General features: G+C 36.9%; 8 protein-coding genes, 1 long non-coding RNA gene, 1 other non-coding gene and 1 pseudogene across 30 annotated transcripts in view; 7 read left to right on the top strand and 4 right to left on the bottom strand.

The window, feature by feature from the left end:
• Positions 1 to 3431, bottom strand: part of LOC139969906 (SCY1-like protein 2) — a 15551-nt gene extending 12120 nt beyond the window's left edge. The window contains exons 1-4 of the mRNA XM_071975294.1: positions 3123 to 3431; positions 2288 to 2618; positions 1393 to 1537; positions 682 to 831 (exon numbers count right to left, since the gene is read on the bottom strand). Of these exons, the coding sequence (XP_071831395.1) occupies positions 682 to 831; positions 1393 to 1537; positions 2288 to 2595 (603 nt within the window). The 5' untranslated portion in view covers positions 2596 to 2618; positions 3123 to 3431. The remainder of the gene's footprint in view (positions 1 to 681; positions 832 to 1392; positions 1538 to 2287; positions 2619 to 3122) is intronic.
• Positions 3432 to 5948: 2517 nt separating this feature from the next.
• LOC139969908 (nucleobindin-2-like) lies at positions 5949 to 38997 on the top strand. Of its 7 annotated transcripts, none has more exons than XM_071975303.1 (13): positions 5949 to 6100; positions 6654 to 6802; positions 11027 to 11134; positions 11514 to 11637; positions 12679 to 12785; positions 15986 to 16171; positions 17150 to 17299; positions 18988 to 19074; positions 20692 to 20781; positions 22884 to 23048; positions 34976 to 35065; positions 35343 to 35738; positions 35814 to 38997. In XM_071975303.1, the coding sequence occupies exons 2-13, from the start codon at positions 6665 to 6667 to the stop codon at positions 35883 to 35885; spliced, it is 1713 nt and encodes a 570-aa protein (XP_071831404.1). In that variant the 5' UTR covers positions 5949 to 6100; positions 6654 to 6664; the 3' UTR covers positions 35886 to 38997. The 7 variants fall into 7 exon arrangements, with proteins under 7 accessions (XP_071831404.1, XP_071831403.1, XP_071831402.1 ...); XM_071975302.1 differs by having other exon boundaries at positions 35343 to 35753; XM_071975301.1 differs by lacking the exon at positions 12679 to 12785 and adding an exon at positions 13426 to 13526 and having other exon boundaries at positions 35343 to 38997.
• LOC139969919 (uncharacterized) lies at positions 25898 to 33852 on the top strand. Of its 3 annotated transcripts, none has more exons than XR_011793824.1 (5): positions 25898 to 27703; positions 27851 to 28683; positions 28733 to 29418; positions 30497 to 31084; positions 31477 to 33852. It is a non-coding gene; the product is annotated as an uncharacterized lncRNA (long non-coding RNA). The 3 variants fall into 3 exon arrangements; XR_011793825.1 differs by having other exon boundaries at positions 25898 to 28683; positions 28733 to 29075; positions 29321 to 29418; XR_011793826.1 differs by having other exon boundaries at positions 25898 to 28683; positions 30497 to 30839; positions 30938 to 31084.
• Positions 33557 to 33628, top strand: Trnay-aua (transfer RNA tyrosine (anticodon AUA)). Its single transcript has one exon. It is a non-coding gene; the product is annotated as a tRNA-Tyr (tRNA).
• A 1123-nt stretch (positions 38998 to 40120) lies between the features above and the next one.
• LOC139969909 (general transcription factor IIH subunit 1-like) lies at positions 40121 to 53446 on the bottom strand. 4 transcript variants are annotated; one of them, XM_071975305.1, is made up of 12 exons: positions 53195 to 53446; positions 52600 to 52763; positions 51078 to 51279; positions 50188 to 50284; positions 49681 to 49843; positions 49153 to 49302; positions 46998 to 47077; positions 46035 to 46150; positions 45050 to 45401; positions 43343 to 43433; positions 41741 to 41949; positions 40121 to 41326 (listed from the first exon to the last, which is right to left on the bottom strand). In XM_071975305.1, exons 2-12 carry the CDS (start codon positions 52751 to 52753, stop codon positions 41237 to 41239), a joined length of 1704 nt encoding a protein of 567 aa, XP_071831406.1. In that variant the 5' UTR covers positions 52754 to 52763; positions 53195 to 53446; the 3' UTR covers positions 40121 to 41236. The 4 variants fall into 4 exon arrangements, with proteins under 4 accessions (XP_071831406.1, XP_071831409.1, XP_071831408.1 ...); XM_071975308.1 differs by having other exon boundaries at positions 45050 to 45398; XM_071975307.1 differs by having other exon boundaries at positions 53285 to 53446.
• A 136-nt stretch (positions 53447 to 53582) lies between these two features.
• Positions 53583 to 57403, top strand: LOC139969918 (ciliary microtubule-associated protein 3-like). Its single transcript, XM_071975328.1, has 5 exons — positions 53583 to 53928; positions 54146 to 54300; positions 55815 to 55913; positions 56558 to 56691; positions 57092 to 57403. The coding sequence occupies exons 1-5, from the start codon at positions 53892 to 53894 to the stop codon at positions 57300 to 57302; spliced, it is 636 nt and encodes a 211-aa protein (XP_071831429.1). The 5' UTR covers positions 53583 to 53891; the 3' UTR covers positions 57303 to 57403.
• A 5556-nt stretch (positions 57404 to 62959) lies between these two features.
• LOC139969914 (uncharacterized) lies at positions 62960 to 74461 on the top strand. 5 transcript variants are annotated; one of them, XM_071975319.1, is made up of 7 exons: positions 62960 to 63373; positions 66470 to 66640; positions 68644 to 68820; positions 68939 to 69112; positions 71251 to 71505; positions 72019 to 72174; positions 73369 to 74461. In XM_071975319.1, the coding sequence occupies exons 2-7, from the start codon at positions 66493 to 66495 to the stop codon at positions 73488 to 73490; spliced, it is 1032 nt and encodes a 343-aa protein (XP_071831420.1). In that variant the 5' UTR covers positions 62960 to 63373; positions 66470 to 66492; the 3' UTR covers positions 73491 to 74461. The 5 variants fall into 5 exon arrangements, with proteins under 5 accessions (XP_071831420.1, XP_071831417.1, XP_071831421.1 ...); XM_071975316.1 differs by having other exon boundaries at positions 66466 to 66640; XM_071975320.1 differs by having other exon boundaries at positions 66466 to 66640; positions 71254 to 71505; positions 73369 to 74460.
• LOC139970341 (U2 spliceosomal RNA) lies at positions 68379 to 68477 on the top strand (annotated as a pseudogene).
• A 6158-nt stretch (positions 74462 to 80619) lies between the features above and the next one.
• Positions 80620 to 100929, top strand: LOC139969907 (eukaryotic translation initiation factor 4 gamma 2-like). Its single transcript, XM_071975296.1, has 19 exons — positions 80620 to 80782; positions 80962 to 81078; positions 81507 to 81609; positions 82233 to 82343; positions 84547 to 84613; positions 85073 to 85165; positions 85545 to 85603; positions 86655 to 86765; positions 88147 to 88332; positions 89134 to 89269; positions 90052 to 90186; positions 91190 to 91452; positions 92049 to 92336; positions 92964 to 93179; positions 93983 to 94288; positions 95746 to 95903; positions 96530 to 96738; positions 97251 to 97372; positions 98080 to 100929. Exons 4-19 carry the CDS (start codon positions 82272 to 82274, stop codon positions 98143 to 98145), a joined length of 2487 nt encoding a protein of 828 aa, XP_071831397.1. The 5' UTR covers positions 80620 to 80782; positions 80962 to 81078; positions 81507 to 81609; positions 82233 to 82271; the 3' UTR covers positions 98146 to 100929.
• Positions 100930 to 101915: 986 nt separating this feature from the next.
• On the bottom strand, positions 101916 to 115149 carry LOC139969915 (transmembrane protein 53-like). 2 transcript variants are annotated; one of them, XM_071975323.1, is made up of 2 exons: positions 114817 to 115049; positions 101916 to 104335 (listed from the first exon to the last, which is right to left on the bottom strand). In XM_071975323.1, exons 1-2 carry the CDS (start codon positions 114871 to 114873, stop codon positions 103439 to 103441), a joined length of 954 nt encoding a protein of 317 aa, XP_071831424.1. In that variant the 5' UTR covers positions 114874 to 115049; the 3' UTR covers positions 101916 to 103438. The 2 variants fall into 2 exon arrangements, with proteins under 2 accessions (XP_071831424.1, XP_071831423.1); XM_071975322.1 differs by lacking the exon at positions 101916 to 104335 and adding an exon at positions 108254 to 109714 and having other exon boundaries at positions 114817 to 115149.
• Positions 115150 to 117136: 1987 nt separating this feature from the next.
• Positions 117137 to 143947, bottom strand: LOC139969910 (monocarboxylate transporter 9-like). 5 transcript variants are annotated; one of them, XR_011793823.1, is made up of 8 exons: positions 143714 to 143947; positions 142447 to 142646; positions 131073 to 131366; positions 129401 to 129975; positions 126133 to 126358; positions 122978 to 123121; positions 119646 to 122214; positions 117137 to 119574 (listed from the first exon to the last, which is right to left on the bottom strand). XR_011793823.1 is itself a non-coding variant. In XM_071975309.1 (7 exons), the coding sequence occupies exons 2-7, from the start codon at positions 142640 to 142642 to the stop codon at positions 121979 to 121981; spliced, it is 1671 nt and encodes a 556-aa protein (XP_071831410.1). In that variant the 5' UTR covers positions 142643 to 142646; positions 143714 to 143947; the 3' UTR covers positions 117137 to 121978. The 5 variants fall into 5 exon arrangements, 4 of the variants coding, with proteins under 4 accessions (XP_071831410.1, XP_071831411.1, XP_071831413.1 ...); XM_071975309.1 differs by having other exon boundaries at positions 117137 to 122214; XM_071975310.1 differs by having other exon boundaries at positions 117137 to 122214; positions 143717 to 143947.
• Between the last annotated feature and the right edge of the window lie 232 nt (positions 143948 to 144179).

Genomic DNA, 144179 nt, shown 5'->3' with positions numbered 1-144179 from the left:
TATTTTAGTTTTAAATAATACAAAAAGAAGACAAACTATGCCACTGTTATGAAACACACAACATCAAAGCATTTCTTTGTAAATAATTATTTGGTTGAGTTTTTTGTTGTTGTAAAGAAGTAAAATTGAACTGCAGAAATGTTGTCAAATATTTAATATAGTTTGATACAGCAGACTAGTGTGCATGAAGAGGGTCATATTTTGTCTATCTATGCATGTATCCTCATAAAAAAAAAAAACATATATGACTACTTCATAAATTTGTGTCACTCCAAAATGACAAAGAGATGATATTGTAGCATACACAATATAAATTCTCTAATCATTAAAAAGGGGATGAAATTGTTCCTAACAAAGGAATTCCTTATAATTCAAATTCATGTCATGACTGCTAGAAGGACTTTTCCAAACTTTAATTGAAAGAAGATCTTTCTTTTAAACAAATGAGCTGTGCTTTTATCTGAGACAGAAGAAAACCATAAATGGAAGCTGATAAAGTTGAGGTATGTTAATATAATACATGTGCATTATGTGTGCACTATGACATACATAGGACTCAATAATCACAGGATCATAATACCGTGCAGCCTGTGTTAACTCATGGCATTGTTACCACACAACAAATAATACTGTGCAGCCTGTGTTAACTCATGGCATTGTTACCACACAACAAATGTTTACCGGTTGCTCTGGTGGGCTGGAAGACTGGATAAAGAAGTCAAACCCGGTCAACTTCCACGCTCCATTGGTATTCAGGATTATGTTTTCAGGGCAAATGTTACCATGGATCATTTTGACACTGTTGTGGAGAAACTTTAGGGCTTCTGTAACCTGTATTGTGATAGAGAAAATGTATGAAATAGAAAACAACAAATAGTGACAAAGACTAAGTGTGGCTGTAGCAGAAGATAGACAAATGATGTATTATCATTAAGCAAATCAAAACACTACTTTACTGTAGCTGAAGAAGTCTAAATGAAAAAAAAATAATAAGTTTGAACTAGTTACATAAACTTTTTCTTTGCTGTAAACATTGATAAGTCAAGGGCACTGATCTACCTCCAGCAGTCCATACAAACCAAAGGTTCTACATTAACTGCAGCCACTCATAAAAACAAACCAAAGGCTCTTATTTACAGTACCTGTAGTAGGATCATATCCAAGCAGTACCTTAACTTCAGCAGTCCATACAAACCAAAGGCTTTACGTTAACTGCAGCCATTCATAAAAACAAACCAAATGCTCTTATTTACAGTACCTGTAGTAGGATCATATACAAACGGTACCTTAGCTTCAGCAGTCCATACAAACCAAAGGCTCAACGTTAACTGCAGCCATTCATAAAAACAAATCAAAGGCTGTTATTAACCTGTAGTAGGATCATATCCTTACCTGAAGCAGTCCATACTTGATCTCAACCTCAAACAGTTCATGTTCTGTCAATTCTGGTGGTAGAGGGCTTGGCATATTTTCCCGATCTCCCAGTAAGTTTGAAAGACTCGCAAAGACTGGTTCGGTTGCAAATGCTATGCTATCCCTGTAATGAAACAAAATTACAAAATTTCTATGAATTTCCTAAGTACTACAGCATTTAGAGAATAATTATTTATACAAACAGTTTCTGAACTCATTCATTAAACAGGCTCTGCACTTTTTGATATTTCAACATGCTTATATAATTATAGACAGCTGAGGAATGGTCTTAAGGAGGATAGGAACAGCTTGGCAAGAAGTTTCTGTGTGATGGAAGAGTTGCTTTATAGGGGGCTTCAGTTAACCAAACACCTTCTGTGTATGCCCATGAATATCATTTTTTTCAGTCTCGATAGCTAGACAGTCTCTTAAAGGGTGTGAAGACTCGCAAAAAGAAACGTCTAATGCCGGTAATCTGACCTAGTTTCGAATGAGGTGTAACAGAAGTGTTAGACACCACCATCAATCCCAGAAAATACACACGCAGCTTGCTACCCTCGGTAATTAGACACTAGTGTACAGTCAGTACATACAGCTGCAGTCAATACCCACAGCACAGTGTATAAAACGATACAGCGATGGACATCTCAGGTCCAGCTAAAGATTACAAGGTATCACGTTTCATTACTGTCTGCATTTTGTAGCGACACGAACAAAACATCACTCGCAAGCAACGGAAAGTTAACTTTTTCAGATTGGCCACACACGGTTTGGGGCGAGTCTTCAATGCCTTTAATTTCCATGTCTAATTACATAGTCAGTCTCTTAGTGAAATTCCCTGTCCAGTCTATTATCATAATTCCCTATTTCTCACCTTGACTCTTCAAGAGGATGTTCGACAGTCAATAAATTGGGATGACGAAGTCGTGTCAGCTTAGTTGGTCCTTTCTTCAGTGTTTCCAAGATCTTATCTCGATCCTTCCTTGCAAATCTGTCCAAATATTTCTTTTCCAAATAAAACAGTGAAACTTTCTGCTTGGATGTTTTTTTAGTTCCTTCATATATCCTCCAGAGATGCCCTGGGCCTGCACTTGCTATATGAGGGCCCACCTCAAATTCCCTGGTAACAGGATTGCCAATGAGGCCCCCAACAGTACTCTTGAACTTGTTAAACATTTCCATTATGGCTGGAATGGTGCCAGAATCTATAAGCATTGAAACATGATAAGAAATATTATAAGAATCTGTAAGATTTATGACATAAGAACTATAAGATTAAAAGGGATACTTCTGAGGAAACTTTAGTTTGCCTGATGATAATAGAGGATTCTATTCTATGCATACTAGTGGAATTAACATACTATAAATAAACGTAAAGCAAACAAAACAGGCATGATATCCTACTTGCACACCTTTTCTGTTTGTAATTTCTCCAGTCTTTGCCATGCATATGGCAGACAACAGAAAGAGTGAAGGTGAATGGACACAACATTAATTAATGCTAGCCTACTTACTACTAGCGTACTTACTATAACTTTATGGAAAAGAGATTGGAAAACGTTCAAAGAACGGGTCGTACTTCCGCAAACAGGGCACTGCACAGTACGTAGTCAGTGTTGTAACTACACAGCCGACTGCTTTACACAGTAGTACTAGTAGTAGCGGAACTGGTGTATATGATATAGGCCTATAGACAACCTACTACCAACCTTTTCATGTGAAACAAAATAATATAGCGGCTGTGTGTTGTGTGTATGAATAAATGGATCGTCGGCGACAAGAGCTAATTTGAGAATGTTTCAGCTTGAAGACTAGAAAACATTAACAACCAAATACATCGACGTAATTTTGGTTACTGTTATTGTTAATCGGTTATACAGTATAGGAGAACCCGGTATACGTGTTGGCCTCTCTTGGTAAAGTGTACTACGACGCCAGATAAAAGCTGAGTCTTTCATGTACTTTTCTGAGATTTCAAATTTCACAGACATAGAGCAGGGTCAATATTAGACATGTCCATTTTCAGCGAAACAAAACATGATATTTTCATCATACCATGCTAAGTTAGACAAGGAAGATAATTTCGGTGTTCTTGTATAATTTAGGGCCGGGGACAACAATATTTTTAATCCTATAGCCACGCCAACAAGGAAAGTATTTTAACGGAGCTGAAACACGGAGTAAACTATACCCCCGTGAGCTGAGAGAACTCTCTGAATGACTGGATGGATGAATGACGGTGGGACAGCTAACACCCCTCCCTTCCCCTCCTGGGCATTGGAATGTGTCAAGCACTTATACCCAGAGTCGCAGGCGCGTGGCGGGGAATTTGCCATGGGAGGGGCGAACCTGTAGGCAAACTATTAGAGCCGTAGATTCGGCACTGGAAAATATCAGAGCCGTATATTTAGCGTAGCGCCACCATATGTTGGCGCGAAGCGTACAAGAAAATTTTGCCCGAAAATGCCTCCCAGATCGCTGGAAATGGCACTTCCCAGGCCTTGTAAGGTGCATCTAAGGATTTTCTATTTTGAAATTACTAGCGATATCATAAAAACATTTTTAAAAAAATGCTCAAAGGGGGGGGGGCGGCCGCCCCCTTCGTCCCCCCCCCTTCGCTGCGCGCCTGCAGAGCCGGATACCGACCTCAATTATAACGCCACCAAGCACAGGAATGTATGACTTCAATTCATAAATGCATTCTGCACATTAAATAAAGGCTACTTTAACAGAAAAGTCACCCAAGATGCTGAGAGCCTGAGTACAATTCAATCTCAACCCCAGCAACTTTTCGAGAATGTCACCGATCATCGGTACGAGTCCCTTTGAATATTTTAGTACATGATTTTAAACATTGCCCGACAGATCGAGTTGAGCAGCTACAATAGTTATGGATCATGGTTGCCACATTTGTCCTATTTAGTGACTGATAACAATACTAGGATAGACTGTGGCAGATAATGCATAGCGGAACCAAAGCATCAAAATAAAGATCGTTTCATTATTTTAAAGGGGTAAAAACTTCTACAATTTAATGTTATGGTATGCAGTGCGGCAGTGGCAACTTCAAACGACCAGTTACTATTATAAGCACTTCATATAATTATTAATATTACATATAAGCACTAATTAGTACCAAAACTATTCGTAAATATTACATCACCCCCTTTTAGCAAAATAGTACAGTCTACTATTTGGCTTTGAAGATTTTGTTGTAATTTGTTTATCATGATCCCATTTGAAATGGGAAGGAGGATATAACATTAACAGAGGGCTTTTGAAGATTGCTTGACCGACATTTTCGTCATTTCCTTAATTTTCGATTAAAAGTCAGACATAAAACACAGAACCAATGTCCAAATGTACGATCACTTTTTTAAAAGTTCAAGTCGATAAAAAATCAGTGACGACTCGTGAGAGCAGGAAATTAAACATTTAAATCGAGTGCAGTTTAGCGTTCCAAATTGTGCCTTTTGGCTAAGATCATGTGTAGTATCTGTTCCCTTTCGAGGGGAATGGTGATGCACACCCGACGATGATCACACAGTCACAGTCCCGATGCAAGGAGACTGGGCTGAGAGCGGATCAGTCGTTTGGTAGTTTGGTTTTCGTGCCCAGGTTCTTTCCTGGGCGATTTTTTCTTAAAAAGTATAATTGTGAATAACTGCTTTCATATTATTATATTTTCATATCATGTTATTATATATTGTGGAGACTTGCACCAACATCAGTTCTCGAGTTACATACTAAAGCGATCATGTTCCTGCTATATGAACCAAACATTTCCATATCACATCCCCTTTCCCAGATCTCACCTACATTGCCACTTCATTTTTCCCCAACTAATTCCATTCCTCATTCAGAAGCAGATCCATGATTCTAAAAAGGAGAGGTGCGACCCTGAGGTCTTTGATCCTAACGTCAATGTAGCTGCATGGTTCAGTTGTCCTTCCCATAATCGTTTTTTGTTTGTTTACACATGGAATGATGCATTCTGAGATAAATTCATAATATGTAATAATAATAATAATAATAATAATAATAATAATAATAATAATAATAATAATAATAATCATAATCATAATCATAATCATAATCATAATAATAATAATAATAACAATAACAATAATAATTATAATAATAGTACTAATAATAACTAAAATAATAATAATAACAATAATAATATATATATATATATATATATATATATATATACATATATATATATATATATATATATATATATATATATATATATATATATATATATATATATATATATATATATACATTATTGAATTTGTAGTGATAGTTATATATCTATATATATCATAGAAATTATAGTGATATATAATATATATTACAGATCGACGTGTCCTTCCACAACACGAAACTACATTAACATATTGTTTTATTGATACCGAAGAATACTGAGAAAAATATGTATATATTTCTAAATATTTTGAAATAATATGTTTAACTGTTTTAAATGCATTTTAGTTGATTTTGAAGATATTGATTGGAAAATAATTTGTGTGTGAAAAGTTGCGATATATATTTTCGGTAGTGTAGGTTGGCAACAATTTTTCCTTTCATTCAGTTGATTCAGTTTCGCGAGATCGACTGAAGTTACTGCGTGGAGGTCATACATTTTCTCAATATTTACTGAACATCAACGCGTTTCATAGTAAGTTTACAGTGAGTTCTTGTAGTTTTTTTCTTAGTCTTACTACTTACATCCAATTTAATGTTTTCTGAATGCTTTTTTACTATATATAGTTATTAGGTTTATGTTGGTGCCATACGGCGTAGGGTTACTGAGTCACTAACTGAGTTGGGAAGGCAAACGTAGCCTAAGGAGTAAGTGGGTAGGCTTATGTAACTAGGCTAGGACTACATTATTGAAATGGCACCCAACCTTACAACAGTCCGTCCTTATCACCATAATGTTCCCAACTGTCGATGTGGTTGATCTTTTATCTCCAACAACATGCCGAGTGTTGTGTTGGATAGAACATTGTGAAAGTTCTTTTAAAGGACTAGGCTACCTAATTTTTTCATCCAACAGTTTCAAAGAATATGATGTGAATACCATCAGTACATAAGTAAAGCATATCTTTCCTTCAGGTTTAGGAGCCTAATTTAAGTCTAACTTATTCCAGCCTAACGTAAACCAATACTTGCAGTTGTTTGTATCATTGAAAAGAAATAAAATTCTTTTTACACTCTATTTACTATAGATTTTTCCACGATGAGGTTCACAGAGCTGTTATTAATACTTGTGGTTTGGATCCATGCAGCCAGTTTTGCTCCTCTCAACCCCAAACAAAGTGAGGAGGAAGAGACAGATGTGGAAGCCTTACCCCCTGACTCTCTGATGGATGGACCTGTAAGAACACTTAACCTTTAATTTAATACTTTTATCGAACAATTATGAAAATATCATTAAAATTGAAAATTAATCTTAAGTTCATTATAATGTAATCCTTAAAGCCTTTTCAATTGTACATTACAAGTACTCAGCAATACTATACCACAGAAAAAATTAGCAATTGCTTTTAAAACAACCGTTCACAACAGCTGCCAGATGTACCAGAGAAGAATACAAGACTAGATATAACATTTGGCATCACAGGTAATACTTTAACAAGATATACAACCCTCTAAAACCAAGCTTAATTATCAAGACTTGAGGAAAATATGACCAGTAGCCACAAACCCAATGTTTTAGATAACTACAATAATATCGCATAACCAGATAGTACTGCATGCACAGTTTGCAAACATTCACCAAAGAGAGTAATAAATTTGGAGTTGACCTCTGATGAAGTACTTCACCATAAACCTCTGGGAATACAAATGAAGTAGTATCAAAGCTGAAGTAGAAACATTGGTTTTGGTGAAGTGATAAGAGGAGAGAAGCAAAGTCTCACCATAGCTATAGCCGGCCCTATAGTAAATTTGTGGAGGGTAGGTTGATATGTGTTCCAGCCTAAGGGCTGGCATGCCCGAATAGTGCAACATTGTGGGCTGATACTTTCTGTGGGATGGTCTAAAGTCTTTGCATCCCAGATTGGGCCAGCGAGTTGCCTGTTGAGAACCCCTTCAAGACATTACAGTTTTAGCATTTAAATACATACTGACTGATATGGAAAAATTAAAAACTGGTATCTTTATTAGCTTGATTGGATCTTTATTTCAGAGCATTAATCCTAGAAAGTGTTCCTTTTGTTTAATCCCTTACCTTACCATGTCATTCTACTCGAATATTAATATATTTTAATTTTTCAAATTTTAGCAAAATCTAAAGGACTTGTCTGTAAGTTTAACAAATGATGCAGGTAATATCATTGCTGACATTCTTACAATTTTTGGTATAAATTTATACATTCTCCTTTCTTTAATAAACATTTGCCTTTTCTGCAAACTGGGAAAGACTTGCACTGGTAGTGGAGAATATGTTACCCCTCTGAGCTGTAACATACATCGACTTCTTCTTGACTTCTTAATTCAGCTTGGTGATGCACATATCCATGGGTTATGTCAATTCCTACCAAGGTTTTTACATCACCCTTGAATAACACATCACAATCTCACATGTTTTGGGGTTAGGTCAAGATAAATAAGACCAAAGTTTTGAAGCAGCTCAACTTACTGCATTTAAGAAGAAAGTGAACTGTATATTATTCATGGGATACTACTCTCAACTGAGGGCAAAGGTTATATGCAAAGATGTAAATCAGTTCAAAATCAATAGAAAATCATAGATTGAATTGATTGTACCCATAATGTATATATACTGAGAAGGTCCCTTACAGTACAGTAGACTATATTGCATTAAGAATGGAATGAGATCATTAGCTTCAAACATGACAGGTGGTGAATGTGCATGAAGGATTGTTTGATATGACCTTTGATCGGTCAGCACAAAGTGGACTGGACTGATTGACATCTTTCAAGGCAAGATAACGCAGTGCATCAAATTTAATTGTTTCTATTAAGAAACCAGTTTTCAAGGCAAGAATCAGCTTCATAATATAAACAATGTTGATTTATCAACCTTGTAAATATTGTTTCAGCAGCAACATTACCAAGCAGGAGACTCTACTAACTGACTTGTTCTGGATACCATTGTTTACATTCCCTAAAACATTCCTCCATAAATAAAAACCTTATTTCTCTTCTGAAAGAACATTTCCCCCCTCTTCTCATACAGTATTGAGAGCAATATGACTGTATGCCTTGTGTAACACCCTTTTCAGCAGCAATATTACCAAGCAGGAGACTTCACCGACTGACTTGGTAGTGATACCGTTATCTACATTCCCCTACCATTTTCTTCTGGATTTTTTTTTCCTGTGCTATCTATGACAACTTTTTCATTGACACAGTTCACATTTTCTCATCTATTGCACTTTATAAGGAATAAACTGTCTCTGCCTCCAGATATTCATCAGTTAAACATGTTGTAAATTACTAAAGTCTGTTTGTAACTTTGTGGTCTAACTGGACAGGAAAATTTGTAAATCATTTCATTGTGATACTATTTCCAGTTCATCCTTTCAGATGTCTGTTTTCATCAACTTTTGATTTATTTGTGTAGCCTAATATCCCCGAAACCCTAGGAGTGTTGCCATAATTTACTGAACGTTTTTTAACACCAGAATTCTACACCTGGACTCTCCTATCCACCTTTCTTTGCCAGTAATCATTACAACTATTCCGATTCTTTCTTTTCATTTCTGCTTTGCTTAGAAATCTTACAATCTGTTTTGTTTCTTTATTTATAAAGCAGGTACAATGCAATTCATTATCTCTTTTCTTTTGACTTTTTTCTTGAAAAGTTTATTGAAAATTTAGCCTCTCTGACATATCCATTCTCTTTCATCTTTCTCCTAAACTTCTTCATTCTGGGACCAATCGCTGAAACTGAGATTCCAAAACTTGAGTCAGAAAAATATCTTTTCTATGAATTAATAATCTGCTCTTTGGTGAATTCTGTCAAGTTTAATTGCTGTTCACTTTGTTGCCAGGTGTAATCTTTTTCAAGCTTCTCTGTCTTTGTTAAAACAAACATATCTGAATCATACAGTAATAATGGATGACCTGATGTGACACAGACCTTTTGAATATTCAAACAAAATTATATATTAAATAATGAAACACAATGTGCAGTACTTAAGTAGAGGAAATGATTTATAGGTTTTCATGAATGACTATGGCAGTAAATGCTAGATGGATAGCATCTAGTCAAGGAATACATTTTTTACAGGATATGAAGAATACAAGCGTTTTATATATACATAACAACAGCATCAAATGCTCAATGGATAGAATAGTCAAATAATATATCATATTAAGCTATGGGAAATAATAATCATTGGTACATGAAATGAAAAGTAGGAATGTTCCATGTATATATGACAACAGCATCAAAAATGAAGGAAGTCGTAAGAAATTTTGTATTAGTAAATAATGGAGAATAATGCTCGTAGCATAGGAAATGAAGAGTAGAAGGTTGTCATAGATGACAACAGCGTGAAATGCTCAATGGATCCATAGTTAAATAATATGTCATATTAGAAAGTGGAGAAAATTATTCTCAATAGCACAGGGAATGATGAATAGAAGCGTTTTTATGGAAGACAACAGCATAGAAAAGTTGCCTGGTGTTTGATATAATTTATTGCTAGTTTGAACCTGATCAAGCCAACACCTACAGTAGCTAATAGCCTGACACTAACACAAGATAACCACACTGCAGTAATAATGTGGTATATAAATGTATGTGTTAGTTTACGAACGCAGTGCCACATCATAACTCAGACCACAGTAATGCATCGTTATGTGCCTACTGCTGTGAATTCATTCAAACAATTAACTTGTTACAAAACAAGTTTATTATTCATATCGTTTAAATATGTGTATATAAGTGATTGTACAGTATATACACTAAATGAGCTGTGCATGTTGTTATGTGCCTACTGCTGCGAATTTATTCAAACAAGTACTTCTTACAAAACAAATAAGTTAATTATTCATATTGTTTAAATATGTGTATATATTAGTGATAGTATACAATAAATGAGCTGTGCATGTTGATCATTACTCCAGGTGTTGCCTAGGTTATAGTTTACTTGTTGGATGTAAAAATCATTATTTTGCATCAATATAATTTCAGTGTACATAAAGCTAGGAATGGAAAACACAAACACTAAGGCCATCTTTCATAGTTTTAAATGAAAGAATGTGTCTGATATTGCATAGCAAGAAAATTCAACTTTGCAAAATGGATATAAAGTTTGCTAGACATATATTCATATTAATGTAGCATAGACTGCAGAAGTACACACGCCCTTATTGCATTCAGCCGTTCACAGTTTCACAATGAATTGTCTACTTTGGATTAATCAAAAGTGCTGTACTGTATAAAGCAATAAATAACATCATTTGGTAATATCAAAGCAAAAGTATGGGCTACGTCTAAAGAAAGCCATAATTTTGTTACATTATGGTGTCTGTGATTGTTGTAAAATTGTTTGTTGAAATTTTGTAAACTTTTTCTTGGTTTGCGAGATAATTATTACTGAACGTGTGTGCTTGTCTCTTTCAGCAAACTGGTCTAGAATACGAGAAGTACTTGGAACAAGTTATTCAGGTGCTAGAGACGGATCCAAGCATGAGGGAGAAACTTGAAGGAATGACCATGGATGACTTAAAGGTACTTCCTGCAAACAATTGGTCCTCTGGAGGAAAATTTGTTATTGACAAATGAAAGAAGAATAATAAATTTAACCATCCTTGTGAAATTTGCATGCAAATTTGTATATTGCAAATGGTCAAGCTGACAACCTTTTTTTTTTTTTTCACTTTATGATTTTGGTATTTTTGTTTTGACCTTGAATAAGATATATGTATCTAACTTTATCTAAGGGGATGTGAAGTTAACAGTTTATACCAGTGTAGTGTATTCTTATGTTAATGCATCCCAAGTTGGAAAAATAAAAAATAACAAAGTTTGTCAGTATGCAACTATAGCATCATAAATGTTTGCAACCATACATTTGTTCATTTATCTACTATTTTTCCCCCACAAACAGGCTGGCAAGATGGGAGAAGAAATAAACTGGTTGGATCATAATATACGAACAGAACTTGATGAATTGAAGAGATTAGAAATACAGAGGCTAAGAAATATTGCCCGAAAGAGAATGGATACCGGTGGTAAGTTTAGATGGATCAAACAAAAACTATCATTTTGCTATTAATTGCTCAGTACACTAAGTGGAATGACTTGTACACAGAGATGTCCAAATAAATGTTTGTCAAAGCACTGAGCACTAATGGATGGGTGGGGTTTGGAGGGGAGGTGGGGGTGGGGGAGGTATCAGTTTACCTTGGACCCACAAGGTTAGGACTCTATTATGGGGTTTTATAATTTAGAGGAGAATAAATCCAAGCCTAAAAGACAATAAAACCACTTGCCAAGTGTTTCTATGCCACCACATACTCATTTAGTATGTAAGTTAAAGTTAATGAATAAACATCTACTCCTCTGCATATTGAATATTCAGTTTGTTCTGAATGTTATAGTGTGGGTGTGGGTTTGTAGATACATCAACCTTTCAAAAAAATCAGCCATAATCCAGCTTCAGTGCAGTGTTCTTTCAAATCTCCTTTGCATTATCAAGTTGAAATTGAAGAATTTGATATATGAAAATTGAAATTGAAGAATTTGAAAATTGAAATTGTAGATACCATATTTTTTATCTTGTGTAATGTACTATTATAGATTCGTTCTCTTTTTACATATATGTTAAAGATTTATTTATTAATCTATCATGAAAGTGGAGAAAAACTTGGGCTGTTTACAATTTTTTAGCCAATTACCGGTAGCGAATTGAGATAGCATAACATTTTGCTATGGAATTCAGGATAAATCATTCCCTCTAACTGTGTGGAATTAAGCAAATATATATATTTTAAACCAGCAATTGGTTCAAACTTAAGAAACATTTTTATTTGGTGATATATGTAAACTTTCATTAACAGAGAACTCATTTATATGGCTGAAGGAACAGTCTAATGATCAGTGATAACTTCTAATTCTGTGAAACCTGCTGTTCTACATCAGTGATAGCTGTTTTAAGTCAGTTTTATGACTGAAGGTTTTAAGAGATTAATACCCATTTGCCTATATAATGCCAAGACCATTTCCGAACCTAAATTAAAAAGTTTCTATGATATCGTAATATTTCTCCTCAGGTGCTAGAACATTAGACAGTAAATTTGTGGATAATTTGATAGGGCATATTGATCCAGCCAACACTAATGCCTTTGGACCTAAGGACTTTGAAAAACTTCTACATAAGGTTGGTCATGTACGATGGAACAGAATTTTATGTTTCAGTTGTCTGTTTGCATCTTCTCAGCTAGTTACACAGTGTACTTGCATGCCTAACCCCTTTTGGTTCTTATTTACACTGCCCCTTCATGGTCCTGCATTTATTCTTTTGTATCGCATTGTTATCTTTTGCCTTTGTTCTAAGTTTGCCTGCAAACACCTTCCCCCCCCCCCTCCCCTCAAAAAAAAAAAAGAAATTAAAAAAATTAGTTCTTGATAATGCAGTACTGAGTAATGGCCCAAATAAACCTAATTTGGTTTTTTGTTTGATGAATTAATTACCTTCTCTGGTTGTGCACAGTGTGTCCTGTGCACTACTGAAGGGTAGCTAATACACAAGTAATGGACTAACTAAAAGCCACATTGTCAACATCTTTGTGTAAACTAGAACTGATAATCCAGCATGCACTGGGAGGCAAAATCCTGCTCTAATCTGCAAATTATCTTGCTGCTTTGGAATTGGTTGCGGTTCCCTTTTTTTTTTCTACAGAATTTATTTAATTTTTTTTTGGCTACCATGGTGACTGAGGGTGTTTGTTTTGCTGGTTAAATTAATTTGATTCCCTCTTTCCATTCTGTTGCAATCATTGTTTACTAACCATTTTCAGATCACATTGAAGAAGCCTTCCTTTCAAATCTTATTGCCCACGTTGATCCAGAAGACCTCTCCTCTTTCAGACCAGATGATTTTCAAAAGCTATTTGAGAAGGTATAAATTAAATACGTTGCTCATCCTTTACCTTGGTGCAGCTTCCAAGTGTCCTCAATGTGAACAGAAATATTCTCTAGTTTTGCTGAAAGATACCTTTGTCAGTGGAGCTTGTTAGTTTGTCTGTCCATCCGTAAGAGAAGAAGCAAGTATTTCTTAAACTTCCTTGCTTGTACCATGTACGGTAATATAGTGGAGATGGTGAGGAGGGGAGAGGGAAGGGGGGTTCCATATTATGGTCTTTTTCATGTAAAAGGCTGATACTTTACACACATAATAAGCAGCTTGAAAAGAAAAGGAATAAGAGAAAAAAATAAAGGATTTTTGACAGAGCTCATAGATTTAAGTAGCAGGCACCCTGTGCCCCCCTCCCCCTCCCCCTCCCCCTAAAAAAAAGAAGAACCCCTCCCCCCTCCCCCTAAAAAAAAGAAGAACAAAATAAGAAAAAGCAGGCATTTTAAACATGTTTCAACTTATTTATGTTTATGATACTTTTTTCTTTATACAACATGCATCCATTTTCATTTTATATTATTTGACTGCATTTTGTATATTAACCATGCTGGGAGTAGTCCAAAGGTATAATTAATATATTTATTCGTTCATGTCATTGAAAAAAAGACCTTTTGCTTGTCTTCAAAATGCTGCATATCAAATAATGAACTGAAACTCAAGAAGGTGCATTAACTGCCGGTTTGCTTCTTAGTGTTAATATAAAAAAATAGCAAAAACTGAGCAAGGAAATTTGGAACATGACGTATCAGTGGCCATTATTTGACTCTCTAGCATATTTTGAATTGGAGACAGTAATGATTACCTCTAATTTACTTCGCTCCTAGCTTACCTGTCTCCTCACAACCTTAGCACCTCGTTCTACCGTGCCTATAAAGTCCTGGTAAAAACTCTCTAGCATAAGACTCTGGCATATTTGGAATTGGTAACAGTAATGATTACTTCTAATTTGCTAGATTAGCAGCCTCTAACTTGCTAGATTTGCTGCTTTCCCTGATGAGGCTTTCTTGATTGCCCCAAAATTAAAATATGATTGCAAATTGTAGCCTGCACTGACAGCAAATTGTTACCAATTTCTGGGACAGGTCAAAGTCATCCCTTTATTTTCACAATTTTAATTATTTTCACAATTCCACCGTAAGTTGCATGGTAAGTTGGTAATGTTTGCATGTATGTTGCATTGTTATTCTTGTTTTGTTTTTTTCTTTAACAAATTCACCAAATTTATCGTGTTTCTCATGATTTTCTGTCTTTACATGTTTATTCTCCTTGCAACAATGTTTATTTTGCTGAGAATTGTCATTTTATATTGCAAGTTTTAATTTTCTCAAAAAAATGCTGGAAAACGCAACATTTAAAGTCTATGGACACTTATTAACAACATTGTCCTAATCACTCTAAAAGGCATTAGAAATCATGAGAATAGCTGCAACTCCAATCAAAATCCATCAGAGATTGACCATTTCACAAGTCTCTTCTCAATTCTAGTTTTAGTTATGAATAAACATTAGCTAATTATGTACATTGATAATGCAGAGTGAGTGAATGCCTTATTTCCTGTTATATTATATCTTTGTTTCAAGGACACTGAACACAGGTTTTTGGGCCTACAGCAATTTTTGAAATATTTTGTCTTCTTTGAAAATAGGAACATCATATTATTCAAATGATACACATGTGAGCTTGTAATTATGGGTTAACTTATTAATTGCTAAAATAAGAAATTTTGATGAGCGCAACACTCCACGTCATAGTTTGCAAATATTTAACAAATTTCCCCGATTTATCAAAACTTCAAATGTGCATACAGTATCTTAGAAATGAACAGAGCTGTTCGAAAAATGTCAACAGAATTTGAATGAGGTTCTCACATACAACAAAATGTACTTAACATGGGGCAAATTGGGTAGGTATCCATAGTAGTACTGTAATACTTTCTTTAGAATTAAGTGTTGAAACTTGGAAGTAGATGTTTTGAATACGTTTATTAGATTATGAAGAATATTGTTGTGGTGATGTCCACTGGCCATATAGATATTAATATGAAATTTCACCTATTAAAATGTAAATGCTAAAAGGGTGAAGAAATATTTGAATAGTAATGCAGAGAATGTTTCTAGTGATATGAAAATGAAACCAGTGCCATTTTGATAAACAAAAATTAATTTTGTTAAGGTTAAGTTGCTATAGTGCATTTGTTTGTTTCAGTGCCTTCAAAAATGCATTGTGATAATCATTATTCTTCTAAATGGAGAGCCAAACCATAACGTATATCTTCATAATTACTGACAAGAATTTTAACCAGAGATTGAAAGTTTTCTTAAATTAAAATTCCTATTCAGATTGAATTCATATTGTATTTGATTAATAACTTATATTATGTTAAAAAAATCATAAAATAGAAAACCAAACCCATTAAAACACATCCTTTGCAACAACTTCTTTAGGCAACCTCTGACTTAGAAGAAGCAGACAAAAGAAGAAAAACAGATTTCAAAAAATATGAGATGGAGAAAGAACTTAGGCGTCGCCAACAGATGAACAAGCTGGACGAAAAGGCTCGAGCAGAAGCGGTGAAAAATTGGGAGGAAGCGAAGAAAGCGAAGAACAACCACAAAGAGATGAAACATCCAGTGAGTTTGAAGGAATGAATCTTTAAAGGCATTGAAGACTCGCCCCAAACCGCGTGCGGTTATCTGAAAACGTTAACTTTCCGTTGCTTGCAAGTAATGTTTTGTTCGTGTCGCTACAAAATGCAGACAGTAATGAAACGTGATACCTTGTTATCTTTAGCTGCACCTGAGATGTCCATCGCTGTATGGTTTATACACTGTGCTGTTGGTATTGACCGTAGCTGTATGTACTGATTGTACACTAGTGTCTAATTATTGATGGTAGCAAGCTGTGTGTGTATTTTCTGGGATCGATGGTGGTGTCTTACACTTCTGTTACACCTCATTCGAAACTAGGTCAGATTACAGGCATTAGACGTTTCTTTTTGGGCAAGTCTTCACACCCTTTAAGGTCGATAGCTTGTAGGAAAAAGGATTTGCTGTCAAGTGATAATTTATAGAACCTTTTCAATCGGCAAGTATTCTTGCAAAGATGCGTTGAGACCCAGCTAGAAAGCATGAATTGTAGCAGTTTACAAAAAAACATTTTTAGAAAATTCAGACTTTGAGAAGCTGACATGAAATTTGTCATACTTGTTTAAAACAGTTTAAAGTTAACAGATTATTATTATTCCTCTTTATGTGCTTTATAATATGTGATGTTTTTAAGGGTTCCCCTGGATGAAACAGTATGTTTCATTATTCTGACATTTGGCCTAGTTGTTTTCATATGTGAATTATAGAAAGCCCCACTTACGCACAAAGCGACATTAGAAAAGAAAAAAATACAGGGAAAATGTAGTGTTTAATTTTGTAGCAGTGTTGAAAGATCAGAACTTTGTCCTTATACATTACTATGATTCTGAGTACAAAAACTGTTATAATGCATCTTTGAACTTGTATAGCAATTTGCCCACACTGCAAAGCAGTTTTGCGATCGACTCCATATGTTTAATTCCCAGGGAAGCTATTATTCTTCTTCAATGTTATTTTTCCCAGGGAAGCAAAGCTCAACTTGAAGATGTTTGGGAGAAGACCGACCATTTAGAGAAAGATACCTTTAACCCTAAGACATTCTTTATGCTCCACGACACAAACGGTGATGGTTCACTAGATTCTTTTGAATTAGAAGCTCTATTTATCAAAGAGGTAAGTCACCTTGGTCTCTCAATCAATTTATTTTAGAAATGATAAGACTTATTGCAAGGCTTAAATTATAGGATATGATAGATCGAAAGGCAAATTTTTTTGTTTTTAAGGTCGAGGTAGAAGTTGTCTTGGATATTCATAGAATGTAGCAGCCATTAGCAACAGCGACATAAATAATTTAGTTTGATATTAATTTTGTAATTACACGGTTTAACTTGAGCCTTAGTTTGTCAATAAATTCTGTTTAGAAATGTTTACAAGTACTTTCTAGAATTGGATTCACATGTTGAAAAAGACTTGTCTCATGGAATGGCTCATTTTAAAAATACTGTAGGCTGGAACCAAGGTTGAGAAGCTAGGGTATACAGTGTTTATTTGGATACTTATCGATACTAAACATTTTCATTCTGCTGTAGACAATTATTTGAGGGCTTTATTTCACTTTAATGAACCTCTTGTTGGATAGCATTCACAATGTAAATTTCTTGTCCTACACTTGTGGAAACTCATAATATACTGTTAGGTTGTATCATTGCATTAGTCACATATCAGATGTGCTGGGGGAGGGGGGGGGGGGGTCTGATGGAGAAGCCTGATGCTTTACAATGTGTATTTCAATATATCTAATGTTTAAGCATACAACATATGTACAGTAAGATATGTTGCATAGACATTATAGGTCTATGTAAGAACCTGAAGTGATGTTTGTGGCCAGGCCGATTTAGTTGACAATTGAGATGTTCTTGATAGAGGTAAGGAGACTTCTGTAGATGAACGGATCAAATTACTTTGAGTGAAAAAACACAATGTAGGTGTTCTGAGATGTGCATAATGGTAATGTTGCTTGAGAAGTAACATGTGACTAGTTGCTTACAAGAGTAAATTTGAGAGGTTTCGATGATGTTTACACACGTCTACTGATTGACAAGGAATGTGTTTTTAGGTCAGTAGAATATTCAAAGACACCAACAGAGATCAACGAGAAATCATGGAAGAGGTGGCTCGAATGAGGGAGCATGTCCAAAAAGAGGTAGGGAGAATCTCCAAAAAGAGGTAGGGAGAATTGAAGTGTCATCAGCAGCATCACTGGTAGCCAAGGGTGAAGGTGTTACTAATTCCTAACAAGCAACATTTCAATTTGTGCAAATTACACTTACATCCAGTAAGTCGTCTTGACAAGAAACTCAACTATTTGAGGCAATAAATTGACCATTTCGCCCGACTTGGGCACTTCTGTCTCTGTGCATTTCGTGTAATTCCTCATTAGAAACTGAAATTTATTCAAATTTATTTATTCAAATTTCTTGACTGAAATTTATTATACATGAAATTTATAGAGCAGAATGTGAACATGGTCTTAAAGGTTTGCGATGATTTGGAAATTCTTTAATTTGTTGTTTACAGCCCATTTTCCATTTCCTTTACAAATTTAATTTTTTTCTTGGCCAAATGACAAGAAATTACAAGGTTTATTCGATTTCCATCTTCTCAAAAAATGACCTTTAAAAGAAATGCAACTTTTGTCATGCAAAAACAAGACAAGAAAAGGACAAAATAACATAATTGATGTTGCTTTAGGATAACCCTACTCTGCATCATTTCGTGCTACAGTACTCTCTTTATTCCTCATTTCTATAACCGTCCAAGCCAGGCTCTTCTTCTTCAGTTGTTGCATTTTCTTCATTCAGGTGGAGGAGATTTATAAAGATACTGATGCAGACCCCAAAGAAAAATTTGAAGAAATTTATCGTATGAGGGAACATGTCATGAAAGAGGTAAAGATGGGAAACTAGTATCTTCATTTCAAAGAGAGAGAGCCGAAAAATAAAACAGTTAAACATAAAGAAACTGACTTCTATAAAATGCCTGTGTAGGTAAATATATAGAATAAGGGGTTAATCAACGCACGATCGGGGGATAATGCAAGCGATGCACGAGGGCGGAGACCGAGTGCATCCAGCGATAGCATTAACACCCGGAGTGCATTAATCATGTGAGTAACGCACGCTAGACCGTTGATTAACCCCGTTCATTCATACAATACCATTTGTGTGGGGGAAAAATCATAAAACAAAACATTTTTGGTTACATATAACCAAAGATTTGTTAAAGTGATGCCCCGTAATTTTACCGTGCATTACTCACAGGATTAACCACGGTCAGCTGACCTGAATGGACCAATAGGATTTAGGAATCTTTACTAAGTATGAATGAATATAGTTTCAATATTAAAGATAGAGAAAAACAAAAAGATTGACATCATTCACTCATTTGCCAGATGCATTCACAAAATACCACCAAATTTGAAAAATTATTCGCCAACACAATTATGTGCTTTCAACCTAAAGATACAGAACATTTCCAGCATTTTTATTGAGCAATCAAATTCAGCCACCGAAATATCCCTTTAAGGATAGAATGTGATGTAAATCAACTTCTTCTAAGATCAGTTGAATCTTACTACCCCTGCATGCTTCTCAAGGGAAGCCGAATGGCATAAGAACCATCTTTTACTAACAAGCCAATCTCTCATGCCTAGTTTGCAAACTGTGATGAACCCTTCAAGTTAACCTTTCTTAGTGGTTGTGACGGGATGCTAACTTTGCTTCGAGGTTTACATGCATTGGTAGAGAAACTCTATATAGCTTCAAATATAGACTGCAAAAGAGATGACATCACATAAATTATCAGATATATCATATCACATATGGCACCAAGGGTATCATTTCATATACAGTACTAAAGGTATCGTATTGTATGTAGTGATATCATAATGTGTTCAGTATGAAAGACATCACATTGGGCACCAAACATATTTCATATGTAGGCACCGATGGTAATGTAGTAACAAAGAGATTCCATTTGAATTATGAATTAGTTGAAGAAGATATTATCTTGACTTTTGATGTCTGTTCTGTTGAAATTCATTGCATTTGACATTATGCTACTCAAAAAATTGTATGTTGCTGCAAAGTCCATCCCTCCTCCCACCACCCCCCTTTCTCTACTCCCCCTCTCAGAGACAGTATAGCATTCAGTTTGTCAGGAAGCCTTAGGAAACCACAAATTGTATTCCTAAAATGTTTATGATGTGAGCTTTCCTCCTCAACACATCCCATTCTGATATCCTTGGGTCCATGAAATAGGGTCTTTCGACACCCCTTTTCTTATATCCTTGGGTCCATGAAGAGGGGTCCCACCACATCTCTTTTCTTATCCTTGGGTCCGTGAAAGGGGTGCTCACCACACCCCTTTTCTTATATCCTTGGTTCATGAAACTAATTCGGATCATGAAACCTGATATCAGCACAGTTCATGTTCCCACATAGGAAGTATTTCATCAATCTTACACCTCTCGTAAATCAAGTTTTCATTGTTTGCGGTTATTACAGATTGATACAGATAACAACAAACTAGTGACCTTAGAAGAATTCTTGACAGCCACAAAAAAGGAGTCTTTTGAAAAGGATGAAGGCTGGGAGGTAAGATGACTGCATCGTTGTCAAGGCAATCTTTTCTAGAAACTTTGACATACCTTTCACCTAAGAGAGAAAAAAAAAAACACAGTAACAACACTGCTCAACTACTGCCAAAAGCCTGTGTAGATGAATGTATAAGTTAGATGGCTTGATGTGTAGATGAATGTATAAGTTAGATGGCTTGATGTGTATATTAATGTATATATGGCTTGATGTGTAGATGAATGTATAAGTTAGATGGCTTGATGTGTAGATGAATGTATAAGTTAGATGGCTTGATGTGTAGATTAATGTATAAGTTAGATGACTTGATGTGTAGATGAATGTATAAGTTAGATGGCTTGATGTGTAGATGAATGTATAAGTTAGATGACTTGATGTGTAGATTAATGTATAAGTTAGATGGCTTGATGTGTAGATTAATGTATAAGTTAGATGGCTTGATGTGTAGATGAATGTATAAGTTAGATGGCTTGATGTGTAGATGAATGTATAAGTTAGATGACTTGATGTGTGGATTAATGTATAAGTTAGATGGCTTGATGTGTGGATTACTGTATAAGTTAGATGACTTGATGTGTAGATTAATGTATAAGTTAGATGACATGATGTGTAGATGAATGTATAAGTTAGATGACATGATGTGTAGATGAATGTATAAGTTAGATGACATGATGTGTAGATGAATGTATAAGTTAGATGACATGATGTGTAGATTAATGTTTAAGTTAGATGACCCTTGATGTGTAGATTAATGTATAAGTTAGATGGCTTGATGTGTAGATTAATGTATAAGTTAGATGACCCTTGATGTGTAGATGAATGTATAAGTTAGATGACTTGATGTGTAGATTAATGTATAAGTTAGATGACCCTTGATGTGTAGATTAATGTATAAGTTAGATGACCCTTGATGTGTAGATTAATGTATAAGTTAGATGGCTTGATGTGTAGATTAATGTATAAGTTAGATGGCTTGATGTGCAGATTAATGTATAAGTTAGATGACCCTTGATGTGTAGATTAATGTATAAGTTAGATGGCTTGATGTGTAGATTAATGTATAAGTTAGATGACCCTTGATGTGTAGATGAATGTATAAGTTAGATGACCCTTGATGTGTAGATTAATGTATAAGTTAGATGGCTTGATGTGTAGATTAATGTATAAGTTAGATGACATGATGTGCAGATTAATGTATAAGTTAGATGACCCTTGATGTGTAGATTAATGTATAAGTTAGATGGCTTGATGTGTAGATTAATGTATAAGTTAGATGACCCTTGATGTGTAGATGAATGTATAAGTTAGATGGCTTGATGTGTAGATTAATGTATAAGTTAGATGACATGATGTGTAGATTAATGTATAAGTTAGATGGCTTGATGTGTAGATGAATGTATAAGTTAGATGACATGATGTGTAGATTAATGTATAAGTTAGATGACCCTTGATGTGTAGATGAATGTATAAGTTAGATGACTTGATGTGTAGATTAATGTATAAGTTAGATGACATGATGTGTAGATTAATGTATAAGTTAGATGGCTTGATGTGTAGATGAATGTATAAGTTAGATGGCTTGATGTGTAGATTAATGTATAAGTTAGATGACCCTTGATGTGTAGATGAATGTATAAGTTAGATGACTTGATGTGTAGATTAATGTATAAGTTAGATGACATGATGTGTAGATTAATGTATAAGTTAGATGGCTTGATGTGTAGATGAATGTATAAGTTAGATGACATGATGTGTAGATTAATGTATAAGTTAGATGACTTGATACATGTGTAGATGTTTTGATCTTGGTATCATTTTTATTCAAAAGCAAACTGAAGCCACAACAGATTATGGGCAAACCACTCTGGCTTAATGAAGTTGTCTGTCCATGTGTTTGTTTTTTACATGTCCTTCATCTATTTTCGTTTTTAGCTTGCCTTTGAAGAAGATCCTCCTATATCATAGATTGTTCCTCAATTGCCCTCACAGTGAGGTATTTTCAATGACGGAGAATTCTTTCCTGAAATTTGAAAAATGTCTTAAAATTGTGAATTGCTGTTGATGTTCCTTAAAACAGGGTTGATATTTTGTTCATTCTGTAGGATTTACAACAAAAAGATGTCTTCACGGAGGAAGAGTTGGAAGAATATAGGGTGATGTACGATGAAATTGTAAAAGAAAAGAAGGAGAAGCTACAGAAAGAACACGAAGATTACTTGCAAAGAAGAAAAGAACAGGGAGCTGGTGAACCTATTGTCATGAACCAGGTAAGCCCTGTTAATTTATCATTTTAATCCTACTCATTCTCACTTCGAGCTCCTAAATGCATACTGCATCAGGTGGTGCAGTCACATGACCACAGTCCTGATGTAAGAGGATTGAGACCAGCATCAGAACTTAGGTTTGTCTCCATGGTGACTGTACTTGAAAAGATGGCTGAAAGTTTGTGTTGAACTGTTTGCTCTCCACTGAAATGCTCTGAACACTAAGTCCTAGACCTGATGTCAGGAGAATGGGATCAGGTTAATGTGAGGTCTTTGTTCGTCAGGATCTCATCTCCATGGTAACGTTTGGGAATTGAAAGATTCTTTTCAGATGATAGTTTTATTGTGTTTTCTTTCACACAGTGTAAGGGTTGATCACATGAGCACAATCCTACTGTAAGTTTATTATAGAGATCAGACTGGATATTAGGGAATTAGGTTCTGTCCAGAGTGACTTTTCCTTGTAAAGATAGTTAAATCATTTTAACCTTTACTTTCTTCTGAAAATGCTTGGAACACAAAGTCCTAGACATGATGTACGAGAACAGTGACTAAAAAGAATCTGTTGAGCATGCGATCTTAAAATCTCATTTCCAGGATGTAGTGTTATCTTTAGTATGTAAGTACTTAATTCTGTGAAAGAGTTCAAATAGGAATGTTGTCTTTTCAGGTGATAGTTACTCTCTGGCAGTGTTAAATTTGACTCTTGGGTCTCGGTATCCATTTTAAACTGCTCTGGAAAATTTTGTCTAAGAACTTGATTATTAGTAACAAAATTATTTCACAAAAGTATTTCTGCAACATGTTGTGCAAATGTTACTACCAAGACTAACAGCATATCAGTGACCTCTGGCCTAGGCTAAAATCTGATCTGGATGGTTTGGGCTTTTTCTACACCTTACAGTAATTGTTCCAAGCCATCACGCCACCACCCTCTCAAAGCTGTCTTTACCCTCTACCATTCTGCCTCCGATAAATCTGCCTCATAAAAATAAATTTCTGCAAATAAATCACAGCAAGGACATTTCTCTGCACTTCCTCTAGCTTGAGTGCCTCTCATCCCCCTTTCATCCCCTTCCCGGCCCTCCCAGCCGAGTGGGTACTTTCTCTGCAAACTGCATGTTTCTATGCCTCCTTAAATGACTGTTGTGGTCCACATGTTGAGTTTGCCACTCTATTATGCCAGTAAAGTGTTTTGTTCACTCATCACTGAAATGACACTCTTTAAGTTTTGTCTTTAAGATGATTCATGTTTCTTGCAATAGTTAATGTGGATCATTAATGTTTCTTGATATAGTTTATGTGAATCATAAATGTTTCTTGACACAGTTAATGTGGAATCCAGTCGTGAAGTTTTGTAATCTATCACGTAAATGAGCAGACTGTAACTTAGGCCCTCATCTTACACTTTTGAATTGGGAATCAGGTATTTAAGGTCACTACAACCATCTCATGCTTTCATCCCTAATGGACAGCATTTCATCATTCAGTTCAGCAAAACATCTTTTATGGGAAAATGGAAGATGTAACTTCTAAAGACTAGTAGATGGATCATTTGTTGTCAGATGCTTTCTCTATCTTTCTCTCACTTTGAATATGTTGTCCTATTTGTTTTATTTGTTTGCTTTAAATGATTTCTGTTGTTGTTTTGTCTCAATCTGAAAGCAGATGACAGTGTTGGTAATGTAATGTCTCCTGCCCACCTTGCTTCCTCACATCCTGTTATCCTAACTCCACCACACCCCATCCCCACCCCACCCCACTTCATCCCACCAATCCTCACCCCAACCCCAAAACAAAACAGCCTTAGACTACTTGTGTATATTCATAATGGATAAACGTTGGTTTTAATGTCCTACTAAAGTAATATCATCTAGAAAATACTGGTTTGTCAGACATGCTCTTTCAATAACACCTATTAAATTAACAAATCTTCATGGTTACTAACTGTTGGTATTGTGAGGTGTCCTTATAACCAATTAACATATTCTAGATAAATTAACATAATTATCCTCAAATAGTCATTAAATACTTTACATTGCATTACATAACTAACCGAGATCACTTACGCACCGTGCCAAACAGAAGAGCTGCAGCAGCTGCAAGATCCTGCTCAGCTAGGATGAATCAATATCAAACAATAGGCATCACCTCTACAGACCTGCAGTGTCTATTGTATAAAACTGCAGAGCACTACGCAACTTGGCTACAGGATGGCTGCAGCCCCCTACACAGCCTGGCTACAGGATGGCTGCAGCCCCCTACACAGCCTGGCTACAGGATGGCTGCAGCCCCCTACACAGCCTGGCTGTACGATGGCTGCAGCCCTCTCAGCATCCTAATTTTGAATTGATACCTAACTGTTTTCAACGCTTCAGAGTCAAATAACACCATCAAGATAATTTACATGGCATTTCTGAGGTCACTGAGTTTGATTCAAGGTACATTATTAAAGTTAGCAACTATTTCAAAACAATATCAGAAAATTGAACCGAATAATGATATATCCGTCAAGATATGGAAAAAAATAGTGCAAATCGAGAATCCATAAAATAAAATATAAGAACGGAACTGGTCTGTGGGTAGTATCTATCATTGAATGGGTAATGGCTGACTTCTACAACGTATTTGGGCAATTTCCTCTTGAATTGTTCACAATAATAGGAAAGTTTTGTTCTGGTAGATGCATATAAAATATATGTATGAGAAATGAACAAATTTTATTTGAGAGATATGTTGATTTAGTCACTTGATAGTGTATTAGAACCCTGCTCACTGTCACCTTCGCCAATGGTACTAACATTAGCCTAACACTTGCTTCAATTTCTCCTAATTTTCAGGACAACGTGGCATAGATCCATGATCGAAGACCACAGAGAACTGCTACTGTATAATAACAGACTTGTCTCAAGCATACTTCGACTTCATCTAACCATTCTGTACTAATCTTCTCAACCAATGCTTTGTGTCATACCTTTCACCTCCTCTGGCTGCACTGCTTACAAACTCTAGTCACATCTTGTGTTTTAGTTCTTTGGTTTTTTTAAGTTATATTTTTATTTTTCGTCTTCTCTCCATTTGTTGTCAACCTGTTTATGTACAAAATAATACATTTTATTTTAAACAGAAAAGATGTACACGAATGGCTTGATTTGTCGATATCCAGATGATGAATACTATGTAAAATGACTGTGTTTAGTGATTTCTTGTGTACAGTTAACATTACAGGGCAAATTTTGTAATTGTCGTCCAAGATGATCAACTTTCTGTTGGGATTACCAGAATTAGCTTTGGAGGTCTTCTGACAGATGGCTCGTTGTTTATATCATATTCCATTACATTGAGAATTTATAAATAAAAAGGGTACAGTAGTAAACTATTTGTTATCACTGGTAGGAATATGATCGACCCTGGAGGCAGTTTCACCGTCCCTAAGATGGTCCTCTATTCACCAAGCAATACATATCCCTCCTACAGTGTAGGTATTGGTCCTCTATTCACCAAGCAATACATATCCCTCCTACAGTGTAGGTATTGGTCCTCTATTCACCAAACAATACACATCCCTCCTACACTGTACGTATTGGTCCTCTATTCACCAAACAATACACATCCCTCCTACAGTGTAGGTATTGGTCCTCTATTCACCAAGCAATACACATCCCTCCTACAGTGTAGGTATTGGTCCTCTATTCACCAAACAATACACATCCCTCCTACAGTGTAGGTATTGGTCCTCTATTCACCAAACAATACATATCCCTCCTACAGTGTACATATTGGTCCTCTATTCACCAAACAATACATTTCCCTCCTACAGTGTAGGTATTGGTCCTCTATTCACCAAACAATACACATCCCTCCTACAGTGTAGGTATTGGTCCTCTATTCACCAAACAATACACATCCCTCCTACAGTGTAGGTATTGGTCCTCTATTCACCAAACAATACACATCCCTCCTACAGTGTACATATTGGTCCTCTATTCACCAAACAATACACATCCCTCCTACAGTGTACATATTGGTCCTCTATTCACCAAACAATACACATCCCTCCTACAGTGTAGGTATTGGTCCTCTATTCACCAAACAATACATATCCCTCCTACAGTGTACATATTGGTCCTCTATTCACCAAACAATACACATCCCTCCTACAGTGTACATATTGGTCCTCTATTCACCAAACAATACACATCCCTCCTACAGTGTAGGTATTGGTCCTCTATTCACCAAACAATACACATCCCTCCTACAGTGTACATATTGGTCCTCTATTCACCAAACAATACACATCCCTCCTACAGTGTAGGTATTGGTCCTCTATTCACCAAACAATACACATCCCTCCTACAGTGTAAGTATTGGTCCTCTATTCACCAAACAATACACATCCCTCCTACAGTGTAGGTATTGGTCCTCTATTCACCAAACAATACACATCCCTCCTACAGTGTACATATTGGTCCTCTATTCACCAAACAATGCACATCCCTCCTACAGTGTATGTATTGGTCCTCTATTCACCAAACAATACACATCCCTCCTACAGTGTACATATTGGTCCTCTGTTCACCAAACAATACACATCCCTCCTACAGTGTAGGTATTGGTCCTCTATTCACCAAACAATACACATCCCTCCTACAGTGTACGTATTGGTCCTCTATTCACCAAACAATACACATCCCTCCTACAGTGTAGGTATTGGTCCTCTATTCACCAAACAATACACATCCCTCCTACAGTGTAGGTATTGGTCCTCTATTCACCAAACAATGCACATCCCTCCTACAGTGTAGGTATTGGTCCTCTATTCACCAAACAATACACATCCCTCCTACAGTGTACGTATTGGTCCTCTATTCACCAAACAATACACATCCCTCCTACAGTGTACATATTGGTCCTCTATTCACCAAACAATACACATCCCTCCTACAGTGTATGTATTGGTCCTCTATTCACCAAACAATACACATCCCTCCTACAGTGTACATATTGGTCCTCTATTCACCAAACAATGCACATCCCTCCTACAGTGTAAGTATTGGTCCTCTATTCACCAAACAATACACATCCCTCCTACAGTGTAGGTATTGGTCCTCTATTCACCAAACAATACACATCCCTCCAACAGTGTACATATTGGTCCTCTATTCACCAAGCAATACACATCCCTCCTACAGTGTAGGTATTGGTCCTCTATTCACCAAACAATACACATCCCTCCAACAGTGTATGTATTGGTCCTCTATTCACCAAACAATACACATCCCTCCTACAGTGTACATATTGGTCCTCTATTCACCAAACAATACACATCCCTCCTACAGTGTATGTATTGGTCCTCTATTCACCAAACAATACACATCCCTCCTACAGTGTAGGTATTGGTCCTCTATTCACCAAACAATACACATCCCTCCTACAGTGTATGTATTGGTCCTCTATTCACCAAGCAATACACATCCCTCCTACAGTGTATGTATTGGTCCTCTATTCACCAAGCAATACACATCCCTCCTACAGTGTAAGTATTGGTCCTCTATTCACCAAACAATACACATCCCTCCTACAGTGTACGTATTGGTCCTCTATTCACCAAACAATACACATCCCTCCTACAGTGTACGTATTGGTCCTCTATTCACCAAACAATGCACATTCCTCCTACAGTGTAGGTATTGGTCCTCTATTCACCAAACAATACACATCCCTCCTACAGTGTATGTATTGGTCCTCTATTCACCAAGCAATACACATCCCTCCTACAGTGTAAGTATTGGTCCTCTATTCACCAAACAATACACATCCCTCCTACAGTGTAGGTATTGGTCCTCTATTCACCAAACAATACACATCCCTCCTACAGTGTAGGTATTGGTCCTCTATTCACCAAACAATACACATCCCTCCTACAGTGTAGGTATTGGTCCTCTATTCACCAAACAATACACATCCCTCCTACAGTGTATGTATTGGTCCTCTATTCACCAAGCAATACACATCCCTCCTACAGTGTAAGTATTGGTCCTCTATTCACCAAACAATACACATCCCTCCTACAGTGTACATATTGGTCCTCTATTCACCAAGCAATACACATCCCTCCTACAGTGTAAGTATTGGTCCTCTATTCACCAAACAATACACATCCCTCCTACAGTGTAGGTATTGGTCCTCTATTCACCAAACAATACACATCCCTCCTACAGTGTACGTATTGGTCCTCTATTCACCAAACAATGCACATCCCTCCTACAGTGTAGGTATTGGTCCTCTATTCACCAAACAATACACATCCCTCCTACAGTGTACGTATTGGTCCTCTATTCACCAAACAATACACATCCCTCCTACAGTGTACGTATTGGTCCTCTATTCACCAAACAATGCACATCCCTCCTACAGTGTAAGTATTGGTCCTCTATTCACCAAACAATACACATCCCTCCTACAGTGTAGGTATTGGTCCTCTATTCACCAAACAATACACATCCCTCCAACAGTGTATGTATTGGTCCTCTATTCACCAAACAATACACATCCCTCCTACAGTGTAGGTATTGGTCCTCTATTCACCAAACAATACACATCCCTCCTACAGTGTATGTATTGGTCCTCTATTCACCAAGCAATACACATCCCTCCTACAGTGTAGGTATTGGTCCTCTATTCACCAAACAATACACATCCCTCCAACAGTGTATGTATTGGTCCTCTATTCACCAAACAATACACATCCCTCCTACAGTGTAGGTATTGGTCCTCTATTCACCAAACAATACACATCCCTCCTACAGTGTATGTATTGGTCCTCTATTCACCAAACAATACACATCCCTCCTACAGTGTAGGTATTGGTCCTCTATTCACCAAACAATACACATCCCTCCTACAGTGTACATATTGGTCCTCTATTCACCAAACAATACATTTCCCTCCTACAGTGTAAGTATTGGTCCTCTATTCACCAAACAATACACATCCCTCCTACAGTGTAGGTATTGGTCCTCTATTCACCAAACAATACACATCCCTCCTACAGTGTACATATTGGTCCTCTATTCACCAAACAATACACATCCCTCCTACAGTGTACATATTGGTCCTCTATTCACCATACAATACACATCCCTCCTACAGTGTACATATTGGTCCTCTATTCACCATACAATACACATCCCTCCTACAGTGTACATATTGGTCCTCTATTCACCAAACAATACACATCCCTCCTACAGTGTACATATTGGTCCTCTATTCACCAAACAATACACATCCCTCCTACAGTGTACATATTGGTCCTCTATTCACCAAACAATACACATCCCTCCTACAGTGTACATATTGGTCCTCTATTCACCATACAATACACATCCCTCCTACAGTGTACATATTGGTCCTCTATTCACCAAACAATACACATCCCTCCTACAGTGTAGGTATTGGTCCTCTATTCACCAAACAATACACATCTCTCCTACACTGTACGTATTGGTCCTCTATTCACCAAACAATACACACCCCTCCTACAGTGTAGGTATTGGTCCTCTATTTACCAAACAATACACATCTCTCCTACAGTGTAGGTATTGGTCCTCTATTTACCAAACAATACACATCCCTCCTACAGTGTAGGTATTGGTCCTCTATTCACCAAACAATACACATCCCTCCTACAGTGTAGGTATTGGTCCTCTATTCACCAAACAATACACATCCCTCCTACAGTGTAAGTATTGGTCCTCTATTCACCAAACAATACACATCCCTCCTACAGTGTAGGTATTGGTCCTCTATTCACCAAACAATACACATCCCTCCTACATTGTAGGTATTGGTCCTCTATTCACCAAACAATACACATCCCTCCTACAGTGTAGGTATTGGTCCTCTATTCACCAAACAATACACATCTCTCCTACACTGTACGTATTGGTCCTCTATTCACCAAACAATACACATCCCTCCTACAGTGTAGGTATTGGTCCTCTATTCACCAAACAATACACATCTCTCCTACAGTGTAAGTATTGGTCCTCTATTTACCAAACAATACATATCCCTCCTACAGTGTAGGTATTGGTCCTCTATTCACCAAACAATACACATCCCTCCTACAGTGTAGGTATTGGTCCTCTATTCACCAAACAATACACATCCCTCCTACAGTGTAGGTATTGGTCCTCTATTCACCAAACAATACACATCCCTCCTACAGTGTAGGTATTGGTCCTCTATTCACCAAACAATACACATCCCTCCTACAGTGTAGGTATTGGTCCTCTATTCACCAAACAATACACATCCCTCCTACAGTGTAGGTATTGGTCCTCTATTCACCAAACAATACACATCCCTCCTACAGTGTATGTATTGGTCCTCTATTCACCAAACAATACACATCGCTCCTACAGTGTAGGTATTGGTCCTCTATTCACCAAACAATACACATCCCTCCTACAGTGTATGTATTGGTCCTCTATTCACCAAACAATACACATCCCTCCTACAGTGTACGTATTGGTCCTCTATTCACCAAACAATACACATCCCTCCTACAGTGTAAGTATTGGTCCTCTATTCACCAAACAATACACATCCCTCCTACAGTGTACATATTGGTCCTCTATTCACCAAACAATACACATCCCTCCTACAGTGTACGTATTGGTCATTCTTTGCTATTTTGCTACACTTTTTGCGACAACTAATTTTCTGGTCGGACAAACAGAAACTAAGACCTGGTTGTCAAGGGGAGAACTGGAAAAAATCCTGCAAGCTTTATCCTGCTTTTAGTTACTAATAAACTGAAAGCAGCTCTACTCCTGCTTTGTGTTAATAGTAAACTAAAAATAGCTCTACCCTGCATTGCATTCATAGTAAACTTATAATAGCGTTTGCATGTGTCAATAATAATTTCACACTGTCACTGTCTGCTGGACATGTGTCCAATGTTTCAATCCTTAATGGGAGGAAGAGGGGAGGGGGGGGGGAGGGTGGTTGAGCTACTCAAACCTGGTGGGTGCTATTTCCCTGTTTAGTTACTTGATTAATGATTAGTATCTTCTAAGGTTTCAAATTACTTTTTAATGGCGATAATTGTTGCAACGAATTTTGTTTTGTTTTATAATGCAGTTTGAACTGATTTTTTGTATTAATTAGCATCTATTTTGTTACATTGATTGTAATATCATTTTAACTACCCACCGTTGTTATTGGTAATTTATTTGAAAATTTTCAACCAGTATTTGATAATTGTAATTTCTCAACTTTAATTGCATAATTGTATTAAAACACATTTACATGGAAAAGTTACACAGAATGTATACCTTCTGCATGACCAACAGAGCTCACTTAAGTATGCTACCTGCTGACCTCAAGTTTGCCAATGTTATGTAAAGGTCAACATAACCAAAACAAGTTGGTGCTATTTTGTGATTTATTTTGGTGGTAAATTTTGCTGTTGTTGAAGCATATAAGTACTCCTAGATTTACCGTTATTACTTCATAACTTCAAATTGGTTAACATGTGTGTTTGTTTTTTGTTTGTTATGAAGACTTAAATAGAAAGAAGCAATGTTCTGTGCTGTATTTTAGGGAAGCATTTTAGCAGTGGTCGGAGGAAAGTACTTGTGAAAACACGTTGCTTGTAGTTGCTAACTCCAAGGTCACTTTTAAGTGAATTTGTGTGGATAGGTTTCTTTGTAGAATTCAGCCTGATATGACAATGTGGTGTGGAAATAACAAAAAGATGTTTGCTGTATTCATCAGCTAACTTGAGGACTAATGTTTTCACTGTAGAATTATGCCTAATACAGCAATGTGGTTTGAATTGCTAGTAACTACTTGCTGTATTTACATGCTAGCTTTAATAATCACTTCAACAGAAGTATTGTGATTGTTGACTGAAGCCTATAGTATTGTAGCAAAGTTCTTGAGTATTTTGTTTTAATGTTTATCTGATGTAACTCACAGAGTTACTCGCAAGTTTGACTTGTTAATTTTGAAGTTTCACTTGCTCTCTGGTTTCTTTAGCAATCTCTCTAGCAATCTTTCTGGTTGTGATATTACATCATTTTGAACAAGCTTTGTAATTACTAGACAAAACTGTAATTCTCCCCTACACCTTCTGTCAAAGGATCTATACATATATATATACATCTATACATATAAAGCGGGAGGCCAGGGTTTGAATCCCGGTGGAGGCTGAAAGTTTTTTCACTGTTCTGGATTTCCAACTCACTACAAATTCAATTGAATATTCATTTACCTTCGTCGTTTACCTCCATTTCATTAACAAAGTCTGTTCAAAGTATCTCTTTCGATATCCAGCTTTAGGAATCGCAAATGATTTCGAGTCAGTTAGCTTTATGTTTGATCTCTAGAGTAAGGCAAATATGTCACCAACACTAGTATTGTTCGATGCAGGTGACAAACACCTACTGTACAGTGGAATTATGACCATCCTTACCGGTTTCGAACCTCTGGACATACAATCAGCGTCCATAGCCTAGTGGTTAGGGTGTCCGCATATAAAGCGGGAGGCCTGGGTTCGAATCCCGGTGGAGGCTGGAAGTTTTTTTACTGTTCTGGATTTTCCAACTCACTACGATTTCAATTATATATATATATATATTTCTAGTTATGTGGAGACAACAGCTTCCCTATTCCTATTTAGTAATTCTCAATTTGATAATAAGATACTAATATTTACTTATTTAAGAGTTACCTAATTGATACTTTTCTTGTTCTGTATTTCTTCACTTCCTAAATAAATATATCTTTAAAGCATAAAGTATAAAGTTTAAATTTTTCTGTGTCTTTTTATCAAATTACAAGAACTTGTTCTAAATTGAATAAATATCAGATACTAAGCCAAGAGCTAGTATAAAAAAAATGACTTTTAAGAAAACATTATTTGAATGTTAACTATGATTGACCAGGGTAGAAGCACTCAATCTGTTAGTTGTGAAAGAAGAAGAACAAGAAAATCTCAAGAATTAAATCTTTGTTGGTCAGAGTAAATTCCAGAATTTTAGGTTCCAAATATTCACAGAGACAAAGAACTAGCTTTATAGAATGTTCAATATTTCAGTTCTAGCAGTTGTTATTTTACATTTTCATTTTAAGTGTCAACCTTTGCATTGGTGGTATCATCTAGCTACCAAAGAATAAGTAGAGGGATTTAATAATCCCATTAATGTCAAAGATGAGGAGTTTAGGTTATTTGTTTCCACCCTGTAAATAACATTATTGTTCGTGATATTCATCTACGCAATCCGGTGAAATGTTGGGCATGTTCCGTTAAAGGCAAAGTTGTCATCTGTGGGTGTCGCCCTGATGTCATGTAGTGGATCTGGGTTTCCTACCCCCCCCCCACCCAAATGTAATGTAAGGTATAAAATGATGTGTTTTTTAGGCTTATTTAGACTTTAAATTAAGCTCTTAATTGAATTCTCTTAATGGAAAGTAGTGTTAAATTGCTACTGTTAATTTGTGGGTTTGCCAAAAATAGAAAAAAGGTGGGGAGGGGAATCCCCACATCTGCCCGCTATGGATTTGGATTTCTCCATCCAATTGGTCATATGGACCTTGTGATGTCCTTTTTGACCATTAAACCCTGAACACAGGACTGCATAATGTGTATTATTGTCAAGGTTTAGCGCCCTCTATTATTATTCTTGTTTTTATCATATTTCATCCCTTAGCAGGAGAGAGTCAAACAAGGTTTAGCGCCCTCTATTATTATTCTTGTGTTGATCATATTTCATCCTTTAGCAGGAGAGAGTCAAACAAAGTTTAGCGCCCTCTATTATAATTCTTGTTTTTGTCATATTTCATCCTTTAGCAGGAGAGAGTCAAACAAGGTTTAGTGCCCTCTATTATTATTCTTGTTTTTATCATATTTCATTCTTTAGCAGGAGAGAGTCAAACAAGTGGCGGCTGAAGCAGCTGATGAGATCATGAAGAAGATGGATGAGAAAAATATGAAATTTGATCCAAATATCGTAAGTTCAAAAGTTTGTGAACATTTTGATCATGTTATGGTGAAAACATGAAATTGTTTGCAGTTCATTTAATCTGTTTCTCCCAGACTTTCTTTGCACTTTCCTTAAACAGTCCTGGTTATCTGTTAATATGTTCTTTAAAAGGGCCCAGAGGTGTATTAAACCCTGTCTTAAACTTGTTTTTGTCTGCTTTTAACAAGGATGAGGCTTCACATGGTTCTGCCACCTGTTGTCCATACAGCGTAGGTAAATAATGTCTTTCTCTTCTTGTTGGCAGGCCTCCATCAATAAGGTTGAGGATCTTCAAGCAGCCCAAAGGCAACAGGAAGAACTTGCTCAGCAACAGGCTGCTCAGCTCCAGCAAGCTGCTCAACAGGCTGCTCAACAGCAAGGCAAACAAGAAGTTCAACCCGAAGTAGCTGCTGAACAAGCTAAACTACTACAAGCTCAAGATGCAATAGTACAGCAAGCAGCACAGGTCAAGAAAGCGGCTGAAATGAGACAAGCAGATGTAGCTGCCCAGCAACAGGCTGCCCAGCAACAGATTGCCCAGCAACAGGCTGCCCAGCAACTGGCTGCCCAGCAACAGGCTGCTCAGCAACAGGCTGCCCAGCAACAGGCTGCTCAACAGGCTGCTCAACAGGCTGCCCAGCAACAGGCTGCCCAGCAACAGGCTGCCCAGCAACAGGCTGCCCAGCAACAGGCTGCTCAGCAACAGGCTGCCCAGCAACAGGCTGCCCAGCAACAGGCTGGCCAGCCACCTGCACAACAGCAGGTGGTGGAAGATGTTCAGCAGCCAGGGGATGTCCCTCAAGCATAGACAAAATTAATTCAAAAAGATGTTTAGTGCTTTTAATACTGGAAATTGGATTTAAGTGGTAAATGATGGTACAATAACATAGCAAGGTGGAGAAAAGCTTGCTGTTATGGGGTAACTCAATATGTCTTTCTGTAGTATAAAAAATATTGTGTTTTGTGCTAATAGTTGGTCATTCCATACAACGACTAGCCGTACACATCGTGAATTGAGCCGTGCAACTAATCTTTGAGAGGAATAGACATAGGTTACATCCGAGTATTTCAATGCCCTTGGACGTGCTATTTTATTGGATGGTTTAGGTTAAAGGAGGGAGGGGATGTCAGCCCAAGCTGTGAATTGAAGAATGTTGCATTCATTGCAAGTAGCTTTGATTATCATTCGCCACATTTCTTGTCTCTAAATAACAAAATAAGAAAATAACAAATTAATGTCTATATTGAATAGGTTATCAAGAGTTCCCATAAGAAATTCAGACTGATGCATGGCCATTGCAGCCTAATTCATCCATTCCAATCAATATCAAACTAGCACAATGAGCCCCCTCTGCCCTCCCCCTGCTCACTGGCTGACAGAAAATTATAGTTAAAAACATCTTACGGTCCAACTTAAACAGTCAAATATTAGTTTACAAAGTTGCAAAATATAGAATCCTTTTGCATACAAACATAATCGTTTTTCCAAAATCTCTCAAAGGGTTATTCTCTCCCCCCCCCCCAGAACATCTAAGCCCCCTCCCATGTAAGAAAATAATAGTCCACCCTTCAGAGTGATTAAAGGATGAATGGTTTGAATGTAGTATTGTTATAATTAGGACATTAATTACTCATTATTCTCAGCTCTCATGATATCCCTATGATTGTCTATTACCTTGTAGTTATATTGGTAAATCCCTTTCATTGTAGACTGTTACTACAGCAATTGCTCTATGACTTGCAAAATTATCCCACAACTCAAATAACAGTTTTGTCGTTGTTGTTGTTGTTGTTACATACGGTGGCTGTGTAAGGTTGTTCAGTTTACCACTACCTTTCTCTACAGGATCTTACAATTCTGTGCCAAAGGAGATAACAATGAATTATTTTTTTATTATCAGGATTGTTAAGTTTAACTGGTATTATATAGAAATAAAATAAAACTGTTAGCAAACTGCTTATCCACTAGATAGCCTGTGTAATAGAATGTGTAAAAGTAAGTTGGCCTGACGTTTCGATCCTAGCAGGATGGTATTACATAACCCAGGGAGATTAGCTATGGAGTCAACAGTGAATTATTTTGTTATTATCATGATGTTTAAGTTCAACTGGTATTAAATAGCCCCAGGAGATTAATGCTGGGGTTACATGGAGGGCTCCGTATTAGCCTGAGTTTTCTGAAGAGGACCGGTATTTTGAAAGCAACGTCATGAGCATGTTATAACAATGTTAACTAGACTTAATAAATTGAAGCATTTTAAAAGTAATATTTGTGTTTCCACTGTGATGTTGGTACGTATGTGTGTGTGTGTGTATTCAAGTTTGGCAATTTTTCCCCCGCTTTTCGTGCATCAAGTTTTATGTTTGCTTAACAAAAATGTAGATTCTGTGTAAAAAAATCCTTGCTCAGATACAAGAAATGAGGTCACAGTCAGTTACTTTGTACCAGTTCAAACATTTTGCAACGATCCATCTAGTTTGTATGAATCAGTTTTTTGGTCTCCTAAATAGTTACATGTACAGTGCATAATAAGATCCATCTAGTTTGTATGAATCAGTTTTTTGGTCTCCTAAATAGTTACATGTACAGTGCATAATAAGATCCATCTAGTTTGTATGAATCAGTTTTTTGGTCTCCTAAATAGTTACATGTACAGTGCATAATAAGATCCATCTAGTTTGTATGAATCAGTTGTTTGGTCTCCTAAATAGTTACATGTATGGTGCATAATCAGCTGGTATTTTTTTGCTTTTTTTGTAATTATGAAATTTGTTATAAAATTTTAACTTTTTTGCATCTGATTAGGTGTTTGCCTGTCATAAATGTTGAATGGTTGTTTTACATATTTGCAAAGATGTACGGATTCAAAGATGTCACTGTAAATGATCAGTTTTATACTAACTGATGTATCAGATAAAACTACAAAGAACCCGTCTCTCACCAGCTCAATCAATTTGCAATGAATTGTCTACATTATAAAACAGTTGCTTTGTCTGATAACATTGTTACATGTATGGTGCTTATTCATCTTGTTTTGATCATTATATTTCTTGGTACAATTTTTTTTTTATTATATTGAGTAAACTTAAGTGAATTATAAAAAAAATTCATTCCAGTTGGGAGAATAAAATGTTTTTTTTTGCAGTTGATATGCCCAAGAGAACAATTAATGAAATTAAGTTTTGAGAATGTGGACAGCGTATAAAAAACACTGGAAAAGAGTTTTGAAGTTTTAAGCCCAAGATCCAAATATGCCTGATTGTCAGTAATTTAGTATCTTTCATTATTGCTAGCTTCTGGTGAAAATCTAGTATTTTTCTGTTGTAAATGTATATATGACATTAAAATCATACTATTGTAAAAGTTTAGTGATTCTGCTCAATTCCACATAAAACGTATTATACATAAAACTAGTATTTTTCTGTTGTAAATGGAGATACAACATTAAAATCAGACTATTGTAAAAGTTTGGTGATTCTGCTCAATTCCACATAAAAGGTATTATACATAAAACTAGTATTTTTCTGTTGTTAATGTATATATGACATTAAAATCATACTATTGTAAAAGTTTGGTGATTCTGCATAAAAGGTGAAGTATTATTTTTCATGTTACATTATTTAAGCTTGATAAATAGAAATATTGCCTCTAAATGAAAATTGTTGATGCTTTAGGAAAGAGGAAGGCTGTCAGGGTGTAAATTCCAAACATATTTCAGTCAATGTACACATATCAAAAGTGCTATAATTCTTGGGTCATGGTTGGAATAAGCAAAAGTTCAGATCTTATAAACATAGATGTATTCTTTAAACACTGTTGCATAGTATCAGTATATTGCCCTGTCTAGGTTGTTTGTATTGTGAAGTTATGATCCCTAGAATGGCGCAGCTTGAAATAAAACTCGGGGCATAATCGTTAATTGCTGTTTTTCACCATGTTTGTACGTGTATACACAAGGTAAGATTTAACTGCACCCGACACAAACAAGTGAGTTATTGGTTGTATTTTACTTTCCGAATAATTGTAAAGTTTAGTTTCTTCTGAAAAGAAATATAAACAATTGTTAAGTGTTTTCTCAATGTCAAACAGAATAGTATATTTGGTTGTTCAGAAGAAATTGTTATCTTACCCAAATTTCTTTTGATATATTTTTGCCCTTTCTTGTCATATTGGGTGCCAAACAGGGGAGCATGTTCATTCAAAGTTGTAACTTTGCGGTTTTTACATTTGACTTGGGACACTGTTTTGACCGGAGAGATTGCTTCGATGGAGTCAATTGATTCGGCCAGGAACATTCCATTCACTATGACCGGGAAATTTTACTTGCAATATTGATTCGACCAAGATGAAACCACTTTGACCAAGTAAATTACTTTGTGTACATTACTTCCCCCTCAGACATTACTTTGAACATAAACAATACCTTGATCATGGGGATAACATTGACTGGAGACATTGCTTAGACTTCACTGTGTGGTCATATGCTTCATCATAATGCATAGACTTCTTCATAATTGCATCAAAAATCTTATCATCTACAGGGATGTGCCTAGGATTTCCTGAGTGCCGGGTATACTGATCGCCGTCCTGGGGGAGGGGTCTAAGGGGGAGTGGGTGTCCCCCTCCCCTTTGCAAATTTTTTCCATATTTGAAGGTGCTCAGATGCCAAATGCTGGCACTTGTGTAGCTTTTTTAGCACATACACAAGTACTAGTTTTGCTAACAATTAACATTTTTTAATAACCTGGTAAAAGTTATTAGTTTGTTTCAAAGAGATTTTACAAGGGACCGATTGAGAGCCGTTAGTAATGTTTCTCGCATGCGTAACTGATGCATTATTAGTCTGTATAATTTTGGCATAGGCTAGGCCCAATTTATGTTGAATATATTAGGAATGTTGGTATTTTAGATCAAAATAGTGCTGGGCGGGATTCACGATTTTTAAGACAGTGCTGGGCGGTCAATTTTAGTGCTGGGCGGGGCTGCCCAACGTGGGCACACCCCTGATCTCAGATGGTGCAAATACAAGACAAAAAGCAATGTTTAATTTACTACAGATATACATTTCTTCATCTTTCATTACACAAGTTGCTTTCATGAGGTACAGAAAACTATTTTACAGAAAATTATTCTGTCAGTAAGTCTTACCACTGAGAGGAAAAATATATGGTGTTAGCTTAGGATTAGCCTGCAAAATAAAAATACATCAACACATCCCTTCCCTTGAAGTTAGCGATCCCACGGTGACCCAACCAACGAGAAATGTTGACAGCAAAGTGCATGACACAGCAAGGACTAAATGGTAATGAAACCCACCCATTTGGGATTTGTAAATGGAAGATTGAATTTTTTATTTCATTTTTTACTTTCACAGTACTGCCAACACCAGGTGCAATTCCACCCATCCTTTTCTCAAGGATATTATGCAAGTGCTCAGTTCTGATGGTTATGAATTTTGCTACCGATAAAGTACTGATAATAATATGGTCCTGTGCAAAAACCCTGCTATACATATATTTGTATACATGTGTAAAATCTTGCCCATTTTGCATAGCTATGTGGTACTACTAGATAAATTAATCAGTTCCTGTAGAGTCTACACCTCCAAAGCGATGTATTTCCCTGAAATTGTAACATTTAAGTAGTCTTCCTTAGATTACTGTAGACATCGATGCCATAAGTCCGCAATAGTTGATTTCAAGTCAACGACAATATTCAATTCTTATCTTTAGTTCAAGAAATCTCCATGGTATCTATCTTTGCAAAAGAAGACTTTCAGTTCCATTTTTGCACAAAACCATTTTTCTCTACAGTAGAGCTAAAAAGCTCTTCTGGCCTAGAAAGAAGGAACGTCCCCTGGTATGAAAACAGAAGATGGGTATAGTAACAGGATCAATAAGGGTTCCCTCCTTGCTACCAGATTCCACAAAGATCTACAAAGCTTGGCACTGGAAATAATTTGCTATCAGACCTCTTTGTCCATTAAAGTTCTTCTTTCTTATGCAAATGAGAAGGTTACTATGGAGATGTACTTCCTTTATCTTGGCTGCTGCTGTACCATTCACTTCTCCCTGGATGCTCCACAAGGATCCTGCGATGCTTGTGAGAAGAAAAGAAAACCCACTGAATTTCCCAAAGTTCATGGGAGCATCTTGTCGTCACGTCAAGCCCCTTCCTGTCTTTTTGGAGTGCCAGCTTGCAAACTTCCTGAAGGCTGTGTCCAGCAAATCATCTAAATGATCTGTGAGCTACATCAGGAAAAGGAGACAAAGGGATAAAGTCATTTGTTAAGTTGACTTGTCACATAGAAGGCACTGAACTTAAAATCCCTTCATAACAGCTCAGATTACAGTGATTATTCTTCAATTTCCTTAAAAATATTGGCCTCGGTCTTCCCCGACGGTTTACACGCATATTTTGTCCTTATATTTTTAACCCCAAAAGGTTCTTTTTCAACGAAATTGGACTGTTCTGTTGACTATCTATACCTCATTTCTGGGTAGAGACAATGTTAACTTAAGGATCTTAAAGTGACCTTTTTCTTGGTACTTGGAAGTGATCCTTTCAAAAATTGAAGATTTCCATTTTTAAATATTTATTTTTCACTAAGAATTCCTGTAACATTAGCAAAAGGGTGACAGCTGTCTTTAACAAGTTCTTACGTTTGGTTGTAGGTGTTGCCTGGCCAGACTCTCTTTGAAAGGAATTAACTTCTTAGACTGAAATTGTTGTAAAGTATCATTCATGCGTAAAAGTTTCTCTTCAAGGGTTTTGTTGCTGACCGGAAAACAACTCCAAAAATGTCTAAGTAGTTCTGATAGAGCAACATACATTCTGCTGATCTCCTGCTGCAAGTCATTGCCATAGAGAGCTGAAAATATGAAAAGAATTCTTCAATATTATACTTATTGCTCCTTCTAACTTGCCTAGAAATTCCTGGTCACATGAGCTGATTATTTTATGAAGTATGAAATGAACCGACATAATATTTACAACCCATATTATTCATTCTCCTATCCCACACAACTCTTATAACCCAGAGAGTCAATTCTTTAAACCACACAATTCTTTAAACCCACATTTAATGCTTCGACCATCACCATTCTTATAACCCACACAGTGAATTCTTTAAACCCACACAATTAATTCTTTAATCCCACTCAATTACACAATTAATTCTTACAACCCACTCAATTACACAATTAATTCTTTAAACCCACATTTAATGCTTCAACCATCACCATTCTTATAACCCACACAGTGAATTCTTTAAACCCACACAATTAATTCTTTAAACCCACATTTAATGCTTCAACCATCACCATTCTTATAACCCACACAGTGAATTCTTTAATCCCACACAATTAATTCTTACAACCCACTCAATTACACAATTAATTCTTACAACCCACTCAATTACACAATTAATTCTTTAAACCCACATTTAATGCTTCGACCATCACCATTCTTATAACCCACACAGTGAATTCTTTAATCCCACACAATTCTTACAACCCACTCAATTCTTATTAACATCACAGTTCATTCGTACAACTCACAATCAATTCTTGAGCCATTACCATAACCCACACGGTCAATTCTTAAACCCACATATCAATTCTAACAACCCACTCAATTCCTATAACACAAGCAGTTCTTACAATTCACAATCAATTCTTTAAACCAACACATATCTTATAACGAACACAGCCAATTCTCACAATCCACAAATCAATTCTAATAACCCACACAAGCAGATCTTGTACCCACAAAATTAATTCTTACAACCCACAATCACAGTTCTTTCACTGTTAGATATAGCAGGTACCTCAAATTATTTTCATTGTAAAGAGATCAATGTTTAGGTATTAGTTTAATTTTTCAACTAAACTTTACATCAACAGAGTCAACAGTACAATGCTACTGTTCTACATAGCAATACTACTACATACATAGCAATACATAATACTACTACATAGCAATACTACTACATACATAGCAATACATAATACTACTACGTAGCAATACTACTGTTATACATAGCAATACTACTACATACATAGCAATACATAATACTACTACGTAGCAATACTACTGTTATACATAGCAATACTACTACATACATAGCAACACATTTACTTCTTCACAGCAATACTATTACATACATAGCAATCAATCTACCCAGATGACACACAAGAGTTGATTCCTAAACATCTTACCGTGAGGAGAGCATCTTGCCGTGATAATATATGAGTAATACTTACTATGCATAGGCTGTTGAGAGCTTCCTCCCATAAGCGCACCACCGGGCGAGAGCTCGCTGAGAACTGAAGCAGCCGTCTGTCTCGATGGAAGCTGTTGAGGAAGAATTGATGCATGAATATTAAAGACGTATGACCTGTACATCTGAAGGAATATTCCAGTGATTTGTACATCTGAATGAATATTCCAGTGATCTGTACATCTGAAGGGATTACCAATGATCTTTACATCTGAAGGGATATACCAATGATCTTTACATCTGAAGGGATATTCCAGTTACTTAAGTTGACTGTTCACATCCTCAAAGACGTATGATCTGTACATCTGAAGGGATATTCCAGTGATCTGTACATCTGAAGGGATATTCCAGTGATCTGTACATCTGAAGGGATATTCCAGTGATCTGTACATCTGAAGGGATATTCAAGTGATTTGTACATATAAGGGATATTCCAGTGACTTATGTTGACTGTTCACATCCTCAAAGACGTATGATCTGTACATCTGAACGGATATTCCAGTGATCTGTACATATGAAGGGATATTCCAGTGATTTGTACATCTGAAGGGATATGCATATGATCTGTATATATGAAGGGATATTCCAGTGATCTGTACATCTGAAGGGATATGCCAGTGATTTGTACATCTGAAGGGATGTTCCAGTGATTTGTACATCTGAAGGGATATTCCAGTGATCTGTACATCTGAAGGGATATTCCAGTGATCTGTTCATCTGAAGGGATATTCCAGTGATCTGTACATCTGAAGGGATATTCCAGTGATTTGTACATTTGAAGGGATATTCCAGTGATCTGTACATCTGAAGGGATATTCCAGTGATCTGTACATCTGAAGGGATATGCCAGTGATCTGTACATATGAAGGGATATTCCAGTGATCTGTACATATGAAGGGATATGCCAGTGATTTGTACATCTGAATGAATATTCCAGTGATTTGTACATCTGAAGGGATATTCCAGTGATCTGTACATCTGAAGGGATATTCCAGTGATCTGTACATATGAAGGGATATTCCAGTGACCTGTACATCTGAAGGGATATGCCAGTGATTTGTACATCTGAATGAATATTCCAGTGATCTGTACATCTGAAGGGATATTCCAGTGATTTGTACATCTGAAGGGATATGCCAGTGATCTGTACATCAGAAGGGATATTCCAGTGATTTGTACATCTGAAGGGATATTCCAGTGATCTGTACATCTGAAGGGATATTCCAGTGATTTGTACATTTGAAGGGATATTCCAGTGATCTGTACATCTGAAGGGATATGCCAGTGATCTGTACATCTGAAGGGATATTCCAGTGATATGTACATCTGAAGGGATATTCCAGTGATCTGTACATATGAAGGGATATGCCAGTGATCTGTACATCTGAAGGGATATGCCAGTGATTTGTACATCTGAATGAATATTCCAGTGATTTGTACATCTGAAGGGATATTCCAGTGATCTGTACATCTGAAGGGATATTCCAGTGATCTGCACATATGAAGGGATATTCCAGTGATCTGTACATATGAAGGGATATTCCAGTGATCTGTACAGAATACAGCATTAAGCCACACGATACAGAATACAACATTAAGCCACACGATACAGAATACAACATTAAGCCACACGATACAGAATACAACATTAAGCTTTACACATTGCATCGCTAGTTTATAAATACCTTACCTTGGATTGATTGCTGCGATATTCATGCATATCCCTCTGTACTACGTGGACAGCTCTCAGGATTTCTTCGGGGGACACCATGTTGCCAGCCTGAGCCGGCATGGGACCATGGTAGTACCCCTCCGTCCTCTGCAGTTTTAGCGAGACACCCATTCCCGTTGAATGAGACTTTAAGTCCTTGTATGAGATGGCCTCCTGGAGGCGGGCACGTTTGCTGGATGAGGGGGCACTGGTTGAAGTGGAGGGACCGTTGTGGTTATTTACGTGGTTGGTATGAGATGTATCCTTGTCGGCAAGAGATGAGTTTGGAATCAGTTTAGAAAGAGCATTGGTGGCTGAACTACTTGTACTGCTGGAAATTAGAAGAGACAAACGGAAGGAATATCAGTGAGGTATCCTAGACAGGATGGAAGCAAAAGGTTGTAACTCACAACTTTGTTAGGTCACCGAGAAGTCTTATACCACTAACAATTCACCGAACATGTATCTATAGGTTAAACAGAAATCAAAAGACGAAGGACCTCGAAAACACAAACAAAAATAAATCAATCAAATGAACTGAAAGGATACTTGCTGCGCAATCTAAAAATGTCACCATGTTAAATGTTAATATCTTGTTTTAGTTTGAAACACAACGGGTCTCACACTAACACTATTCACTGCTTTGTTAACTGTTGCCTCAATGACTTAATGACTTAGCAATTTACACTTGGCTCATTGTACCAGTTTATCTTACAGCGTTGTCATATTTGGAATATTTCCCTTTTAATGGTATGACACAGAAGGAAGTGAAATGAAACAGAATGAAATAAAACAAAACTAAATGAAGTGCAAGGAAAAGAGATAAATAAATCAAAAACATGATGTAAAGAAGTAGATTGATAAGAGTGGCTTGGAAATTTGAACAATAAGAACGGACTGGATTAAAAACAACAAAAGTAAATGATTAAGGTTGTATGGGGGGGGGGGGTATATGGTAACTTACTCAGCATTCTCTGAAGCAGTCAAGACTCTAGTATTATGGAGGTTGAATCGTTTGACAATGGACGAGTTGACCTGATCCGCAGAACCACGACCATAATCAGTCTTGGCTCCATACCCCTGTTGGAGTAACCGTTGAAAAAAAAATTGAATTGAATTTAAACAGGTTTTTTCATTTCTTGAACTTGCTTTAGTATGATATATGAAGGCTCACATTCTACTGCCTTACATTAACCTTCCCTGAATGTCTCAAATGAACTGCATATCACAAACAGACAAAACAAAACACTAGGCAGACTCAACACATACACCGGCATTAATGTGAATGTAGTCCTGGAACATGGATAAAAACTGAATAGCTAAATCAAAAGTTTGTCCAAACAATTCCAAAATTGAAGAAATTGAGATTGAAAATAATATCTGACCTAGATTGAGAACTATATCTATCTGTGGTTTAACAGCACACCACAGACCCCTTAATAGAAAGGGGTTCTTGATAGGCAACCTGGGGGTCCATGAAATAAATGGACCAAAGTCTTGCACCAATCGTGTATGCAGGCCCTTTAGGCCATAGCCATGAGAATCCTTTCAGCTTAACCTGAGCATTGCATACTCTACGTATGTCCAGGGAATCATTTATCCCTTGTAAAATCACAAAATGCTATTAAATGCTATGCAAAATGCTATGTAAAATGGTCAAATTGCTATACAAGACCAAATTTGTATAGCAATTTCTTTTACACAAGAACCTGACATTATAGAAGAGAGATATTACAGAACCTTCCATACTACTATACAACGTTTGAACACTAAATTATTCCCCGATGTAGAGTCATATTTTGTTTCATTCTGGCCAGTTGCTCCAACCAATGTCTTCTCTGGCAGTCCATAGAAACATTAATTGTTATAAGGATACCTCTAAGCTGACTTCATGTAGCTTTTTTGGACTACGAGTCCCTATACTCACATCATCTAACGATTTGTCTGTCAGAGCTTGAATGTCAAGAAATGGATTCAGGGCAGCTTTTGCTGCTTCCTCCTTCATCCCTGGAAATAAAGATAAATATAAGTAATTACTATAACACACATCTTCCCTTGTCTGTATGTAGTATAATATGAGTTTAACATGATATGTAAGGGAATCTCAAAGATGGTGGCATCAGGAATATCATTTTGCCTGAGGATTGTCCATGTTCACTTAATGATGACACCATAAACCCTCTGAACAGCCAGTTTAAGTCTTTGAAAAGTGCAACAGCTTTAAAAAAAGAGGACTTTTTTCCTATACTAAACACTATTGAAAGCAGTTTGACTGGTCATTTATTCAAACCAAATGAATCCAAATAAACTTGTAACTAACCATTTTAAAGAACCCACCCACGAGTCTGACATTCTGTTGCATACTTGTACCACAAGTCTGACATTTTATTGCATATTCATACGAGTCTGACATTCTGTAACTGTTGCATATTCATACCAGGAGTCTGACACTCTGTTGCATATTCGTATCACGAGTCTGACATTCTGTTGCATATTCATACCACCTGTCTGACATTCTGTTGCATATTCATACCACCTGTCTGACATTCTGTTGCATATTCATACCAGGAGTCTGACACTCTGTTGCATCCTCCTACCACTAGTCTGACACTCTGTTGCATATTCATACCACAAGTCTGACATTCTGTTGCATATTCATACCACAAGTCTGACACTCTGTTGCATATTCATACCACGAGTCTGACACTCTGTAGCATACTCGTACCACAAGTCTGACACTCTGTTGCATATTCATACCACGAGGCTGACATTCTGTTGCATATTCATACCACGAGTCTGACATTCTGTTGCATATTCATACCACGAGTCTGACATTCTGTTGCATACTCGTACCACAAGTCTGACATTCTGTTGCATATTCATACCACAAGTCTGACATTCTGTTGCATACTCATACCACGAGTCTGACATTCTATTGCATATTCATACGAGTCTGACATTCTGTTGCATATTCATACCACGAGTCTGACACTCTGTTGCATATTCGTATCACGAGTCTGACATTCTGTTGCATATTCATACCACCTGTCTGACATTCTGTTGCATATTCATACCACCTGTCTGACATTCTGTTGCATATTCATACCAGGAGTCTGACACTCTGTTGCATCCTCCTACCACTAGTCTGACACTCTGTTGCATATTCATACCACAAGTCTGACACTCTGTTGCATATTCATACCACAAGTCTGACACTCTGTTGCATATTCATACCATGAGTCTGACATTCTGTTGCATATTCATACCACAAGTCTGACATTCTGTTGCATACTCGTACCACAAGTCTGACATTCTGTTGCATATTCATACCACAAGTCTGACATTCTGTTGCATACTCATACCAGGAGTCTGACATTCTGTTGCATATGCATACCAAGAGTCTGACATTCTGTTGCATATGCATACCACAAGTCTGACATTCTGTTGCATATGCATACCACGAGTCTGACATTCTGCTGCATATTCGTATCACGAGTCTGACATTCTGTTGCATATTCATACCACGAGTCTGACATTCTGTTGCATACTCATACCAGGAGTCTGACATTCTGTTGCATATGCATACCAAGAGTCTGACATTCTGTTGCATATGCATACCACAAGTCTGACATTCTGTTGCATATGCATACCACGAGTCTGACATTCTGTTGCATATTCGTATCACGAGTCTGACATTCTGTTGCATATTCATACCACAAGTCTGACATTCTGTTGCATACTTATACCAGGAGTCTGACATTCTGTTGCATATGCATACCAAGAGTCTGACATTCTGTTGCATATGCATACCACAAGTCTGACATTCTGTTGCATACTCATACTAGGAGTCTGACATTCTGTTGCATATGCATACCAAGAGTCTGACATTCTGTTGCATATGCATACCACAAGTCTGACATTCTGTTGCATATTCATACCACGAGTCTGACATTCTGTTGCATATTCGTATCACGAGTCTGACATTCTGTTGCATATTCATACCACGAGTCTGACATTATTGCAAGTGTTTAGCCTGGTGGAAGATTGCAAGATTTAGAAAGATGTGAATCTTCTAGTCGCACCTTTTTCATCCAGTTTGGCACTTTCTGTGAAGAGGTCCTTGCTTCCTGTATTGATTCGATCACGATGGAAATACTGAGACTGGAAAAAACGGGTCCAAAATTCTTTCTCTGACAGGTTGTTGGGAACATTCTCCAAATGTTTCTTTTTTACTGTAAAAGCAGGAAAAGAGTCTCAACTATAAGTTCAAATCGAAAAATTTGTTGACAAAAATGACTTAAATAGGACGAAAATGAAAACTTTGAGGCCTATTTTTCTCTTCTAACACTGTGTTTGTCAATGAATTTGGTGCTTTGCTCACGGCAAACAGTATACATAATACCCATAGAAGGAGCAATGTGTAGGGTAAGCTAGTTGATCAGATCAAGATTAAGGCCTTAGGAGTCCACATATCTACTGTAAGAGCAATATTGTCAGTTGATTTGCTCTTTTTTTTCTCCATGGGTCAGACTGAAAATCTTTGGAAGGTTGGATTTGCTCTGCTGGCCATCTATCAATAAAACCCTCTTATAGAGAATGTACCTGCTTACCTGCTGGGTATATTCTAAATATGGCTTCAATTATATCTGGTGTGAGGTTGTACTTGACTCCATTACAACCATCAGCCTGGGGCTGAATCTCTGATAGGAAAGCTGCTGAAACCCCAGTTCCCTGACCTGGACAATCTCCAGCGTCTTTACTTATAGAATTATTCTGAAAGAGGAAAAAACGCAGGGATTTGTGATGATTGGTGACTAAGGCAACTAAATTGCAGCAGTTCATCACTACAAATGCCTTAGAGCACAAACTAAAGGCAACAGAAAAGTCCAGGTAACATTGTTCCATTTCTAGCTCATCATATGACAGAGATAAATGCTAAATTGTATAACACTAACAGTAACAACATATCACTCCATTGTAAGTCAATACGAGCCAACTGATGGAGATATACATACAGTAAATCAGGCAAAACATTCCTTTGGCTTACAGGAAGACCTACAATTCAAAATTGCATGAGAAATACTTCCACAGTTTTTGTTTTGACAGTAGAAACTTACATTTTTACGGCTGTCCCAGAATTGGTCGGCAGTCATGACACCACTAACGACAAGATCTTTGTACAACTGAAACAATTCCGGATCATTCTGCAGCATCCTGCGGACAAAACAAATACACAACTTGAAGTCAGAATAAAATAAAACTGTTAGCAAACTGCTTATCCACTAGAGAGCCTGTGTAGGAGAATGTGTAAAAGTAAGTTGGCCTGTTTCGATCCTGGCAGGATCTTCTTCAAAGGCTAAATGACAAGTAACAGTAACAGAAGGGACAAAAACACGCACAGAATACAGACAGGTTAATGAGCATGGTGAACACAAAGAGATAGATGTCTACTAATCCCCATACATCTATCTCTTTGTGTTCACCATGCTCATTAACCTGTCTGTATTCTGTGCATGTTTTTGTCCCTTCTGTTACTGTGACTTGTCATTTAGCCTTTGAAGAAGATCCAGCTAGGATCGAAACGTCAGGCCAACTTACTTTTACACAACTTGAAGACAGTGTAGGCTAGCAGTGTGAGATTTCCTGTAGTAATGTAAGAGATATGTGCCAACCTGACTATGACATCTTCTTGCTTACAATCATATGGCTGTTGCCAATGCACGAGTAACTTACATTTAGAGCAGATACAAACCTATGAGCATTCCTGCCAAACTTTATCAAGCAAGGTGTGATGTTCACAGACTAAAGTAGCTGATAATATTTCCAGACACTTCATCTTTCGTCTTTACCAGCACACATGGTATCATCCAATCATGGAGAAGTCAGCTTACGATGGTATCACTGGATCAAGCCTCGTGTCCACTCACATGTGCACCTTGATGTCACATGAAAGGACCTTGAATACATAGCTGCAAATGGCTTATTGAAAAGTTTCTCCCAAACTTACTTATTTTTCTGTTCCAGTTCTTTATTTGCCCTGCTCCTAAAACGTGGTAACAGTTGTTGAAGCAGCTCTTTGGCAGCATCTCTATCTTTGAGTTGCGAGGGTGGGCCATCATGGTTCACAAACTGGAATTTGGAGCTATTACCTCGATGTAAGAGAATCTGTAATTGTATTTTGGAGCTACCGTCTGGACTGATCTTCTGTTCTGTATCACAAAATATAGCAAAAGTCCAACTAGGTCATTTGATAAAGTACAGTACTTCACAACAAAAGAGCTCACCTCGGTTAAACTTCTATTTAAGAGCTGCTTGAAGTATATCTGCAGAAATGATGCATGTTTAGAGGGTACAGAATAATTTCAGTTATTCCAGTAAAGGTATGCTTTAAATTCAACCAACTACATTTTGCACAAAGGACAGTGTAAGAATGTGCGTAAAATATGATACATGCACAAATCTGAGATGAATAGTTGAAGCTTACAACTCTTTCGAAGCCAGAAGAACTTCAGAAAATAGGAGTAGACTAATTTGCAATTTAAGTGTTGTTTTGAAATTTGGTGAGACTGAATCTTTGATGAAAAATTATGCAGGGAATAGAATATATAGGATGCTGAAGTTGATTGCTCAATTCAAAATTGCTGAAAATGTTTTCAATCTTCATGTGAAAATCGCATCCTCATGGAATTTTGTATCGCTAAGATATGAATTTTTTCAAAATTTGTGGTAATTAAATGCATCTGGCAATAGCAGAATGGATCACATCATCAGGGCACTTCAGCTGACAAGAAGGTTATAATTTAGTGATCTATATTTCGGGAGTAGTTGTAAGTTTAGCTAGTCACAATAGGCTACACTCAATCAATGATATCTGAGTAAGGGGAAAGATATTGAAATGGGGTTTTCCATGAGCAATGTCGAAACATTTTCATCAGTATAAGTTTAGTTTAGAGACCCAAGGATCAGGAAGCATTCCAGAATTTTTTTGAGACCATATCCGTGTTAGAAAGTGGATGAACACCGGCTTATTTCAGGCCTTTTCTTTTCCATAAGTGTTCAGAGGATAACGAGGCAGGGGTGTGAATTTGCTCCCATACCTGCTCCCGGGAGGACCATTTAATGTCCCCATTCGGCGAACGAGATTATACGCCCCTAGCATCTGACCACTTTCTCAAATACTGAGGTAGGCAAAGGCACCACATTTGAAATGACTGCAGTGCAGCCATGACAAACAAAGTTCTTTTGAAACCAAGTGAAGAACAGAAACAAACCCCTTGTCCCAAAGTTCACAAACCAGAAATACCAAATCCACAGAAGACTCGGCACATCACCACCGCACTGCAGCGATTTTTGAATAGGCCAAGAGAATTTGGCTACTGGCGGAATTTTGATCCTGGAATCTAAGGATTGTGAGGCGGACACTTTAACCGCTGAACCAAGCCTAAGCCTTTAAGTTAGACAATCCGTTAAACACCAACTGAAAAGACCATTGGTTCTTAATATATCAATGAAGGGCAAATATTACGAACGTTTTATGTCTGCATAGAAATGACTAACGCTGAATACATCTTTGCCGTCATCCTGCCAGGCCAACCTCTCAGTCATTAAGTAAAGGCTGCCATCTCTCTTTAGGTGCCGGACTTCATTCAAAACCAGAAGGACTTCTTCAGATGACGTTGCCATGTTTTTATTTCTGAAAGAAAAGTACATGAAATATATCATTGAAAAGATACTGATGATCTGATTCATGGACTCTAAAGAGAAAGAATAAAACAGTTTAAGTTAATGGGTTACCGTCTTGGGAGCAACTCCAGAATACCCTAGAACTTGATTCTTAGCTGTCAGTTTTCTTGCTGATAGTCAAACAAAGGTTGATATGTGATCTATCGTTACAAACATTCAAACAACATAAACTAATTCTAGGCCTAGGCCTATGCATGCTTTGATTGTTGCAATGCAAATATAGGCCTAGGCTAAACCCAAACCCAATGACAACCTCATTCATCAAACGTCAAGAACGACACTGCGAGTGGAACTTTGTTTGGGTTACGCTTGAAACTTACTTCAGCTAGCCTAGGCCTAATTTCTGCTAGCAATATTTAGTAATGTTATAAATAGTCCTACTTGATCCATTTTCAGCAACCTGCCGGCATCTTAAAACGACCAAGTTAGTACCGCTCGTATAATGATGTATGTGAAATAGGCATGACGTACTATGTTATAACACTACACTGTAGCATGATCTGTTCGTACAGGACACCGGTCCTCCGTCAGCCCGTGTACATGTGTGCATCTGTTTTCAGAATAGTGTAGGCTAGACCGAATTTCCATATAACTTCTATTATTTTACCCTATCCTAACGGACATTTGCTGCGCATAACGTTGACTCTGTATCAACGACGTATTGACCTATATCTAACACAGACTGAGCAAATGCGACTGCTGCCATCAGTTAAAACCATAGCAACAATCATAAGCAAACATCTACTTTCGCGATGTAACATGTGCACAGCAACTAGTAATATCGTAAACATTGATTGGTAACTCACTATCAGACAGATCACTATCAGACAGAGCTTCTTACAGACCTAAACTAATGTTTCCAAGCCTTATTTAAATCGTACATGTCTCCAAACGGAGAGTCTTAAACAATTTTAAATACAGAAGTGAACAATACTAACTTAGCTAAACAAGAAATCAACTTCTGTAACTAATTTACAGCAGGTGTTATTACAGAGGCATCTCATTCGGACAGGTGTGCGTTAATACTCTATTGGCCAACCATTTCTTCAAGTAGCCTAGGCCTAGGCACCTTACTGAGATGACGTCGACAGTGGAAACTCTGCCAAACTTGGAAGGTAAGTATCGGTGAATAATCTGGAAACGCTTTTTCTTTTCGTTATCCGTTTTGCTTTGTACAGTAGGTTTCTCCAAATGTGTATTGCAGCTGCAGTGGTTTGTATTGCATACTGTTATACATATTTACTACCAATTGTTATCACATACTTTCCACTATAGTGTACTGTTAAGGGAAAACAATTGTCAAGCCTTACTTTCATCTCATTTTATCGTCAGCCCTCCTTGGAAAGAAGAGGCAAAATAATGTGTCATTTGGCACAACTACAGATAGACCTCTTTGCCCGACTCAACTGCCCTCGGACAGACTTGGAGCTCAGCTTTACAGAGAAACTTCTCCAAACAGAGCACCAGGAACATACAATAATGCTGAGGTAAGTTTCTCATTCTTGTCTCACCGTCTTACTTGTTTACTTCATAGTTTTTGTTTGTTTTGTTTTTCAACTTTCAAAATGTGAGTGGGACTAGGAGGAGTTCAAAAGGCATTTGTTTGGCATTACTATAATTGAATATGGTGTATTTTATGTTGTACGTTATGGATGTGTGTAATATATCATTTGTTAGTCCCTTTCATAAAGTCCTGTCATTGCCCCTACAGTTCTTTACTGCTCAGCTATGAATAGAACATTTTAAGAAATATTAGAAAACTTTCAATCTAAGAGCTTCTCATGTCATCCAGCTAATACACGCATTCATACGTACAGTATATGCTGTGTAAATGGGCATAATAATTAGGACGTCTCACTCAGTAACTAGTCTGTATAGGCTTTTAAATATCAGAACAGATTCTCCTTCTCATCAAAGTAGTGACAAAATGTAGCAAAAGAAAAAGTTCCACCAAGTCTTTTGGTGGGGCAGAAGTTGCTTGATTATTAAAACAGATTTTGAAATTAGGTTTCTTAAATTTTTCCAATTCTTTTTTATGCTACATTACATTGCTGTTCACTAATTACAGGGAATAATTTTGTGTCAAAATTTTGTGTAGCAGTTTCGAAGACTCAGATCTTTCTATTATAAAATACTTAAATGGTTCTTAACACTTGTCTAGCAATTTGACCATTTTGCCATGTGATACTGGATGAATTATTCTTTGAACTTGAATAATCGACCTTCATTTCAAATAAAAGAAGAAAATGAATATATAGTAACATAAAAAAATGTTTGAGATATTTCAAGAACATTTTTACATTCGTGAGGTTTTACTAATCATAGTATCTGAGCAACATAATTTTGAGGATCAAATCACATTAATGAGCACATCTTAAACAATAGGGCAATTGACAGAGTTGCATATATCTCATTGCCAGCAAACCCGGATTGCAAATTAACAAATTTATTATTAGCTGAGCAATCTGGCAATAAGAGGAAAGTACTACTTGACATTACCATGACACCTGTGAAGGTTCTCCAGAAAAAAATGATTTTCACTTACTCTGACCTTTGGCTGCCGGGGTCTGCGAGACACAACGACTCACCCTAGGGTACCTTCCTACCAAGGTTTGAAGAAAATCAGTCCAGACATTTAGGAGAAGTTTTTGACACAAAATTTCTCTAAAACTATATACATTTGACCTTAACCATTATGACCTTTGACCTCAGTTCCCAACTTCCCATGGCAACCACATTTTTCCTAAATTTCTGTAAAATTAAAGCAGTTGCCTTTGTGTGTTCAATTGCAGTCTTACGTGATGAAATTACTGCCCAGGCATCTAAACACAAAACCTGCTTTAATAGTAAGAACGTTCTTAAAATGTTTCAACTGGACCAAGTATCTTTCCACATATCGTTTTAAATATTTTAACATTTTGTATTTTCTAAATTTAACGATATTACCTATAAAAAAGATTTTTATGATTTTACCAGCATTACACTCTCCTTTACCTTACAGAAAACAACATCTTTATACAACATTGAAAGTCAGGTTACCAGCTCCAAAGGTTACACAATGGGTGCAAGGACAGGACCAAGATTCAGGAAAGAATTCCAGGTACACTTGGAGCAAATCTCTTCTTGTATTTTGGCATAGTTAAGCTCTACTCCTATTGACCCTTGTGGATTTACTTATTCGTTACTTATTCGTAACCATTCTTGAGGCATTTTAATAGTTTGTATAGCTACTAGATCAAAATTATGTTGTGCTCGTGTTGGGAGCTTAACACTCAAATTCAAGACCATACCAAGTATGTAATTCAAATGAAGTCTGGTTCTTAGGGTCATACAATGAGCATTAGTCAAAGGAACAAGGAAAACCAGAACTACGTTACTTCCAAAATACTTTGATCAAATATTGGATGCAGTTAATTGGGCTGATTAAAACCTCTATTTAGCTTATCAGCTTTGATATGTGTGTTAAGAACTGTGGTACCACATATGCAGTTAGAGATTTAATGCACTTTTGAGAACCAACCCAGACTGAGGTGTGAAATTTCATCTTTTCATCACAGTGATCTCCATTGTATATTAAACTTTTTAAACAACTTACCCTGTCAATTAATTATGATCATAAATATAAATAGGGAATGGGGGCTAATTATCCCTTTCAACATCGTTAAATTATTTACAGAAGAAAGCCAGAGCGTATTGGAAATTCAATGTCGAATCTTAAATTGTTCCTTTTCGTTGTTTTTTCAGACAATAACACTATGTCCAACAAAACATCAGGATGACATCAACTTACCAAGCACATTCACTCCTGCTAAGAAGCCTTTCCATGTTGGTGCTAAGAGATTTCATAAAAACACCATCGATCCTGAAATAACTCCAGGGTAAGTTTGATTTATTTTTTTGTTGCACTTTTTAAGTTCACCTTCTTAGTCAGAAGGCAAACATTAGACAAGGTTTTAAGTTCTATCAACTGATTTTAACAGTTTTCAATCATTTAGTACATGTACATTTTATCAACAACTCCCCCCCCCCCACCCCTCCCCATATATGCTAATGGATGGGTATACAGTAGTTGACTCACTTCTGTCAGTTTTTATGAGAGATGTTCTACATTTTCATTGTTAACTATATTATCCACTGTTTTTCTTTGAAAGTTTCCATGTTTCCTCTCCTTTCTTTTCTTCACTCCTTTTTTGTTCTTTATTCACTTTTCGTTGTTGTATTTTTTGAAGTTATGTTATTAAACGCTCCTAATAAGTTGACTCCCATTTCCACTTCCAGGGCTGGTACCTACGAACATGACGTTGAAAGAAACAGAAAGGTTGGTTATCACGGGACATTCGGAGGACCTCAACATCTCAAAATCCAGCCAGATGAATCTGTTTTACTTCCAGAAGATTGTAAAGGAACAACAGAGAAGAGCAGAATGATGACGTACAAAGAGAAGAGGAAGTTTGCAATCCGGGAAGCTTATCTCAGTTTATATTACTGAAACAATGTAACAATAAATACTACTGGACACGTACAGCTACTGACACATAGTTTATACTACTGAAACAATGAAACATTGTAATAAATACCACTGGACACGTATAGTGAAGCTTATCTCAGTTTATATTACTGAAACAATGTAACAATTAATACCACTTGACACGTACAGCTACTGACACATAGTTTATACTACTGAAACAATGAAACATTGTAATAAATACCACTGGACACGTATAGTGAAGCTTATCTCAGTTTATACTACTGAAACAATGTAACAATTAATACCACTGGACACGTACAGCTACTGACACATAGTTTATACTACTGAAACAATGAAACATTGTAATAAATACCACTGGACACGTATAGTGAAGCTTATCTCAGTTTATACTACTGAAACAAGTAACAATAAATACCACTGGACACATACAGCTCCTGACACATAGCATGAGGAATCTCCATTTTATGTGAGATCATCATCATAGCTGGTTTTAGTACTAACCTCTCAATACAAGTGACCAGAAACCATCAGCTTTGACAACTTCAATGTGGGTCATGTTTTTATTACATGGTTAAATGGCCATGTTTGTCATGTGTATCATTTAGTCTTAACTGAAATGGTAGCTGCATGAGTCCTGTATCACCTTGGTTTTATAAATTGTTCTTGCTATTAAAGGCAATTTGCATCTTGAAACTTATCATTGAAGTCATATGCATATGATTATAAATGCAACTATGAAAGAACCTATATGAATCACCTTACATTGAGCGTTTCACTGTTAGCTCTGTATGAATTTTACTTCCACTGCAAAACTCAGCTTTATGAATGAAGCAATATGAATAATATTGCGGTTAAAAGAACCTAGTTTAGCTTAACTTGAGTATTTAACTCGATTGTGTTTGACACTTCCACTGAAACAGTTTAGAATGTGATGAACAAGTCTGTAAGCACATTAGATGATTGCTGGAAGAAAATAACCCAACCATGAGGTTTTCTTGATTTATGTTAATTTTGCACAAAGGGTGTATTAAATATTTAAAAAATAAGAAGATGTTTCATACTGCAATCAACAATACTTCAGATATAGAGTTTAAAACAGTAATGCACCTCCTTGCTAATGCTTAGTAGCTTTCAAGTAGCATCGTGTACAGGTCATTGACTAGTATGGATTATGTGGTAACATAATGATTACTAAGACCCAAACAACACATGATTCAGCTGACAATCCCCCACCCCTCTCCCCACCCCTCCCCTACATCCCCCTCCCACACCCCTCTCCCACAGCTTCCATTCAATGTATGTCAGTTGCTGATCTGAAGCCAGTACAATACAATTCTTTCAATATATCAATGAATGCATAAAAAGTGTAAATCAGAACTTGTAAATAAAAGTGTAAATCAGAACAATAAAATTAAGAAACAAAATTTTCCTGTAAATTCATTGTCTGTCGTTTTGTTATATTCTTTTTCTTTAACAATTTCTTTTCAAAGAATTTCTTGAACGAAAATTTTACTTTGCTTTAAATCAAGTTAATCCTTCTTAATTTGAAACTATTACCAAAGTATCTCCCAGTAACCACAACATGAGCACTTCAAGTTATTTACTGTATCTCCTAGCATGTCATGTGAAAATAGCATATGTTATAGATAAAACAAATTTTGAATATAGTTTTATATATATTTTTGTATTTCTTATAATGTGCGAGTATCGAAATTTCCGATTTTATGGAGCAATAAAGTTTTACTTACTTACTTAAAGGACCAAATGTGACCATTACAGACTTTCTAGCATATAAGCTATATCAATGGCTATAAGAAACGGTATGAAGTCGAAACTTACTCACTTTTCGATTAGCCCAGCTTGTTTTCACTTTCACCTGATGACTACATTCTTGGAACCCTTGAGAAGAAGAATTGAGAAGTTCTTGAACTTAGCTTCCAGTGTTTTCCATTCAATCCATTGTTATCCTACAGTGTGGGAAGCGACTTAACTGTTTCATCGCCACATGTGGATGCAGTAGTTTGCTTGTTCATAGCACTTCACTACTACAAATAAATTTAAAAAACAAACAATTTCAAACAAGTTCCATGCTATGATGAAGATATCCATCCCCCTTCCCTCACACCCCACCTCGCTCCATCATGTCGTTCTGTACTAGTCACGTGACCATATTCAAGTGGACAGGGGCCAAATTCCAAATATCCCTCAACTGGTTTTTGTAAAGTGGTATGTAACTTGATGGACGTTACGTAGGTGGAGCAATTTTTCTCGGACAAGGCGTGTGGCTGTGGGATCGTGAAGGATCCATTTTAGAGAGTCCTCCAACTTAAAACTTCAGTTTAGACGTCAACTGCATCAATAGAGGTAGGGAGGGGTGGGGTCGGGGGGAGCTACCATCGGCGGGTAATGAAATCCATCAAAATCCATCAGATTGTTCACAATTGGCGATAAAACAAATAAATGAATTTAAAATGAAATCTACCGGGCTTGCTTAATTGCACATTTGTTGACTGTAGGTTTAGTAAAAGAATGATATGGAAGTGTTGTATAGGAATTGATGATGTTTAATCTTTGAGTCAGGTTAACATTTCCCATGGTTTGAAAAGTGACGTAACCATCCAGGAACTTTGAATCATCACGTGTTGCTAAACTACAAAACAAAACAAACTCGTAATAACAGATTAATAATATGGAATAACAAATTAATAATTTTTTATTTGCATGGCACTATTAGGCTTCCGTAGTGTATCTGACGAGTGACGTCAGAGTAATGGTGCGGCTTGAGGCATAACCAGTTGATAGAGGAAGTTATTAGGATGAAGTGAAAGTGAAGAGGTAGCAGAAAGTTCATGTGCATATACCTATGGTGTGGTATGTTGTGGCATGGTGTGGCACTGGTATGTATGTACTTTGTCGCGGGCCAACTGAGATTTTCTCGAGATTTGGCCCAAGGACCGCCTATTGAGACCTCCTGGTGTTCAAGGAATAAACTGGTATGAAGTGGATTGTGGTTGTATGATGAATGATGCTATTATTTCTCTGGGGGTAGGTGAGCCTGGGTAGACGGGTGGGGAGGAGAGGAGCCCTGTTTTAAACGCTCTCACTACCTCTATTTATACACTACTACACGAGAAGGAGGGGGGACAGAAGAAAAAGTTAGTCATGTCCTTCCTGAATGTTGAGCCCATGAGGTTGAACGGAGCGAAGGCATTGCATCCACAGCCTCTCTCTGCTGATTCGTACTCAGTGGGTCAGGACGGCTACCTAGGGGTTCAATCCCCTGAGGGACATGTCATTAATTGTATGGTTGGGAAGGTTAAAGTGTTCTCCAACTGGGGTCTCAGTCTTCATGGTGCTGACTGTGGATCTGTGACCATAAAAACGCTTCTGGAGGGTGGTTTTGGTTTCGCCAACATACTGGATGCCGCAAACTCTACAAGAGATCAGATATATGACATTGTACTGTTGGATACACTTGGGACTGTACCCATGGTCAATGAGAAAATATTGCATTTTCAAAAGTACACAATGTAAGCATGGTCAGTTACATAGGAACCAGCAAATCGGCAAAACAAAGAGCCTACTACATGTTACAATGCATGTTGTCCTGCTGAATAAAGCTTCAAGCATTGTGTCGTGGACAGCGACGGCGGTAGAGGGTTCAACATTGTTTGGTCATTGTGAGGGGAGGGATGGTGCCTGGAGAAACCTCGAGGGGCGGTATGTGGTTTGAGGAAATTTTATTTGAAGGGGCAAACCACAAAATCACTTCAAAACTTCCTGATGAAATGGACCGTCTGTACCGTAAATGCTCTTATTTAATTGTCTTTCAACTTTTGTTATTTATATGTCCGATTATTTCCCAACAAAAGAGCACAGTTTAAGTACCTTATTTACTTAACTTCTCAACAAATGGGCACCTTTAATATAACAAAGGGATCGCTTTGTTAAAACTACAAACATATAAATTGGGTACTTTTCATTAACACAGGGGCATTTCTAAGTTATTAATTCTGAGGTTTTTCACAAAACTGAACGTGCCTCCCGGCTCCGCTGCACCTCTTGTCGAGGGATGAAAAGTGGAAGCCGTTGTCAACATAACATTAATTACAGTGATCACATGGGGGTTATAGTCAACACAGAGCTGTGCATAGTACTCCAATGATATACCACGTGACATCTGATGATGATTATGACATATACCAATTTGGGGACCTTTGCTACTTTTTCATTTGAAGATAATATAGTCACGTTGATCGTATAATCATAACACAACGATAAACACACCGATAAACACACCCCCACACATCCCATTGACACGAATTTGTACTGTATGAATTTGTTAGCCAAGTTCCACATTTCACTTGCTTCACGGCTTCCTATGTGCATGGTTGAATTGAAAAGGGGAATCTTCATTTCGCAATGTCATCCGAAATAATAAGGTCATGTCTATTTTAAGGTTATTTGATAATCCTTGAAAATCACGATTCGAACATCATGATTACAACTGAGCAACATAACCTAACTAGATATTTTTTTCACCCAACATATCTTAATTAATGAATAATTAACGAATAACTAATGATAATTAATTGTTTATCATATATTCACCTCTTTTTTCAGATATTAAATATTCTATTACTTCAGTTTAGCTGAAGAGTATATTGAAACGCCACTCATATTAATAGTTAATCGTTTTACTAAATACCTTTTCCTCGTAGTTTTTCCGTTATCTTAGCCCTACATATCGCCTCAGTTACGGGCGCATGATTTCAAAGGGATTCCAAACTTCTATGTCTTGTTATGTACACATGCATGCACCATTCTTCATGGTTTCATATACTTCAAGACATCGTTCAAGACATCACAATTTCTATGTTATTGATTCTAAGTGTGGAGTTAGCTCTACTTTCTACTTCACGGCAATTCAGGTTTGGAATGCTCTTCTAAATCATGTTCAAATCCATCAAACCTTCTCATCTTGTTAAAGCTGAGTTAAGGAATCATCTCATGTAAGTTAGGGTGTGAGGAGAGGGGGCGCTTTTCAGTATTTTGTGTAATATGTACGTTTTTTGAGTCTTATTTATTGGTTTCATTATTATTTACCATTGAAAGTGCAATTTTTCGTCTATAGGGCCCCATTGGAAATGTGCCGACGTTCAGTCTGCCCAATGGGTTTAGCTCCTGTTACTCTTTTTGTTCTTTTCAATTCCGTCCTATTTGTTTATTATATCTTTGTATTTTTGCTTTTTTTTGTATTTTGAACAATCTGAGTGCGAATAAAATAAAAATCAAACAAACTATATAGGCCTAGACATACCCGACCGAATGTAGAAATCCACCGACTGGAAACGATGTCTTACTGACCAGAGAGGTGGGTCCATAGCCCGCTAGTAGCCCTTACCCCCTTCCAACTTACACACGCTACTGTTATACCAGGGAGCATGTTAGAGTAGCAGCTCCCTGATTATACACTCCCTGTCATTAATGTAGACTATACTTCCAGTCTATGACTGCTGGAACTAAAAGCTGTTTTCGTTAGCACCTTAGAATGAAGGACAGGAACAGCTATTTCCGATATAGGAAACGAGTAAGCTTGTTCAAACTTTACCTCCATGGTTCAAACAACCACAAATTTGTAAACAAATCCATTTGGTATTTGAGTTTCAAGAGTGCAGCTCCTAGACTGTGTGTTAAACCTGTGCATGTAAAATCAATCTGTCTTTTATACAACAACAAAACAAAGCGATATTATTAGTTTTGCGTTTTCGGTGGAAAATGTTAAATCTGTATGTTTCGTCTTCAATAATGTGTTTTGTGCATCCAGTTTATAGATCAAACACGGATATTCAGAAGTAACATCAACTTCGATCTCTTTGTGTAGGTTTTCTTTACCATCACAAGATCAAAAACAAACAGGACGTATATTTATTATCATTATTCTTGTTCCATCAACTTCACCAAGGAGGCAATTCATGTCCCATATATACTTTATGCAGTCAATAGAGTCTTGAACAATCAGGATGGATTTTCATTGACGGAGACATAGTCCCAGAATGCCAAACTGATATGTAAGTTTTCTTTTTCGATTTTCGATTTATTTTAAACCAGTATAAATATAAAATATTTATAAATAGACGTACATAAAAAAAAACAGTTCTTGTTAAGATTAAAAAATGATATGGTAAATGGTAAGTGAAAGAAATAAGATTGTTAAATGGTTTAAACATAAAATGATGAAACAGTCATTACCGAAACTATAATAAAGGTTCTAAACTATCAAATTGTATAAACATTGCTGCGCGGTATATGAACGAATTTCTATACAGTTGAATTCTATATTTAATATTTTCACCAAAGTTCTGTTCTATATTTTGAAGCCCATTTGCTCTCGTCAAGTTTTAGGTCCAGTCACTAGAATACTAGATGTTAACTGTGCTTCAAATTGAGTACCAGCTTATTCACAGAGTGCAAGCAACATATAGCCCCTCACTCTACGTCCCCACCTCGCCCACTTCGCCCACCTCGCCCACGCAGGGTAGATATTCACTTTGAAGCATTTTTATTAATAGTGTGTAATCACAAATATATCAGTCAAAAATAGAGTCGATAATTAGTAATCATTGTTTTAATATTTTCACACAAAGAGACTGAATTTGTCTTTCCAGTTCGGCATCAAAGAGCCTCAGGTTGCCAAAACATGTTATTATTATTATTATTATTCAAGTGGCCGAGAAATCCATGATGTTGAGAAACCTCTCGATTATATCACATCGAAGGTTGCACTTTAAAAATTATTGGGTTTATAATTTGGTGTATGTAACATGTGGGCGGTAGTTAGTATGTTCCTTAACTGCATCCTTCCCGTCACAGGGATATTTCCCGGCTACGGTTTCCCATTGGTAGAGTCAGACTAACTAAAATTGAATATTAGCGCCCTTTATAGCTATTTTATATGCATATGGCTCAGGCGCGTAGCCAAGGGGGGGGGCGTCTGCCCCCTTCGCCCCCATTTTTTATTTATATTTTAATGTTTCTTATGATATCGCTAGTATTTTCAAAAGAGAAAATGCTAAGATGCAACTAACAAGGCTTTGGGAAGTGCCATTTCCAGCGATCTGGGAGGCATTTTCAGCCAAAATTTTCTTGTACGCTTCGCGCCAAACATGGTGGCGCTACGCTTAGATAGTTTGCAATGCCGAATCTACAGTTTCGCCATCCCTTGGCAAATTCCTGGCTACGCGCCTTATATGGCTGTCACGAAAACACTACTAATTTTAGTTACGGTTGTAGTTGTTTTATCTGCGAACTTTGTATATTCATCTTAGAGCAGAGTTAACTATCAGATTATAAGTTAATACGGGTTGGAGTATATCGCCACCGAATTTGTCCATATCGAATTTATATATAGGCCTACGTGAGAACCGCAACCACTGACTGTATGTTTCTACAGTATATTTTTTATACTTATTTCTAAGAACTATATTGGTCCTTGGCGAAGGTGATATGCAGATTGTTCATGTGAGTGAGCAATAGCCCGCCCCGCCAAAAAAACAAGGCAGCAGTCGAAATTTTCTGTCTTCAAAACCCATCCAGTTGGAATTTCAGCCACCAACCCCCCCCCCCCAATCATCAGGCCTTAGCGCCCGACATACACTGTGGTCCACACACCATCAGCCCTACCTCCCGACAGGCACTGTGGTCCACACACAATAAGCCCTTCCTTCCCGACAGATACGGTGGTCCACACACCATCCGTCCTATACCCCCGACAGATACTGTGGTATACACAATATCAGCCTTTCTCCTCATCCAACCTTCGCCCTAAGATGTGATCCACATATACACTATTAGCCAAACCCACGATAGATAAATGGCCAAAAAAAGCACCAAACGCCCTATTGCCGATAGACACCCATGACCGAATCATGGTCATGTTCGCATGACTGCATGATTGCATAACTCATGTATCCAGATAATTGCGCCTAGAATGAAATCACGATGGTGACGCCAGCTTATGGTTCTCTTGCAAAGAAAATATGAAATTATTTCAAGGAAATCAAACAGGGAGAGAGATAGAGGGACAAACAGAGAGATAGGGAGTGGGAATGGGAGAGCAGAAAATTGCAATAATAAAACTCCGAAACCATGACTTAATCAACGCTTCCTCTTACTCAAATGAATTCTAGGTATGGTGTCTCTATTTAGTATGTAAATGGTTATTGCAACATATCAAAAGAACCCTCAATGTATGAAACCGCCTTTGTACAGTTCATTAACTTGTCATGGACAAGTCACCCATTTGATCTCGATTAGTTCTCGATTAGATCTCGATGATATCTACACATTAGTTTTATTCTATAGATTCACTTTCAGCTAAACGCTTCATAGCTATATTAGAGATCGTAAAATAAAGTCAGTATTGTGTTCGTAAGAAGATATATACCTTGTCGCCTTAGTTTGTAGGATTTTGGGCAGAGGTAAGTCTGTATAGAAATGAATATGTATAAATGAATTTGTATAAATGAATATGTATAAATGAATATGTATATTGTTAATATGACTGAATAATACGTCAAATAAAGGATGGATTCAGTCATAAGTATAGTCTTGAGATGTCAAAGTCCAAGGGACATGCAATAACATTACCAGTTGAATGCTATAGTAATGTTTTTCATAGCTTTTCGGTTTTCAAAGTATTTACCTATAACGCTTTCTAAATAACTGGAATGTTCCTTTAAATGCTAAATTAATGATGATCTGTTTAGATTATATAAAGCAAACCTTTGGGTAGGTCCAAAGGGACGCACGGAGATATATGGGTCAGGCTTAATTAAGATAGTTGATGAATTATCCGACGAAGTGATCGGTCGCTACTTACCAAAAGGACTTTATTGATTCAGACCAAAGTTATCGACATTTAAATATTCCTCTTCCCGCCGACCCTGCATAGGCACACTTACGTAGTACATTACTGTTGCGATACTTAAAATGGGAGCCAGGAGTTAGATACGATATATTTCACATTTCTCACTAAAATGTCAGGATCAAAGAGGGAAATATTTTTGTATTATTTTTTTATATTTAAAATAATAACACTTGTTACGATATTTCTTACCTTATATTGACATATTGCCGTTATTTTCCCTTTACGTTCCCAAAGGTAGATTAAGAAAGGAAACTAGAAATAATGGCACATGTTTTCAAAGACAGGGCTAATAAGACCATACAAAACGAATATAAATCAGCGAGTCAACTTGCAGCCTTTCAAAAGCATTCTTCGTCCATTGGACGCCCAAAGTCAGTCTTAAAGAAGGGGATGAAAGCTTTAAAGAAAGGTGAGATTTAAAAAAACACTGGTAAAGTTTCATTACGCAGGGCCGTAGGTTGGGTTGAATATCTAGGGGCAGTTGTATCGCCCATATGTTACATAGTGACGCTTTTGATGTGCTTATATATCATGAGCCTTTTTTAAAGAAATTATTAGTAGGCGGGCTGCTTCCCAAAAGGGACCATCATGGCACTGTCCATCGGTGCGCCACCATCAGTTGCCAAAAATGGCTCACAGATTGCCGGAAATGTCACTCCCCACTGTGATGTAAGTTGCATCTAAACACTTTTTATTTGAGATCTCAAGTTTTAGAAATTTAACACTCCCAGGTAAAAAAAAAGGTTAATTAGAAAAAAATTATTCGGTAAAATCACTTTGTGGGGGGAAAATAGGACTTTATCTTATTTTATAAGCTCTGGTTTATTCAATGTTCAATGAGGAATAAATGTGTAAATTAATTGTTAGGTTTGTATTATCATTACTTGATTTTCCTGTCACTGAATGGGACCTACTGGGGTGGGGGAGGGGGAATGAGCTGACTAGGTGGGCCATGTAGGCGAATTGAGGGGCCGCGCCCCCTATAGTTAATATGTTAAAAAAGGCCTGATATATACGAAAATGCACAGTGCCTCAATATTGTTAAAGTTAATACTTTGAGGCACTGATATAAAACGCATAGACGTAATTAATATATTTACCAACTGTAGTTTAATATATTTATCAACTGTAGTTTCACATAGACTGTAGTTTCATAACTGTAGTTTCACATAGACTGTTACACTGTTCACGCATGTTAAATCTTAGGAGCTCTCTACGATTGTTGATATTCTAACGAAACTCGTGAAAACCAAAGCAAACACACGGTCATTACACTTGCGATCGTACATGTATGTGATGAGCGGTTGAAATAAACCTTGTGAACGACATGTTTGAACGCCATTCCTAGAATACGTGCCTAGAAACACCTCTGGCTAATGAAATCAGAAGAAATAATATGAATATTTCACTAAAAATAACTGAAATATAGCGCACACAGTCCAGGCGTTCACATTATAGTAGACCTACTTTCACTTAGGATGTGGACGTCTCAGCTATAGGGGAAGCAACCCCTGTCCCCTTCCGCTTCCCCGCCACCCCCCTGCAGATCCATACCAATTTTGCATTGTAATTAACTCAGGGACAGGAACTGGAGTAGCATGGGGTTGGGTGGAGGGGGTGCTGTGGTAGGGTATGAAGACAGGACGGTTCTACCTTTCTGGACTAATTAGTAATCCGTACTATTTCGTAGGATTTTCGTATCGTCCTGAGTAATTTTACCATCAGATAATCTTATGCGAATAGGCTATCCGAAACCATTTTAAGAGATTAGTTTCGTAACGTGTTTTTACTCCAAACAAGCCGGCGCGCATATGACGGAAATAGTAAGGGGAAGTTTTAATGGTTTCATTCGGGGCAAAATATTTCCACATGAATGAAAGTGGTTGCATCAAAAGGTATACGTAACTACAGTGCTTTGGTTATAATTACATCGATGAACATTCCCAAACAAAACCCAATAAAACGTGACATGCGGAGATTGGTAGTGGTCAGGGATTTTTACAATTCCTTTTCCCTTAGAGCTTACTTAGAAAGCTGTTCACTTTGTCGGTGTTATTGCTGTTGCGATATACAACGTTGCCTGATGGTTGACAACATTCGGGATGGGAGTAAATACGACGAACCTTACCTCCATAGTGACGTCAGAGATCGCTTCTCGGCCTTTTGGCTAAGATCATGTGTAGTATCTTTTCCCTTTCGAGGGGAATGGTGTTGCACACCCGACTATGATCACACAGTCACAGTCCCGATGCAAGGGGACTGGGGTTGAGCCTGAGCGGATCAGTCGTTCGGTAGTTTGGTTTTCGTGCCCAGGTTCTTTCCTGGGCGACTTTTTTCTTAAAAAGTAGTGACGTCAGAGACGTCGAAGTGCGTGCTAACTTCCAATAATGTCCATGTACCATATTTTTGTAGTGAAAAAGAGAAAGAAGCCATCGCCATTTGGCAGTTTGCAACGTGACCCTGTGACGTCATACGAAAGTTGTAGTACTGGTGATGGAACGACTATAGAAAGTCCAGTGGGTTCACATCCGGGAGGGGCGAAACCAAAACAATATCCAACGTCCAAAAGTCACGATCAAGTCTGTCACGGTACGTATAAAGGTTTTCTCTCTTTCTCTAAAACAGATGTTATGTTACGATCGTAACCCCGCTAAGTGACGCCAGACTACTACCTCCGAATGATACACCATTTATCATCTTATTTTAGTGAAAAAGAGAAAACAATCACCATCCCTTGGCAGTTTGCCACCTGGCCTTATGACGTCAAACGAGCGTTATAATGGCGATGGACCAATCACAGAAGTTCCTGTAGGTTCACATCAGGAAGGGGCGAGACCAAAGCAACAACCATCGCCACAAAGTCACGTGCAATTCAGTAGTGGTACGTATATATGTTACACGTACACACAGGCTATAACCGTAAAAGCAGCCATGAATGTACTAAATGAACATCCCTCGTGAAATGTCAGATGCTTCGGGAACTATTAACACTGATACCGAAATAGGTAGGTTACGACAAGATGGCCCGCCCCTTCTGCTCTCCGCTCCAGGTAGCAACAAATGGAATGTTGTGTCACCAAAGCATTGCCATGGTCTTTGAACGGGGGTAGGGCTAGGTATGGGTTTTTTCAACTACTTGTCAACAGCCTTCCGGTTGGTAATAAATGCGATGAATGGTACTTAGTTAAGTGACGTCAGAATCGTTCAAGCGCCTGCTAACTTCCAATAAGGCTATTTACCATTTTCTGTAATTAAAAAGAAATTGAAGCCACTTGACAGTTTTAGTGCTGGTGATGGGCCGACCACAGACATATCAGCAGGTACATATCAAAGCAACAACCATCTCCACATAGTCTGTATATCTTATACACTCTCTCTGAAAGAAGCCATGCACCGTACAAGCTATAGTGTCTTTCTTTTATAAAAATAATGTCTGTTACGGGACCCTAGCCTGGCTAAACTTCGAACCATTTACAATGTCAAACAAGGGCAGATGCTTAGGTTACTATATATGCAATCCCAACCCTTCCCGTCCTAAGTAAGAAATAATTTATCATTATACCCAGTCCTGACTCACTGCCACGGAGGAAGAAGAGTATAGGAATATAAGGGTATGAATATGTTCTTATGCAGCCTCGCTGAATTAGCTATAAGGCTCTCCTTGTCCACATTAATAAATTAGTGTTGATTTAATGATCATCTTCTAGTTGTGTTTATTAGGATACTGCATTGATGTCATAACATGACATATAGTTAAAAGGAGTAAAGAGAAAAAGTATTCGACACATGTCAGTAGAACACCATCCCAATATAACTGAACACCATTCCAACATGACTGAACACCATCCCAATATAACTGAACACCATCCCAACATAACTGAACACCAGGGCCCAACATAACTGAACACCATCCCAACATAACTGAACACCATCCCAACATAACTGAACACCATTCCAATATAACTGAACACCATTCCAACATAACTGAACACCATTCCAACATAACTGTCCCTATCTCAAGATATGGTATTAAATGAAAGGTATTTGGATCGGTACAACTCTCCCTAACTTTGCAGGAAGTGGATCACGAGGTCTGTGATGTCATCATTACAGGTGTTCGTCGTTTTTTTTTTCAATCAAATATCAGCGACTGCTAAATATGATAATATGATTTTGTGTATTGTAAACAAGTATCGATATGTTGGCGACGCTCATGTCATAGAACAAACATTGTTAACAGTCGAAGTTATATACATAGACTGAAAATTTCAATCTCATCTTCGGTTGAAAGCAGCTGTAATATAAATTGTCAGGTATATGCATATCGAGTATCAGCGACTGCTAAATATGATAACGCAACGCTTTATTCAGCAAGTAGTCAACATGCAACTCTATATATATATAAATATATATATATATATATATATATATATATATATATCATGTTGAGACTAGTTGAAGTAGTTGTAACTCAGAGTTTCACGCGTTGAGCGATCATCAGACAACTCTTGCAACATGTATTCCGCTCTGTCCCCCGGACATAGAGCACTCTGCGCCAAGATAGACGCCAACCAACCAACTCTCTCTCCACCTCTCTCCACCTCTCTCTCTCCACCTCTCTCTCTCTCTCTCTCTCTATATATATATATATATAAATATATATATATATATATATATATATATATATATAAATATATATATATATATATATATATATATATATATACATACATACATATATATATATATATATATATATATATATATATATATATATATAAACAAGTGTAGTTTGTATTTTTCAATCTATTTTTTGATTGGACTCTAATAAATTGAACTTCGTAAATTAACCTAATGACATTAATATTCGTCTACACGTGCTTCCTTAACAAAGTCTTGAAATCAGTGATGAGGAAGTCACAATAGAAATTTGGCGTTGCTTCCGGCTATTGCTACCACTGGTTACTATACCAATAACTTAACTTTCTATTCCTAACTTTCTATTTCGTCTGAAATGAGCAGAACTACACGAGAGACTTTTACCAGGAAACGTGTCACAGGTCGGATCGATAACATCCTACGGGAGCTGTAGCAGCGACAGTTCTAATGAAGATACGACTGGTACCCGAACTACCCCATCGATACCGAAAAAAGGGCAGAACGAATATAAACTAAGACGGAAAGATGAAGGAACCAAACATAATAGTCCAAATACCAAGAAGTCTGATAAGAAAACGCATCCATGCAAACGAGCATGGAAGAAAGCTTCCAAACGTAAGTGTTTCACTAGGTATAGCCCAGACTAAACTAAATCCGTTAGCAATAATGAAAAATGCGTATAGTCGAAACATCTAAATCTCGAAGTGTTCCTTTACAGACACGGTACTCTACAGCCACGGTATAGTTCCTGTAATATTTTGCAACTTCATCTGGCAATAGCTCAGAGTGAAGATATCACCATGACCATTGAATTTTATTTATTGTTTCATTATTTATAATATTGACTATCATTTATCCGAAGAGAGATACCTCTATAACAAAATGCCCGTTTGATGAAATTCTACCTACAGACTGCAGGGACAGAAAATATACTCAACTTTTATTAGCCCTAAGCTGGTCTTCGTAGTGTACTAGTTTAATTTATATAGCAACCTATTCAAGCTAAATTTGTTCAGGTTATTCACATGACAGGTACAATGTAGGACCTATACGAATCACTGGAAAACTGATATTTTTTTGAAACTTGTTTTCAAGTGACCCTTTGCATGACCTTTCTGATTTAACCAGTATTTAAGAAGAGGGAGAAATCAAAGAAAAGGAAAACTAACCCGTCTTTAGCAGAACTTCAGCAGCAAACGGAAGAAGTTGCTGCAGCAATGAGAGAAAACGGTACGAGAATCCTACAACGAGGAGAACATATCGACACCTTGATGGCTCGAGCAGGTCAGAATAATTTTTAAGTATTAAATATTATTGGATTTTTGTGCATACACGGTACAATCATACTGAATAATTTATATGCAACATGTAGAGGGCCCAAGTAAACCCTATATAATATCAGGCATGGGCCCAGGGGCTGAAGGGGGTGGTACACGGTACACCCCTGCCCCTACCCCTTTCAACAGCAAACAAGTGTAGCTATTAGCACAAATAATTGCGTGTACACCTACTTAAAACATGATTCTAATCTTAATATGCCTAAGAATGCACCGTGTCCATACAATTTAAAACTGGAAGCGGGGTGAAGGGAAAGGGAGCACATGGCTTATCCAGCGTGAGGGCCAACACAATATTGAAGGAAATTGCCGATAGTTGTGAGGGGGGGGGGGGGTCGTAGAGGACAAATCTTTATCATTAATTTAACATCATTTTGTAGCTAAGCACTCATATCATTAAAACATCATGCCCAACGGGGGAAGGAGGGTATGTCTACTCCATGCACGTACACCCCATTCCAAGGCAACAGTATCCGCCGCTTGAGAATCACACCAAGGTGATGCAGGTGAAAGTTGGGGTCACCATAGAAACCAAGATTGAAAACCAGGGGGTTAGATGAAGATACCGTCTAGAGCCACGCTTCCCAAACGCTTGATTGATCGTGAAACAAAAATTTGTTCGCCAATGTCTTTTACATAGTGGAACATGAGCCGGCACGCGGAAAACTAAAAATCGAACATCGTTTACCTGAATTTTGACAGTAAACGTCATCCCTCAGTCAAGGATAAAAATGTTTCCCAAATATTGATTGATGCGTGTGTGAGTTGTATTTTGTCCCAACTTGACAGTTAAAGTGGGATCAATTGCAATGAAATTTCAAATTGCAATCGAAGACCGGTTAACCGAATCTGACAGTAACGGCCTTCTCCCTGTCAAGAAGTGATTCGTTTCCCACGTTTGATAACTGTGTGTGTGTGGGTGGGGGGGGGGGGGTCGATCACTATGCAGGAAGTCTGTATTTGCGTTGTTCAATTTAAGCCTCTTCTGTAACATAAATTTATGATTTGTATAGAGTAGCCTATACATGGACATCACAATATGGGACTCAAAGAAGGGAATGGTTTGAGAAGCTGCCGCTAGAGATTTTCACGTATTGAACGATTAACGAACCATGTTTTCTCTTCTATTTTATCATTTTAGATAGCTTAAATAAAGTTGCTGAAACTTTTCAAAAGAACACGAGAGAGATTCCTGCGGGTCGATGCTGTATCTGGAAATCTATCAGAAATTTATTCTCAAAATGCAACTGTTGCACTGCGTAGTCAACAACTTGAGCTTTCATTCCGTATTTGGAATTACATCTGCTCCCAGTTTGACATTCTCTGAGGGTAATCGAGTATCCATATAATGACTCAGTCACAGATCTGAAATAAAATCGAGAAAATAACATTGGCGACTTTACCGAAGTTTTGTTTGTATGCCATTTGACCGTTATATGATGGAACGGCTACGTCATTGATTCTATGAACGTAATTGCGTTTAAGACAGGATCTGTAATACAGTATCATATACATACGAATTAGGATATAATATTTGTTTGTCATATAGTTTGTTTTTGCCATCAACGTAGCTGAACGATTTAACTTTAATAATCACGATACCTTATACGTTATTTTGTTTATTAATTTATATTCTTTTTTGTTAGCAGTTGTTGCTTGTTTGTAATTTGTTGTTGTTATTGAGTGTTGTTGGTGTCTTGTTTCTTTTAACTGTGCAATATTTTTTATATATAAACTTTAATGAGACTGTCATTTTTCTTAAATATTTAAGACAACCTACAACAAATTAAGAGATAAAGTAAAACATTCAGTTATTTAAAAGTCTATTTCCTCAGTGCATGTACGTGAGCAGCTATGTTAGAAGTGACAATTACATTATTAATTATTATGATTATATACCTCCTTATGTTTACAAATTAAAATAATTATGGATTAGTACAGATATACCTGCAGGGGGCGTCAATCTGCAGTCACAGGTAGACGGGACAGAAATTATACAAACAAACAAACAAACAAACATAGACACATACATACACGCATATACCCATACAAACACACATGCATACACACATATACATATAATATATGTATGACTGAGAGCTCCCCTATAAAATATTTTACAGAAAGATGCTATTGGTATTAAATTAACTTATTTGCTTTCTACCCAGGCACAATGTTTAATTCTCTACTCTATTCCACCTCATATATATATATATATATATATATATATATATATATATATATATATATATATATATATATATATATATATATATATATATATATATATATATAAAGTGGTGATTTCGGGAAGAATATTGGTAATTTTCGGGCAGTATATTACTAGAGTTAAGTGGAAAATGGCACAGAGCAAACCTCACCCCAATTGTAAAAACCGTCGCTTATGCCTATATGATCAGAATATCCACATTAAGATTGGTGCCGGCACATCTATGCAAGATACAAGTTCTGAATATGAAACAATCTTGTCACAATTATTTTGCCAATGTTGACTCTGAGATTTCCAGAGTATTTGTATGCACTTCATCTGTCGAGCAACGTATTCAACCTAAGATGAGACTGTTATACTGATCTGAATAATATTTAAGTAAATTTTGCTATCTTGCGTGTATCTCATATGGCCTTATAGTCTAACACTGGGGAAATATTGAATAATGTAGCCGCTAGAAACATTTCTCGGGCAACCTATTCAAGAACTGATCTAGGCTGGTAGAAGTGTTGTATAGAATCAAATCACATGGTGACATTTGTAAAAAGTGTTCGTACTTTATGCTATCTGCTAATAGATATCAAAATGCACTTGGTCATTGAAAGCAAGGTTACTATTATCATCGAAACCAAAACGTTAGGCGCCAGCTTTTACAACTGGTCTGATAACCGTTATCAGTGTTGCAACTCAACTTAATATGTTAAATGAGGTGAAGAGTAGACCGTCAGGAAATAAAATATTCGTAATATCGTAATCTGTTATCGAACATAAACCAATCACGGTTCATCGAACCAGTGTTTTATAAGGATTTGAAACGTGCGTCTCTGAGAAGCATCTGCTCGAAAATGTTTGAATGCAACAGATGAAAACTTGCTTCCCACCCTACACTTCTGTGATAAACCTCAAGCCACAGAGCTGTTATGTAACCTTCATGTACTTTTGAAGTCAAGTAGAACATTACCTGATCCCATTGCTGTCACTTATAGACTAATTAGTATGGTAGAGGTCTAGACACACACAAACAATTAATTAAACAGAAAAACATAGCTGCAGTACATATCGAGCAAATGTATAAATTAGAATGTTCACCATAGCTGATGTTTATCCTGTTCTGGTAGGCTTAGCCTAAGCTTAGTGTATACAATGCACTGAATTATTTCCCGATGTACCGTAGTCAAATAAAGCTATACTCCGACAGTGGTTAGCTGATCATATAGGGCTCGGAAATAACATTTTCTATCCCCTAAAACATGCTCCCTAACCCTCAAGCTATATCTATTCGCATTTGTAATTAGACGGTCGTGATGATTTTCTGTAATATCTACAGATTAATAGACGCAATTTGAAAACAAACGATTAATTGTGATGTGATCCCAAAGCTAGTAAGTAAATTTCCCAACATTAATATAAATATAGGGAAAGGCAGATGGGACGTCAGTCTATAGATTTACTCCCCTTCATGCAGGATCCGTCGTTAATGCATATTTTTACAGTCCAGGTACTGTGTATAGATGCGACAATTATGCATGTTCTAACCTTCATGTCATACTTTGTTTGGTACTGGGCAGAGGGCGGTCGTAATAAGTTTCTTGACTGTAATATTACTAATGCTATTCTTGTAGGGGAAAGAAATACACAACGTTAAAATAGGATTAATTTGGAAGATTTTTTCTTCTTATATTGGTCTAGTTCCGAGGGTATGGAAACAAAGCAAAACAACATTGAACTAAGTAAGTCCATGAACAAACCGAAATTGTTATGAAACCAGGCATATCATCGTACTAGATTTATAAATGACATTTGCAGAGCCACGGAAACCGGGTGGGGCGGGGCATGGCCCCCAATAATTTTCAAAGCAATGATTTCCAAATAGTATTTTTTTAACATGTAAAGATGGTGAATTTTGACAAATTGTGTCCTCAAGAATCCTTAAGAATCAATCTTTGAAACGAGTGTAATTGTACGGTGGCCCAATAAGGACATATAGGAAAGAACAAAAGTGTCTTCAAATCTCAACATTTTGACTTCTTATCCTGTGTAAAAGTAAGTTGGAATGACGAGAGAGGACTTTAAGACTTTTTATCTTAAATTTTGACTTTTAATGACAAAATTTTGACTTTTCATCTCAAAATGTTTACTTTTTATTGAAAAAAAAAATTGAGGTAAAAAGTCCTCATTTTGAGATAAAAAGTCCCACGTTTTGAGATTTGAATACTCCCTTTTCCCCCTATGTTGCTATTACGCCACCGTAGAATTGGAATACCATTGAATTTTGTGTAATTTCTTTCTTGCTGTGACCATGCATCTATACCACCCCCCCCCCCCCCTCTAAATTCATGTTAGGTAGCCCACTATTTCGTAACTTGATGTTGCATCAAGTTTCGGAAAATAACCGTGTGCACTGGTTTCCCCGTGACAATGGAAGCTGGTCATTGCATGATTCAGGCCTATAATGATCAATAGCTACCCAGTGGGTCAGGGCCGGAAGATCCCAAGCGCACCTTATTGGGCCAACACCTTGTCACCACGTTCGCAAGCAGGCTCACTGCACATATTCTACCACCCAATTAACCTTAAAATTAAAGTAAAACATTTCAAACTTACCATTTTTTAACACCCTACAGCTATACAACAGAATACATACGAACTTGTCGTAGCATATATCACTCATACACTGTGTATGCGTACGTATTGTGTGTGTGTTAGATGGGACACGTATCTCGTGCTTGTGGCATAGCCAAATGAGCCATTTTGGACAGCGCATGCGGTACAAATCCATCATTCATGTACAGAAATCATACAGTTCCTGTCGACTGACTGAACTCGCGATCAAGGGCGGCGGAACCGGGGGGGCACAGGGGGAACGTGCCCCCCCCCCCACTTTTCCTCAGGTTAAAAATGTGCCCTTTTTCTACATAAAAATTGAGGTGTCTCAAGTTAGCAAGAGGCCAGGGAACCAGAATGAACGCTCGAGAAGGGCCATTTCCAGCCATCTGAGGGGTTTGTAAAACCAAAAATTTTCTTGTACGCTCCGCGCCAACCGATGGTGGCGCTCCGCTCAGATAGTCGTTCATACAACTTTGCAAATCCTGGCCACGCCCCTGACTTTTAATGAATTTATGTGGGTCAAACTCAAGCTATTTCGAATGGAAAAAAATGTTAAGATATTGACAAGAAATAAATTCTAATTCGGAAGATTCCTACATTAGCAACTAGCATGATTTAACCTCATTTTGTCTCAAAAGAAAACTTTGGATATTGCAGTGCTACTGCTATTATGCATATTTTCCTTGGAGGGGGGGGGGGGGCGTTGATGGAGTGATGTGTATACGCAAATAAGATAATACAATAAGAGTTATAAAGGGTACTTAATATAAGGCTGAATCAGTCGAATCAAATTTCTGCAAAGTGCCCTTTGATGTCGGTGCCCCCCCAGATTAAAAGTGCTTCCGCCGCCCTTGCTCGCGATCTTTAAGAATTTTACATAGGGAGGAATATTAGAGTTGTAACAAATTATAATCCAGTATAGGAAAGTGGTTTTAAAATGTGCACAAGTAGGGCCATTTTATATTGTGTTCCCCTATTTAAAAAAGTGATGGGGACATTTCACCCCCCCCCCCAACCAGGATTGACGCATGTATACCTGCATTATGCCTGAATTCAGTATAGTTGGTGTATATTTCGTCCTCTTTATTAAATGTACCAATTTGTCCAATCAGACTAGCGCATCCCATGTATCTGTTCCTATACCCGCCACGATTAAGTGTGAGAATCAGTAACATATACCCCTCCCCTACCCCGATCCCTCCAATAAATACCCCTTCACCATATGACAAAAACAGAAACTTGAAAACTGAAGTACACCAAGATAATCTATGCATCACTTCGGTATGTATCAGATTGCAAACCTAAATACGGGACAAAACAAATCTGCCTGTTTTTCTTTCTTTGTTACCTTTCTAATCCCTCTCATGTGTCCCCCTGTATTACCCTACTCGATCATTAACGGAAAAGAAAGTTCACAAGCCAGATAGCTGACTCACGTAATCGTTGGAAATTGACTGTTAGCTGCTACATGGGTGCATAAATCTCTTGTTACAATCTCACTTTACTTCCGGTTCGATAGACAAAAGAGTGGAAAAACTTCTGTGAGTACGAATGCTTTCTTCCTACTTTATTTGCTTGTATTTTCGTTCTTATTTCGCAAAATGGGCAAATAATTAAAAACCTGGGTAAATAATATGGTAGAAATTTATTTAATTGTTGAAATAATACAAGCTGATGTTGTAACAGTTGTGACTTTCACGACGAAGTACGCCTCTTTCTTAACGTAAAACTATGTCGTTTTAGTCATAAGCGTCTGTAGCCTAACGTGAGCTATTAATGTGTGATTTTAGGACTAGTTTTCCACCTGCTAAGTAATCGCACTACATTGCGTACTTTACTCTTGTACTGGAACTAGTTAGGCTACATAAGTATAGGCTAGCCCATGTACATGTGCAGTTGTTACACAGCACATCGCAATCGTGTGAATACAGAGTTAAAGGTATAATGGTATTGCAGTTTTATAAAAACATTATCGAATATATATCTCAAGCCTAAGTTAGGTCTTTCATAGTCAAGTTGTAATTTTTATGGTGGTGTATGTTAACTTCACATTTAGCCTATACTACAGGCTAGTACTACTACTACTAGGCCTACTGTGTTACTTACAGTACACATAACTTCAGTAGCTGCACGATAGCTTCTAGTGTAGTTGCAGTTTTGAGTAGGTTAAGTTCAACCACTTTTGCAAACGTCATTTTAATCTTCTAGGCCTTACAAAAAATGTCAAATTTCCTGTCTTCAAACAAGGAAACATCAGTTGTGTATTATGAGGTTTATTATGAATTATTCCACCCATTTAGCAGAATTATACAGTGCACTTCAACGCAGGCATGAAGTTGGGGAACATTTTCTTTGCTTTGAGCATGTATAGTTTATTCTATTTCTGGCAAAATCCAGTCAGACTATTATTGATATTACATAGCTGACCGATAGAACTAAAACAGTGAGCACAATCAACGTTAAAATCATCACTGATATTCTTTAAAAGAACATAAATACCCCTATACTGTTTATGTGAATATACCACCCAAGATTTCCAAAGGTTCATGTAGTATAAATGCACATGTATAAACTGTCTGATAAAATCAGAAACCGTGTTGGCTTTCTGGCCAACAGAGCATCAGCACCTTTTTTGGTTGGCGATGTATGGTTGGTTGCTATACCACCTGAGTGCTACTTGAATAAGGGGTTAATCAACGGTCTAGCGTGCGTTACTCACAGGATTAATGCACGTTGGGGGGATAATGCAAGCGATGCACGAGGGCGGAGCCCGAGTGCATCCAGCGATAGCATTAACACCCGGAGTGCATTAATCATGTGAGTAACGCACGCTAGACCGTTGATTAACCCCGTTCATTCATACACTACCATTTGTGTGGGGGAAAAATCATAAAACAAAACATTTTTGGTTACATATAACCAAATATTTATTAAAGTGATGCCCCGTAATGTTACCGTGCGTTACTCACAGGATTAACCATGGTCAGCTGACCTGAATGGACCAATAGGATTTAGGAATCTTTACTAAGTATGAATGAACCTTAATTCAACAATTGAAATGTATAACACAGCAATTATGCAATAACACTGTCTTATTGAACAGCCAAGTAGTGGTTATTGTGGTCTATCAATGTCAAAACCGAAAAGCTGCTTTTTCAGAATGTTCGGCCTTCAGACGTGATTACTGTAATAGTGCTCAGTTTCGGATCACTTCTGGTTGTGAAACTGTTACTTGGGAATAGATTTAACACGAATTGGATTAAGTGGGAAGCCAATCTTTAGATTTGCATCTCTGTGAGGTTATCAGTTCTAATACATGTCAGTAGGTCATTAGCTCAAGTACATATTGACAGGAAATAATTTAATCTTCAAACTTTAGGAAGCAGTTTTTGAAGAAACTGAACTTTAGAAATACTGTGTTAAAAGAACTGCTATGCATCTTCTCAATTGTATAGCGTAGCATTTTGCAATACAGGATAAATTAGTCTCTGAATGTTACAAATTACTGATCATTAAAGTAATTATTCACTCTTTGCTTCTAATTTTGTAATTTAGAATTCTTTACTATAGAGACAGGAGAGGCCAAGAATCCTTTTTGTCTCTTATTTGTGACGGTGTTTGACAAACTGGGCAAAGTGGAAGGTCCGGGGGCAGCAGGTGGTGCTCGAGCGTATTCCTCCAGTAGGCAGCAAGAGAGACCACGTGAATCATATAAGCTGTAAGTACATTTTTTTATCGTACCCCCAAAAAATTTCTCTACATGTAATTCTCAAACTCTGTTTCTTGTTGTTGATGTTGATAAGAATGGTTCCTGTTTGTACCTTGCTTACAACAGAAAGTAGTAATTGAATCTAGGGCAGATTTAAAAGTCTCATGTTTTTGTTTCTTTCATGATAGAGCAAGGGATGATCCAAGTGTGAGTACACTTCAGAGATGGGTTCGGCCCAGAATCCAACCCATACATTACGGAACTGACGGCGAGCGTCAAGAACGGGTTTTCAGGCATGTCAGAGGGTAAGCATGTCATCACATCTTTCTCTGCTTCATAAACATTGAAATACCTGATTACCAAACTTGCACAGGTTGTTCTATTTATAGTTTAGTTTAGTAGAAAAAAAACGATCAGGAGGGACACTCAAGTCCCCATCAAGGTCCCCAATTACAATGCTTAAAGTGCTTGTCCAAAGCATTCTTAAACCCATTGACACTACTTGCAAGTACAACTTTCAAGTTTTTGGCCATAATGCCACTCATGGTTAGATGGTTCATCCTGACTTGTACAGAATTGTCTTTCAATGAAAGTTACAACTTCTATATTATAAACAAAGTGCAGACAATTTGCAAACATTTCTCTTCTTGACTTTCCATTTAATTTTTTTCTTTCCCTGTAATCTCATATAAAGTCTCTATTCATTTTAGCTGCTTTTTTTTCTACTTCACAGTGTACTGAATAAACTTACTCCTGATAAATTTGATAAACTGTGTCTGGAACTTCTCAATGTAGGAATAGCCAACAAGAACATTCTCAAAGGAATTATTCTGCTTGTAAGTATTATAGGCATTCTACAAGAAAGTTATCAAAGGAATCATGCTGGTTGTAAGTATTATTTCAGGTCCTGTCTACAAACAGTAGCTCTATTAGGGAGGTTGTGGGGTCAAGTTCTTGACTCAATGTGGAATATCTTTAATTTGAGCTGCGGCTCTATATTGAAGGTCATGTCTACACACAGTAGCTGCAGTCGGGAGGTACTTGGGCTAATCCTTATTTAAGTTAGCTGTGTCTCCAAATGGACAATCATGTCATTGTTCTGGGGTTCCAGTGGAGAGGTAGTGGTTTCAAACTCTAGACTCAATATAGATGGTTTTTATTGGGGAATGGCTTATATTTTAAGCTGTAGCTCCAATTGGATGATCATAGCGTATTCTCTTGATCCAACGGAGAGGTCATAGGGTCAATAATGAAGGTCGTACCATCAAGCTCTGGCCTCTCTTAGTTAAATTAGCCGTTGGTCGCGTATCAGTTATTGTTAACCCTCATATAATTGTACCCTTCCTGTTGAATGGAAATTGCAAATATTCTAGTATTTTAGTAAAAATTTTACAGCATTGCTCATGAGTCATGTTAATATTGATATCCTTAATCATTGTTTTATTGTCTTCTCTGTCAGGTATTTGAAAAAGCTTTAGAAGAACCTAAGTACAGTTCTATGTATGCACAGTTATGTAGGCGATTAGATAAAGACGCACCCAACTTTGAACCTGAGGGTTCTAAGAACTGTGTAAGTACTTCCTTTTGTCACCTCTTCAATCATCCCCCCCCCCCACATCTCCCCCCACTACATACATCTTTAGCTACTTTTTCATCAGTTCTCACTGACAGGCAACTTGCACAACATTTGTGCTCTCAACTGGCCTCAAATTCACAAACCACTTACAAACTGCTGTACTCCTTAAGTCAAATTTCAGAGTGTCTTGCCCTCACAATTATCTTGATCAGGATACTTAATATTCATACCAAATCAGGGTCCAAATTTGTCCCAAGCTCCAGAAAACATCAATGAAGCGACTACTGGACACTAAAAGTTTGAGACTAAAAATCTCATGAATCTTTCTAGTTTTCTGTTCTTTCAAGGTTCGGTAGGCCTACATATTTTCTCTCTCTTTGGAATTATTGCTTGTTATCCTTTCGATAGCTCCAAAATTGCTGTGGTGTCCAGCCTTCTTTGACAAATCCAAGACAATTTCTAATTTGCCCTAAAACTTGCCCATCTTGATTCATATTTCGAACTTTGAACACTGAGCCCTTGCTTTGAGGCACTAACTAGCATACCTTGATTTGTTATTTGATAAGGTATCAGATTCAGTTTGAGATTCTTTCTACAAACAAGAATGCAGTATCTACTGATGTTTTATTGTTAAACCACGTAGCATACCTTGATATGTTATTTGATAACGTATCAGATTCATTTCGAGATTCTTTCTACAAACAAGAATGCAGTATCTACTAATGTTCTATTGTTAAACCACGTAGCATACCTTGATATGTTATTTGATAACGTATCAGATTCATTTCGAGATTCTTTCTACAAACAAGAATGCAGTATCTACTAATGTTCTATTGTTAAACCACGTAGCATACCTTGATATGTTATTTGATAACGTATCAGATTCATTTTGAGATTCTTTCTACAAACAAGAATGCAGTATCTACTGATGTTTTATTGTTAAACCACGTAGCATACCTTGATATGTTATTTGATAATGTATCAGATTCAGTTTGAGATTCTTTCTACAAACAAGAATGCAGTATCTACTGATGTTTTATTGTTAAACCACGTAGCATACCTTGATATGTTATTTGATAACGTATCAGATTCATTTTGAGATTCTTTCTACAAACAAGAATGCAGTATCTACTAATGTTCTATTGTTAAACCACGTAGCATACCTTGATATGTTATTTGATAACGTATCAGATTCATTTTGAGATTCTTTCTACAATCAAGAATACAGTATCTACTGTCGTTTTATTGTTAAACCATGTAGCAAACCTTGATATGTTATTTGATAATGTATCAGATTCATTTTGAGATTCTTTCTACAAACAAGAATGCAGTATCTACTAATGTTCTATTGTTAAACCACGTAGCATACCTTGATATGTTATTTGATAACGTATCAGATTCATTTTGAGATTCTTTCTACAATCAAGAATGCAGTATCTACTAATGTTCTATTGTTAAACCACGTAGCATACCTTGATATGTTATTTGATAACGTATCAGATTCATTTTGAGATTCTTTCTACAGTTAAGAATACAGTATCTACTGTCGTTTTATTGTTAAACCATGTAGCAAACCTTGATATATTATTTGATAATGTATCAGATTCATTTTGAGATTCTTTCTACAAACAAGAATACAGTATCTACTAATGTTTTATTGTTAAACCATGTAGCAAACCTTGATATGTTATTTGATAACGTATCAGATTCATTTTGAGATTCTTTCTACAAACAAGAATACAGTATCTACTAATGTTTTATTGTTAAACCACGTAGCATACCTTGATATGTTATTTGATAACGTATCAGATTCATTTTGAGATTCTTTCTACAAACAAGAATACAGTATCTACTGATGTTTTATTGTTAAACCACGTAGCATACCTTGATATGTTATTTGATAACGTATCAGATTCATTTTGAGATTCTTTCTACAAACAAGAATACAGTATCTACTGATGTTTTATTGTTAAACCACGTAGCATACCTTGATATGTTATTTGATAACGTATCAGATTCATTTTGAGATTCTTTCTACAATGAAGAATGCAGTATCTACTGTCGTTTTAGTAGCATACCTTGATATGTTATTTGATAACGTCTCAGATTCATTTTGAGATTCTTTCTACAGTTAAGAATACAGTCTCTACTAATGTTTTATTAAACTTGTATGAATTCTCTGGCTTTATTGATACAGACATTTCGCAGACTCCTGATCAGCAAGTGCCAAGACGAGTTTGAGAACAGATCAAGGGCATTTGCAGGTATGCTTGCATTCGTTTTTTTGTTATAAAAATGTCTAATTTGATGATTTTTCACTGACCAAAAGTCTCAGAGTTTAAGCACTGTGTACCATAATAAGTTTGACTGTTCATACTTCCCATAATCTGTTTGATGGCTACCTTAAATGCAATATTAAAAATTGGTCATACTTTCTTATTTCTTTGTAAATTTGATGTGTGTATTAGTTTGAGGAGTGGAGGGAGGGGGGGGGGGGGTTGAGTGATATTGTAATAATTAAATGTTACTGAAGTTGGTTTTATTTTCCATAGTCTGCCTGTTTGATGACTCCATTATGAACATACCTCTTACTTTGATGGGTTTTGGAGGGGTTGGGGGGGGGGGGGTTAGAGGGAATGGGGTTGACATTGAAGTAATGTATATTTACAAAGATAATTAAAGGTCCTCTAATGGTAAATATATATATTTTTTTGTTCTTCCAGCTTTTGATACTAAAAATGGCCCCCTCTCAGATGAGGAAGAGGATGCTAGGCATCTGGCCAAACACAAGATGCTTGGAAATATCACCTTCATCGGTAAGTTCAAGATCTGTAAACGACAGTCGTTTTTCCATCATCAGAGCGAGCCAGTTATCTCCAACTTCCCTCAGAGGTATCTATAGGAAATGTTCTTGTTTGTTACGGATATATGCAATCGGAATGCCTCATCTGTTCATTGACATGCATTTTCCTTCAAATATACCCTTAAATTTGTTCCAAATGGTGATAAAAGGATGATAAAGGCATGAATAGTTTGAATGAATATATATCAAGAAGAGCTAATCATGCTGACATGCATTGGAACTGCTTACTTAGAATCATACTTTATTATCATTATGATTATTTTAATATGAAATATCCAAAGCCCACCTTGGACTACCTGACAAATGTTTACTTTTTGAATGTTACTTTGCAGGTGAACTCTTCAAATTGGAGATGTTGCATGTCTCCATCGTTCATAAATGCATCAAACAGGTTAGTATTTACACTGGGCTCCCCAACCGGGAACAAGATCTAATGAGGGGGCTGTCATATTGATACCATCTAGTTCCGCCAAAATTTAGCAAGCTGTTCCTAGATGTTTCAGTACTGTTGACATGGAATCACCATGGCAGTAGCATGAGTTGATCACTACAAGTATAGACCAGTTTGTATTTAGTTATTGAAGAAGAGTTCTTGTAATACCCTGAGGCCAAAGTTTGTAGTCCAACTAACTGTTGTAAAGATTTTAACTTGTGTTCTCTAACATGATTTCATTCTGTGTAACTACACAACGTACATGTGAACACATTCAAGCGATTGTTTTCACGTACATGTGAACACATTAAATTGATTGTGTTCACAAACATGTAAACACTTTCAAGTGATTGTGTTCACGTTCATGTGAACACAATTAAAGTGATTGTGTTAACACATTCAAGTGATTGTGTTCACATACATGAGAACACATTCAAGTGATTGTATTCACGTACATGTGAACGCAATCAAGTTGTATTCACGTACATGTGCAAAAATTTGAGCAGTTGTATTCACATTGATTCACACATGGCCAATATGACAACACCCTCTGTTGAAATGCTGGTGCACCCCATGCTTTACATTTCAAATCTTATCACAACTGTGTTGAAACTTCCTTAGTTGTATCAATATGCTATTATTCAGTGACTGATACTGGTGTTTCCTAAGCAACAAGTCACAAAGCTAGAGTGATTTTGTCTAAGTTTATTTTTACTTGAGGAAGAATACTGTATATTTTACATCAGAGAAACAGACAAGGCTGTTCTGTATGTGTTAATATAGACATTTTCAAGAATTTTGTTTCCCTACTCTTAATTTATTCTAAGCTTAATCTTTCTCATTTTCACATGTGCTGTATACAATCATTGAGTAAAACAAACCATTGTCTCTTGTCTATTGCTAAGCATGAAATTCGTTTATAGGAAATATATATTATTTGCATGTTTCCGGTGTGTTTGTCTCCTTGCCTTGTGGAAGAATAACCAATTCTTGCACGTTGTCCCTACAGCTCTTGGAAAAGAAGAGTTCGGATAAAATCACAGAGAAGGGCGAAGACTTGGAATGTCTCTGTAAAATAATGAACAGTGTTGGTGTCCAGCTAGACCATGATAAAGCAAGGGTAAGTTTATGTAGTAGTAGTCTTGTAAATGGGCTTTATATTACTCATTTTTTTGCATTGAATGTTTCCCTATCAACTTTGTAGATAGGTATAAACTGCAGAGGAATGTTGCAAGAGACCTTTGTGGTAATGGAAGTGGGGCAGGGGTGGAAGGGAGGGGAAATGGTGACATGGTTATGACTATAAGGTTCATTGCAAAGGTTTAACTCTATCTTCAAAGCATTTGCTTAAGTTGGCCCTTTGACCTTCAACACAGAGGCTTGAAAGTAAATTCCAGTTAAATTTCTGTAAATAGTCTTTGAGTCAGCTTTAGGAACCCACATTGGAGGTCAATGGTAAGAGGCATTAATTCTCCACCATTTTATTTATTTATTTCATTGTTTGATTTTATTTAATCGTATGATGTTTGGTATATATACTCTCTTTTACATATGTGGGTCATTGATAGCTCTCTTACAGCAGCCTACCTTTATTAGATTTATTAGATTAGCTCATTGATAACATCATTAGCATTCTCCCCTCCTCTGTCAACTACAATCTCATCTTTGACATCAGACTTTAAGCCTCAATTCCGCTGCAGTTTTTGTTGATTGACAATGACATAACTCCAAAAATCATATTGAAAGATTTCATCTCCATAGGTTCAAATCTTGTTCTACTTTTGAGTTGAAACGTTAAGGTTAAAGCAGCATTTTGCGTTGGGTCGCTTTTTTCCACTTTTTTAACATGTGCATCGATTTTTTTACATGTATCAATCATAAAACAGCAATCTAAGATACCATCCAAGTTTCACCCTGCCAAGAGCGTTAATTAGCAAGTAATTAACGATTTATGTCGATAAATGAGAAGAGTGTCCTCGACAAATTTCACAGTTAAAATTAATCGCATACAATTCCGCCAAACCCACTAGTTTGAATTCAACCAATCAGAGATGCAGGTTTAGTTATGAGCCGTTGCTAAAAATAGATTCAAGACTTCGCGTTGGTTGTACCAGGGAGTTGTTATGCAACTCCCTGGTACAACTGCCATATAGACTGTACACAAATCAAGCGTGGTGTTATATTACGTATCTGTCAATGACGTTCGTAGTGTTTAAATATTCATATTATGGGCGAGGTTTATTGGGTTCCCAACGGAAAATATCTTGGAGAACAACAAAGTTGAAAGTTGCAATTTTTTCGACTTTTATGCCACCATTTGAAGTAAAATATAAATAGATTAGCTAGTTATGTATGTCGTTATGGCAAAGTGGAATCAGTGAGGTTGAGAAAAATCATAAAAAAGGACGCAAAATGCTGCTTTAAAACATTTGTGCATTGTATAATGATTACATCATCGTTTGTTAAAATCATTCTATTTTTTACTGTTTTTTCTTTTGTAGACCTGGATGGATCAATACTTTGAGAGGATGTTTAGATACTCTGACAATATGATGTTGTCGTCTCGTATCCGATTTATGCTGCAGGACTGTTGTGAGCTTCGAAGGAACAAATGGGTCCAGGCTAGAAGAGTGACCGTAGAGAAAGGACCTCAAACCATCAGCCAAGTCCATCAAGACGCAGCGAAGGTACGAGTTAAATCCTCATCAAAGATCTTGTGACATATATTAATTCACATGTTCCATTAATCTCCACAGTTAAGGTACGAGTTAAACAAAGCCTCATTACAGATCTGTGACATATATTAATTCACATGTTCCATAAATCTCCACAGTTATGGTACGACTTAAAACAGAGCCTCATCAAAGATTTTGTGACATATATTAATTCACATGTTCCATAAATCTCCACAGTTAAGGCACGAGTTAAACAAATCCTCATCAAAGATCTTGTGACATATATTAATTCACATGTTCCATAAATCTTGGCAGTTAAAGTCTCAATATGTGTTTGCTGATGAATTTCGGAAAACAAAGTTCCGAAGTAGATATGTATATGTATGACATTGAACGAATCATCAGAGTTGCCCTATAGCTCTGAGTTATGATGTAACTGTTGTTGTTCTGGTCAAAGGCCTTTAGGAGCAACCTGGATGAAATCCCTTCTGTTGCACTGTTATTGCAGTACTGTAGGTTAGGTTTGCTCCTTTGCTAAACAGGCCTGTAGAAATCAACAATTCCTGCAAAATGTTAGTACAGTTACCACAGTAAGATCATTGGAACATAAAAGGCCTACCAAACTTTTTGTAAAGGCTTGATGAGTCAAAAAGAAGGCTGGTACCACCAGCAGCTTTCATGTTATTAGCCATCTCAACTCTTGGTGATATTCATGTTTCCTGTACGTAGTAATTGCCGTCATTATGCAGTTGAGACAAATTGATCATATATCTGCTTGGAAATTTGATTTTATTTGGAAACTTGATTTCTTAGGAAATGACGTACACAAAGAAGCCGAATCGCAACCCGCAGGCTGACTTCTTTGGTCAGGTGAACGACAGAGGAGGTGTTCAGAACCCGTCCATGTGGACCATGACAGGACTGAATGAATTCTATCAAGAAAATCCATGTAAGTTATAATATTAGCACTGAGGAAGAGTAGAAAGTCATATCAGACCCCATCTCCGACAAAAAAAATATGAAATTTTTGTAGATAAAATGAATTAAAGATAAGAAAGACAAGTTTTATTGTCATGGTGACATCATTCACTCTGCTGTTGCTAGACGCATTCAACAGAATATTACAAAATTTTAAATTCTTATCAACGCCTCGCAAGTATGCTGTCATGATACGAAGTGCAGAACATTTCTAGCATTTGTATTCAGCAAAATTGGTTTAGCCAACAAACCTCCCTCTTATTTGTCATTTTGTACTCATTACAGATTGATCATATCTCTAGCTTTAGTGTAACCAGCTCTTGTGCAATCATTTCAACTTAAATCTCCTCATTTCAAGAATTAAATTGGAACTTTTGCAAGCTGTAACACCTCTAGTGCACACAATTTTCATACAAGATTTTTGGACAAGGTGGTTATGGTAAGCAAATTTGCAATGCTTTGGTGACATGTATCCAATGCAGACGTTTTGCAAACAGGAGATTTGAACAAGGTCGTTGTGATTAGCGAATAACTGGACTGTCTATCAGCCGCCGACTGTAACGGTTTTGGCAGGTGGGACTTCCTGATGTTTGTACAAAGACAGAAGATCTCTGGGCTCATGATAACCGCATAACACTAATATCTTTACTAACCATACAAAGGAGGTCAAGAATTATTTAACCCAGTAATTATCTTAAAGTCATTAAGTAGAATTGCATACATAATTTTTTCATTTCTCGTTCAAATTTTTAGCTACTTCATACAGCACTGGACCAAGTTTCTTTGATGATGAACCTAACCCGAGAGCAATGGCCTACCGGCAATTTCAGAGCCGAGATCAGCCATATCAAAACCAGTACAACAACCAAGACAATAGGCAAAACCAAGGTCAGTTTTAAACAAAAGGATAAGAACAATGTCTATTGTTTGAATTCCATTATTTACATCAGCAGTCTGCAAACATTTTAGCCAGTGACCGGAGATCTTTCCTAAGGACTGAGCCGCTTCCCACTAGACCCCCACTACCGACTAGACCTTCCCACACCACACACCCCACCAGCTCCCCCACCCCTCAGAATCAATTCCTAAAATGCATAAGCTAGCTAGGACTATAGATGTGATGTGAAATCAAATGACTTCATCGATTTCTGTCGACATGCTCCAAAAACGGCAGGTAGATTTTCCGACGTTTGGATAAATTACACACAGGAAAATCTTTCTCAGCCCAACCCATTTGGTTCTCTGCCCATAGTTTGTAGATTGTCAGTCCAAAAAGTGTGTTAACTTTCATTAGTTACAAGTTTGAACTTTAACTTTCTCATCTTGTCTTTGGAATTCTAATTTGTTTCATTTTCAAACTAAAAAGAGCAAAAATTAAAATTTAGCTAGAATGAGATATTTAGCTGGTGTCCTCAAGGTTACAAGCCCCACACTTCACCGATCAAGTTACCTACCCCTTAATAGGTGCACTTAATTGATCAAGTGTTTTCACCATTAGGTGCACTTAATTGATCAAGTTACTGACCCCTTAGGAAGTGTCCATCACTGTGCTATATAGCTAATGTTTTACTTGAATGGAGGGGGAGGGGAAGGGGGATGGGGGAGGGGATGGGGAGAGGGGAAGGGGGATGGGGCACAGTCAGAAGCCACAGTGTCTTGCATACAGTGTAAGTAGGGATCGCACCACAATTTCATTCCATAAAACCCAGAGAGCCATAGGGGAGATATTTTAAGAGAAGTTTTTTTTCCTTTTTATGAAAGTAAAATGAACAACAGAAAATTGAGAGTGAAATAAGAAAGTTTCAAATTGGTTTTCCAATGTTCATTTACTTGAATCCTTCAGTTCTCTACTAACAAGTAACCTCTGTGTCTTGGTTTGTCTTCCATCCAGGTTTTAATAACTATAACAACAAGAACAATACCAACAAGACATCTGCCCCACGGTTCCAGCAAACCAGGGGCAACATGGGAGGCCAACAGGGTAACCAGTACAACCAACAACAGCAGTACCAAGGTAACAGTGATGGAGGAGGAGGGTCGCAGCAGGGGTCGTACCAACAGAACCGTAACCCAGTCAACCAGGCAGGACAGAATCAAGGTGGCCAAGGAAATACCTATCGTCCTCCAAGATTCAATAAAATGAACACTGAACAGGTATAGAAATATGCAGATTGTTCTATGTATGCGTCTATGTATGTTTCTATGTATGTGTCTATGTATGCGTATATGTATGTGTCTATACATTCATCTATGTATGCGTCTATGTATGCGTCTTTGTATGTGTCTATGTATGCGTATATGTATGTGTCTATCCATTCATCTATGTATGCGTCTATGTATGCGTCTATGTATGTGTCTATGTATGTGCCTGTATGTGTCTGTATGAGAGAAGTGATAAAGATTGATACCTTTGTGTAGAATATTTGTATTTTAACGTTTAGTTTTTGTAACTTACTAAATATAATATTTTTGTAGAGACAGTTTGTTGTCAGGGTTGATGAAGGATTCATTCATAACTGTATAATGTGTTCTAGTCGTCATTGTTAAAAAGCATTTTATTAGAAGAAAAGAGACAATCCAGGTCTCATAACAGAATGAGAATCGTTACTGAATATGGAAGTGGAGCAGGATGGGTAGATTGAGAGGCGGAGGGGACAGGAGGATGGAGAATTGACAAGAAGTGTCCAGTCCAGATATGTAACATGTAAATCACACTACTTTAATTGCATTTCGTTTTGGTGACCCTGTAGCTCAATCTACGTCCAAACACAAACAACCCAATCTTGAAACCACAAGGACCAGGTTCCCTGCCACCAAGTGCTAAGTCTGCACCACTATCACTACCAAGTAGCCAATCATTACCAGTGCAACCCCCCGTGGCACCTCTGAATCCCCCACCTCTTGGTGCGGCACCTCAGCAAGTCCCTCTGCAGCCAGGATTACCCAACATGCCAGTGAAACAAATTACAAGCTCAGCAGACAGGTCTAGACAGTCCAAGAAGCAGCCACCCAGTAAGGAAGAGCTGGTTACCATGCTGGTAAGATCTTTGTCCTCTTGTTAATAGTCCACCCCTTATCCCTACCCCAACCACTTACCCCATCCACACCCCTTCCCCCATTGTGGTTTCTTGGCAGTTAGTATAATCTTAATTTAACTCTGTCACATAAGGGGGTTAATTGTATTACCTATTATTTCTCTGCAATGGATATTGGGATGGTGGAGCTGGACAGGGTAAGGTAAAGGAGGTGTAGTGTAGTCCTTGTATATTATTTATGCAAAGCCATTGCCATGTATCATCTGACCATGAGGTTTAACTCCGCCTGCTAGACTTGGAATACCAGACTGTCTAGCAGTTTCATCTGTTATCTTGTGTACCCAAATATAATGTACAAAAACTTCAGGTCATTTACGTTGAAAATGTGTACAAAACCTGCTACACATCTCAGCACTGGTTTAGCAATTTGACCATTTTGCAATGCGGACACTGAAGATGTTATTCCCTGAACAAGAGTGTGTTCTCACCTACATGATTAAGGTTTAGAGCTAAACATTCTTATGGCAATGTGCAGTAAATGTAGATATGTTTTACAAATTTTGCTGTTCAATTGTAAGATCTGTTTGTTAAATCTTTACTGTTCAATTTCTTCTCCTGTCACCCCAACAGGATTCTCTACTTGATAATATGTACGAGAACAAAGATTTGGAAGCGTCTTTGAAGTGTTTCAAAGATCTCAAGATCCCAAATCGTCATCGATCAGGTCTTCTCTGTCAAGTTATGATGAGTGTTATCTCCAAGACTGACTCGGACAGAGATTTGGGCTGTCAGCTGATGGCATCAGCCAAGAAAGATGGCCTCTTTACAGATATAAACTATCTGGATGTAAGTTTCCCTGGTATCCTTGTAGTGAAGAGAGCTCAATTTGCCCCTTTTTTGGTCTTAATTTGTCTCTGTGTTTTTTCTTCTACTTCTACTATTAAACCCAATAACTGTTTGAATTGAGTCATTTAGTCCCTTGTTTGCCTCTATAGGAGATCCTGCTAGGATCAAAATCTCAGTGTCTCAAACTTATACACACACACATATATATATATATATATATATATATATATATATATATATATATATATATCAGGGATGTGCCCAGGATTTCCTGAGTGCCGGGTATACTGATCGCTGTCCTGGGGGAGGGGTCTAAGGTGCTCAGAAGCCAAATGCTGGCACTTGTGTAGCTTTTTAAGCACACTCAATAGTTTTGCTAACAATTTACATTTTTTAATTTTTCTTTAGTGAAATATCTTACGTACCTGGTAAAAGTTATTAGTTTGTTTCAAAGAGATTTTACATGGGACCGATTGAGAGCCGTAAGTAATGTTTCCCGCATGCGTAACTGATGCATTATTAGTCTGTATCATTTTGGCATAGGCTAGGCCCAATTTATGTTGAATATATTTTTAGGAATTTCAGATGAAAATAGTGCTGGCCGGGATTAACGATTTTTAAGACAGTGCTGAGCGGTAATTTTTAGTGCTGGGCGGGGCCGCCCAGTGCCCCCCAGCGCGGGCACACCCCTGTATATATGTATAATATACCCAAATTACTAATTAAGGCTACAAATGCCAATATTTTTATGATTATATGCATGGATTTTGGTTGACAAAATGTCTTTTTCTGTTTGTTTGCAGGGATTGTCTATTTTATTGGAACATCTCCCTGAGCTGGAGGTGGAGACGCCTTTAATCAAGTCTCAGATCGCAAGCCTGGGAGCCAAAGCTGTGACTGATGAGATCATTACTCTGGCAGAACTAGCAGAGCTGATGGAGAATGGTGTCTGCTATCCTCTCTTCCTCTTGTGTCTGCAGAAGATTGCCAAGGAGAAAGACAAGGAATGGTTGCTGAAAAGATTCACAGAGAGTAAAGTGAACATGCAGAAGATGTTACCAGAGATGGATCAGAACAAGGAGAGGATGATGGATATATTGGAAGACAAGGTGAGCGACGAGTGGTGTTGATGAGGAGAGAGATGGTGTAGACTTACTAGGTGTTTGGTGATGAGATGAGTGGTGTAGATGTCTTTAGGTGTTTGGTGATGAGGAGAGAGAGACAGATGGTGAAGGCTTACCATTTGTTGAGATGAGTGACATGTGGTATAGATGTGGTTAGGTGTTTGTTGATGAGGAGAGAGATGGTGTAGACTTACTAGGTGTTTGGTGATGAGATGAGTGACATGTGGTGTAGATGTCTTTAGGTATTTGTTGATAAGAGAGACATGGTGTATACTTACTAGGTGTTTGGTGATGAGATGAGTGACATGTGGTGTAGATGTCTTAAGGTGTTTGGTGATGAGGAGAGAGATGGTGTAGACTTACTAGGTGTTTGGTGGTGAGATGAGTGACATGTGGTGTAGATGTGTTTAGGTGTTTGTTGATGAGGGGAGAGATGGTGTAGACTTACTAGGTGTTTGGTGAAGAGATGAGTGACATGTGGTGTAGATGTCTTGAGGTGTTTGTTAATGAGGAGAGAGATGGTGTAGACTTACTAGGTGTTTGGTGAAGAGATGAGTGACATGTGGTGTAGATGTCTTTAAAGCAGCATTTTGCGTCCTTTTCTATAATTTTTCTCAACCTCACTGACTCCACTATGCCATAACGACATACATAACTAGCTTATCTATTAAGATCTTACTTCAAATGGTGGCATAAAAGTCCAAAAATTTGCAACTTTCAACTTTGTTTTTCTCCAAGATATTTTGCGTTGTGATCCCAATAAAACATGCCCATAATATGAATATTTAAACACTACGAACGTCATTGACCAATACGTAATACAACACCATGCTTGATTTGTGTACAATCTATATGGCAGTTTTACCAGGGAGTTCCATAACAACTCCCTGGTTGTACCAACGCAAAGTCTTGAATCTATTTTTAGCAATGGCTCATAACTAAACCTGCATCTCTGATTGGTTGAATTCAAACTAGTGGGTTTGGGGGAACTGTATGCGATTAATTTTAACTGTGGAATTTGTCGTGGACACTCTTCTCATTATCTGCAAATATCCTTAATTACTCGCCAATTACCGTTATTGGCAGGGAAAAACTTAGCTAATATCTTAGTTTGCTGTTTTGTGATTGATATATGTAAAAAACTTGATGGACATGTCAAAAAAGTAGAAAACCTGACCAAACGCAAAATGCTGCTTTAAGTGTTTGGTGATGAGGAGAGAGAGGCAGATGGTGTAGACTTAACTAGGTGTTTGGTGATGAGGAGAGAGTCGGATGGTGAGGGCTTACCGTTTGTTGAGGTGAGTCACATGTGGTGTAGATGTGTTTGGTGGTGAGGAGAGAGACGGATGGTGAGGGCTTACCGTTTGTTGATGTGAGTCACATGTGGTGTAGATGTGTTTAGATGTTAGTCTTACAGTGATATCTGATTCTTCCCCACTCAGGGTCTCAGCTTCCTATTTCCTCTGCTGCGTCTTCACATCGATGTGTGGAAGAAACTCACCAACGATCCCAGTCCATCCACGCTGTACAAATGGATTAAGGAGAATGTTACCAGCGACCTGCATGAACATAAGACCTTTGTCAATGCTCTTACAATGAGGTTTGTACAGTAAAGCGTTAATTGAATTTCTAGTTATGTGAACGATATATTATTCTTGACCAACATGTTTGAAAGCTTAATAAGAGAGACTGTTTTTTTCTTTTCTTTTCTTTAACACAGCTGCTTTAAGTGCAATTCCATCGTTTGGTTAAACTTTTTCTTAAGTAGTTGTAGCACATGAACTGAATGAATCAAGTTTTCAAGTAAAAAAAAATGGCTTTGTTGATCATTCTATGTGCAGAAATTACTTTCAAGCTTGTGTTAGATCTGTTTGCCAGCAGTCAAGGATGCTATAATCCAAGTACCTGAGCCTTAAACAGAGACCTTAACCATTATAACCAAGTTTTGGGTTCTGTTACCCTAAGTTGACAAATCTTACTATATTTCTCAGGAGTTTAAACAAGACTTCAACCCTTGACACTTTACTGGTCAACAATTTTGTTAATTATGTTTGTCGTGCCAATGCAAAGGTGTATGAATACAGACAATGCTAAACATGTTGCACCATGGTGTAGCAGTTCCTCTTTTTTCATGCTTATGTTTATACCCACATAAGTTCATGTTTCCTGATTTTGTCGGTCACTGAATAACTACATAAATCAATATGGTCTCCTGTTTTTTCTCAGTATTTTGAAATATGTGACTCAAGAAACAACTCTAAGTCCTAACATTGACCCAGCGATACTGCCAGAGAAGACTCTACAGGAGAAAGAGAAAGCACTGCTCGAGAAATTCTCACCGGTCTTGAAGAAATTCCTCCACGAAAAACCAAAGGTCCAACTGTGTGCTCTCTACTCTTTACAGACGCATTGTTACAACAACAACTTTCCGAAAGGTTTGTTTGATTAAATGGCAACGCTTGAGCTCTTTTTTATGTCAAGTTTGTTTAATGTTCCTTCATTGTTTATTACATTACATTATTACATTACAACCGGTGCTGTGGCCGAGTGGATAAAGGTGGTGGCATTTGAAGCAATGAGGCTTAGCAAAATCGGTAGGTTCTGGGTTTGATACCCACCAGCCCGGTCATAGTAAGGTAGGTTTTTCATCCAAGAGCAATCTATGGTTTTACCATCTGAAATGACTTTCTAAATTGAAATGTTGAATTGGAAGCCACCCGACGTGTTAGTTGTAATCCATAAGCACTTGCGGGCTACTCCCACGTTAGTGGTCGCTTAAGCGTCGTATAAATAAATGCTTATTATTATTATGCCACCCCCCTCTCCCAGCCACTCCTCCTACCCCCACTTCTCTCCTACCCCCACTTCTCCCCTACCCATTGTGATACCATCTGGTATACAATACTCCTGAATTTATGAAAGATTTCCCCCATCATCATCTCTGTAGGCATGCTCCTTCGGTTCTTTATCAACTTCTATGACATGGAGATCTGTGAAGAGGAATCCTTTATGCATTGGAAGGAGGACATCACTGATGAATTTCCAGGAAAGGGCAAGGCCTTGTTTCAGGTAAAACAAAAATAATTTCATACAGCTGTAATATTTGTTTTTAATTTGTGCATCTCCAGGAAAATTCAAGATCATTTGGATTGTGTGAAATGATGAGGCTTTAGTTTTGTATGTTTTCAGTTTAAAGAAATTGTTTTGATTATTGGTTATGAAGTGTGATAAACATTTCACACTCCCCAAAAAATGAGATTGTAATTGATCAAACTAAGAGACCTTTTAAGTTTTCATCCAAATAAAGTTAAATGACTACTTTTTTGGTTCGATTCTCAACATGTGGTCATTCAGCCAGTTCATTCTATTAATATAGTCATTCACAAAATGGAAAAACCAATTCACATTTTGGGTTCATTTTTCACCAAAAATATGTACCAAAAACTTCGAGTTCATAGAATGACAAAATCTGTTACAGGATCTCATTTGTGAATATGATCGTAAATATTTCATGCAAATCTGCTCAAAATGTCGCATAAATTTGCAAGTTTGGACAATTTCAGAGAGGAAATACACGTTTCATTATAAACTCTTACACAAGTTTTGCACTCGAGTGCTTTTAACCTCAGGATTTCACTATATTGGATACTGATGTTGTCTTGTAAGGTAATTTGGTAAGAATGTTGTAAGATTATAATGAGGGAGCGAGGAGGGTGGTATTGGTGAATGAGCTTAGAAGAATCACTTTAAACTATCTAATATACTTTTATCTGCAGGTCAATCAATGGCTTACCTGGTTAGCAACCGCTGAGGAAGAAGATTCCGAAGAAGAAGAAGATTAATCATCACCATGGCAACGACCTTTGTGTGGTTACCTTGGAAACGACCTTTCTTACTATTTACCATTGTGAAAATTTGTGGATAGTGTGTCCTGGTGTTAAGAAGAAGTGATGCTTTTAGTGTATGTTATTACTGGACACATGCTTCTTTTCAACTTTCATCAGACTTTCATGTTTTTTCGAGTAAGGTGCTTGTAGGCATTGCAGAATGGTGTCTGGAGTTGTTATTTGTATCCCTGCTGAACTATCCTTTGTTCCTGTTTGTTAAACGTGCCACACACCGTACATAAAGTAGACCGCGATAGTGACTTCCCGCTCATTGGGCTCCTTAGTGACAGAAGCCAAGAATTAAGGGATAAACAGAGGCTTTGACTAGTTTTTCATTTTCCAGTCACTTTTGGAAGCAGTAAGTAGTGATATGATATAGAAGAGCTTTGAATATGAACTTTGGTTTGTCTCCTGAAGGAAACATAATAATACAGAGAAGGAAATATTAAGCAGAAGAGGACATGAATTGTAGAAATAAAAAGGACCAATTCTCTCCAAGGATGAACTAGCGAGACCATCTCAATTCAACATATCAGTGAAGCCAGGCCAGCAAAGACGCCAATATAAATTACACAAACTGGAACTCATTCTGAGCCATGAACATTTGCTATAAACTGGTTTAATAGATTGACATATATTCCTGACCAATGTCTTCAGTCTCATGTGAATTGCACTTTCATCAGTCCATAGCAGCAGGCCTTTGAAACTTTTCGATGGAGATACTTCTGATTAGAGCAAACAGACCATCTGTGTTGTTAAACCTTTCCCTCCACAGAGGGCCTCCGATCTTGTGACACTTTGTTTAAGGTTCTGGAATGGTTTACTATTCAAGAGGTGGAAGAAATTATAGCAAAAGTACCCTGTTGAGTGCTAACCTTGGCAATTGTTCAACATTTTGTCCAGAACAACTGAATCTCATCTATAAACAAAAGATGTTGTCCCTCTGTGGGACACAGACTCTTCCAAGGGGAACACGTTGAGCGTAAGAGCTAACTGGGTCAGAGAAACTGCCCTATTGTTGATAAACTTTGTTGTCTATGTGAGTGACTGAAGCTCATGAACGGTGTGTGTCACTATTACTGGCAGATTGGAGATTAATAATAGTATCATTTTGCTCAAAAGTTATTTGCTCTGCTTACTAAAACCAACTCTTGTAAATGTAAGATTCCTTTTGTACAACTAATTTTCTTCATCAAATTTTAGAAAGTTAAAGTTCCTGTTGATAACTTCGTCTTGCATGCACGCTTTGTAAGGCAGTTCTTGTGACCATTATGTCATAACGTGAGTAGCTATTTTTTAACCATATGATATAAGGCTTTGTACAAGTGGTATGTATTTTTTATTGTAACGTCTTGCTTCTTGTTTCATTTCTTCGTACCTGAAAGTAAAATGTATATGCCTACAGAAGTGGAAGGGTAACTTGAAGCTCAAGACTCCCTGTGTGGTGTAGTTGTCAACTTGCATTGGTATTGTAGGTAGATGGTTTGGTCTTACACAACCAAACCAAAGCAGATTGTGTTTGTACCCTATGAATTCAAGTAAAACATTTTAGTGTTATATAGGTCCTTGTAATGGTCATAAAATATTGAAAATGGAGCCAATTTTGATAAATATCAGTCTCATATCAAGGTCAACCTTCAAACTAAAGATTTAGATCCGTTAAAAAAGGTCAAAATATTTTATCTGGGAAAACATCTTGGTGGGTTCATACAACTTGTGTGGTCACACTAAGCTGTTATATATAATGGGTTTACTATGCCATACAATTCTTGCATTTTGACAAATGTGGGGTGGGAGGAGGGCTAATAGATTGGCTATCTTCATGTGCAATTCATCAAGATTATCCCCAATCATTTACTGTAAATGTTGCACAATAATTTCACTGGTATATTTCAATGGTGTGTTGGGGTGGGGGGGGGGGTGCATTGCCTCCACTATTTACATGGCTGTGAATGGTAATTTTAATAATCAAAGTCAAGGAAGGGCATTAATGGATAGGACCTCAAATAGCTTCAATCAACTTTGCCACAAGAAGTATTTCAGTAAAGGTTCCAGAACAGGCCAAATTTATTTCTGTGGTCTCAAGTATGATGGTTAAGATCCCACCTCTGCCTTTAAATGGTAACTCTTTCTCCCAGATTTTCTTTACATGTTTGTATGTTGTTTACTCTTTCAACATTTTCTTTCCATTCTTCATGTCACATGTGAGATTTTCAGAGTGTTTGAGCTTTTCTTCAACCCCAGAAAAGAGTCGTAAATAGCATTAAAGTATACAAACGTGGCGTCATCCTAACTTATGACTCATCAAATTGAAGAGGGGTGACAAATGTCTCGTCCGGTAGACTAAGTTGTGAAAGATTTTGGCAATTAAACAAGAATTGATATAATCATGAAATCATTGAATTTTTTACATCAGCAGTGCCCTAAAGTAGCAATGTGGTTTGTCTTAATAAATTAGTTTCCCTATGAATATTGATATATTCTGTGTGCTTATGAAAGGATTCATTTTTAGCTAAGGTAAATATTTAATGGTGCAAATATTGCCATAGTAACTGTAATGCTTGCAAGCACCCATATGGGGATGAGTGCTTTTAATATTTAGTTTAAATGGTATAACAATTTGACTGCAATCATGTCTTTTGATTGACTTTATTCTGCTACTAACACCTTTCTCTGTTTAAATGTGTCTGTTTTTGAAACTGTTCAAGTAGGAATATATTAAGAATTACAATTTTTAAACTGATATTTTTCTCATTTTTGCTTGTTCAACATTTTCAGTAAAGCTTGAAAAGTAAAAGGAATGGCTGGAGAAAATGTGATTTTTGTAAAACAATATTGCTTTCAAGCAAAGCAAACTAGCAGTCTCACATATAAATAAATGTTGTTAAGTTTTACACCAAAGCATAGTGCTGTGATATAGCTATACATAGACATGTACAGACAGTGCCATATACAACCAGAATGCAAAAATGCATTGTGGTTTCGATGATGTAACATGAGCAGTTTTCTTCACGAATCTGACGTAATATATAGTGAGGGTGTACATGTTTACAAGGGTTTCACGATTTGACCTCTGATGACCCCAAATGAACTCTGATCTTCTCCAAAAACAATAGGCTTCTTTAACTCAATGTGGTACTTCTACACACTAGATTAAAGGTCGGCCAAAGCTTCCAGTATTGAGATACCGCGTTTACAAGGTTTTCACAATTTGACCCCTGGTGACCCCAAATGACTTTGACCTCCACAAAAAACAAAATGCTTCTAGTAGCCTACTCAATGTGGTGTTTCTACACACTAAATTAAAGGTCGGCCCAAGCTTCCAGTATTGAGATATCGTGTTTACAAGGTTTTCACAATTTGACCCCTGGTGACCCCATATGACTTTGACCTCCACCAAAAACAAAATGCTTCTAGTACTCAATGTGGTGCTTCTACACACTAAATTAAAGGTCGGCCCAAGCTTCCAGTATTGAGATATCGTGTTTACAAGGTTTTCACAATTTGACCCCTGGTGACCCCATATGACTTTGACCTCCGCCAAAACAAAAGCTTCTAGTAATCAATGTGGTGCTTCTACACACTAAGTATGAGGTCCTCCCAAGCTTTCCTTCTTGAGATATTGTGTTTACAAGGTTTTCACAATTTGACCCCAAATGACCTCAAAAATGTGTATAGTGGAAAAGACTACATTCTAACAAGATCAAAGAAAGAAACATGACTGGTTTACATTCAGACAATTGTATTGTTGCAACATCGGAAGTTATAAGAGTACTACAGACTTAGATACTTGTATGTTTTCTCCCTTCTTAGAGAAGAGATATAACAATTAGAGATTACTTAACATACAATCACACTTAACTTTGACAGGAGTAATGTAAAACTATCAATTTATGCACCTCGTCACTTCATAGCAATGTAGTCTTATGCTACTGCAAGCAAGTTATGCTGAACTATGCAAATGCATGAACTAAAGTAAAAAAGTGAATTTCCCAAACAACATGTATTACTATGACAGGTAAGAGCAGAAAATTGTATCGAAGAACTAAACTTTGGCCTATAGAAGTAATTTTAGCTTTATAGTTACATGGAAAGAAGGCAGTAGCATAAGATTAGAGCATTTATTATGTTGAATATAAATTATCAGAATGAAATCAGTTTTGATATCTGATATGAACAGTATGAATGCCCAAGTTCCTAAATATACAGATCTGTCATTTGGGATGAATCGTACAACTGTGAGGTTTTTTAAAATAAAGTTGAATATAGATGAGAGAATAAGTTGAATAAAACATTTAAACTGTGAGACCACTTTGGGAGAAGTTTCCCCTCTTATTCAGTTATACAATTAGGATGTCCAATAAGAACCAAGGCGACTGTAGTTCAAGCTGGCACACATATTATATGGACGATGTAATTCAAGATCAAATAAACAAATTGAAAACAAACAATATATATAGATATAGCTGCCTGCTGGAGTAAGAAAAAAAGTGTAAAGTTTCTGTGGCAAGTTGTGACAAAACAGTCTTGAGCTATACTCAAGTCCTCTCTTATTAAAATCCTTTCTAAATTGAAGTCTATAAGTCTTATTATTGACCCTTCTTATCATTGACCTCTATCCTCTCTTATTGACCTTTAAGTCTTCTTATCGACCTCTATAATGGATGATTCTAATAAGTACGAAAGTAAAATCAAGATGGAATCTAATCACGAACCAAGAGACTTCATCAAATATTTGATGCCAAGTTAATTAATAGGAATATCAAACCCTGTTTATGTAGCATATAATGATATCACCACTGACTTGAAACACTAAATCATCCAAGTAAATTTTTGCAAGAGAAAACAACCAGCTGGAGGTAATGCTCGCTAGATAGCTGACACATCAGTGGCACATCATGGCACCTTTGATTCTCTGAATCCTACAGATATTTAGCTACCATAGTGAAAGGTTCATTAAAGATTTGTAATTTTGTTAGTTGTTAGAAAAAGACAGAGTACAGTTCCCACAGTGTATACCTTAGTGACAAGAGTAGAGGATTAGATCCAGCTAAGACAGGCCTAATATTATAAGATTAATCTATAAGATTGGTGTCCAAAAGTAAACAATCGATAGTTATGGTCCCACAGTGGTAAACCTGTCTATTTACACCCATGCTTAGATTTTGTCATATTGTGTACTGTAGATAAGATGAAAATTAAGCAGGTTGCATCAACATCTCAGTAAAATGGTGCTACTCCTTGGTGCTTACTCCTTCATTACCCTTATAATCCTGCCCCATTCCTCATCTTCAAAACGATCTCTAAAATAATCTAATTTTTCAAGAAACCATTTCAAGGTCGCCAGGTACTCTTCTTGATGTTTGTACATGTGGCTGACGTGTGGAGATTTGTCAAACACTTTCGTGTCGATATTATCGTACCCTAACTTTGTGCGAAGATTTTTAATCACCATTTCGTTTTGTCGGTAGCAACCGACGGGATCGGACTTTGAATAGATGAAAAGACTTGGTGCATTGACTGGGTTGTTGTGGAAGACCTTAGATGCACGTCGATAATGCTGGGTGGCCGGTCTTTCCATGACATTCAAGTATGTCTGCAGACATTTAGACATTGCACGCTGAGATAGGCTGTCATGCTGCAGGAGAGCCTTGGATATACCTTGGGGGATACTGGGCATGTCCGCCACGCTGTCATAAATCTGCGCCATGATCCGGTTGGTAATCTCACCTTTGACCTTCTCCGCTGCCTGCATCTTTTGAATGAGTTCTGAATAAAAGTATCCCCCGGTTGAGAAGCCGCAGACAAGTAATGGGCGCTCTCTAAACTGTTCCTTCTGTATAAAGTTGACCACATTTTGAGCCACCACTTGTGCACCGGTCTTGGGTAGCAGGAGTTGAGTTGTGTGGAGCTTCACCACAAGGACGTCGCAGCCACTTCGGAGGTAAATACTGGAAAATTTATCAATGTGTTGTTTCTTTGCAGCTAACCAGCTTAGTATGAGCACCAAGGGGCGTCTTGGGTGGTCCATGACATACTGAGGATTGGTGCTTTCAAAGGTGAGGTTTGGATCTATTATGGTCCGTTGGTACTTCTTGCTGTCTAGTTTGGTGGCATAGGACCGTATTGCACTTGCAGTTAAAGACTAAAGTAGAAAAAGAAATTGATAAAATGCTGTCAGAAGAGGGGCAGGATCAGGTTTTGTTGGGGGGGGGGGGCAGGAAGGCACAGTGTATATCATTAATTCACCATTATAAGAATGAGACAATTCTATGAGCTATTAAACAATGTGCAAACAGGCTAACAGCAGTGTAATGAGAAATGCTACTTTGTTCTGGTTTCCCAATCAATAGTTGTGATTACCTTGTACTGCATAAATAAGTTAAGAAAGCAATTTACTTTGAACAATTTTAACATTCAAAGGGCAAAACTATTTATTAATGAATGGTGTATGTCACTGTTTCAATGTAACATAACAATCTTGATATCAAGCAGGCTTGGGGCGATTACATCTGAATGTAATGGATTACGATTACTTGAGAATGTATGATTACGATTACGATTACAGCCTAAAGTTGAAGTAATCGATTACGATTACATTGTAGTGTAATCGTGATTACAATCACGATTACATTGTGGTTACTTGCACAATCCTCTGCATATCTGTTTAATATAACTCTCTGCTGGGAAATAGGGCAATGAAATAGGGCAAAGGAAGGGCATATACAGTATATACGGACAAAATTGTGGAAGTATATCTACCATTCCTACCAGGCATTACAAATTTATGCCTTAACACGTTTAAGATGTGTAACCCATAAGTCCAGTAAAAAATACAATTTAAGCAGACAGAGAGTAAACAGACAAATACTAAAAGTAAAACAAATGAAGATTTTCATGCAACACTATACAGTATTTTGTAAACTAATAATTTCTGCATAGCAGCAAAACTAAAAACTCTTTTACATTATAACACCAAAATAAAACTAACAGCTTTGAAATGGGGCATTCCACAGTACATGGGACATGGAAGGCCAAAGTAAAAGTAAATTATTTTCATCAAAAAGTGGTCAACTCTGGTAAAGCAAATTGTGCTAGAGAATTCTAGAAGCAGGAACACTTCTTTGGTCACACTAAAAGCCAATAGTAAGAATTAAGTCTTAATCATTTCTACTAATTTTGCCCTTCATATTCAAATTTCACTGTAATCATAAATGTAATACGATTACGATTACTTTGCCCTTGTAATCGATTACGATTACGATTACTTTGTAATTTTCACAAAAGTAATCGATTACGATTACTTCAAAAAATGTAATCAATTGTAATCGATTACGATTACTGATTATGATTACCCCAAGCCTGATATCAAGTAGGCTATTAGGGGTGGTGGGGGGGCTGATGGAGAAGGGAAAGGGCCAATGGAAAAGGGCTGATGGAGAAGGGCTGATGGAGAAGTTAGGCTGATGGAGAAGCTAGGCTGATGGAGAAGGGCTGATGGAAAAGGGCTGATGGAGAAGGGCTGATGGAGAAGGGCTGATGGAGAATGGCTGATGGAGAAGGGCTGATGGAGAAGGGCTGATGGAGAAGGGCTGATGGAGAAGGGCTGAATGAGAGGGGCTGATGGAGAAGGGCTGATGGAGAAGGGCTGATGGAGAAGGGAAAGGGCTGATGGAGAAGGGAAGTATCTATCATTGTCTGCCATCCCATACTGTAAGTGCCCTCCCCCCCCCTCCCCTCTTTCTTTAGTATTTGCCATCATGACCTTGACCCATCCCTGCATCAACATCTGAGATGTTCTGCTGGCCTCAAAGATGTACTTCAAACACAGACGTTATATTTACTGCTTTAGCTAGCATTGCTGTTAATTAATCACCAAATTAATCATCAATCAAACGATGAGTTCATCTGACGACTTAACAAATTAATTTACACCAATAACAAGTAACAGAGGCCAATGAAGCATCATCTAAGTGATTTATATCTTAATCACAAACTCACTGTAAGTTTCAGTACAAATTAAACAGCCTTCCTTGCTTTTGAGGAAGTGTTGAATTTATTGCTTTTGAACAGCATTGCAATGTTATCCTACAGGTTGTAGTACTGTTGAAATTAGATCTTTTTGTTTCTACCAATCCAGACATGTTTTTGGTGAATATAACACTCTTCTTTACATTTGTGACAACATACTGTAAATGTTTCACTAAACAGTGATACTTTCTATGTTTTAAAGGGTGTGAAGAAATTATGGACATCTCAGGTCCAGCTAAAGATAACAAGGTCTCACGTTTCATTACTGTCTGCATTTTGTAGCGACACGAACAAAACATCACTTGCAAGCAACAGAAAGTTAACTTTTTCAGATGTCCGCACGCGGTTTGGGGCGAGTCTTCAATGCCTTTAAGTACTATTGACACCTAGCTAATTAGCCCCATATTCCGTACATCAGTTGTGTGTGATAATCTCATTCAATATCTGTTGACATTTTTCACAAAGCTCCTTAAATTGTTTCCAAGATATACACCTGAGCTTTGATAAATCTGGGAAACTCCTCATCATATATTTGAAAACTATGACCTGGAGTGTTGCGCTCATCAAAATATCTTATTTTTGCAATTAATATGTTAACCCCTAATTACAAGCCCACATTTATCATTTGAATAATGGGATGTTCCTCTTTTCAAAGAAGACAAAAGTATTTCCCCAAAAGATGCCCTTTAGGCTACAAACCTGTGTACAGTGTCCTTGAAACAAAGGTTGCGAAACAAAGGGATAAAATTACAGAAAATTCAAGTCACACCATGTATACTATCAGCGTGCATAATGAGCTAATGTTTATTCATAAATAAATCTAGAATTGAGAAAAGACTTGCCAAGAAGTGGTGAATCTTTGATGGATTTTGGGAGTTGCAGCTATTTTCATGGTTTCTAATGCCTATTAGAGTTGATTACTGCAATGCTGTTCATAGCTCAGTGTCTGCAGACCTTTAACATCACTACTGCAGTACCTTGCAATTTCATTTTACAAAGTACTGAAAATAATGTCAATCCATTTAAACTTGCCATGAAGATTACCCTCTCAATGTTTCAAGTGTGGTAGAAAGAAAATAGAAGAAAAAAACAACTTCACATCAAAAAAAGTATTTTTATACCTTGAAGTATAAATTTAATTATGACCAGTTCAGAGAAATACATAGATATATACCAAAAAAAGCACCTGGTTTAATTCACACACAGACTAAAAGGTAATAAATATTGTAGTAAAGTATGAAAAGTTAAAGAATTCAATTCAATGATAAAAAGTATAAATAGCATAAAGGCTTCTTCTTTGCACTTATGTGTCTGCTGACATATATATCAATGATGCATACACTTAAAAAATATGAATAAATTAACATAATACATATTCACGGTGAATATAATTAAGTGTCAATATTAGTATATATTAGACATGATGTAATGTTAATGCCTTCATTTCTCTGGTTTTCAAGTGTTTACAAAAGAATAACCAGACTGCAAAACTGCATTATGGTTTCGATGATGTAACAAGAACAGTTTTCTTCATGAATCTGACGTAATGTATAGTCAGGGTGTACAACATACTTGATCTTAGTAATACAGTGCAAAGCAGATGTGACAAACAATAAATAAACAATTACACAGGCCGTCCTGAAATTACCTATGACCTCAACAACAGGCTTCTTATACTAACTTTAATACATCAACATACTAAATATGACACCTGTCCTTGTTGAAATATTATGTGAAAGGTGGTTTTCACAATTTGACACTGGTGAACTCAAACAACCATTGACCTCCGCACACAAAATTAGGCTTCTTTGTCTTTGCAGTATATTTGGAGAAGGGATACAGGAAGCAAAATGAGGGAATTTTCAGTAAAAATATGTATGTTTATCTTTATATTTGTCTATTTCATTCACACTTAAAACAAGCTTTTTAGGATTAGAGCAGTAGGCCATGTGGTTGTTTCGAGGCTGCCACATGAATAAGAACACATTTACCCTACATGACCATTAACCCACCCCCCCCCCCCATTGTCCCCAAATTACCTCTGACCTCCACCAAAATCATTCTACACACCACATATAGAATTGGGCCGACAGTCCCTTCTTTAGATATCGTGTTTACAAGCTGGGCATTAGAAACACAAACACACAAAAACATACGCCATCATGAATGAAAGGTCACGATTACCATGAGCAAATAACAGAGACAGATGGCTTCTAAATGCTGAATATGCATGAGCTGAGCACCCGCACAACAGACATTTTACAGTACTTAGGGATATAGCTAGATACCCTACAGCCCCACACCTTGATCTCACCCACCTCACCCACCTTACTGTTCCAAAATATCTATATTTTACCCCATTACTTGCAATGAAAACTACTTTATCATGTAAAGTGTTATGAAAACAGGCGTATGTGTAGCCTAATGCTTGGCAACCGGAGGTATTTTCATCTACAAAGTAAATATTTGGGGTTAACACTTATAGATTAACCTGTGTTCAAGTAGGGTTAGGGTTATCCTTGTCCTGCTACGAGCCTCCTAATAAATTATAATTTTCATTTCCTTTTTCAAAGTAACTTCAGACATCACTTTCAGCCTCCGGTTTTAATAATGCTGTTGACCACCAACCGGCGTCTTTACTCTGGAATTGATCTTTGAAGTAATCAATCTTTTCCAAGTACCACTTTAAAGTGGCCAAGTATTCTTCTTTATGTCTATACATGTGACTGACATGAGGAGAATCCTCAAAAGCTTTAGAATAGATATTAGTGTAATTCATGTTTGTACGGAGGCTCCGCATGGCGTTCTGTATCGTGGTGGCATCACCTACCGTGTCGGTGTAGGAATATATAAACAACGACGGTACGTTTACTGGGTTATTGTAGAAGACATGAGACCCTCTCCTGTAATGGCAAGTAGCCCGATTCTCCATGAGGTTAAGGTAGCCCATAAGTGCCTTCTCTACCCCCACCTGTAAGAAACTCCCGCTTTTCAGAAGAGCTTTGGAGAAACCCTCAGGAATGTTGTGAAGGTCGGCCATACTATCGAAGATCTGCCCAATGATTCGATTCGTGATTTCTCCGTCCTTCTTCTCGGCTGAGATCATTTGCTGGAGTATCTCTGAGTAAAGGTACCCGCCGGTTGAGAACCCGTGGACAAAAATTGGCCTTTTACAGAAGTCCTTCTGCTGAAGAAAATCCACCACGTTACGGGCGACGACTTGTGCTCCTGTTGTGGGTAGCAATATCTGCAGGGGTTTCAGGTCTACCACCAGGACATCACAACCGCTGGCCAAATAAACTCTGGAGAATTGATGAAGATGCTTTTGTTTAGCAGCCAACCAACTTAATAATAAGACGACCGGACGGTTCTCCTCTCCTGGCTTGCCTCTCTTGCATCTTTCCAACGTTAAATTTGGATCGATTTTAGTCCTCTCGACAGCTTGGGCATCAAGCTTTGACGCAAAACTTCTAATAGCCCGAACAGAAGACCTCTGAAAAAGAATCCAAATGAAAAATTGTTATGATAGTAATCAAACCTCAGACAGTCATGTAGATACACTGTAGCACATACGGCATACATGTATTGCATGCAATATAAAACTGCTAAAGGGATATTTATGGGGCTGAAGTATATCATTGTACTGGGCCTGAAGTAGCGGGGCTGAAGTACATCATTGTACTGGGGCTGAAGTAGTGGGGCTGAAGTAGTGGGGCTGAAGTACATCATTGTACTGGGGCTGAAGTAGTGAGGCTGAAGTACATCTATGTACTGGGCCTGAAGTAGTGGAGCTAAAGTACATCATTTAACAAAAGCTATTGGAAGTGTTCTCAGGAAATGTGATCCACAGATGTATAAACCCCGACCCTGAAAAGAAAGGTGAATGGGCTATGCACTCTACGCTGCAATATAGTTCCCTTTCTCTAGCCAAGGTGCCAAAATGGTGAAAAGTGTTTTTCTTCACTTTGCTGTGTGCCGCTTTCATGAAATTGGTGGTGTCATAATTTGAGTCAATGGTATGACACATGACATTGAACAAGTAACATCATTAACATAGTACATACTATGGCAACTTGAAACAGAATAGCCAAGCAATGAAATGGAGTCCACTATAAATGGCAGACACAGATCAATCAACAGATTAAAGCAAATAAAATGCCATCTGCTATAGTTAGATTGGAATGCATATATATTACTGAATGGAGACAGAAATGGATAGGTTTTAAAGAAACTACATTCTGCAATGGTAACACACCTGAATACCCTTGGCTGGGGAGGTCTATATGCAACCATGACATTAAATTACCACAGTACATAAAACCACAACAGATTATCTGAGACAACTCAAAAGTTTAAATAGCCTCGCTGCCTATTACTTTAGAGAAAATTCTCAGCGTTGGTAACTACAGTATGTTAACGACCTTTAAGGCCCGGTCACACTATACCGATTTTTTATCGGAATACTATCCGATTTTCCCGGAGGAATCGAAACAGCCAGTTTTTCGTTTGGGTCTTCTAGCCACAGTGATAAAGGACCTGATTTGCTATCTGTTGAGCCATTCCGATGTGGAATAGCCCTCTCCTAAATTTTGATATTGACTCCGTTTCCTTTTATCGGATAGCTATCCGATTTCTCTTACGATTTTTATCGTTTTTCGATGTGACGTCACTTCAGAATGTAGTCCGTTCCAGAACCCCTCAGATTTGGAGTAGGTATTCGAATATTCCACTGCGTTCATTACATTCAATACCACAAACCTCACTCTTCGGCCTAAAATCGGAAAAATCGGACCGTATTCCGATAAAATATCGCTGTAGTGTGACCGGGCCTTTACAGTGGCAGAAAAAGGTTTGTCAAAATTTGGGCATGGGTGACTATTATTTGATTCTCTTCAATTTGAGGCGTGGGTGGGGGTGGGGATAATGGGGACATCACTGACGACTTTTAAAAGTTCCCTACCCTGTTCCTTTAATCCTCTCTTTGTCCCTCCACTGTTAATCTCCTACCTCTCCTCTTCCCCTGTTGCTTTCTTCTCTCCATCCCTTGTCTACTAATCCCCTTTCATCTATCTCATTGTGTTCACCGTGCTCATTAACCTGTCTGTTTTAGGTGCGTGTTTTTGTCCCTTCTGTTACTGTACTTGTCATTTAGCCTCTGAAGAAGATCCTGCTAGGATCGAAACGTCAGGCCTACTTACATTTACACATTCTATTACACAGGCATTCTAGTGGATAAGCAGTTTGCTAACAGTTTTATTTTATTTTGACATTTAAAGGTGGATACAACAGTTAATCTGCAAACATGATAAATCCTTGTGCATATAGGTATACTACATGTGCATACTGTATGTGCATATGTGCATACTGTATATGGTTAGTTCATGTACAGACAGGGTTTCTAAAAGAATAAATTTTCTATTCAATTCATTGACTAATAAACAAAGCAAAAATAGCAATAGCAAAAATTCCTGGTATGTACAGTATGACAAAAGCTATAAGAATGAAAGTGAAAGACATCAGAACCACAAACAAATCTAGAAACCTCCAGACAATAGCACAGTACTGTAACTTTTTTTCCAACATTTGCCTCATTTGCAGAGCTCTTGTGTACAGTATTTCAACGTTGCTTGGATAACAAATTTGAAATCTGTTGACATTCTATCAGTATGTACATGATATATTGTACACTGTGGCCTAAACCTGCCTGTCACAGCCAGATCGAAATCTGTGAAGACAAAGATTGCTGTGTGATTTAAACTGGTGATGTATCTGGATGCTACTCTGTAATAAGTATATACTACACAATAGCTCAGTGATGGGCACCTACAGTACATCAATACACAATAACCCAGTAATGGGCATCTACATCAATACACAGTATCTCAGTGATGGGCATCTACATCAATACACAATAACTCAGTGATGAGCATCTACATCAATACACAATAACTCAGTGATGGGCGTCAACATCAATACACAATAACTCAGTGATAGGCACCTACATCAATACACAATAACTCAGTGATGGGCGTCTACATCAATACACAATAACTCAGTGATAGGCGTCTACATCAATTCACAATAACTCAGTGATGGGCATCTACATCAAAACACAATACTGTAACTCAGTAATGGGCATCTACATCAATACACAATAACTCAGTGATGGGCGTCTACATCAATACACATACAACTCATCCATCACACTTCCTTTGAACAGTGTTATTTTATTTTTTTGAGATGAAAAATCATCATGTACAAATCTAAACAAACCCGTCATTGTACCTACAAAAGTCTACCGTAACTGTCTTAATTTTAACAATGAAAAGAAAATGCAACATAGAACTACAAAAATTGAACTACACAAAAGAAAAGAAAAAAACAAAAAAACGAAGAAAAAAAGGCATATTGAGAAGTCAAGGACAACCTACATTCAACAATAAAGAAAATAAAATTTTGCTGAAAAGTTGCAGCAATAAAAGACAATTTTGCTTAAAGTGGAGCAAGGTGAGGAGAATTTAGACAGAGGAGTGTAAAAGCCATGCAGATTGAGGAAGCTGGTTCAATAGCTGGCATTTGAGGTGGACTGAAGGTCCAAGAGACCACATAGTGTACTGACCTTGCTATCCGCTCGTTTCCCATCTTTATCATCCAAGGAAGTTGTTTCTTCTTTCAAATAGAGTGAATGAATTCTTGTATGAAAATCACTCTGTAATTATTGCTCAAAGAACGCAAAAACTCCCTCGTTTTGGGTATTTACAAGCTACGATACTCACCTGCTAAACTCTCTATATATGCATTTTCTCATCGACCTAGTCTATTTACACTGGTAACATTGTAGCACTGCGCCATTAACCCTCCTCCATAACAGAGTTGAGACAGTCAGTTAAACTGCTGCTTCAGGTACCTCAGGGAACACTTAAAGGCATTGAAGACTCGCCCCAAACCGCGTGCTGCGCTATAAAAAAGTTAACTTTCCGTTGCTTGCAAGTTAAGCTTTCTTCTTGACACTACAAAATGCAGACAGTAATGAAACGAAACACCTTGTTATCTTTTATCTAGACCTGAGATGTCCATCGCTGCTATGTACACTGTGTTGTTGGTATTGACCGTAGCTGTATTGACTGTATACACTAGTGTCAAATTATCGACGGTGGCAAGCTGTGTGTGTATTTTCTGGGATCGATGGTGGTGTCTAACACTTCTGTTATGTACACCTCATTCAAAACTAGGTCAGATTACTGACATGAGACGTCTCTTTATGCGCGAGTCTTCACACCTTTTAAGTATGATCAAGCAAATGATGACAAATTCAGTACAAACTCAAGTGACCTTTTCCACTTTCAAGTATGTAAGAGCATCAAGCCTAAGCTTGAATACAACTATCTGCAGTAGCTGTAATTCTGACCATCAGCAATAAACTCACAGCACAACCACATTACAAATTACCAAAGTTCAACTGACCAGTTGGGCTTGATTCAAAGCTTCCATAGATATTAAAGGTATAGCAGATCATTAATTACCAATGTTCAACTGACCAGTTGGGATTGATTCAAAGCTTCCATAGTTACAGCAAGATATTAAAAGTATAGCAGAACCCCATCATAAATTACCAATGTTCAACTGACCAGTTGGGCTTGATTCAAAGCTTCCATAGTTACAGCAAGATATTAATATACTATGCTGTTAATTAAAAGCATAGTATATAGTATATTTGCAAGTTCACAAAATATGAACCTCGAACTTCAACTAACTAAACAAACAATTTTTGCAAGATAATAAACTAAACACTGTCAATGACCCAGTGCAATATGTATACGTGTCTACTGTAGCAATTATTTATCCTTCTCTATCATGAAATGCCTGTATGCTACAGTTGTGTTAAAAAAGAAGTTTAAAACCTTTAAACTTAAACAGCAATTTGTCAAATTTTTGCATTTTGCTAGTTCATAGTTTCAAAAGAGGTATAATTACTTACATGCAGTGAAAATCAGTTATTTGCTGAAACTCACTTCACCCTATTAGTATTTTATTTTTTATATTTATTAGAAAAGAAGGGTTTAATCTTTAAATCACATGAGAAGAAAAAATTGTTATCACTTGATAAATTAAGGAATATTTAGTTTCCTTATGTTTTGATAATACCCAACCTATACAGACATGACTTTGATACTTTTGTTCAGTGGTTCATTTGCCTTTTAATGGGGAAAAACCACAAAATGTCCCAACAAAATGGACATCTAGTAGGCCTATAGAGTATAAGGGAATTGGTTACTGTTAGGCCCTTGATGCTAAAGCCCAGGTCAGGCTGCAGACTAGGCACAGTGTCCACATGATGTGAAGTACTGTACTGTAATAATATGAGCTTTTTCTGACAAAACTGTATGGGTAGACCTAGCCTAGAACCTTAACAACTTTAGGTTAGGCAAATTGCAGCAATCAATTTGCAGTTACTGTACGTCTAGGTATATGATATTGAATCACGTGTAGATAACTTATGCCTAATCCAGTCCTATACCTAAGCTACATTATCAATGTAGGTATGCCATTAAAAAAGCTTGTAAACTCATACTTATACCGTTGCTGCCTACTCACCTTTCGAATAGAAAGTTCTTTTGTTTTGGAGGTGACTTGGCGAAGTGTACTAAACATTGTGCTTAATATTGCAATTCCCCGTTAAAATGATACGATGCCTGTCACTAATTAGAACCTGTGTTCCCAAACTGAGGTTTTAGCTCAATCTTTCGAAGGAATTAAGCAAGCATTTAATATGTACGTGACATAGGCGTACAACCTTTCCTCTGCCCTGCTCATAGGTTAGGATAGACTGGATGGGAAACCTTGTAGTGTTCACGTATCTCGGTTGTGATATATACGTACTCGTTGCATATGTACGCGTGATAATTAGTACGGTGTGTGTTTATACGTATGTATATGTGCGAGTTACAATACTGCACAGAGAGCTGTCGGCTGCCTACCCACGTGGTTAAGGATCTTACGATTACGTCATGGGTACGTCGACACTTGATACCCTAAGGAAACAGGTTCAAAACCTTTACCGTTCTTTACCTCATTAACTCGCGATATCTGTTTATCTACTACAAATCGAATTTCAGTAATCCATTACTTCATTTTAGTAATAAATGACGATATTGCTCTATATTCGTGTACCCTAATAATGTCAGGTTTTTTACATGGCAATTAGTTACTAATGGATGAGTTGGTGTAGGCCGAAACCTCAAGGTTAACTGTGATTGGTCAAAAGTATCGTATATCATGCAGCGCTCTGGTGGTTATTCCCTCATTTAGGCGTTCATGTCAAGAAATGGAACTTTTACTTCCTTTATACCGTTTCCAACATGAAACGTGTATATTTGAAGTGGTATTTGTGTTCCCACTATAATTAGCTGCATTTATTTTATATTTTGCCTCAATCTTAAGGCACAACTCGGGAATATTTGGGAACCTGGCAAGGGCGCCAAAATTGGTGGGGCATATGCAGTTATGGTCGATCATAACATAATCCGCTTCTTCATAATTACTCGATCCACCTTAGAAACGTAATCATCGGCCAGACCAGTCAGTAGTATTGTCAACAAAGGCTGATTCAAGAGCAACGATTTGGTCAATAAGCAAGAGTGCCATCTCCACAGATACTGGTCTTGGCAGGGAGCTGTCGTGTATGGTCAGTGGTAGGCCATACGGGAAATAATTGCTGATTTAATGTCCGTACGAATAAACATCATCATCTGTATTAATGCTATTTAACACCGGCATTAATGTTCAGCCAATCACCATGTAGCTTCTTATGCCGGTATTAAATAGAATCAATACCGTCATTAGAATGTACACCGGCATTAAATATTACTAATACCGACATTACATAGACCATTCACATAAGCGATATTTGAAGCTGTTATCATGCTCTGAGCTAGTCTTCGCCAAGTCGTTTGTAATACTCTTTTTTATTCTCGTGCAAACTGTACATGCCTCAGAGTCGGTTTCTACCTACCACGAATGTGCTTGTCCAGAGTATTTTACATACCCGGGGATCTGTCCGATACAAACGTCTTGGACATTTCTCCACAGAGGGGCGTGAACTTATGCAAACCACAAAATCTTAGTTCATATTATTATTATTACAAAATTGCGAGTCATGTGAGATCATGTTTCTTCCACAGCAATTAGCGACCGCCTTTAGATTATTTGTATTAGCAAGAGCTGTTTCCAGTCCTTGGATGTTATGGGGTCGGTAATTTCATTTCCTGGTTATTATCAGTAGTGGCGTTAAAGTTAGGGATGAACTGATTTAAATTAGTGTTGATAAAGTTATCTACGTAGAAGGGTTGGAAGATACACGTTTTTCAGTGTTAGGTTTTTTTTTGTGGGGGGGGGGGGGCACAACGGTTAAGGGGTTTTCGCGATATATTTTTCCGTATGTGCCGAACATCTCCAATTGGGCGACGCTACAATAACGTGTTAGACAATTTGACCAGTGTCCAGGGTGTATTTCTCTGCCACGTCCGACACAGGCGTGATTCACGATAGGCAACCGTTTATGAGGTTGGGTTTTTCTGTAAACTGGTTTCATGATTTCTTCGTTTTTATCACAAATTCTGTACAGTTGAGTTTCATTTTACATGGGTTTAATTTCGAACAGGAAGCTGGTTATTTGTTGCTAAATAAACAAGTACTCAATGCAATATGCTCCTTTGAAGAGTTGAAAAGAAACATGGCTGGATGGAGAACAACGCTGATAATTCTGTTTCCAAACTATTTGTCATGGTCGAACAGATAGGACTAAGGTATCACACGTGGTTGCCAAGAAAATCGATATAATAAGCATATCTCGTCTAAATGTATTCTTGATATTATGAAACAGAACAGATTAAATACAAACTCGAACACGTGTGAATGCTTTCATAAATACTTTATTTCGTTGAATTTATTTCTCAAATGTAGATATGATGAATGTATCAGCAAGCTTTAAATGAACAAAATATTTGTTCATTCCTGGTGGCCAATCAAATAACAGCACCATTTTGTAACACCACCGCTTTCAGAATGTATATAAACATTAATCATAGCAAGCAAAGTTAACAGCTATCAACGATGCAAATAAATACTGCTATGATGCCATACTTCATCAACATTAAACTTGATATGAAGTCAATAAGTTCTGATGATTCTTTTCGTATTGGACATAAATACCAGTCCTTCATTCTAACTCTCTGAGACTTTTGAGAAATTTACATTAAAAATGAAATGAAATTGATTTGAGAACTTAACTTACGCATGTACATAAAGAATACTAAAATGATAAGGCAAAGAATACATTCCAGCAGAACTTCAATTAGGGTTAACTTATTTGCTATGGAATGCCACAGCAATTTCTAGGATTCTATGGAATGAGGACATTTTTTGGGGGTGAAAATAAATGAGAAGTTACTAGTTTGTTAATAAAAGTTGACAATTTGTTATTTTTAACAAAATTGTAGATAATATGATGAACTCAGTGGCTTAATGATTCCCTGTCATATTTCACATGAGAATATAGACATAACTTTGAATACAAGATTTTCAAAATTTGACCATTGTGAACTCCAAGTGACCAGCAAGGGTTATGGAAATCATGAAAACTAGTTAACAAGGTTTTTGTACATTCACTTCTGTTGACCTCAAATGACCTTCATATAAAGCAATATGATTCTTATGATTACAAAATGATCTTACTTTGACCTCTAGAAGTCTCAACTGACCTTTGAACCCTACGCATAATATAAATAACAACATTTATTGAAGTGTATCCACATGCCTGGTTCATGTAAGCCTTACTTTTGGAGTTGTCTCCAGTTTTCAGTCTTTGACCAATGATAACCTGTACAAAACCTGATTCTTGCACTAATAAGTAAACCAAGCTACCTACCAAGTCTGCACAAGTAAGAATGCACCCATCATGCACACATATATACACCCATACATACACAATTATCATTTATGTTACTTTTCCCTTCAGCAAAGAATGAAAAGCATGAAAAGAGCATTGTTCTTTTCTTTGCACTCCAAATACATCTAACTGTGATTTAAAAAAAAAACTTAACTGCTTTTCTACTGTAAAAAGCCTTTGTGAGAGGCTAGAGGAGGAAGTTAGAGGTCCTGACCTCCTGATCCTCGCAGGATCTTCTCCAAAGGCAAACTAAAACCTGAATGTTTTTGTTTTTATGATTTTTTAATTATTATTGCGTTAAACTATGTACTTTATGAAACCCGAGCAGTGCTCGATAGCAATTCCCCCTGCCCCCCTCCCCACCCATATTTTTTTCAAAACTATGCACTCTCATATTATATTAGTAGTAGTTTTGAACAGAAAACTGTTTGGTTTGCAACTAAGAATTATTCAGAACTTATTCCTGATACACCTTGATATGACTGAGATTATCAAACAGATTATAAGGTATTCTCATATTAGAGGTGAAATATCTTACTAACAAGAAAGAGACAGCTCTCTTCAGTTGTATTAAATAAAATAATTATACAGCTCTACGCAAAAAGCTTCCCTCTACACCTTGGTATGACTGAGAGTTGAAGTATCTTACAAGCAACAAAGAGACAGCTCTCTTCAGTTCGATTAAAAGAAAGAATTATACAGAGGCAAGTCTTTCTTCTACACCTTGATATGACTGAGATTATTAAACAGTTTTTAAGGTAATCTTCATGTACGAGATGAAGTATCTTACAAACAAGAAAGAGAAAGCTCTCTTCAGTTGTTTTAAATAAAAGAATTATACAATATGGCAAAAAAGGTTTCCTCTACACTTTGGTATGACTGAGAATTGAAGTATCTTACAAACAAGAGACAGCTCTTTTCAGTAGTCTTAAATAAAATAATTATACAGCTCTAGGCAAAAAGCTTTCCTCTACACTCTGTTATGACAGAGAGAGAGTTGCAGTATCTTACAATCAATAAAGAGACGGCTCTCCTCAGTTAGCCTCTACACCTTGGTATGACTGAGAGTTGAAGTATCTTACAATCAATAAAGAGACAGCTCTCTTCAGTTGGCCTCTACACCTTGGTATGACTGAGAGTTGAAGTATCTTACAATCAATAAAGAGACAGGTCTCTTCAGTTGGCCTCTACACCTTGGTATGACTGAGAGTTGAAGTATCTTACAATCAATAAAGAGACAGCTCTCTTCAGTTGGCCTCTACACCTTGGTATGACTGAGAGTTGGAGTATCTTACAATCAACAAAGAGACAGGTCTCTTCAGTTGGCCTCTACACCTTGGTATGACTGAGAGTTGAAGTATCTTACAATCAATAAAGAGACAGCTATCTTCAGTTGGCCTCTACACCTTGGTATGACTGAGAGTTGAAGTATCTTACAATCAATAAAAAGACGGCTCTCCTCAGTTAGCCTCTACACCTTGGTATGACTGAGAGTTGAAGTATCTTACAATCAATAAAGAGACAGCTCTCTTCAGTTGGCCTCTACACCTTGGTATGACTGAGAGTTGGAGTATCTTACAATCAATAAAGAGACAGGTCTCTTCTGTTGGCCTCTACACCTTGGTATGACTGAGAGTTGAAGTATCTTACAATCAATAAAGAGACAGCTCTCTTCAGTTGGCCTCTACACCTTGGTATGACTGAGAGTTGAAGTATCTTACAATCAATAAAGACACAGCTCTCTTCAGTTGGCCTATACACCTTGGTATGACTGAGAGTTGAAGTATCTTACAATCAATAAAGACAATGTACACAAGTTGGTAAAAAGATCAACTTAATAAACTTAACATCAAAATAGACTTTTTGTTAGGATTTTACTTTCAGGTACAACATACTAGATACACACTTCATAATGATCTCTAAACAGAGAAGTTTCATTGTGTTTGTAAATTGAGAGAGAAACAGAGAAACCCATTGCAGAATTCAAGCCTCTCGATCAGTGAGGTCACCAACAAAAGGTACAATTAATTTACTTTATACCTTTCTATTTAGGACAAGGCTCTCAACCTTGTAAATATAAAACTAAAAACAGGCCAAAGGAGACCTCTCTTCTTTCAGATAACAATTTACTAGATTATCCTCTAAGACAGAAAATAGAATACTTCCATTTTTTTTTTTTTTTAAATTGTGAATAGAGAGAAAGAAAGAATAGAAACCTACTGTAAAATTCCAGCTACTTAATAAATAGCAGCCTGGCACACTGACAAAAGGTATTTTAATAATAATAATACGACTTATAATGCGCACACACCACTCAAAGAATGTTCATGGCGCATTTTACTGGAGTCAAAATGTCTCCATACTGGAGTCAAAATGTCTCCATCATTAGTTCATCTTTTAATCGAAAACTCTTCATGTAGAGTAAAAGGCAACGTATTTTGATGCAAAATATCAAGAATGGTATTTACTAATGTTATATAACAACTTGCACTTCAGAAACATGACTTGTACAAAGCCATCCCTTCTAAGATCAAAAGCTGCACAGGCAAATGAAAGAGTTCAAAAAGACACACACTATTATCGTATGTACATATATGCATTACACACACAGTCAATTAATAGCAATCGTATTAAATATAAAATTAAATAATGAATTATTCAAATGTTAATTTCATGTTAACATTGGCAAGATTTTTTTTAAAAGTTTTTTTATCATCTTGATTAGATTTATTTCACAACAAAATACAAATGACAATACAAGACACTAGGTGTCTGGAACGTAAAGGTCTCTCCAGGAGACTTATTTCTACTGTATCCCTGAAAGGGAAAGAATTCCAGATTTTACTGGCAGTATAAAGAACAGTAGACATGCCCATAAAATGAGCAGGCGCGTAGCCAAGGGAGGGGGGGGGGCAAAGGGGGCAGCCGCCACCACCTTGATAATATTTTTTTTTGTATGTTTTCATAGTATCGCTAGTAATTTTAAAGAGAAAATGCTAAGATGCAACTAACAAGGCCTGGGAAGTGCCGTTTCCAGCGATCTGGGAGGCATTTTCAGGCAAATTTTCTTGTACGCTTCGCACCAACTCATGGTGGCGCTACGCTTAGATAGTTTGCAAAGCAGTATCTACGGCTCTGATAGTTTGCCTACAGTTTCACCCTTCCCTTGGCAAATTCCTCGCTACGCACCTGTGATAGAGTGTTCACTACCTCTAGTTCTTTTACTATGCAACAACCTTAACATTTTAGATAGGTTAGATAGGTAGCTTGGAGTAGAGTTGTTAATGATCTTATACATATGAGTCAATTAAGAACATTAACTCTATACACAACAGAAAGCAAAGTTTAAAGATTTAAATGCTAAGGAAGTACACTATCAAATACTTTCAGACCTAAAGTAAAACCTGATCAATTTATTTTGAAACATTTCAGGTCTATGTTTAGTTTTTTTTTTGAGACTGCTGTACTCAAAACATAATCAATAATCATGACACTGGCAATAAGTTTCTTAGCACAAAGATTTAGAAACAGCTGTTCTGTGCAGAAATTTGAGCAGGTCATTCATCCTCTTCATAATACCTTCACACGTTTTTTGCATCGGTATTAGGGAAGGCATCACATTCGGCACCTAGATATTTAACAGAATGAGAATGTTTAAGGGCACCATTACATATTACACTAGAGAGATTTTCATTCTGTACTGTCACAAAGTTTTGGGTTAAAAATTTCATTGCTGAGTTTTTATTGATTGCATGTAAGTGTAAAGACACAAATGCTTGCTTTAATACAGAGATCGGATTCAATATCTCCTCATACATCGCTTAAAACAGCATCCATTTCCTTGACATCAGTCTGAACTATAATATCTACTGATAAACTGCTGGGAACGACTTGAAATTGGTCACTCTTATTTCTGCAAGGGAGTGGATGGTTGCAGCTTTGGCGAAGAAATGGCAGTAGAGAGTAAAGTGCGCTTGCTATCAAGGTACAGGTAGCCACCATTGTAAATACCAGTTGGTAGGAACCAGTAGCATCGTAGATCAGACCTGTTAGATTTAAACAAACAATCACATGTATTTATTAACCAGAAAGTGGTTTGAAAGTCAGTGATATAAATAATAATAATAATACTTATATAGCGCCAAATCAGTAGACAAAAGTCACTGCTCAAGGCGCTTTACAAAGAAAGCAAATTAATTTACAAAAGAACAAGTGAAAAGATGGGTCTTAGGTAGACTTTTGAATGTAGAAAGTAATAGAGCATGTTTGAATGTGATCCGGTAAATTGTTCCAGGGATACGAGCCAGAGTATTCGAAGCTTCTGTAACCATAGGTCTTTAATCGTGGTTAAGGAACAGTTAAATACAGTTTGTTGGAGGAACGAAGTGTGCGAGTTGGATATATGGCAAGAGAAGTTGCGACGGGTACATAGGCTGTTCCAGATGATGAGCACAAAAGGCGAGAAGAAGTAGTTTATACTGAGTTCTGTAGCTGATAGGAAGCCAATGAAGTTCCTTCATAATTGGGGGGGGGGGGGACATTTCCCTGGATCAAATGACTTGTCCTGTTGTCTTTATATGTGGGTCCTCATTAGTAGGATGTTATCAGCTGAAAGTACACACACATCCTTTACCCCTCCTTGAGAGTCAATTTGAGTGTTGACACCATTAACTAGAGCAATTAGTTCTCAAAAAAACATCCTTTCCACTTACATATCATGCCTGGAATGTGTCGTATACTAGGCTAAGTCACCTGGAACTATAAAAGAAATAGTGGGGGTTATTTGAATTATGACTGCATATATCTTACCAGCAGGAAGATTTCCTATTAAATTTCCCAATCCTTGACAAAAGAGAGTGACGGTGACAGACTGGTCAGCCAAACTGGGCCCGAATATCTCTACGCTGACCGTATAAGGTAACGTCATCCATAAGGCTCTCATAAAACCAATTACTGCGTATAAACAAGAAACAAAGAGAGAAATTCAACATACTGGTTATGAAAAATCAAGATCAATGCAGCAGGGGGTGATGACACTCATTCACACCGGTGTGTAATTAATATTTAAACTCGTTAATCTCTCAAGGCACAGTTTCTATTAAAGAATCTAGCATGTTATTTACTGTAGAAAGCTAAGAAGTATTTACTGTAAAGGTGAATAAATAACTCTAAGGCGGATAAATTACCATAATCACTTAAGCCACAATAAAATATCCAACACAGTGAGTGTTTTAATATAAATAAGCCATTGTTTTGCCATGTTTTGTACAGTCAGCAGCTTATTGTATACTGATTATCCACGGATTGATCGATTCTCAACTTCCCCCTCCAACCCGCCACAAACACTCACATTAGAAAGAAAATCTGATCATCCACGGATTGATTGATATTTTCTATTCTCCTTAACTTCAATCAACAAACAAGCAAAATATGCAAAACCCAAGAAATGCCAAAGAAAAACTGGTTTCCATTTAAGTCGATGAACTGCACTGATGTACTAATGCTGTGCCTTAATTGTACTACCGTTTACAAGGAAGAGTACCACACTACACATGGCAAGTTTTAATGGTCGTCAGACACGACCAAAATTTCTGTTCGGACAACCAAAAACAGATTTGTAGGACAGCTGGTAGTTTACATCAAATTCAGATTAAATTGTAACTAAGGCTATCCAATAATGCAGCTAAAAACTTCACTGGTTGAATTTTTCTTGTAAACCTTCATTCAAACTCTGTTACTCCTTGTAAACTTCATTATCAAACCACAAGATACAAAGTTACAAAATTATTGACATTCTTTACTCCTGTTTTATGAAAAACAAACACAAAGTTTCTATGTGACCAATTCCCTCAAACAGCAAAACTTAGTTTGGATGAAAGTCTAACCTTGCTTTTAAGAAATAAATATAAAACACTTTTGCAAAAATTCTCATATCATCTCATTTTTACACTGAATTATATTGCACACTTCATACTTTATCCTAGTCCAGGAAAATAAACACTTCACTTGATCCAAAATTAAATTACTCGAAACAACTCTAAAATCTGTTTACTGGTGACAACTCTAAAATTTGTTTCCTCGAAACAACTCTAAAATCTGTTTACTTGTAACAACTCCAAAATCTGTTTACTCTAAACGACACAAAAATCTGTTTACTGGTAAACTCTAAAATATGTTTACTGGTAACAACTCTAAAATCTGTTTACTTGTAACAACTCCAAAATCTGTTTATTACTCGAAACAACTCTAAAATCTGTTTACTTGTAACAACTCTCAAATCTGTTAACTTGTAACAACTCTAAACTCTGTTTACTCTAAACAACTCAAAAATCTGTTAACTGGTAAACTCTAAAATATGTTTACTAGTAACAACTCTAAAATCTGTTCACTTGTAACAACTCTAAAATAAGTTTACTGATAACAACTCTAAAATATATTTACTGATAACAACTCTAAAATTTGTTTACTCAAAAAAACTCTAAAATACATTACTTAAAACAACTCAAAAATCTGTGTACTCAAAAACACTCTAAAATCTGTTTACTTGTAACAACTCTAAAATCTGTTTACTCAAAACAACCCAAAAATCTGTCGACTTGAAACAAGTCTAAAATCTGTTTTCTCATTAAAACTCTTAAATCTGTTTACTTATAACAACTCTAAAACCTTTTTACTTGTAACAACTCTAAAATCTGTTTACTTGTAACAACTCTAAAATCTGTTTACTTGTATCAACTCAAAAATCTATTCAAAACAACTCAAAAATCTGTTTACTGGTAACAACTCTAAAATCTGTTTACAGGTAACAACTCTAAAATCTGTTTACTCAAAACCACTCTAAAATCTGTTAAATCATTAAAACTCTTAAATCTGTTTATTTGAAACAACTCTAAAGTCTGTTAACTTGAAACAACTCTAAAATCTGTTTACTTGAAACAACTCTAAAATCTGTCTACTCGAAACAACTCTAAAATGTATTTACCAAAAACAACTCTAAAAACTGTTTACCAATGAAAAACAAAAACATGAGAAGAACCAAACATGACACTCACTTGACAGAAAAGAAACCAATGCCTTAATGAAACCAATGCAGAAGTACAGCAATATATAGAGCAAATGATAGTGTAATATAGATACTAATAACATTCACTCTACAAGGACAATTATGTGGTCTCTATAGATGCCACTCATACTCTTGTGTAAAAAAAAAACCCAAAACTGCTGCAAATTCCCTTGCAGAAAAGCTATATCAATATATCAAACAATAGAGGTTCTCTGCAGACCAGCAAACTGCCTGTTGTGTGAAACTGCAGAACATAAAACATGTCCCCTGCAGCCTGGATTCAGCATGCTGCAGCCCCCTCAGCATCCTATTTTGACATACAGTAGTGCCTAAGATGTAGTTGCTTCGATTGCAACTTTTTATTATTTTGACTCGAACCATTTAATATGTGCACAAAATAAAACACATACTCCTTGAATCTAACAAACAGAACTACATGCTTGCAATCCTTTGGGAGCTTCTAACTTGATAGTTAGCCCATTAATGGTTTAAAACAGAACATTTTATGTCCCAACAATTTTATCCAATGTTTCCTTTTTTTATTTATAACCCTGCTAATTTTATGTGTGATTTTGGTGGACTCTAGGTAGCAGAATAATGTTTCATGAAGGCACCCTTGCTGACCTTTAAATGTTGAGTCTGATAACAGACTAATTTAACTTAAATAAAGCTTCAACAAAAAATACAACAATGAGTTGATAGTAAACTAAAGCGGTGAAGATTTTTAAGTTATAGTATAAACATGAAATGGGTTTATATTATGGGTCAAAAAAAATTAAAAGAAAAATACACGGAGAGATAGAAGGGAAGAAAAGAAATATTAGTTTATTCTGTAAGATCAACAAATAAATTAGTTGCAGCGAATTATTCTTCACAATATTACTGTACAAAATCTGCTTACCTATACTAAGAAATATCATGGCAATATAATTTTCAGCGAATATTAAAATGACAGATACTGAAGTCATTATAACACTCTGGCCAATAAGAAAATGGATTTTGGCCACTGGTACGCTTTCTCCGATGGTTGCCAAGTAAAGTTTGCCAGCAATCTCCATAGTGGCCATAATGGTAAGCAGAAAAGCAGTCTCAGAGAGGGTAAGTCCAACGCTGTCAAAAAAACTCCCCTAGATGAAAGAGAACAAGTTGGCCAGCAGTTTAGTACCAATAATCAAAAACAAGCAAAAGCAGACCATTGTTCCCAAATCTTATACATAACAAAAAAAAAAAGGTAAAAAAGTTAAAATGTTCTTATATGGCTTCATACCAATCTTACGAACATTTTACACATTTTTATTGATGGAAACTCAAACTGTGAGATACTTCACAGCTTTATTAATAGCAAGTAATATCTCTGCACTTTCTTAATTGTAAACTTACTCCTTACATATTTATTACACAAAATAATTTAACTAGACTATGTCATTCGGGCTTAAAAATCCTTCTGTAATACTATAATATATATGTGTGACCACCATCATCCACTAAATTTTATTGCTCAATTAAAACATCCTTTTACCTCAAAAAAAAAGAAAGAATTCAGTTCAATGTCTCCAACATCACTTAACAATATTTTGCTAGATTTACATGCATCTTAGAACTATCTTTTGCACATCATGAATTCTTATTAAGTCACAAAATATCCATATTCAGTTAATTTCAAATGGTACGTGGTAGAGCAGTCATGTTTACAATACCACAGGTAACTAAAGTGAATAATCTACAGTAGTTCCTACACTAGATGGCAATGTGATGCAACCTTTGATAGCTGATATACAGCATTTTCACAGAACAGCAAAATATCATAGATAATGATATATACTGTATATACACGCCACAAGACTTCTATGACTCCATACCTTATTTTGAGGAAGGCATTCTCAAATGTTTTAACCTCTACAAATTTTAAGGCTTTGCTTTATTCCTTTCCAGCCAAGAGGAACATGGGTTTACCAATTAATTACTGGTCACATAAAGGCCATCATAGATTTCATTCAACTCCCACTTAATATATATAGACTTCTCATAACTTCAGAGACACAAACTTTTTATTGTTTATATACCATGCTGAAAAGATCCAACTCTAGTCACAGTAGGATCTGTGCTACCGTCAATGTGACTTTACCAACACTTTTGAAAGGGATATTCTGGTGGTTGAGATTTGATGGCTTATTTAACAAAAATTGCTGAATATTGGTCTGCAAATTTGGATGCAAACCACATCCCAAATAAGCATTTTGCACGATACAAACTCGGGTGAATTTTTATGATTACATCTGGCAATAACATCAGGGACTAATAGTGTTGTCACCATGGCAACTGACCAGTAAAAATTTTTATTTGTACATCGTACAAATATTTTATCCAATGAGGAAAATGACATACAACAAAAGTTACATACAGTAGTGAAGAAATTATGAGTGAAATAGTGTAAAACTAAACAACATTCAATGTACCACATTACAAGGACAAATCAACACCAATATTGTGATTAGACAGTAAGGCTGTTGAAGAACATTTGCCATGATGACATCACAGACCATATCCTGGAGTAATGGAGTCTTATATGTAGTAACAGGTCTAACAATTGTATCAAGGGTTAGGAACAAGATATAAATTGCACTGTCACTTAACAGTATTAATATCTTTCTCCATATAAGTCATCAAATTTCTTGCCACCAGAAAATCCGGGTAATGCATAGACTAGTCAAACCTAAGAAAACATCTTCGAAAGCTGACAGCAGCTTGCATCATTTATGACCACTAATTCCCTAAACAGCAACACACATACTCACTTAGACGCTAATCCCAAATCAGGGAAACATCAATCACTCTTCATACCATGATAATTAAAACATGGCAGTAATTACTAATCAATATTTAAAAAAAACTAGTCAAAAATTACACAAACTCAATGAAATATTTGTATCACGCTGAGAGGAGCACAGATTTACCAGAAACCCAAAACTATTCTTAAAAAGTTTAAGCAAATATCTAATTGGGTAACACTTTAATAGTAAAGTTATGTAAATAACACACTACATCACTATTTGCATTTATGCAGCAATTTACCCAATTAGTATATCATAGCCTATGAGATAATTCATAATTATTCACTGAAATATAACTTTACTGGGGCTCTCCAGCCACAACCATAATTAATAGAGGGCGTTGTCATATTGGTCCTTTCTAGTGCCAGGACACTTTGATAGATCATAACGTTACCATGTGTTAATCACTAGTAGTATGCTAATTTCATTCATAATTATTCAAGTTTCGGTCAATCTAATTGCTTTAAGCACATATCACTTGCCTTTTCTAAAGCATGTTATTTCATTCAGCCAAATTGCGAAAGTGGAAACTTGAACTAGTAAATCAACCAGTCTGTGTTTCGCATGCTTGTGAGCACCTTCAGAGGATAATGCTACTTTGATTCAAAGATCTGTTAACAGTATAGATAGCACACATATGACAACACCCTCTGTAATAACATTGAAGAAACACATTGTTCACACTAAGCAGAATAGAAACATAGATCAACCACCAATTAAAAAAACACTAGTCTTAGATCAGCCAAACCTCAAGCAATCTTCTATTTCTACATCTAGCTTATCATGTACATTTTTAACCTAACTGCAAAAAAAAAAATCAAAATGGTAAAATGAGATTTATTAAAAGTTAAATATGCAATTGAGGTTATAAAGTATTGAAGTGTAACTAGATGCAGAATGGCCACATGACACATAATGTATCCCAAGTCTGTTTTGTCATGTTGATACAAGTAAAAATACTGTATAACATACAGTTACAAGACAGGTACTGTATATAAGCTGAAAGAATTTTAATCATCAAATACAAAAACCAAAAAAAAACACTTGAAAAAGTTCCTTCCCTTTGACCGACAGAAATGAAACAGATCCTTAAATTCGTCCTGCTAACCAAAATATCCCACATTGACAGTGCATGCATGATGCCAATAAATTCAAGATAAAGGAACATTTTTAAAGTCTGTTACTGAAGCAAAATAATACCATAAAATCTCAGGAAATTTATGGTAAAAACCACCCTGTCACTGCTTGACTTGCAATGTATATCAGTAGTGTAGGAAAAAACCTAAGAAAGACTAACATTTAAAAGCAAGGTTTCACCTTTGGAATGTAAATACTCACTATATTAATGATAAACACACACCATGCCATGGCACTAAGCACACAGGCAACGGCAAAGATCCACATTTGTCCCATTTTCATCACAACTTTGCAGTCGCCACACCAAGAATGTGTGGTCAATGAACGTTTTCTACTTTTGACCTCCTTTGGTTTGTCTTTGGTAGCAGTGCTGTGAATGTTTGAGCTTCTATCATCTGTGGAAGAGCTGGATAAATCAGAACTACTCCATTCTCTCCAAGGGGTGTATTCATCAAGTGATTCTATTTCTAATGAAGTTCCTTTTTCCACAGAGGATGAATAATTGGCAAGTCTGCTCGCATCAATCTTTCTACAACTGTCTCGGGCCTCTTTCTTCTTGACCAAAGATAGAACTGTTTGACTGAACCTTCTACCCATGGTTTTTGTGATGTGTTCCTCGTGGGCATGGTTGGTCCTTGGATAGCGTGAGACAGGAGTAATGAGGAATGAGGCTGGTAATCCAGGTATAATTATAAGAGAGGCCAAGATCAACATCGATATCCGCCAGCCAAAGGACGTTAGCGTTATTTCTAGCAGCTGGCTATAAACCAAGACACCTGAAAAATGTGGAAAAGAAAAGACCTTATCACAGTTTCTTCCCAGTGACATTCAAAGCAACAATGCCATCAGAGACCAGGGAATAACTAATCCAGTATTGCAATGAAAAATGCCATGCAACATGAACAAAGTTCATAGCCTTCAAAGTGATACACAAAATCTGAATGCTACAGCATTCTGTGGAGATTTAAATCTGTTCTCAATACAGTAGCAGTTTCTTGACCAAGGGCCAATGAGCTTCCACATGAACTTGTATATTTGGTGCAATATAAGTTCTATATTTGATGATTGATTTTTAAAAGTGTATGTGATGGCAAGAGGGGTCCACTCTGCAAACCAGCTCAAGTAACTGCTTTAACAAGAGAAATCACTTGCAGCATAAATCCTTGAATTTTGAAATAGTCTGACACCTTTTTCCTAAGAAAATGACAACTTGAGGTGTCTTAAACAAGAAGCTGTAAAACAACATCTACAAGTTTAGTTATGAGGTCACGTATTCTTCCATTCCTACCTTTCCAAAGATTTCAGATAACAGTGACTGACTGATGAAGCAAAGACTTTACACAACTGTGGTTTTTATTATAACAGCAAAAAGTAATCCCTACAAGTTACGCTACTCAGATATCAAAACTTTTATAAACATGTGCAGTTTCCAGATAATACTTTTCAAATCCCTTTTTGGTTTTGATGATAATCGTAAGCTTTGTAGTCATGCAGGCAGATGGGTGTGTAAATGTTAGTGAGTGGAGCCTTACTTGTAAACACCTTATCTCAAATTTGCAGTCTGCTGGAGGGGGTCAAATTAACCTCAATGTGTGCAAAAGAATTGATTTGAAGTGTACCTTGATCATGTCAATTACGGTGACCCAAGATCCAACACAACAGAATTTTCTGTGTGAGATCCGAGTGTTGAAGGAACTGTTCATTTCTATATATTGGCAATTCAAACACTCCTGGTACGTACTTCCCACCCTAGAAACAGATGTTTTGTACATCAAAGTAAATGCACAATTAGATAGAAATATGTAGATATCTGAGAATCATGGACATGTGGAAACCATAGTGCTAGGACAACAAATTGTGAGAAAAGTCTTACCGACTGTTGAACCCAGTAGTAGTACTGCTGTAGGCCGAGTGTTTTTGAGGGGGAAGTGTTGGAGTAATACACAAATGGTAGCATGGAAGCAGATGCCAGATGAACTGCCATACAGTAATCCAAGGGTAAGGTAAAGAAAGAGCATTCTCGTTGCTATGGCAGACAAAAAGATACCCAAAGCACAAAGAATAGTGGCCACTACGATAACTGGACGGAATCCCACGCTATGCTCTAACATGAAGGCAAAGGCACTGCTCAGAAGCTGGCACGAGAATGTTAACGATCCAATGGAACCTGTTGAAGATATCCATGAAAAAGTTAGAATCCAAAAAATAAAAGACTGAAAATCATAACACAATTTCTCATTTGGGAAAAGTTTCACCACAATTGAGAAATTAATCACACAGAAATTTCTTAAATAAAGCAAAGATTGTTAATCAACACTGCAAACCATCCCGTAAATATGGCCCGTTGTCTAAATTTGTCAATGACGTCAAAATGTTTAGCCAGTTATCGGGCTATTTGGGGGACAGAGCTGATTACATGCTTTATTGGCTTTTAAAAAAATACAAATTAATTAATTAATTTAAATAAATAAGCAAATGCACTGTAATAAGACATACAGTGATGTCATATTTCCAGTGACTTCTATGTATTGGTAGTTGGCTGACCACCTGAGCAGTTTATCCAATACATTTTATTTCAGTACATTGCTTATATTTTATTTGCTACTATCAGTAATGCAGCTCGTGCATTATAAGCTATATAAATCGGGTTTGCTTCAAACTGTGTACCAAATTTATTGAAAATTTCTGACATGTTTATTACTCCAGCAGGTGAATAACATTAGGTGCAATAGTCACAGAGAGACAGAATGTTAGAGTCCAACAGATTGGATCTTTCATTACTTCAAGAAAAATGAAGTTCTAAGGTGTTAGACTGATTGTCCATCCAAAAATTTGGTTAAATGGTGAAAAGTTGAACAGATGTCAACAGACCTCCTATTTTTCATGGTATGGCACTAATGCATGGCGAAAACCTTTAACATATCTGATATTATACCAGCATGATTTCTGAGTGATTAACCACCTTGGGTTTTAGCATCCACCTGCAAGCCTTGCAAGGTTTCATTGATGTGATTTTATAATGGGTTACAGAGCAGACTTGCAAATGATAAATAAAATGCTTTCAATGTCTGTGTCCATTGCAAAAGTCTGTATGATTATTGAGGTCATTAACAGATTGTTGAAATTGATAGGATGAAGATTAAAGTTGAAATGTGCAAAATTGAGAAAAAATAACCGGTTTCTAAAAAAGAGACAAACTGAGCAAAACTAACTGAAATGACTTGATGAAGTTTGTAATCACAGATTTTCAAATCTTTTAACCAGAAACTAACTCAATTGATGTTTGTTTAAAATGATATTTTAAAGTATTCATCCAATATTTTCACTTGAAAGAATATCATGTGGGAGTACAGGTCAAAGGTTAACTGAGAAATTCCAAATAAGGAACAACTACATAGCAAACTAAAACTGCCCTAATAGCTCACAGCCGAAGGATAATAAAATATTTGAAGGTCATAGTTGAACATAGTGACAAAGACCCAGTTGAAGCATTTTTTTAGATCTCATGTACCAACTTGTTGTAATCTGATTCCTCAGATAAACAAAACAAACACGGGATATGATTTTTTGCTTGAGAAATTCAAATACCCGGTTAGAAAATGGAAAGTGCCCATATTTCAAACAAATCCATCTGTAACCAACTATTTGGTCTCCTCATAGAGCCATATATACAGTAATGCACACATCCTTCATTTCAACTTCACTTTAACTTCACAACACACAGATAAATCACATTAGTGGCAATGCTTCAAAACTAAAAGAAAATACATCTCCGATCTCCAAATTTGACACACCATTTGTTCGATCCTACTGTACATGCCACTTTGTATTGTGCAGCAAGCGGTTTGTACCAATAGGGGAGGGAGATGTGGGGGAATAGGGAATGCGAGAGCAATTCACTAGGAACTACTAGAAATGAAACTAATGTCAAAATTGACCAATACCAGAAAATGCAAGGTAGTTACAGAAGAATATTACAGATATAATTTCTGGAATCATATTCATGTTAGCATACAAGACAGACCAAATAGGAGAGGGGGAAAAAACACAGTCCAAGAGTAATGCCTCTCACATGAAGCAGTTCACCCTTAATAAGACAAACACATTATCCACAGGGAAGATAAAGGTACTCATTAATGTGGATAATAATGAACTACTAAACATTTCCACACTTGAGATTTCAAACTTGCTGACTGAGATGGATTAATTCATTTTTTAACATCAATTCCATATAGCTACCTTCCACACATTGTGAGCTTCAAACCGAAAGGGTGGGGATCTGGTTAAGTCGGGTGGATAAGTCTTCATGGAAGATCCTGGGTCTTGAGCCTACCAGTTGGCAGATAGCTGGCATAGATCCATCTAGTTGCTGTGGTCAGTTATACAAGAATACTCAATGAAAGTGTCTTTCTTCATACTTCCCTGGTTTTCCTACCATATGCCATCATATCCCAGTCTCCTAGGAAATGGCTCAATATTATATATGTCCGTCCATGAGAAATGCAAACTATGTAATCAACTACAGGATCAACATACAACGTACATGTGAATAAAATATCATAATTGGTGTACATGTACTGTACCCTTTACCACAGTTCAAGGTCAGTTGGTGCTTTTTTAAATTATGCACCATTATGCTACCTCTGAAAGTTCCAACAAAAAAGATACCAACCAGAAAGACCTTAACAACTTCCTGAAAAACAGTGGGAAACAATGGAAGAAAGGTCACTCCTTGCCACAAATTGTGTCAACAATGCAGGTGAACAATGCTTTTATCATTTCAGTTGAAAACTGCACTGAGAATGTCACACCGTATTGCTAGGTTGCTTTTAGTAGGAAGGAGCAAATAAATACTTTCCATGGAGAACACTGATTATGAGGTGAAATCCTCTCACACAGAAACTAAACCATGTGACACTGAAAAAAAGCATCACACTAATGCATTTCTTTGTTATTAAAGAAAGTGTTGGCCACTTGAGTAAATGACTTAGAATGCTGGGAGATCCCTGAGACTTGACTGCAGGCCAGCCCTCAGAGACTTGACTTCAGGCCAGCCCTCAGAGACTTGACTTCAGGCCAGCCCTCAGAGACTTGACTTCAGGCCAGCCCTCAGAGACTTGACTTCAGGCCAGAACTCAGAGACTTCACTAGATTCAATTGCTTTAAGACTTGACTTCAGGCCAGTTCTCAGAGACTAGACTGCAGGCCAGCCCTCAGAGAATTTACTTTAGGCCAGCCCTCAGAGACTTGGAATTACTCAAATTGACTTAAGAGCTGACGTGAGACTTGCCTTCCAAGACTTGACTTGCATTTATAAGGAGTTAATGATAACCCTCCACAAATGAAAACAGGATAAGAGATCTGAAATCTGGACTTTTACCAAAAATGACAAATTTAATAGGTAACACTAGGATTCCGGGACATGAAGTGACAAACATTGTGATTCTTGAACATACACAACAACTGGTACGAAGGATACAAAGAATATAAAGTATTATTTTGGTTTTGTGTACATGTGTTAATCAAGCAAAACTGTGTTGTTTGTTACTATTTGAAGGGCATCAAACTGTCTTGTAAGTCGGCATGGTCATGAATTACCTAATTCCTAACTGTGAATTCGAACCAGTAGAGCCAAGTCTCATTTTTCATTCAAATTCACAAACAAGTCATTCATTTCATGAAATCATAAATGCTACGGGGGGTAGACCGAAATCTGGTATGCCAGCCTATACATCAATCAATGTAGGGAATCATTGAAATATTCACAATAGTGTAAACATTTTGTGTAGCATTTTCAAAAGCTCTAAACTTTTTCTCTCATAGAATACTATAGTTCCTGTGTACTACTGCTATTCAATATCACACTTGCATAGCAACTTCACCATTTTGTATAGCAATTTGTGATGCCAAATAAATCATTCCCTGCAATAGTGTGATTCATGCAGCTTGATTCCATTTAAACTAAACAACACAGTCATCATTCCATAACAACTCCCTGATCATAGGTTCTACCTGGAAACTCAATCAGTTTGTGACAAACTTTCACCACTATTTGTTCCACCCCCGCCACCCCCCCCCCCTAGGCTTATTAGCTAGCTCAATGTACAGAGAGTATATCATGTCTAAGTTGAATAAAATCTTCCTTATCAAGTTAACCTAGTACAGAGTATAGACCTGTATTGACTGAATGACCTTCATGCCACTTTCCAAATTTCGACCAAAGGGCACAAACAACCTTATACAACAAGTCACGTGAATGCAATAGTATAGATACTGAATCAAAGCCATCCAAATCAACCTTGGAAAGACAATAGACCTTTTTCCTGTCTGCTTAAAGTATTCCTGCATTAAATCATGGAGCTATAACAGAAGATTAGCTATACTTATTTATGGTTTAGTCCCTTGATTATAGTAGACAAGGGCAGGTGCCCTACCTTGAAAAGTCTTGGAAGGACAAATAAGTACAGTTGGTACTTCAGACAGCTTGAGACTGAAAGCTCCAGATATTGAAATTTCTCCAACTTATAAGCACAGCAAAATGCAGGCTTGTAGAATTTACAGCTTAACCCTCAACTACCTTCAAGTGGCAGCTACAAAATCAAAGAGTACAACACCAGAAGGCAGAAGAGAAGGCTTAGGAGCCACAATCACGGCCATTTTGGGTTCATGTAATAGGTCGCCCATTAAACATTCATATTGCACACAAAAGAGAATGATAGTGCATACAACCGAGGATATCAACATTTTCACACGCACACAATGCTCAACTTATTTAGGAGAGGTTTTTTGTTTTGGTGCAAGTAGGTTGGTATATGAAGGAATAAATATATGATGGGTGAAGTAGTATTAACTGTGAATTGATGATGAACTGCACACGGCAAAATAGGGCAAGAAGGAAAGTTTGTGGCATTTGCAGAACATGTGAAACTGAGGCAAATAATTAAACGGCTCTCTATAATTGTTAAAGATTGGTTGGTTGGTTGGTTGGGGTATTAGTGGATGTCCTGGGAATAAGTGTGTCAAATTCACCAATTTCTTGTTACACACTAGATGTGAGATGTTGCCCGTCGATTGGGATATTAGTGGATGTCGTGGGCAAGTGTGTGACAAATTCACCAATTTTTTCTTACACACTGAATGGTCATCAAGAAGCGATGGTTCGATATGATCTGAGCGACTTTTCACAATCATCACAAGTCGAAGAGACAAAATAATTTACTGTCAAAGACTTTATCCTTGGTACGAGTTCCCTGTACTGAACTAAACAAAACTTACAGACGACTGGCTACTGTATATACTCCTCTAGTGACAGGTGATGTATGCATAGTTCATACTGCTATTTCACAACAAAGCATTTTGCTTTGTGTCAAACCCTACTAAACACTACTTTAATGAATTTACTCATAGTGGAGACAGATAAAATAATGTTAACGTGAAATGTGCAAAGGCAAAGATTTTTTTTAATTAATACAAAAACAAAGACAAAATTAATTTGAATTAAGATGAAGCAGGTCAAAATGATGTAAGAACAAAAGAAATTAGCATAAAGGTTTGGAGGCTGATGAGATGTACTACTACGTGAAGAACCAAATGTACCGTATAACATTTTGACAAATACAACAATTGTGGATACAAGGTGTAGACATGTGCTCTTGGTCTGATACAGTATAGTATGCTGCAGTTACTGCAGTGGGTTGCAAGTTTCCGTTTTAATTATTTTCTTTAAATAAAATTTATAAACAGAACTTTTTTTTTTTAGGTTTTAATTTTATATATTTTTCATATATATTCTTTTGTTAAATAATTACTTGTCCATGACAACATATAATTTGAAGGTGAATAAACGTCAGCTGCAATAGACCAGTGCACACTTTATGCAGATGATTTGAGCATTGTCATTAATTATAATAAATTATATAATTGCCATTAGGTATAACAAATGCAAATCATTGCTTCTTAAGTAGTCTCCACAAATTACTTTTTGGATGCCGTCTGCACATAGATTGCCATAATTGTGAAGTCATGTTGCCAAATGTGTCTGGACAAAATCTTTGCAGAGAACATTTCCATATCAAAGCAACTACAAATCTAACAATGAATGCAAACTACTGTACCTACACCGCAGTAACCCCAGAAACAAACAGAAAGCATGTGTGAAAATCATCATCATGGATGGCCAGAAAGGTATAAAGCGGGCCGTAGTGATTCCTGACCATGTTTCATATGACAATATTTGATGTGACACGTACATTTTAACCAAGGTTTTTGTCCACTGCAAGACTTCAAGTGATTGACAAGGTTTTTGATCGATATAGATCTATAAATATCAAGTTCACCAGTGCTTTTTTGGGGGAGTTTATGATTTTCAAAAGGCTATGTGCTTTGACCTATATTGACCTTCAAAGATATTTAAATGGATATTGCACTCAATATTAAAGGTTGAATCAGTAAAGTGTAAAGTTCACTCAAGCTTTAATTTTGTAATTACTGATATATGGTTTCTTACTCATTTTATACTAATTTTACTAATTTTCAACTCTTTTGAACTCAAATGACCTTGATCTCTATTGTGAACCTATTAATTTCTTTTACCCCAACAATGTTTACCTACATATTATATATGAGTACTATTGAAGCTATACTTTTCAGAATCACCAAAGTTTACAAGCTTAACTGACTTAGACACATGGTGGCCTTAGATGACATTTGACTTTTATGAAGAAACAATATTTCACCACTGCCCATGTATGTAGGTATTCCATCATGTCTTGTTTGAATCACAGAGTTTACAATCCATACAAATCACACAAATACCATGATAATCATGCATAGTTCTTTTGGCCTTCAGCCATGAAATCAGAATTAAAAAGCAGCTTACAGAAAGTGCAATGTGAACGCAGGAAACAGTGGATAAGTTACATGACAACATTGATACAGACACAGCAAAGGACAAAACATTTATAAGTGAAATGAAATGCAATTAAAAACAGGACTGAACAAGCTAAACATGAAAGAAAGCATTCAGGAATAAGCAACTAGTTAATGCAGTGTCATTGACAATCTTCTGTCCCAATATCTATGACACGCAGTTCACAAATCCAGCCATTTCCGTTTTTGGTAAAGGTATAAGAATCTCATAAATGGTTTTAGGTAAAAAAAGTAATCTCATCTTCAAGTTGTTCTCAGTGGAGGAGTTAATCTTCAAGTTACCTTGAGCTCTTTTAGTTTAAAATTTAAGGTTAGCTATTGCATCACATTTGGAATCCTATACACATTGAATCCCTTTTTAATGAAGCTCAGTATTGAAGGGGATTTCAAGGTAATATGGTAGTTTGATTAGGGGAAACATTTGACATCGTACATGATTCAAAACCAGGTATTTAGGTGTGATAGTTTTCTCACAAATAAAATATCTCCTTCGTGAACGTCTGTATGATGACAAGGAAATGACTGGTTAACAGTAAAACAGGGTTATCACAAGGAGTAACTAGGTGAGAAGAGGCTACCCAACATGTCACAATCCTTACACTTGGAACAGGAAGAACCTCCACTGCAACAAAGCCCTAACATAAACTTACGTTAGCCTCCACTTATGAATATGCACGGTCATCAATCATAAATTGTATTATGCAAATAAGATATCTAAATGAGGTGAAGGTGAATCCCTACCCATTCCCAAGTAGTAACATCCTCCAGCCGGGCCAGCCCTGCACACCCCTCCCCGTTAAAGGGACCCAAATCATCGAGCGAATTAAAGGGGCAATAGTATAGACCTATGGAGACACCTAAACATTCTGCACTGTTCTCAAGTCTTAGAGACGGTGGTTGAGCAACAAAACCTCATTTGCATAATTAAGAGACGTCGTGCATATTCACAAGTTATACTGTATAAAGACACGGTCAAAGAAATTTACCGTCATGAGGTGGAGCGCACGTTTCACATTTTCACACTTTAACGTTGTTGATAGAACATAAAAAGGCCTAGTGCGAGGTGGCTTGTGTAGCCTCAGTTGCTCTGCAGCCTCAAATATGGACTAAGATCTGGCGTCGTTGTCGGAATTCTAAGATCTGTTGTCGTTGTCGGAATTCTGAGCAGGAAATGAAACTTGGCATTCAAATTACGGATCGACGATGGCTGAATTCCCAGGGGAGGTCACTTCTCTCTTGGGAGTGTTTCATCTCGGCGGTTGTCATCGTCAGCCAGCATGGTCCATTTGCCACTTGGTACCCCAAAGATTTGCCACCAGGTATCGTCCATTGGCTGGATGGCCACTGTCAATCTGCTGGCCCCGCAGGAGCCTGACATCTTTGGAAGCTGATGACTGGACGGTAATGCAGTTTGACGAAACTCGCAGATCTGCATGCAAGGAGCTTGTTGGTTAACATACAGTATATGTGTAATGTGCAACAAATCCACATTTTTTTTTTTTTTTTTTAAATGAATCTGACAACCAATAATTCTTGAGGCAGAATCTTCAATTTGAAGGTACTAATGAAAAGTGTGTAACCATGCAGGAAATCGCATCTGCTTTCGCTGACAACCAATAGTTTTCTCCATTCATAAAAATATTACCTCAGGAAATAATTATTGTATACTTTTTTTTTTTTTGGCAATTTGAAGGTTCAGTGTGAAAAAATGAAATATATTCAAATACATCATTACATTTACAATTCACATTTCCCCATTTGCGGAGCATTTTGCTATGGTAGACCAAATATTTTACATTCTCTGTATCTGTTGCTACAAAACTTGGTTCTTTTGTTAATTAATTAATCCCAGAATTTGTAACTACAACAGCTCTCATTTTTTCTTGTCCTACTCATATGTGACCACATGTAATTTACACAGAAAATGAGCAACTTTAAATCTTCTCCATTTTCATGATCCAGGTACTAGCAACTCCAACCCAATTTATCCAGTTTCAAGAGGAAGCTACATTTGAATGACTGTAATAGAAATTGGCTGTTTGGCTGGATATAAAGACATATTTTATGAGATAATGATTTGTAACTGCCATTAAATGGCACAACTTAGCGAAAATTGGTTTATAGCAAACTGATTAGAAACCTTTCATGCATTTTTAGTTTGCAAATTGTTCAAACTACTGTACATAGACAGAAATGGTTTTATGCTACAGCTAATCCCACCTAACATTCCTGTAGTTGGTTTTTAGCAAACTGATTAGAAACCTTTCATGCATTTTTAGTTTGCAAATTGTTCAAACTACTGTACATAGACAGAAATGGTTTTATGCTACAGCTAATCCCACCTAACATTCCTGTAGTTCAAATGTTTCCACCAAACTGGAAACAATTATTGAGATTGCTTTAAACAACCTTGAAGTAAGTTACAGTCAATAAGTTAACTGCTTTTCTGGTTTTGTCCATAATATACATAATACTTCATTCATTGGATTTTCAATGGAGAATAATTTACACTGAAGCTCTGAAATGCTATCGTAATTAATACTGTCAAGTAAAAGAGATACAATACAAATGTGAATTGGAGAACTGGAGACTGGTTGACAAAATCTTTGATAATGGTGTAAGCTATACATTTTTGTTCAGAAGGATATGCAAAGCTGACAGCTCAGCTGTTTTGCAGAAATTTATGAAATTTGGGATTTTGCAACAGGCAAATATGTCTGCATGTTGTTGACCATGCACTCCCCCAGACTGTCTAGGTAAATGGTGCATCCTGGCAGTAACTTTATTAATTTTCAAAATTCATGATCAGCAAAGCTCTCAACAACTTTGAACTGATGCTTTCTCCCAAGTTAGGCTAGAACCAAAAATTGAAACTTGAAGCTAAAGAGATCATTAACATTTGGGTAAATTAGTCAAGTACAAACAAGTCAATTACAGGCAGCAAATCGCATGATACAGATCAAATTCATGGTTACACACTTTGTTGTACATACTTTACATAGTAACTGCACTCTATTTATTTCTAACGAAATTTGTGGATTTGTATTTACTACTGTAGCATGCTCCTCTTTACTCCATCTCTTGGTACATCCAATGAGTCTCTGATGAAACACGGTCCCTCCAGGCATCTCACTCCTCCTACAGGCCATCAGAAATCTGGCAAGTTACTTGTTGCCAATGAAAGCCATCGCATGTCATCAACAATAAAGAAAACTTACCTTCTCCAAGCTTTTTTACATACAAAAGATGTATAAAACATCTATCAATAAATTTGGCTCAATTTTTTGGGCATTTTCTGTATATTTTTTTCTTCTTTTCCTGGACAAATTTTAAAATAGGATGTGTTGTGCAAACAGTTGAACTGAATCCAAGCTTTGCATAATTCTACCTTTGCACCTCAGAATGGAAACTCAAATGGAAGGAATTATTATGGTACAGAGTCTTTTTTTTTCCCCATTTTATTTTTTTTTAACATTATTTTTTATTATATATATATCAGACAAATGCAACTGAACAAAACTAATACAGCAATATATGTGGTAGGTTAATAACACATTCATCAAGTATACACCTTGTGGTGGAAAATAAATGGGTTAAACTTTTTTCCCGTAATGATGAGAATTAGCAATCAATCAGTAAGATGTATGATATAAACAATATAAAGATATAGTTTCACATATAAAATAATTAAGAGAAATGAATGGCACACCTTTCAATCTGAAGCAGATGCAGGCATTCTTCACAAAAATAGATATTAGATATTGATTAAGGCTCATTTCAAAACAGTTCATGGCCTATTTCTTTTCTTCCAAGTCTGGCAAAGTGTTTCTACCCCCCCCCCCACCCTCAATGACCATGTTCCCCATGTGTTTATGCCATAATCAGTAAGGACCAGTGAGGAGAAAGAATGAAATGAAAACCATTTTTGAACAGCTCTTATTTTACAAAGGCCCAATACTGATGCAATCATTTGCAAGACAAACAGTGCCCTTACAATGATGTATAAAGTAAAACCAACAGTTGAATATGATTACTGTATGTTGATCATGAATCCAAATGTTCCACATTGGCAACAAATGATGTAAACTGACCCCCCCCCCCCTCCCACAATCCAAAATCTCTCTACCTAACTTGAGAGGACCTAACCATCATGTAAATGACCTCAGAGAGCACATTTATGTGTTCATGTTAACATTAATAGTTGTTATAAGTATTTTCAATACATTCATTTTTAAAGGATATCTGAGCTTATATATATGTATAAATGTTAAAATATACACTGTCATTTCCCCTCCCTCCCCCATATCTAAATACATTACCAGTCTCCACAGCTGTGGCATTGAAATTCTCCTGGAGGGTCACAAAGAGAATGTTGTAGCAGTTGCTAGGTGAAATGATGACTGCAAAGAGTATGAAACCACCAGCAACAATCAGCCATCCTCCAGCATTACATGCTTCCTTGTTTGTTGTTAATTCTCTACCAGGAATCATCCCTTTTTCAGTGGAGGGATTCATGGCTATGGATAAGAGAAAAGGTTTATTTTCAAGTCTGTTAGGTTTAGAGTTCCAACCAGGTTAAGACTCCTAAGCTGCTGAAAAAATATAGATTCTTATCCTGCTACAGGAAAGCAATTCAGACAAATTTCACATTTAAGTCTCAATATGTTTGCTGATGAATTTAGGAAACAAACTTCTAAATTTATGCACTCTGACCAGGTGGGTTTAATGGAGAAAAGCTGTCGCAATCGTAAGAAATGTGGTGTTATGCTACCATGTGGTCGAAGATAACAGCAATAATGAAAGTATGTATCTTATAACTGCGTCACAATTTCAGTGAATAAACAGATGGTTAGGCTAGATTTCCAAATTGAGTGTGGTTTTACTGTTAGGCTACCAGATGGAAAGAATTCTCACTATTATTTGTTCATATGTTATTTCATGGAAGGAAAGACTGACAAGGAAATTTACGAGATGTTACTGATGGATTATAGACAGCATCACAAAAAAAAAAAAATAAACGCAAGTGGCTTTTTACTAAACGTTTATTCCAAATGCAATCAAAGTGCAGGAACGGTGCAATCCTGCTGCTAATTCTAACCCTGGGTCTGCATAATGGATAGTAGGCTAGTTGTAAAAACTGAGCTAGGGCCTACAGTAACTTGGATATTTATATCGTCTAATCCAATAGAGGTGGAGAGCAAACAATATGCAGTGGCGGCATTGTTAATGTTAGTAGTGATTTATATTAAGTTATTAAAAGTTAATAAAAGAAACAAATGCAAATAGAAATTCCTGATTCCCTAAAAATAGATTAGGAAAAAGCGAAGATAGGTAGAGGCATAGGCCTAGATAGAAAATGTTTGTAGAGTTAATGATCGGTTACGTTGTGTTTGTAATTAAATAAAGTTAAATTATGAGCCTTGAATCTTAACTTATACTTTCCTAAACATAGGCTAACCTAAATCGACCAGGCCTAAACGTTTGGGCTAGAATTCTCTGCATAACTTTGCAAGAATGCGCAACAGCTGGACAATTTGATCAGTGCCCATTAACAGGATTAGGAATAGGAGTTTATATATACCAACCTCATCAACTCCACATACAGATTAATACTCAACATAAACTGTCACGTACGAATAACTTTCTGAGGACGATGAGTAATTTATGGTCTGTTTAACGTGTCACTCAGCTTCTCTAGTGGTCAGGTCAGACAGTATTTTTAGTGATATATCGGTAGGCCTACAAACGCTCGGAAAAGATTACATTCAATCGCAAACAATACCCCACCCTACTATACAGTACCTATAACTGTTCATCATACCGTTATAGTATACACAGTACATGTATGTAATTCAGTAGGGAGTTTTTGCAGACGACACTTGTAGACATAAATAATCACCAACTGGCTGGACCACAGATAACTCGACCCATAGATTTTCGGAATGTATGACGCAGAAAAGAGAATCAGAAATTGTTGCATTAAACTATTCTACTAAATTATATAATCTTCGTATGGAAACTTTTAAGATGTAATAATATTATTAAGAAGATT

Source organism: Apostichopus japonicus, chromosome 7 (genome assembly GCF_037975245.1).
Source record: "Apostichopus japonicus isolate 1M-3 chromosome 7, ASM3797524v1, whole genome shotgun sequence".
NCBI classification, from domain to species: Eukaryota; Metazoa; Echinodermata; class Holothuroidea; order Aspidochirotida; family Stichopodidae; genus Apostichopus; species Apostichopus japonicus.
Note: the sequence above shows the minus strand (reverse complement) of the source record. Positions and strands in the feature narration are given on the sequence as shown.

Excerpts from the sequence above, each read along its gene's own strand:
- LOC139969908 (XM_071975297.1), top strand. The coding sequence starts at position 6,665 with ATGAGGTTCACAGAGCTGTTATTAATACTTGTGGTTTGGATCCATGCA. Across the intron at positions 6,803-11,026 it reads ACTCTCTGATGGATGGACCT|CAAACTGGTCTAGAATACGA; the intron begins GTAAGAACACTT and ends TGTCTCTTTCAG. Across the intron at positions 17,300-18,987 it reads AAGCTCTATTTATCAAAGAG|GTGGAGGAGATTTATAAAGA; the intron begins GTAAGTCACCTT and ends TTCTTCATTCAG.
- LOC139969914 (XM_071975319.1), top strand. The coding sequence starts at position 66,493 with ATGGCACATGTTTTCAAAGACAGGGCTAATAAGACCATACAAAACGAA. Across the intron at positions 66,641-68,643 it reads GATGAAAGCTTTAAAGAAAG|TGAAAAAGAGAAAGAAGCCA; the intron begins GTGAGATTTAAA and ends ATATTTTTGTAG. Across the intron at positions 72,175-73,368 it reads CACCTTGATGGCTCGAGCAG|ATAGCTTAAATAAAGTTGCT; the intron begins GTCAGAATAATT and ends TTATCATTTTAG.
- LOC139969910 (XM_071975309.1), bottom strand. The coding sequence starts at position 142,642 with ATGAATCCCTCCACTGAAAAAGGGATGATTCCTGGTAGAGAATTAACA. Across the intron at positions 129,976-131,072 it reads ACTACTGGGTTCAACAGTCG|GTGTCTTGGTTTATAGCCAG; the intron begins GTAAGACTTTTC and ends CACATTTTTCAG. Across the intron at positions 122,215-122,977 it reads AATAGGAAATCTTCCTGCTG|GTCTGATCTACGATGCTACT; the intron begins GTAAGATATATG and ends TAAATCTAACAG.
- LOC139969907 (XM_071975296.1), top strand. The coding sequence starts at position 82,272 with ATGTATGCACAGTTATGTAGGCGATTAGATAAAGACGCACCCAACTTT. Across the intron at positions 93,180-93,982 it reads CAGATATAAACTATCTGGAT|GGATTGTCTATTTTATTGGA; the intron begins GTAAGTTTCCCT and ends GTTTGTTTGCAG. Across the intron at positions 97,373-98,079 it reads AGGGCAAGGCCTTGTTTCAG|GTCAATCAATGGCTTACCTG; the intron begins GTAAAACAAAAA and ends TTTTATCTGCAG.
- LOC139969909 (XM_071975305.1), bottom strand. The coding sequence starts at position 52,753 with ATGGCAACGTCATCTGAAGAAGTCCTTCTGGTTTTGAATGAAGTCCGG. Across the intron at positions 51,280-52,599 it reads TTTCTATGCAGACATAAAAC|AACAGAAGATCAGTCCAGAC; the intron begins GTTCGTAATATT and ends TTTGTGATACAG. Across the intron at positions 47,078-49,152 it reads TGCCAAACTGGATGAAAAAG|GGATGAAGGAGGAAGCAGCA; the intron begins GTGCGACTAGAA and ends CTTTATTTCCAG.
- LOC139969918 (XM_071975328.1), top strand. The coding sequence starts at position 53,892 with ATGACGTCGACAGTGGAAACTCTGCCAAACTTGGAAG. Across the intron at positions 54,301-55,814 it reads GAACATACAATAATGCTGAG|AAAACAACATCTTTATACAA; the intron begins GTAAGTTTCTCA and ends TTTACCTTACAG. Across the intron at positions 55,914-56,557 it reads GATTCAGGAAAGAATTCCAG|ACAATAACACTATGTCCAAC; the intron begins GTACACTTGGAG and ends TTGTTTTTTCAG.
- LOC139969915 (XM_071975322.1), bottom strand. The coding sequence starts at position 114,873 with ATGTTTAGTACACTTCGCCAAGTCACCTCCAAAACAAAAGAACTTTCT. Across the intron at positions 109,715-114,816 it reads AAGAACTTTCTATTCGAAAG|AGGTCTTCTGTTCGGGCTAT; the intron begins GTGAGTAGGCAG and ends ATTCTTTTTCAG.